Consider the following 108159-nt stretch of genomic DNA (forward strand, 5'->3'; position numbering starts at 1 on the left):
TTCTACCTCCGAGCTACACCCCCAGCCCTATTTTTTAATTAATTAATTAATTATTTTGTGGGTCTGGCAATGGAAACAGTTTCTTTTTTTCTTTTTTTTTCTTTTTGGTGGTACTGGGGGTGGCATACAGAGGCTTTCTACCTCCGGGCTATACTCCCAGACCCATTTTATATTTTATTTGGAAACAGGGTCTCACTTAAGTTGCTGAGAGCCTCACTACGTAGCTGAGGCTGGCTTAGAACCTGCGTGATCCTCCTGTCTCTGCCTCCCGAGCGCGGGGATTACAAGTGTGTGGCACCATGCTCAGCTCCGGCTTATTTTTTTCTTTGGAAACAGAGTCTTGCTAATTTGCTGAGGCTAGCTGAACCTCTGATCCTGCGGTCTCAGCCTTCCAAGTCCTGGGAGTTTACAGGTAAATGCCACTATGCCCAGCCTTTTATTTATTTATTTATTTATTTTGGTGGAAGCCAGGGGCTTTCTACCTCCAGGCTATACTCCCAGACCTATTTTATATATTTTTATTTGGAAACAGGGTCTCACTAAGTTGCTGAGAGCCTCACTACGTAGCTGAGGCTGGCTTTGAACCTGTGTGATCCTCCTGTCTCAGCCTCCCAAGCGCGGGGATTACAAGCATGCGCCACCATGCCCTGCATACCCAGCCATTTTTTATTTGAAAATACTGCCTTGCTAAGTTGCCAAGAGCTTTGTGAAGTTGCCAAGGCTGGCCTCAAACCTTTGATTCTCCTGCCTCAGCCTCCGCAGTACTGTGTGATATGTACCACCAAGCCCATCTTGGTACTGGGTATTTTTTAAATTAATTAATTAATTTATTTATTTTTGCGGTTGGGGATTGAACCTAGGGGCATTCTACCTCTGAACTGTACCCTCAGTCCTATTTTTTATTCTTTTTTTTGAAACATAAGTAGCTCAGTCTGTCTGAGAACTGAGATCCTCCTGTCTCAGCCTCCTGAATGCTGGGATTACAAGTGTGCGCCACCAGGCCTACCTCCTAATTTTCTTATTTGAAAACAGGGTCTTGATAGGTTGATGAGAGTCTATTTCCTGAGGCTGTCCTTGAACTTTATGATCTTCCTGTCTCAATTTCCCACGTACTAGGATTAGAATCATGTGCCATTAAGCCTGGTAACTATTTATTATTTAGTATTATTCTTTTTTTTTTTTTTGCAGGTCTGGGGATGGAATCCAGGGGCATTCAACCTTCGAGCTATAGCCGCTGTCCTACCTATTTTTTTATTCTTTATTTTTTTTTATTTTTATTTTTTATTTTTGGTGGTACTGGGGGTGGAACCCAGGGGCTTTCTACCCCGGGGCTACATTCCCAGACCTATTTTATACTTTATCTGGAAACAGGGTCTCACTAAGTTGCCGAGAGCCTAAGTAGCTGAGGCTGGCTTCGAACCTGTCGATCCTCCTGTCTCAGTCTTCCAAATGCGGCGATTACAAGCGTAGGTCATCATGCCCAGCTTTTTAATTCTTTATTTTGAAACAGGGTCTCAGTGAGAGGCAAAGGGCCTCACTTAGTAGCTGAGGCTGTCTATGAACTGGGATCCTCTTGTCTCAGCCTCCTGAATGCTGGGATTACAAGTGTGTGCCACCAGGCCTGGCTCTATTTATTTATTTTGAAACAGGTTCTTGCAAGTTGCTGAGGGTTTTTGCTAAATTCCTGAGGATGGCCTGGAACCTGTGATCTTTTTGTCTTAGCCTTCCAAGTGCCAGAAGTACAGGCATGTGCGATCACACTGGGGTCTTTATTTCTCTTTAGTGCTGGGGGCTGAACTCAGGGCCTCATGTAAGCTTGACACTCTGCTAACATCAACCCTACATTTCAGCCCTAATCTCTCGTTTTCTCTCTCACTTCCCTCCAACCTGCCTGTCTTCTTGGAATTTATCAACTGTGCCAGCATACTCAATTTCCTTAGGACTTTTGCACTTGCTGTTCTCCCTGATGCAATTGGCCTGTGTGCAGAATCGCTCCATCCCTGTTATTCTTGCGGCTCATTCTCTTAGGGCCTGAGGTCTGTTCAATGGCACCTTTTTTTGGAAGGGGCCATTTGACCTCCAAGCTACATCCCCTGCCTATTTTTTTTTTTTTTTTTTATTCTTTATATTGAAGCAGGGTCTCACTAAGATGTGGAGGGCCTCACTAAGTAGCTGAGGCTGTCCGTGAACCGCCATTCTCTGGTCTCAGACTCCTGAATGCTAGGATTACAAGCGTGGGCCAACACCCCGGCTTAATGACACCTTTTCTGATAAGTCTTTTTTTTTGAGGTACTGGGGATGGAACTCAGAAGCATTCGACATCCCTACCTCCGGGCTACGCTCCCAGACCTATTTTATACTTTTTTTTATTTGGAAACAGACTCTCTTAAACCAGCGTGTCTGGCTTCGAACCTGCGCGATCCTCCTGTCTCTGCCTCCCAAGCGAGGGGATTACAAGCCTGTGCCACCACGCCCGTCTATTCTTTATCTTGAAACAGGGTCTCACTGCTTTGCAAAGGGCCTTATTAAGTAGTAGCTGAGGTTGCCCTCGAATTGAGATCCTCCTGTCTCAGCCTCCCAAATGCTGGGATTACAAGTGTGTGCCACCATGCCCGGCTGAGAAGTCTTTTCTGACTACCCTATCCCCTATATCTTCCTTTTTTCTTTTCAAAGGTGGTAATGGGGATTGAATCCAGAGGCATTTTATCTACAAACTATATTTATTTATTTGGATTATTTATTTACTTACTTTTGCTGTACTGTGAATGGAACCCAGGGACATTCTATCTCAGAGCTACACACCCAGCCGTATTTTTTATTCTTTACTTTGAAACAGGGTCTCACTGAGTTGCAAAGGGCCTCACTAAGTACCTGAGGCTGTCCGCGAATCGCGATCCTCCAGGTCTCAGCCTCCTAAATGCTGGGATTATAAGCATGCGCCACCACGCCTGGATCTTTCTTTCTTTCTTTCTTTCTTTCTTTCTTTCTTTCTTTCTTTCTTTCTTTCTTTCTTTCTTTCTTTCCTGTGCTGGGGATGGAACTCAGAGGCATTCTACCTCTGAGATACACTCTCTACCTATTTTAACATTTTATTTGGAAACAGGTTCTCTTAAGCCAGCAGAGGCTGGTTTCGAAACAGCGAGATCCTCCTGTCCCAGCCTCTCAAGAATGGGGACTACAAGGGTGCATCACCACGACCACCTTTTTTTTTTTTTTTTTTTTTTTTTTGAGTGTGTGGTCCTAAGGATGGAACCTAGGGGTATACTACCTCCGAGTTACACCCTTGGTCCTATTTTTTCGTCTTCATATTGTTTGAAACAGGTTCTCACTGAGTTGCCAGGGGCCTAGCTAAGTAGCTAAGGCTGTCAGCGAACCAATATCCTCCTGTCTCAGCCTCTCAAATGCTGGGATTACAAGCACTGGCCATCACGCCCGGCTCTTTTTTTTTTTTTTTTCCGGTTCTGGGTATGGAATTTAGGATTGTAACTCTGAGCTACACCCCCATCCCATTGTTTTTAGTATTTTTATATTTGAAACAGGGCCTCACTAAGTAGCTGAGGTTGTCGCAAACTGCGACCCTCCTGTCTCAGCTTCCAGAATGCTGGGATTACAAGTATGCGCCGCCACGGCTGGCTCCCTACTTTTTATTGTGAAAGAAGGTCTAGCTAGGCTGATGAGAGTCTTACCAGCGCAGAGCCTATCCTCGAATCTATGATCCTCTTTTCTCAGCCTCCTAAATACTGGGGATACAGGCGTGTGTGCCACTACGCTCGGCTTTTGATTTAATTTTTAAACAAGGTATAAACTGCTTAGGGCCTCGCTAAATTTCTAAGGTTGGCCTCGAACCTGTGATTTTCCTCACTCAGCCTCCCAAATACTGGGATTACAGCCTTGAGCCACCAGGCCCAGCAGTTTGAGTCCTTGAAGGTCCAGCCACCCACGTGGCCCCTGGCGGCGCAGAGAAGTATTGCGCACGCGCGGCCCCGGCGCAGGCGCACTGACAGCCCAGGCACCCCCCACCCCACCCCCGGCGCAGGCGCACTGGCAGCCGGGGCGCGCGGCTCTCGGCGCAGGCGCACTCGCAGCCCGGGCGCGCGGGCTGGCGGCCGGTGGGCGCGAGCGGGATTCGAGCGGCAGCAGTCGGAGCCGGCGCCATGGTGGAGAAGGAGGAGGCAGGCGGCGGCATCAGCGAGGAGGAGGCGGCGCAGTATGACCGGCAGATCCGCCTGTGGGGCCTGGAGGCTCAGAAACGGTGAGGGCCGGTCGCGTTCGAGGCGCCGGGGTCTGAAGGGGGCGTCTGGGCCGCGGCGCAGCGCGGTGGTCTGGTGTGAGGAGGGAGCGGGACTCAGGTGCCTGCGGCGCCGGGCGGCGTGAGCCTGGAAGGCACGGCGGGCAGGGCCGGCCCGCCGAGCCCGAGGCCTTTGGAAGGGGGCGTGGGGGTCCTCGAGCTGCAGGGTTCAAACCCCGGGGGTCGCGCGCCGGGAAATGGCGATGTGGGCGTGAGGGTCCGCGGGCCGGGAGGCGTGGGGAGGGGGACGGGGCGTGGCTCATTCGTGCCCAGGTAGGGCGGGCCTCTGGGTGCCAGACCCGCGGGGGCCTTGGCCGCCCGAGCCCTGGGAGCTTAGGTTCGGCTCCAGAGCGGCCGGAGGTGCCAGCAGAGGTGACTGGTGTGTGGGCGAACGATGTGCCCAGAGCGAGACTGGAGAGGTCGGCGCGGTCGGTATGGGGGAGGGATTTCTTGCCAGAGGGGAATGAGGCCTCTGGGAAAGGTGATGGATTCAATCAAACATTTATTGAGCGCTTGATACGGGTCCTGAGCCCCTACCAGTGAATTAAGCGGGTTCATGGAACTTTCATTGTTTTCAATTTTTTTATTTTTTATTTTTTTGGTACTGGGTATTGAACCCAGGGGCATTTTACCTCAGAGCTACATCCCCAGCCCTATTTTATTTTTTGTTTTGAGACAGGGTCTCACTAAGTTACAGAGGGCCTGAAGGTGCCAATGCTGGCCGGGAACCTGTGAATCTCCTATCTCAGCCTCCCAAGTACTGGGATTACAAGTGTGCCCCACCACGCCTGGCTCTTTTTTATTTTTTTTTCCTTTTATTTTATTTTTTTCTCTGTTGATACTGAGAATTGAACCCAGAAGCGTTGTGCCACAGAGCTATGCCCCAGCTCTATTTTACCTATTATTTCTGTGATATTGGGAACTGAACCCAGAGATGTGATGAATCCTTTGAGCTACAACCCCAGCCCTATTTTATTTATTTATTTAATTTATTTGGTGGTACTGGGGTTTCTGGAAGCCCTTCTACCTCCAGGCTACACTCCCAGACTTATTTTATACTCTTTTTATTTGGAAACAGGGTCTCTTAAACCAGCGCGGCTGGCTTTGGCTTCGAACCTGCCCGATCCTCCTGTCTCCGCCTCCCAAGCATGGGGATTACAAGCATGTGCCACCATGCCCAGCTTTTATTCTTTATTTTGAATAGGGTCTCACTAAGTTGCGGCAGGCCTCACTAGTAGCTGAGGCTGTCCGTGAACTCCGGTCCTCCTGTCTCAGCCTCCAGTCTCAGCTTCCCAAACGCTGCAATTACAAAAACTTGCCACCATGCCCACCTCTTTTTTTTTTTTCTTTTTCTTTTTTTTTCTTTCTTTATTTTCTTTGCAGGTCTGGGAATGGAACCCATGGACACTCAACCTCCAAGCTACATCTCCTGCCCTATTTTTTATTCTTTATTTTTGAAACAGGGTCTCACTGAGTTGCAAAGGGCCTCACTAAGTAGTAGCTGAGGCTGTCCTCCAACCCTGATCCTTCTGTCTCAGTTCTATGGAGAAAAACAAAACAAAAATATTGATCAATTAATAAAAGATGGTGAAAGCCAGGCATGGTAGCACACATTTTTAATCCCATTTGAATGTCTTCCTTTTTTTTTTTTTTTTTTTTTTTTTGGTGGTACTGGGGTTTCCTGGAAGCCCTTCTACCTCTGGGCTACACTCCCAGACCTATTTTATATTTTTATTTAGAAACAGGGTCTCCTAAGCCAGCACCTGGCTTTGAACCTGCTGTCTCCGCCTCCTAAGCGCAGGGATTACAAGCTTGTGCCACCACGCCCTGCTGAATGTCTTCCTTTTAAAAATGCAAATCAAATGCCTAGCATGGTGGCCCACCCTTGTAGTCCCCGTGCTTGGGAGGCTGAGACAGGAGGATTGCACAGGTTTGAAGCTAGCCTCAGCTGGCTTAAAACACCCTGTTTATAAATAAAATATAAAATAGGTCTGGGAGTGTAGCCTGGAGGTAGAAGGCCCCTGGGTTCCATCCCCAGTACCACCCAAAAAAAAAAAAAAAAAAGCAAATCGAAAGCTTGGTGTGGTGGTACAGGCTTGTAATCCCAGTATTCAGGAGGCAGAGACCACCTCAGCTACTTAAGGAGAGCCTTTGTAACCCAGTGAGATCCTGTTTCAAAAAAATAAAGGACACCAGGTGTGGTGGTTTATGCTTGGGAGGCTAAGACTGGAGGATCATACAGCCTCAGCTACTTAATGAGCTCTCAGCTACTTAGTGAGACCCTGTTTCCAAATAAAATATAAAATAGGTCTGGGAGTATAGCCCGGAGGTAGAAAGCCCCTGGGTTCCATCCCCCCAGTACCACCCCCCCAAAAAAAATGCATATCAAAAGTGTAAAGAGCCAGGCATGGTGGCAGGGCTGGGGGTGTAGCTCCCCGGGTTCCATCCCCAAACTCGCAAAAAAGAAAAAGTGTAAAGAGGGATTACATGGTGGCATATTCTTGTAATCCCAGCATTCAGGAGGGTTTAGACTGGGGGATTGCTGTTAGAGGATAGCCTCAGCTACTTAGTGAGGCCCTTTGCAACTCAGTGAGACTCTGTTTCAAAAAGAAGATTAAAAAACAGGGCTGAGGGTGTGGCTCAGAGGTAGAATGCCCCTGGGTTTCATCCTCAGAACTGAAAAAATAATAAAAAGGAAAAGGAAAATAAAATATGGCTGGGGTGAGCTTGGATTGTAACTCAGAGGTCGAATGCACCTGGGTTCCATTCTCAGTAGTACACACACAAGTGTAAAGTGTCATGATGTAGCTGTGTAGGCATAGGAACAAAGTAAATAGGATAGAATGTTAATTCTTGCAACTTTTCTGTATAATTGAAGTTTTTTTTTTTTTTTTTTTTTTTTTGCGGTAATGGGGATGGAACCCAGGGCCATTCTACTCTGAGCTACACCCTTAGCCCTCTTTTTTATTCTTTTTTGAACAGGGTCTCACTGAGTTGCAAAGGGCCTCACTAAGTAGTTGAAGCTGACTGTGAACCCCAGCCCTCCTGTCTCAGCCTCCTAAGTACTGAGATTATAAGCATGCACCACTATATCTGCCTTAAATTATTTATTTATTTATTTATTTATTTATTTTTGCAGTACTGGGGATGGAACCAAAGGGCATTACCCCCGAGCAACACTTCCAGCCCTATTTTTTAATTTTTACTTAGAAACAGGCTTTCACTGAGTTGCAGAAGGCCTCACTAAGTAGCTGAGGCTGGCTTTGAGCCTGTGTGTTCCTCCTGTCTCATCCTCCCAAGTGTTGGGATTATAAGCATGCGCCACCACGCCTGGCTAGTTGTTGTTGTTGTTGTTGTTGTTATTTTTGGCGGTCTGGGGATGGAACCCAGGGGCATTCGACCTCCGAGCTACACCCCCTGCCCTATTTTTTATTCTTTATTTTGAAACCGGGTCTCACTGAGTTGCGGAGGGCCTCACTAAGTAGCTGAGGCTGTCTGCGAACCGCCATCCTCTGGTCTCAGCCTCCTGAATGCTGGGATTACAAGCCTGCGCCACCACGCCCCGCTAAAATTTTTTAGTTTGTTTTTTGTTTTGTGGTACTGGGAGTGGAACCTAGAGGTTTTCTACCTCCGGGCTATACTTCCAGACCTATTTTTATACTTTATTTGGAAACAGGGTCTCACTAAGTTTCTGAGAACCTCACTCAGTAGCTGAGGCTGGCTTTGAACCTGGGTGATCCTCCTGTCTCAGCTTCCCAAACGCTGGGGTTACAAGCGTGCGCCACCATGTCCGGCTAAATTATTTATTTTGAAACAGGGTCTTGGTAAATTGTTGGGGCTGGGCACGAACTCAGATCCTCCTTTTTTTTTTTTTTTGCGGGTTTGGGGATGAAACCCAGGGGACTTCGACCTCCGAGCTACACCCCCAGCCCTATTTTTAATTATTTATTTTGAAACAGGGCCTCATTGAGTTGCAGAGGGCCTCACTAAGTAGCTGAGGCTGTCCGGGAACTGCGAGCTTCAGGTCTCAACCTCTCCAGAATTCTGGGATTACAAGCGTCACCCGGCTTCAGATCCTCTTGTCTCAGCTTCCCAAGTACTAGATTTCAGGTGTGTGCCACTATACCAGCTTAGACTTTAATTTTGTTATCATGCTATCTAAAATAGCGTCTTCTAGCCTGGCATGGTGGCACACATTTGTAATTCGAGCACTTAGGCTGAGACAAGGATCTGGGTTCGTGGCCAGCCTCAGCTTTTTAGTGAGGCACTCTGCAACTTAGTGAGACCCTGTTTCCAATTAAAGAATAAAAAATTGGGCTGGGGGTGTAGCTCATAGGTAGGATGCCCTTGGGTTCAATTCCCAGCACCACACACACACACACACACAAAAAAAGAGTAGCATCTTTTGTTGGGCTTGGGTACTCATGCTTGTAATCCCAGCATTTGGGAGGCTGAGACAGGAGGATCGTGGTTTGCAAACAGCCTTAGCTACTTAATGAGGCTCTTTGTAACCAAATAAGACCCTATTTTAAAATGAAGAATAAAAAACTAAGGCTGAGGATGTAGCTCGGAGGCAGAATGCTTCTGGGTTCCATTCCCAGTACCCCCCCCCCCCCCAATAGCATCTTCGGACAGGCATGGTGGTACATTCGTGTAATCCCACTATTTAGGAGATTGAAATAACATTGCAGGTTCGAGGTCAGCCTCAGCAACTTAGCAAGACCCTGTTTCAAAATAAGAATTAGGGCTAGGGATGTGGTTTGGAGGGCCAATGGGTTCAACTTCCAGTTCCACCAAGAAAAAAATCTTCCATCTTTGTTTCTTAGTATGCTTGGGCTTTATCATTTTTTGGCATAAATTTATCTGTCTGCTCCTCTAGGAGGGCCAGGACTGTCTTATTCACTGAAGTATTTCCAGACCCTAGGGGGTACCTGACATAGTAGGTGCTTAATAAGTATTTATTGAATGAACTTTTCTGTTCAGAATGGATTGGAGCCTGTTTTCTAAATTTGAAATTGTGATGCTTTAGTGCATTTAGTGAAAAATGATTTCCCTATTGTTTTGTTCTGTGATTCAGGCAGTATCATCACATTAACAATGTCTGCTTTACAGGCTGCGGGCCTCCCGGGTGCTTCTTGTTGGCATGAAAGGACTTGGGGCTGAAATTGCCAAGAATCTCATCTTGGCAGGAGTAAAAGGACTGACCATGCTGGATCATGAACAGGTATGTTGTCGTCAGCTCATCACTGCCCTCCCCTTGCTCTCTTCACCCTGCAGGTTTTGTGATGCTGTCAAAGGAAGACTAGTGTTAGTGGAATTGTAGCTTTTGGAGATTGAAGGTTAGTTAGTGCTGAGTTTGAATCCCAGCTCTACTACACCTTAGCTGGAAGACAAGTGGAAACCCCTGTCACCTCACTGAGCTTGCCAGTATGTAAAGTGGAGTTATTAACATCTGCCTTGGAGGGAGCTCTAAAGGAATAGAGAAGTAGTAAGTCTGTGCCTAAAAGTCATCTGAATAACTAATTGAAAATGTAGAATTGCTGAAACTTTGCTGATGTATAGCCCTTATCCCCAGTGATTCTGATTTAGAAGGTCTTGGGTAAGGCATAGAAATATGTACATTTAAGGCTGGGCTTGGTGGCACGTGCCAACCTTGGCAATTTAGCAAGGCTCTCAGTAACCTAGTGAGATCTTGTTTCCAAATAAATAAAAATCAGGCTGGGAGTGGGCCTCTGGGTTCAATCCCCAGTACCAGAAAAAAAAAAAAAAAGTACCAGAAAGAAAAAAAGTACGCTTATTTGTTTATTTTTTTGTGGTGCTGGGGATTGAACTCAGTGGCATTCTACCTCCAAGCTATCTCCCAGTCCTATTTTATTTATTTATTTATTTATTTATTTATTTATTTATTTAGTTTTGTGGTATTGGGAGTGGAACCCAGGGACTTTTCTACCTCTGGGCAATACTCCCAGACTTTTTTTTTTTTTCCCGGTGGTACTGGGGATGGAACCCTTCTACCTCCGGGCTACACTCTCCCAGACCTATTTTATATTTTATTTGGAAACAGGGTCTCTTAAGCCAGCGCAGCTGCCTTCGAGCCTGCGTGATCCTCCTGTCTCTGCCTCCCAAGTGCAGGGATTATAAGCGTGCGCCACCATGCCCGGCAACCAGACCTATTTTATACTTTATTTGGAAACAGGGTCTCATTAAGTTACTGAGAGCCTCACTAAGTAAGTAGCTGAGGCTGGCTTTGAACCTGTTCTATCCTCCTGTCTCAGCCTTCCAAGCTATGGGATTGCAAGTGTATTCCACTACGCCCAGCTTGCTTTTATTTATTTGTTTGTTTGTTTGTTTGTTTATTTATTTTCCAGGTTTGAGGATGGAACCCAGAGGCATTTGACCTCTGAGCTACACCCCCTGCCCTATTTTTTATTCCTTTTTTTTTTTCCCCTTTGGTGGTTCTTGGGGGTTCCTGGAAAGCCTTCTACCTCAGGGCTATACTCCCAGACCTATTTTATATTTTTATTTGGAAACAGGGTCTCTTAAGCCAGCAAGGCTGACTTCGAACCTGCAAGATCCTCCTGTTTTCACCTCCCAAGCACGGGGATTACAGCGTGCACCACTATGCCCTGCTTAGTCTTTATTTTGAAATAGGTTTTTACTGAGTTGCAAAGGGCCTCACCAAGTAGGTGAGGCTGTCTGGGAACCCGTGATCCTCAGGTCTCAGCCTCCAGAATGCTGGGATTACAAGCCTGCTCAACCACGCCCAGCTCTGCTTTATTTTTATTTTGAAACAGTTTTGCTAGTTTGAGGAAAATCATATTACTTGATGAGGTTGTCCTTGAGCCTGTGATCTTCCTCTTTCAGCCTTTTAACTACTGGTATTACAGGCATGAGGCACCCTATCTGGCTAATATGCACACTTAAAAGATAGATGTTGAGCCGGGAGTGGGTGGGGGGACAGGAGGATTGCACAGGTTCAAAGTCAGCCTTAGCTACTTAGGCTTTCAGTAATTTAGTGACACCCTGTTTCAAATAAAGTATAAAATAGTTCTTAGAGTATAGCCTAGTGGTAGAAAAGCTCCTGGGTTCCACCCCCAGTACCACACATACACACACACAAGAAATAGACATCTCAGCCGGGCGTGGGGGGGGCGCATGCATGTAATCCCCGCTCTTGGGAGGCTGAGACAGGAGATCGCACAGGTTCGAAGTCAGCCTCAGCTACTTAGTGAGGCTTTCAGCAACTTAGTGAGACCCTGTTTCCAAATAAAATATAAAAACAAAGTCTGGGAGTATAGCCCGGAGGAGAAAGCCTCTGGGTTCCACCCCCAGTACCACCACCAAAAAAAGAAAAAAGAAATAGACATCTCAGAAACATGGTTTTAGTGGGACATGCCTGTAATCCCAGTACTTGGGAGACCTAGATAGGATTGCTGGTTCAAGGCTAGCTTCAGCAACTTAGAGAAGACTCTTAGCAACCTATAGAGACTATTTCAAAACAAAAACTGCCCAGGTGTGATGGTACTTATAATCTGAGTACTTGGAAGGCTGAGACAGGAAGAAAAAAGAAAAGAAAGAAAAAAATAGGGCTTTAGCCAGGCGTGGTGGCCCACGCTTGTAATCCCCGCGCGTGGGAGGCAGAGACAGGAGGATCGCGCAGGTTAGAAGCCAGCCGTGTGCTGGTTTAGGAGACCCTGTTTCCAAATAAAAATGTAAAAATAGGTCTGGGAGTGTAGCCCGGAGGTAGAAGGGCTTCCAGGAACCCCAGTACCACCAAAAAAAAAAAAAAAAAAAAAAATAGGGCTTTTGGTGTAGCTCAGCGGTAGAATGCTTCCGTGTTCCATCCCCAATACCACACACACACACACACACACACAAAAAAAAAAAAAAAAGCCGGGCGTGGCCCACACCTGTAATTCCAGCTTTTGGGAGGCTGAGACAGGAGGATTACGGTTCAAGGGCAGCCTCAGCTACTTAGTGAGGCCCTCTGCAACTCAGTGAGACTCTGTTTCAAAGTAAAGAAAAAATAGAGCTGGGGGCGTAGCTCAGAGGTAGAATGCCCCTGGGTTCCATCCCCAGACCCCCACACACACACAAAAAAATAGAATAAAAAGTAAAGCTGGGGGTGTAGCCCCGGTACCGGCCAAAAAAAAAAAGTAAAAATTAAAAAAAAAAAAAAAAAGCCAGGCATGGTGGTGCACACTTGTAATCCCAGCATTTGAAGGCTGAGACAGGAGGATCGTGGTTAGCGGACAGCCTAAGGTAGGTAGTGAGGCCCTTTGCAACTCAGACCATGTTTCAAAAATAAAGAATAAAAAAGCCAGGCGTGGTGGCACACGCTTGTAATCCCAGCATTTTGGGAGGCTGAGACCAGAGGATCGGGGTTCACGGACAGACTCAGCTACTTAGTGAGGCCCTCTGCAACCCAGTGAGACCCTGTTTCAAAATAAAGAAAAAAAAAAAAGAAATTGGGCAGGGGGTGTAGCTCAGAGGTCAAATGCCCCTGGGTTCCATTCCCAGACCCGCAAAAAAAAATAAATAAATAAATAAAAAGTAAAGCTGGGGGTGTAGCTTGGAGGATAGAATGCCACTGGCTTTCCTCCCTGGTATAACAATGAATAGAACTGGAGGCATACCTCAGAGATAGACCATTCCTGGTTGTAATCCTCAGTACAAAAAAAATGGGGAAGGAATGACTTATACTGCAATATGATGAAAAATATGGGTTAGCTCATTGAAATTTTTTATTTTTATATTTTCGGTACTGGGGGGTGAACCCAGGCCATTCTACCTCCAAGCTATACCTCCATTTCTTTTTTTATTTTATTTTATTTTGAAATAGGGTCTCACTAAGTTACAGAGGGCCTCACAAAGTAGCTGAGGCATACTATGAACCTGGGATCCTACTATCTCAGCCTCCTAAATACTAGGATTACAAGTATGCACCACCATACCTGCCTTATTTTTAAATTAAATTATACATTTATTTATTTTGTAGTACAGGAATTGAGATTGGCGCCAGGGGCATTTTACCTCCCACCCCATCCCTATTTTTATTCTTTATTTTGAAACAGAGTCTCACCAAGTTCCCAAGGGTCTTATTAGTAGTTTAGGGTGTTGAGGAACCTGTGATCCTCCCAGGTTTTGGGATTACAGGTGTACTGCACCACACCTGTTTAGAGTTTTTTTTTTGTTTGTTTTTTGTTTTTTAATTCATTTAAAAAACTAGAGCCAAGCAGGGAGTGGTGGTGGTGCACAGTTGTAATCCCAGCATTTGGGAGGCTGAGACAAGGATCATGGTTCTTGGCCAGCCTCAGCTGCTTAGTGAGGCTCTTTGCTACTCAGTGAGACAGTGTTTCAAAATAAAGAATAAAATATAGGGCCGGGGTGTAGTTTGGATGTAAAATGTCCCTGGGTTCCATTCCTATTACTGAAAAAAAAAAAAGCTAGAGCCGGATGTGTTGTTGCATATCTGTAATACCAGTGCTTGGGAGACTGAAAGAGGAGGTTCACAGATTTGAGACCAGCCTTGGCATCTTAGTGAGACTCTGTTTCAAAAAAATAGGGCTGGGAGCTGGGTATGGTGGGGCACGCTTGAAATGCAGCATTCTGGAGGCTGAAACAGGAGGATTGCAGCCTCAGCTAATTAGTGAGGGCCTTGCAACTCAGTGAGACCCCCTCCCTTTTTTTCATTACTGGGGATGAAACCCAGGGGGCATTCTACCTCCAGGCTACACCCCAGCCCTATTTTTTTCTTTTTCTTTTTCTTTTTTTGGTGGTATTGGGGATGGATCCCAGGGGATTTCTACCTCCAGGCTATACCCCCAGCCCTATTTTTTTTTTTTTTTTTTTTTTTTTATGTGTGTGTCAGGTACTGGGGATGGAACCCAGGGGCTTTTTGCATCCGGGCTACACTCCCAGACCTATTTTATATTTTATTTGGAAACTCACTTAAGTTGCTGAGAGCCTCACTAAGTAGCTTAGGCTGGCTTTAACCTGTGTGATCCTCCTATCTCAGACTCCTATCAAATACTGGGATTACAAGGGTGTGCAACCACACCTGCCTTCACCCTGAGTCCTATTTCTTATTCTTTATTTTTAATTAATTAATTAATTAATTAATTTTGTGGGTCTGGGGGTGGAACCCAGGAGCATTTGGCCTCCAAACTACACTCCCTGTCCTATTTTTTATTCTTTATTTTGAAACCATGCCTCACTAAGTAGCTGAGGCTGTCCGCGAACCGCCATCTTCCCACCATCCTCTGGTCTCAGTCTCCCTAATGCTGGGATTACAAGCATGTGCCACCACACCTGGCTGTCTTATTTATTTTATTTTATTTTTTTGGTGGTACTGGGGTTCCTGGAAGCCCTTCTACCTACAGGCTACACTCCCAGACCTATTTTTACATTTTTTTTATTTTGGAAACAGGGTCTCCTAAGCCAGCGGTGTGGCTGGCTTCGAACTTGCGCAATCCTCCTGTCTCTGCCTCCCAAGTGCAGGGATTACAAGCATGTGCCACCACGCCCGGTCTTATTCTTTATTTTAAAACAGGGTCTCACTTGAGTTGCAAAGAGCCTCACTAAGTAGTTGAGGCTGTCTGCAAACCACAATCCTCTTGTTTCAGCCTCCCAAATGCTGGGATTAAGTGAGACACTTTTTCAATAATAAAGAATAAAAAATAGGGCTGGGGGTTTAGCTTGGATGTAGAATGTCCCTGGATTGATTGATTGATTATTATTTTTTTGGGGGGGTTGGTATTGGGGATGGAACCCTTCTACCTCTGGACTTCACTCCCAGACCTATTTTATATTTTTATTTGGAAACAGGGTCTTGAACCTGTGGGATCCTCCTGTCTCTGCCTCCCAAGCACGGGGATTACAAGCGTACGCCAGGTGAATGTCCCTGGATTTAATCCCCAGTACCACAAAGAAAAGGAAGGAAGGAAGGAAGGAAGGAGAGAGAAAAGAAAAGAAAACCCTAAGAAAACATTAATTCCTGCAAGGAAACTGACTGGGGTAGATCTCCGCTACTATACTGCCCTCTACAGGCAGAAGCACCTCATCAGGAGGGAGACTGGTTTTAGAGAGGGCAAGAACAGAGACCTAATGAAGGAGACTGCATAACTATAGCAGCATTTGGCATAGACAAACCAAGCCACACGGGGATGGTGAAACCCTCATCTGATTTTATGACTCTGAGAATAAGGAATAATCCTGTACCAAGAGGTGTAAGATGTGGTTCTGATAACATCTGGACTATAATGAGTGCTGCTGGATGTTGAAGTAAACAGGCTTATTGTTATCCCTTACTCTTTCTTGGAAGGCTATGGTGCCTTCTCCCCTCCTAGTACAGTGACCCTCAACCACATGTACTTATTTATTGTGGTACTGGGGAATCGAACCCATGGGCATTCTACCTCTGAGCTACACTCCCAGCCCTATATTATTTTTATTTTGAAACAGGGTCTCCTGCTAGGTTGATGAGAGAGTCTCATTACTTGCTTGAGGCTATCTTTGAACCTGCAATCCTATTGCAACCTCCCAAGTACTGGGGTTACAGGCAGGTATCACCAGGTCCAGCGGAACTTTTTTTTTTTTTTTTTTTGTGGGCCTGAGGATGGAATCCAGGGGTATTTGACCTTAGAGTTACACCCCTGCCCTGTTTTTTATTCTTTTATTTTGAAACAGTGTCTAAGTTGCGGAGGGCCTCACTAAGTAACTGAGGCTGTTCGCAAACTGCGATCCTCTGGTCTCAGCCTCCCAAATGCTGAGATTACGAGTGTGCACCACCACACCTGGCTCAGAATATTTTTTTTATTAACGTCCTCATTTTATATGTGATTCCTACATACTTATTCAAAGTTACAAGTTGTTGAACCAGGATTTGAATCAAAGATTTTCTTTGTGTGTGGTACTAGGGATGGAACCCAGGGGCATTCTATCTCTGGGCTATATGCCTCCAGCCCTATTATTCTATTATTATTATTATTATTATTATTATTATTATTATTATTATTTGCGGGTCTGGGGATGGAATCCAGGGGCATTCAACTCTGAGCTACACCCCCTGCCCTATTTTTTATTCTTTATTTTGAAACAGGGTCTTACTCAGTTGTGGAGGGCTTCAGTAAGTTGCTGAGGCTGTCTGCAAGCCGCTATCCTCCAGTCTCCACCTCCCGAATGCTGGGATTACAAGCATGCGCCACCGTGCCTGACATTTATTCTTTATTTTTGAAATTAGATCTAGTTAAACTAATTAGTTAAAACTTGCTGAGGGAGGCTGTAAACCTGTGATTCTCCTGTTAGCCTCCCAAGTACTGGCATTACAAGTATTACAAGCATGTGCAATCCCACCTGTTCCTTTCTGAGTTTTGAGTTTAAAGTTCATTTCAAGCATTTTCTTCTTCTTTTTTTTCTTTTGCGGTACGGGGGATGGAAGCCAGGGGCATTCTACCTCCAAGCTGTGAGCTACATCCTCAGGCCTATTGTTTATGCTTTATTCTTTAAGTTGCAAAGGGTCTCACTAAGAAGCGAGGTTGTCCATGAACCTGGATCCTCCTTTCTCAGCCTCCCAAATGCTGGAATTACAAGTGTGCACTATTATGCCCGGCTCTCATTTCAAGCATTCTAGTTTTTTTTTTGGTTGTTATTGTTGTTTTTGGTTTTTTGTTTTTTTGGTGGACTGGGGAAGGATCCCAGGGATATTCTACCTCCTAGCAATACTCCCAGCCCTTTTTTGAACTTAGGGGGATTCTACCTCCGAGTGACACCCCCAGCCCTATTTCTTCTTTTTTTTTTTTGAAGATTTAAAGAAGTTTATTAGAAAGATAGAAATACAGAAAATAGAAATACAGCCCCATGCCAGAGTGGCATGGAGGGGTGAGTCGAATGAATACACCCCCTATTTCTTATTTTTTATTTTGAAACAGGGTCTTACTAAGTTGCAGAAGGCCTCACTAAGTAGCCAAGGCTGTCTGAGAACCTGGATCCTCCTGTCTTAGCCTCCTGAATGCTGGGGTTACAAGCATGCACCACCATGCCCGGCTTTTATTTTTTATTTTGAAACGGGGTCTCACTGAATTGGAGGGGGCCTCACTAAGTGGCTGAGGCTGTCCACGAACCGCAGTCCTTCTGTCTTGGGCTCCCCACTGCTGGGATTACAAGTGTGAGCCACCAAGTCTGGCTATTTCAAGCATTTTTAATTGTGTCTGATTTTCGTATGATCTGCTTTTTAAATTACTTGGATACAGAGTAGGCATCCTTAAACTACTTTTGTATTTTCATGAGTACTTAGAGTTAAGCAAATGGTAGGATTTTAGTCAATTCTTAACACTGGTAATGTTATTGAGCTGTTTAAATGGAAGAAAAAGAATGGACTTTTCTGTTTAGGGTTAATTTCCCTTGTAAACACAAGAGGGTGCTATTTAACCACCAATGACTAGTTAAAAATACCCTGTTTTAAAGCCTTAGTAGAACCTAAAATTAGGGAGTTTGTATTAGGCAAATTGCCATAGAAAAATAATATAATTCGATGGTAGATATTTTGACTATCCATTAAAATAGAAAGGTTAAGCCAGGCTTGGTGGCGCACACTTGTAATCCCAGCATTTGGGAGGCTGAGACAGGAGGTGAACAGCCTTAGTTCTTAGTGAGGCCCTTTGCAACTCAATGAGATCCTGTTTTAAAATAAAGAATAAAAAACAGCTGGACTTGGAGGCCCATGTCTGAAATCTTAATACTTGGGAGGCTGAGACCAGAAAATCGCAGGTTTGAGGACAACCTCAACTACTTAGGCTCTCATCAACTTAGGAAGATTCTGTTTCCAAATACAAAGGTTCATTGTCTTTGAGATTGTTTTCCAGAAAAATTTAAGAACTAAGAAAAAACAATACTTCTAGGTGTCTCCAGAAGATCCCAGAGCTCAGTTCCTGATTCGTACTGGGTCTGTTGGCCGAAATAGGGCTGAAGCATCTTTGGAGCGAGCCCAGAACCTCAACCCCATGGTGGACGTGAAAGTGGACACCGAGGACATAGAGAAGAAACCTGAGTCATTTTTCACTCAGTTTGATGCTGTAAGTGTTTTAGAGTGTAAAGCCTTGTGGGTGAGGTAAGCAGCAAAGATAAGCACTCGTCATAGGTGTTCTAGAGCATTTGAATCTCACATTTTGAGCCTTTTCCCATGTAAGTATGTAACCCCTACTTACTTGTTTCTGTATATTTTGAACAAAGGTCTTGCTGTGTTCCCCAGGCTGATCTTGACCTTGTGATCCTCCTGTCTCAGCCACCCAAGTACTAGGATACAGGCATGTGCCACTGCATCTGGCATTACAGCTGTGATTTGTCTTAAAGAGCACTCTGGATCTTTCTTTGTGTCTGTCTCTTTTTTTGCACCGTCAGTTTGGCCATGTATTACTAGGCAAAGTCACTACAGTCATAAGCCAAATGATGCAGATCCAGCCTCACTTGCTTTCCCTGCCAAATCTGTGCAGAAATGAAAGGATAAGTTAAATTCTGTATCAGTGTCTGTGACCTTGCAGACATAGTTGCCTTTATCCTGAGAAGGCTTTACAGATTCTGGATACCTACCTGTGAAATAGTCTTGGGGGAACTACTTGCTCTTTGTGTGTGTGTGTGTGTGTGTGTGTGTGTGTGTGTGTGTGTGTGTGTGTGATAATAGGGGTGGGACCCAGGGGCTTTCTACCTCCGGTCTATACTCCCAGATATTTTTATTTTTATACTTTATTTGGAAAGAGGGTCTCACTAAGTTGCTGAGAGCCTCACTCAGTAGCTGAGGCTGGCTTCAAACTTGTGTGATCCTCCTCTCTCAGCCTCTCAAGCACTGGGATTATAAGCGTGCGCCACCACACCTGGTTGAACTACTTGATTTTTAAATGAAAGGCCCATTACATGAGGGCTTGGAATCTGGGTCGGGTGGCTTTTTTCCCCCAGTCAGTATGTTTGCGTTTGTCCAGACATGGGATCAGAATGATGGGTGATGATATGTGTATATGTCCTGTGTTCTCTTTTTTCTCTATTTCTTTGCCTTTTTTTTTCTTTCTTGCGGCACTGGGTGTGGAACCCAGGTGCATTTTATCTTTGAGCTATTTCCCTAGCCACTTTTTTTTTGCGGGTCTAGGGATGGAACCCAGGGGCATTCGACCTCCGAGCTACACCCCCTGACCTATTTTTCATTCTTTATTTTGAAACAGGGTCTCACTGAGTTGCAGAGGGCCTCACTAAGTAGTAGCTGAGGCTGTCCGCGAACCGCGATCCTCCGGTCTCAGACTCCCAAATGTGGGATTACAAGCATGCGCCACCATGCCCAGTTCCTATTTTTTAATTCTTTATTTTGAAACAGGGTCTCACTGAGTTGCAGAGGGCCTCACTAAGTAGCCGAGGCTGTCTGCAAACCAGTGTGCACCATCACGCCCAGCTCCCCAGCCCTTTTTTAGTCTTTTTTTTTTTTTTGGTGGTACTGGGGTTCCTGGAAACCCTTCTACCTCTGGGCTACACTCCCAGACCTATTTTATGTTTTTATTTGGAAACAGGGTCTCTTAAGCCAGTGTGGCTGGCTTCGAACCTGCGCGATCCTCCTGTCTTTACCTCCCAAGCTCGGGGATTACAAGCATGTGCCACCACGCCCAGCTTTTTATCTTTTTTTTTGAAACAGGGTCTCACTGAGTTGCAAAGGGCCTAAGTAGCTGAGGCTGCTCTCAAACCGTGATCCTCCAGTCTCAGCCTCTTGAATGCTGGGATTTTAAGTGTTTACCACCAAGCCCGGCCTCTTTGCAGTTTTATTTTCATTTATATTATTTATTTATTTATTTATTTATTTTTTTTTGTGGTATTGGGGATGGGACCCAGGGGCATTCTACCTCCGAGCTACACCCCCCAGCCCTAATTTTTTAATTCTTTATTTTGAAACAGAGTCACTGAGTTGCAAAGGAAAGGGCCTTACTAAGTAGCTGAGGCTGTCCTTGAACCTCTATCCTCCAGTCTCAGCCTCTTGAATGCTGGGATTACAAACATGCGTCACCACGCCCTAATTCCAAGTATTAGAACACCTTCTATTTGGACATAAGTCTTAATTTCCTTGTCTGTAATAACCACATTTGGTTTATTCTAGGTGTCGCTTGAATTTACAGATATAGAGAGAGCAAGTTTGATAGAACAGATGTGTGGGGTCAGATGGTTACCTAACACACAGCACGGGGCAGGGGTGACCATTTCCTGGGCCGCGTTGGGCTTGTTTCTCCCAGGTGTTCCAGTCATTCTACAGGGTTTTGTTTGATCAATTTGTTGTGTGTTTCTCTGTGGTTTTCTTACCTTTCTGATGTGATTTTCTCCCTTTTGGGGAGCTGCATACTTTGAACCTCCAAAAGAGCATATTTCTGAGTGTTATTTCAGTATCTGGGCTGCTGGACAACAGCAAAAAGGATGTATCAACTGCAAATGGCCTTGTGTTCTGGAGAAAGTATGTGCAGTTTGGAAGTATTTTTTTGACAGTGATCACAGAGGTCTGGAAAAGATGGTGTTTTGTACAGAACTTGGCCATTTTCAATACTTCAGTTTATTAGAACATAATATAGAGGCTGCAAAGTGACTTTTTTTTTTCAGTACTGGGGGTGGAACCCAGGGGCATTCTACCTCTGACCTACACCCCAGCCCGATTTCTTTTTTTTTTTTTTTTTTGGTGGTACTGGGGATGAAACCCAGGGGCCCTCTACCTCTGGGCTATACTCCCAGGCCTATTTTATATTTTATTTGGCGACAGGGTCTCTTAAGCCAGCTGAGGCTGACTTTGAACCTGCACGATCCTCCTGTCTCAGCCTCCCAAGCGCAGGGATTACAAGCTTGCGCCACCACGCCTGGCCCAGCCCGATTTCTTATTCTTTTATTTGAAGCAGGGTCTAACTGAGTTGCAGAGAGCGTTACTAAGTAGTATGCTGAGGCTATAGTAGTATGCTGAGGCTATCCATGAACCGCAATCCTCCTGTCTCAGCCTTCCAAATGCTGAGATTATAAGTGTGAGCCACCATGCCCAGCTCCAAAGTGACATTTTTAACTCACTGTGTGAATTGGCAGCTTATTGTGTAAGACAGAATGGAAGGTTATTTAGTCCTTAACCTTCATTTTTGTTCTTTTATTTATTTATTTATTTATTTATTTATTTATTTATTTATTTTTGTGGTACTGGGGGTGAAACCCAGAGGCTTTCTACCTCCGGGCCATACTCCCAGACCTTTTTTTTATATTTTATTTGGAAACAGGGTCTCACCAAGTTGCTGAGAGCCTCACTAAGTAGATGAGGCTGGCTTCGAACCCATGCGATCCTCCTGTCTCAGCTTCCCAAGCGCAGGGATTACAAGCGTGCGCCACCATGCCCGGCTTGATCTTAAATTTAGATGAAGTTCAAAATCGTAAATTGGGAAAATAATTTCGTTAGATGTCTCTGTCTCTTTTTTCTTGAGGTACTGAGGATTGAATCCAGGGCATTCTACCTCCAAACTATACCCCAGCCCTATTTTTTTTATTCTTTTTATTTAATTAATTTATTTTTTTGGTGGTACTGGGGTTCCTGGAAGCTTTTCTACCTCCGGGATACACTCCCAGACCTATTTTTACTTTTTTTTTTTTTTTTTTTTGGGTGGTACTGGGGTTCCTGGAAGCCCTTCTACCTCTGGGCTACACTCCCAGACCTATTTTTACATTTTTATTTGGAAACAGGGTCTCCTAAACCAGCGCGCGTGGCTGGCTTCGAACCTGCGCGATCCTCCTGTCTCTGCCTCCCAAGCGCGGGGATTACAAGCGTGCGCCACCACGCCCGGCCTATTTTTACATTTTTTACTTGGAAACGGGGTCTCCTAAGCCAACGCGTGCGGCTGGCTTTGCACCTGCACAATCCTCCTGTCTGCCTCCCAAGCGTGGGGTTTATAAGCCTGCGCCATCATGCCTGGCTTATTCTTTTTATTTATATATTTATTTTGCTGTAGTGGGGATGTAACCCAGGGCATTCTACCACTGAGCTACATTTCCAGCCCTAATTTTTATTTGTTATTTTGAAACAGGGTCTTACTGAGTTGCAGAGGGCCTCACTAAGTAGCTGAGGCTGTCTGCCAACCGTGATACTCCTGTCTGCTGGACAGCCTCTGGATGCTGGGATTACAAGCATGCGCCACCCAGCCCAACTTTTTTTCCCCCTCTGTACTGGAGGGGGGGGGCATTATACCTCTGAGCTACATCCCCAGCCCTATTTTTAGTCTTTTGAAACAGGGTCTCACTGTTTAGTAGTAGCTGAGGCTGTCTTAAGAAACTCCATCCTCCTGTCTGAATCTCCCAAATGCTGGGATTACAAGCATGTGTCACCATGCCAGGCTTTCATCCTATTTTTTTTATCATTTATTTTGAGACAAGGTCTCATTGAGTTGCAAAGGGCCTCACTAAGTAACTGAGGCTGTCCTGTTCCCAGATCCTCTAGTCTCTGCCTTCCAAATGCTGGGATTACAAACTTGTGCAATCTGAGTTGGACTAAATCTTTATTTTAACATATCAATCAAAAAAACAGTGGGGGAGCCAGGTGTGGTGGCACATGCTCATAATCTCAGCATTTGAAAGGCCAGCCTCCAGTTACTTAGGCCCTTTGCAACTCAGTGAGACCCTGTTTCAAAAAATAAAGAATAAGCTGGGCATGGTGGCGCACGCTTGTAATCCCCACACTTGGGAGGCTGAGACAAGAGGATGGCACGGGTTCTAAGCCAGCCTCAGCTACTTAGTGAGGTTTTCAGCAACTTAATGAGACCCTGTTTCCAAATAAAATATATTTAAAAAAAGGTCTGGGAGTATAACCCAGAGGTAGAAAGCCTCTGGGTTTCACCCCCAGTACCATTAAAAAAAAATAATAATAATAATAATAAAGAATAAAAAGTTGGGCTGGGGGTGTAGCCAGAGGCAGAATGCTCCTGGCTACACCCTCAGTACCACAAAAAAAATAAATAAATAATAAGGCTAGGGGACATAGCTCAGTGATAGAGAACTAAAAATTAGGGGAGCCAGGTGTGATGACACACTCTTGTAATTCCAGTGCTTGGGAGGCTGAGAAAGGGTCATAGGTTGGAGACTATTTCAAAATAAAAAGGCCTGGTGTTGTAGTTCAGAGGTAGAATGCTCCTGGCTTCAACCCATGGTACTACACTACAAAGGTGAGGGATGGGGCTTATATTTAAATATGACTTATGCGTCAATTGGTTTTACTTCATTACTGCATATTTATATATATTTTTTTTTGGGTGGGGTTTCTGGACGCCCTTCTACCTCCGGGCTATACTCCCAGACCTATTTTGTACTTTTTTATTTTTGGAAACAGGGTCTCTTAAGCCAGCAGCGCTGGGTTCGAACCTGTGAGATCCTCTTGTCTCCGCCTCCCAAGCTTGGGGATTACGAACCACGCCCAACTCATTTAGATTTAAAAGATTTAATTAATGATTTAGAGATAGCTTGCTAAGTTACTTTCATCTCTTTATGACAACTTATATGTGTTTGTGCATTAGGGGATTGGCTAATTCCCCTAACTCAATGACTTTTCCTTTCCATCTAAACAAACTTCAATGTGTTACAGAAAAGTGACTGTCACATAATTAACATTTTCTTCACACTGAAACTTGCAACTTCTTTTTTGTCTTCTAACCATAGCACCCCAAGAACCTGTTGTACCAGTTTCAAACTGGCTTTACACATACCCAGAGAGACTGTTCATTAAAATTTATTTAGACAATAGGAATGATTCACAGTTTGTGAAACTCACATGCAGCCAATCTTTCTTTTTGCAGGTGTGCCTGACTTGCTGTTCCAGGGATATCATAGTTAAAGTTGACCAAATCTGTTACAAAAACAGCATCAAGTTCTTTACAGGAGATGTTTTTGGCTACCATGGATACACATTTGCTAATCTTGGAGAGCATGAGTTTGTAGAGTAAGTTTTGGAAGAGGATGGGAGAATAAGTCACTTCCAAAATTTAGTATTATTTACTGTTGGAAATGAATAATCTGAGAAAAATATTTTACTATAATACTTAGAACATTGTGTAAACAACTCATTAACAACTTAATTGAATGCAATAGGTTGTACATTCAGAATTTTAGGAGATAATGGCCCTTGCCCTCTAAAATTTTTTTTTTTTCCTTTGCGGTACTGGGGATGGAACCCAGGGGCATTCTGTTTTTGAGCTACATCTCCAGCCCTATTTTCTATTCTTTATTTCGAAACAAGGTATTACTGACTTGCAGAGGGGCTCACTAACTAGCTGAGGCTGCCTGCAAACTGTGATCCTCCTGTTTCAGCCTCCCAAATGCTGGGATTACAAGCGTGCGCCACCATGCCCAGCCCAAAATGATACTCCAAAGCCTAAAGGAAGCAGATTTCTATAGCAGTTAAATACACCACATGGTGGTTTTGTTTTTGTTTTTCTTTATTTTTTTTCTTTTTGGTGTTACTGGTAATGGAACCCTTGTACCTCTGGGCTACACTCCCAGACCTATTTTATATTGTTTTATATTTGGAAACATTTTCTCTTAAGCCAGCAAGACTGGCTTCGAACCTTCGATCGTCTCCCCCCCCCCCCCAAGCGCAGGGATTACAAGCGTGCACCACCATGCTTCCATGCTTGGCACATGGGTATTTTTTTTAGTCTGGACTTCAGTTGTTGAACCCACATTTTCTGCATAAGGACGGCTTGCTTGGATTGTAAATATTTGCTTGCTTCTTTTTAGGGTGACAGACAGCAGAGTGGGTACAGGGTAGTGAGATGGATATCCTGGCAGCATATTTTGCCAAATTCTACCTTGGAAAAGCTCCAGGGTTCAGAGACGACTCTGGTAGAACAAACAGACTTTGTCCCTTGTTTTGAGCATTAAGGCTGTAGATGTTGGTAATTATCACATGATGAGACCTACATAATTTTGAATGTTTAGCTTCTGGATGAAAGATGGCAGATTATACAGTATTAGAAAACTGAGTTTGGTCTTAATTTTTTTTTTTTTTTAGTATAATTTCTGGTACTCCTACCCGCCCCCCTCACTTGCTAACGAGAAAGGTTAATAGAGGCCCAGTGTGGTGGGGAGCTTCTTACCAAGAGCCTGAACTTTGTCTCTAGCCTCTCAGGCAAGTCTCTGAAACTTCTCTGGTATGCAGGTTTGTTACCCTCACAATTGAGGGTAGGGGAAAGGTACTCAGGGGTTGCTGTCCTAGAGGGAGTAACTGCTTTATCAGGTAATCAGTGACAGCTGGGATTTGAACTCAAGTTTGTCTAACTCTTACTCTCACACACCATTCTACTCTGTGAACTAGGAATAGTTTTTCTTTTTTTTTATTGTAATAGTTTGACTCAGTATAAAAGCTTGATTCCTTCCCCTGTTACCCTCTAGGGAGAAAACCAAAGTTGCCAAAGTTAACCAAGGAGTAGAGGATGGACCTGACACCAAGAGAGCAAAAATTGATTCATCTGAGACAACTATGGTCAAAAAGGTACTTGGAATGGTGGGGAGCAGAGGTCAAAGACCAAAGGGCCTTGGTTGAGATTAGCCTTTATCGCAGTAGCAGTAGCGAGTGAGAGAAGCAACACTGTAGAGCCATGGGGGCGGCAGCTGCCCTGTCTAATGGGGTCATAGCTGCTCCTTAGTGCCAAGTACACATCGCCATTGGGGGAATATGGGGCCACATTTCAGAAGTGAGTTTCTGTTTCAGTACTAGGGATTGAACACAGGAGCCTTCTGCCATTGAGCTCCATCCTAACCCTTTTAAACTTTTTTTTTTTTTTTTTTTTTAATTTTGAGACAATGTCTGGCTAAGTTGCTGAGGTTCCTTGCAATTGCTATTATTCCTGACTCAGCCTGCAGAGTAGCTGGGATTACAGGCATGCACAACCATGCCTGGTGCCTTCCCCCCGCCCTTCTGTTAAATGACCTTGAAACCCTGAAAAGCTTTTATTGTTGACATATGCTATCAGTCATGTAAATATATCAACCAATTCTTCATATATATACGGGGGAGGGAAATCCTGGAGATATGACCCACAGCCCTATGCGTGCCAGGCAAGTAAGTGCTCTCATCACTGAGCTCTATCTCCAGCCCAGGTGGGTACTTTTTAGTGTGGTTTATGTTACATGCTTTGGATCTGTTACAATCAGTAAATTCATTTTATAGAAAGAAGTGGGGAAGGAGCTGGGTATGGTGGCACATGCTCTTAATTCCAGTATTTGGGAGGCTGAGACAGGAGGATCCGGGTTCTTGGACAGCTAATTTTCAGCTACTTAGTGGGGCTCTCTGCAACTTAGTGAGACCTTGTTTCAAAATAAAGAATAGCTATGTGTGGTGGCCAACGCTTGAAATCCCCGTGCTTGGGAGGGGGAGACAGGAAGATCACGTGGGCATGAAGCCAGCCTCTCTGGCTTAAGAGACCCTGTTTCCAAATAAAATATATATTAAAAATTAGGTCTTGGAGTGTAGCCCAGAGGTAGAAGGCCCTGGGTTCCATCCCCAGTACCTAAATAAATAAATACATAAATAGGGCCGAGAGTATAGCTTGGAGGTAGAATGACTGTGTGGGTTCCATCCCTAGTACCACAAAAAAAAGGGGGGGGGAAAGAATAAAAAATAGGGACTGGGTGTTGTTGCGGTGAAATGTATTTGGTGTGTGAGGGGAGAAGTAATTCCCCCACCACAACCACACAAACAGAAAAACTGTGGATTCTTGTCCTAAGCTAAGAATAAATATGCATAGCTTGGACTGTTGCTGAAGATTTAAAGAAGTTTATAAAAAGATAGAAATACAGGAGATTGTTAGAGCCCTGTGCCTGAGAGAGGGGCACAAGGGGGCAATTCAAATGAAAATACGAAGAACTCCAGTATTCTGAGTGTTTTTATCTAGACCAGTTCTGAGGCAGGTCCTTTGATCTGTAGATATGCTGCCCTATCTCTAGCCCAGTCTTTCTGCTGTCTCCAGCCTGATTTGGGTCAGGAGGGGGAGCAGTCCTGTTGTTCCCCTCCCCAGATGTGTTAAATTGTTTCTCTGGGATCTGGGATTTTCTCCCATCCCTCAGGCCATTTGTTTTTCCTTAGAAATGTAAAGAAACCTCTGCCCTGGCTCTTTCTTCCTTCTCTTTAGAAAAAGAGATTACAAGTCCCTCCATCCTACCAGACCTGGTTTTTCTAGTACAAACGATATATTTTTTAAAATTGGAAATCTTTTCCACTACTGGCACATTAATACATTTTAAAACCTCTTCCCAATACTAGTACAGGTGTGGTGGTGCACGCTTGTAATCCCAGCATTTGGGAGGCTGAGACAGGAGGATCATGCTTCATGGACAGCCTCAGCTATTAATGAGGACTTTTGCAACTCAGTGAGAGACCCTGTTTCAGAATAAAGAATGGGATGATCTGGCTGTGACATCTGTCACCCCATTGATCGCCAGGGCTGATTTGGCTGATCTGGCCGGCTAAGTGGGTGTCCCCTTCCTCCCTCTCTGCCGCTCCATGTGTGTCCCTCCTGAAGCTGCATGCTTGTTTGGACAAAAGAATACGGCCTTCCCAGAATAGAGGAGGAACAGTCTTTGGTCAAGGGTATAAGAGAAGCTGCTCTCCCCTGCGAGAACCTCCAAACAAGCCCTCCAGGTCCATTTGTAGGAGAACGTAGGTTAGTCAATCTTCCAAGACTCCAGACACATCCAAATGAGGCAATGCACATGGCAGTCTGTCTTTCTTTAAAGAAGAAAATAAAAAGAATAAATAATAGGGCATGGTGGTAGAACGCCCCTAGGTCCCATCCCCAGTACCAAAAAGAAAAAAAAAAATGGGAAAGGGATCAGAAGCTGACAGTGTTTGTAGCTAGTGTTGGAATTTGAGAAGAGAATCGCGCGACGAGGAAAACAATTTGAAGTGGCCAGAATTGGTTTTGTTGAACGGAGAGGAAAGACATGACCAAGCCCATATTTACTCTTGCTTTGTAGATTTAAATGTTGAGAAAGAAAAACAGCTGGTCAGAATGTCAAGTTAAAATTGCTCTAAAGGAGGGATTCTAAAGAGTACAGAAACCACAAAAGAGACTGCAGAAAACCACAAAAGTGGAACTCTTAGAGATTCCAGCAAGGCAGCACTGGAGATTTTCCTTCTCTTGCTTTTTGTGTTTGTATTGGAATTGCTTGGTGCTGTAGAGTGTGATACAGAGGAATTATTAAGCCCTAATTTTAGTGTCTATTCACAGGACCATAATTATCCAGAGTGAACATTGGTGTTTTGGCCAAAGCTTGGGTCCTTTTCTTTCTTCCTTCCTTTCTTTCTTTTTGAGGCCCAGTCAAGCTTTATCTGAATAGCTAGGGGAGTTTGGTGGGGGGAGATAAATTGTTAACAAACGGGAGGAGTACAAAAGCAGCTTTGTGGGTTCTGTCAGTTTATAAATCACACCCTCTTACAAGGGTGACACTTGGCCTTGGTGTGAAAGGTTTTATGGCTTAAGGGCCTTCTCTGATTGAGGCTCCTCTTTTACATTCAAATTGAGAGAGCCCCAGCTTTGTTAGCCCTTCACAGCTGGAAGTTCCCCTGGAGTCAGTTTGGATGGTGCCCACTGGGGTGGATCTGGGGACCCCTTTTGGGAGCCACTTTATATCACTATGAGGAGAATGTGGGCAGCTCAGGCAGGCACTCAGCGGCCTTGGCGTACCATTCCTTAGGGCTGTACACTCAGCTTTTTGTGCAACCTCTTCCTACATGGGCTGAATTTGAAGGTATCAAAATATTCCCCAGCTGACATTGTTAGTCAGCTGTTATGCTTGGACAATTCAGTCTTGGATTCCAACCGGATCCCCTTAAGGTTGCAAGGCATTCAGTGCATTCCTGATGACAATCCCTGGGATTCCAAACCTTGTCTTTGTGTGGCCTCAACCAAGAGCCTGGGGCTAAGGGCTGTGGCGAACTGGGTTTTGGCCATGGTTTTCCACCTTAAAAATAACATGCCTCCTCCATTTTGGCAGAGATAGCCCTGTGATTTTGTAGTTCTCTTGGAACTAAAAATTCCTTGATTCAGATTCTATCCTTTTGCCTAAATTGTATGGAATAACTAGTTGGGTTAGAATGCAGGATGGGGGTGGGGAGGTAGCCACTTCCTGTTTCCTGTGAAAGATTTCTGGTTAGAGTTTCCTTCCCCTCCCCCTTTTCCTAGGTTCTACCAAATGCTGTAAAAGCCACTTTTGTATCAAGGTACACATTATGCTCCTAAATTAGAAACATTAAAAAACAAAGAGGAAAAACAGAGCTTCTGGTTTTCACACCATCTGGGAAGATACTGGGCCTTTTTAGCTCATATACCATCAAGATAAATAACCTAATAGAAAAATGTCTAGCTGGTGGAGAGATGCTCAGTGGTTTTGTTTGCTTTCCTTAATGCCCAGGAGAAGTCGTAAGATTTCATCAGAATCGGGTTCTTGTCACTGGCCTCATAAATTGATGTGGGACAGATAGAGGAAGTGTTGCTTGATTTGTCGTGTAGAGTACAGGTTTGTCAAACACCAAAACCCAAACTAGTACTTAGTCGGAGGATATGGGATAAACAAAATGACAGATGTAGGGGCAGAAGCACACTGCCTTTCCTGAGTCCAAAACACTTACTTACTTTCTTTCTTACTTACTTACTTTCTCTCTCTCTCTCTCTCTCTCTCTCTCTCTCTCTCTCCCTCCCTCCCTCCCTCCCTCCCTCCCTCCAAACTACACCCCCAGCTCTATTTTTTATTCATTATTTTGAAACAAGGTCTCACTAAGTAGTTGAGGAAGCCCTTCTACCTCCGGGCTACACTCCCAGACCGTTTTTTAAATTATTATTTATTTGGAGACAGGGTCTCTTAAGCCAGCGAGGCTGACTATGAACCTGCGCGATCCTCCTGTCTCCCAAGCGTGGGGATTACAAGTGTGCGCCACCACGCCCAGCCTGACAAAACATTTTTGATCCTCATTGGCACAAGAATTTCTATAGTATGAATAACCAGAGTTCAAGAGCCAGACTGGAACCAGGTCTTGGTGAACTTGGCTTTGTTTTTTCTCAGTGTAGGGAGTACATGTTCATAGTGTGTCTCACTAATGCTCAGAAGTACTCAGAGGAATGCACAGTAAGTGTACAACAAACATTTTATTTTTATCGTTTATTTATTTTTAGTACTGAGGATTGAACCAGGGGTATTCTACCTCTGAGCTATATCTCTGAGGCCTACTTTATTTTTTATTTTGAAACAGGGTCTCACTAAATTGTGGGGGACTTCTAAGTTGCTGAAGCTGGTTTCAAACCTGCATTCCTCCTGTCTCAACCTCCCAAGTATTAGGGTTACAGGTGTGTATCACTGTGTCCATTACAACAATCATTTCTTAGATTTGAACAAACCTTGGCTCCTCCCCTTCTCTTTCTCTCTCTCTCTCTCTCTCTCTCTCTCTCTCTCTCTCTCTCTCTCTCTTGTGGTACTGGGGTTCCTGGAAACCCTTCTACCTTCGGGCTATACTCCCAGCCCTATTTTTTTAATACATATTTTTATTTGGAAACGGTCTCTTAAGCCAGTGAGGCTGTCCTCGAACCTGCGCGATCCTCCTGTCTCAGCCTCCCAAGCACAGGGATTATAAGCGTGTGCCACCAAGCCCAGCGTGGACCTTGGCTTCTCTTAACGATCAATAAATTTTTTTTATGAATTGAACCCAGTAGCATTCTCTGAACTACACCTCCAGCCCATTTTCTATTTTGAAACAGGTAGTCACTAAATTGTGGGGGGCCTCACTTGAGTTGCTGGTCACAGGAGCTACCTGCAGTCCTCCTGTGCCAGCTCCCAAGTACTGGGATTACAGGCTTGTGCCACTGCACCTGGCTGTCATAATTTTTGTATGTGTGTGTGTGGTACTAGGGTTCCTGGAAGCCCTTCTACCTCCGGGCTACACTCCCAGATCTATTTTGTACTTTGTATTTGGAGACAGGGTCTCGTAAGCCAGCGAGGCTGTCTTCGAACCTGTGTGATTCTCCTGTCTCCACCTCCCAAGCGTGGGGATTACAAGTGTGCACCACCATGCCCAGCTGGCTGTCATAATTTTTAGAGTGAAATTTTCAGTGAGATGGAAACCAGCTAGTACCTTGCAGTTTAAGGGCAACATATGCTGGGTGTGGTGTTGCACGATTGTAATCCCAGTATTTGGGAGGCTGAGATAGGAGGATTGCACAGGTTCAAAGCCACCCTCAGCTCCTTAGTTGAGCTTCTCAGCAACTTAGTGAGACCCTGTTTCGAAATAAAATATAAAATAGGTCGGGGGTGTAGCCCAGAGGTAGAGGCCCCTGGGTCCCATCCCCAGGACCACACAAAACAACAACAACAACAACAACAACAACAACAACAACAATAATAATAATAAGTTATTATTGTTGTTGTTGTTGTTATTATTATTATTATTATTATTAATGGCAACGTATTTTATCCCTAAGCATTTGTGCCTTTTTCTTCCAACAGAAGGTGGTCTTCTGCCCTGTGAAAGAGGCACTGGAGGTGGACTGGAGCAGTGAGAAGGCAAAGACCGCCCTGAAGCGCACAGCCCCAGACTACTTCCTCCTGCAAGGTAAGGCCTGGAAGCAGATTCCCCAGGGCAGGCTTGGGCTTTAATCTCTGCAGGTGCTGCTGTAGATTTCAAATGTTGTGATGTTCACTGAGTCAAATTTCTCATTAGCTAATTCTTTGAGGCCTCTCAAGAAAGGCAGAGTAAAGCCGGGCGTGGTGGTACACGCTTGTAATCCCAGCATTTGGGAAGTTGAGACCAGAGGATCGCGGTTCCTGGACAGCCTCAGCTACTTAGTGAGGCCTTCTGCAACTCAGTGAGACCCTTTTTCAAAATAAAGAATAAAAAATAGGACAGGGGGTGTAGCTTGGAATTTGAATGCCTCTGGGTTCCATCCCCAGACCCACCAAAAAAAAAAAAAGTCAGAGTAAATGGGATGTGGCCTATCATTGAGCTGTGGCTTCTGACGACTTTTGCTTTGTCTACATATTTTTTTTTGTGTTACTGGGGTTGGACCCAGGGTCATGCTACCTCTAAATTATACCCCACCCCTACTTCTTAATTTATTTTGAAACAGAGTCCCACTAAGCTGTGAGGAGGGGCTTGCTAAATAGCTGAGGCTGGCTGTGAACCTACAGTCCTTTTGTCTCAGCCTCATAAGTACTGGGAGGCATGCACTGCCATACCTGGGTTGTGTTTATTTATTGAAATGACCTGCCTTCTAAAGTTCAGCCTGAGATAATATTGTCACAAATGGAACAACTTTTTATCTCTTCTTTTCCCACTCCAGAACTTTTTCTTGCCTCCAAAACCATTTTTACTTTCTCTCCAAGCAAAAAACCAAAGGTGTTTGGCTTTTTGATTCCCCCTAAACACTCACCCACTGATCACTTTTTAAATTTTTTTTCAGTACTGGGGGTAGAACCCAGGGGCATTCTACCTCTAAGCTACACCCCACCTCTTTTTTTTATTCTTTATTTTGAAATAGGGTCTCATTGAGTTGCAAAGGGCATCACTAAGTAGCTGAGGTAGCGACCATGATCCTCCTGTCTTAGCCTTCTGAATGCTGGGATTACAAACATGCGCCACCACAATACTGGGGATGGAACCCAAGGGATATTGTACCTCCAAGCTACACCCCCAGATCCCCCCCCCCCCTTTTTTTTTTACTGGGGATGAAACCCAGGGGCATTCGACCTCTGAGCTACACCCTCAGCCCTATTTTTTATTGTTTATTTTGAAACAGGGGCTCACTCAGTTGCATGGGCCTCATTAAGTAGCTGAGGCTGTCCGTGAATCATGATCCTCCTCTCAGCCTCCCGAATGCTGGGATTACAAGTGTGTGCCACCAGGCCTGGCTTCCCACTGATCACTATTAATGAGCTAGTCTACTCTGCTGTCAGCACACTATTGGTTGGTTTCATAATGTGCTTTCTATACCATGCACTTCTCATTTTTTATGAAGTATTTTACTTATTTTTATGATACCGGGGAATGAACCCAGGGGCATTCCACCTCCTACTACATCTCCAGCCTCCCCCTCCTATTTTTTCTCCTTTAAAACAGGGTCTCACTAGAGTGCTGAGAGTCTTGTGTTGCTGAGGCTGCCCTCGAGCCTGTGATCCTCCTGTCTCAGCATTCTATGCACTAGGATTACAGGCATGTGCCATCATGCCTGGTTTAAAGTATTCTAAATAATAATTGTAAATATTGGGTGCTTATAATAGGTCATTGTGAATAGATTTTTTTTCCCTGTACTCGGGATTGAATCTAGGGGCATGCTACACCTGTATCTATTTTTATTATTCTTCATTTATTTATTTATTTATTTATTTATTTATTTATTTATTTTCAAGGTCTAGGGATGGAACCCAAGGGCATTTGACCTCCAAGCTACACCCCCTTCCCTACTTTTTATTCTTTATTTTGAAATAGGGTCTCACAGAGTTGCAATGAGCCTCACTAAGTAGCTGAGGCTGTCCATGAACCGCCATCCTCTGGTCTCAGCCTCCCAAATTCTGGGATTACAAGCGTGCGCCACCACGCCCAGTTTTATTCTTCATTTTGAAACAGGGTCTCACTAAGTTGCAGAGGGCCTCACTAAGTAACTGAGGCTGGCCACAAACCTGTAATCTCCCAATATTGGGATTACAAGTGTGTGCCACCACTCAACCTGACTGGGAATAGATAATATTACTCTCTCTACTTTTTTGGAGGGGTGGGTATTGGGCATTGAACCCAGGTGCATTTTACCCCTGAGCTATACCCTCAGCCCTAATTAATCAATTAATTTATTTATTTGGTGGTACTGGGTATGGAACTCTTCTACCTCTGTGCTACACTCCCAGACCTATTTTATATTTTTTATTTGGAAACAGGGTCTCTTAAGCCAGCAAGGCTGGCTTCGAACCTGCATGATCCTCCTGTCTCTGTCTCCCAACTGCGGGGATTACAAGTGTGTGCCACCACACCCGGCTCCTATTTTATTTTTATTTGGAAACAAGATCTCCTTGGTTGATGAGACTTTTCACTACTTGTTGAGGCTGTCTGAACCTGTGATCTTCCTGACTCAGACTCTCAAGTATGAGATTACAAGGGTATGCCATCATGCCCACCTTACACCCCCCCCCCTTTTTTTTTGCAGTACTGGGGATGGAACCCAAGGGCATTCTATCTCTAAGCTACACCCCCCAGCCCTATTTTTTTAGTCTTTTTATTTTATTTATTTATTTATATTATTATTTTTTTTTTGTGGGTCTGAGGATGAAACCCAGGGGCATTCGACTGTCAAGCTACACCTCCTGCTCTATTTTTTATTCTTTATTTTGAAACAGGATCTCACTGAGTTGCAAAGGGCCTCACTAAGTAGCTGAGGCTGTCCGCGAACCACAGTTCTCCAGTTTCAGACTCCCAAATGCTGGGATCACAAGCTTTCCCCACAATCCCGGCTTAGGCTTTTTATTTTTGAAACAGGATCTTACTGAGTTGTGATGGGCCTCACTAAGTAGCTGAGGCTGCCTACAAATTGCGATCCTTTGGTCTCCACCTCCCAAATGCTGGGATTTACAAGCATATGCCGCATACTCTCCTTTTTCTTTTCTTTTTTTTTGGTGGTGGTACTGGGGGTGGAATCCAGGGGCTTTTCTACCTCTGGGCTATACTCCCAGCCTATTTTGTACTTTATTTGGAGACAGGGTCTCACTGAGTTGCTGAGAACCTCACTAAGTAGTCGAAGCTGGCCTCAAACCTGTGAGATCCTCCTGTCTCGGTCTCCCAAGCACTGGGATTACAAGTGTGCACCACCATGCCCGGCTCTACTCTCCCTATTTTTTCTTTTTTTTTTTTTTTGTGATACTGGGGTTCCTGGAAGCCCTTCTACTCTGGGCTACACTCCCAGACTTATTTTTTATACTTTTTATTTAGGAAACAGGGTCTCTTAAACCAGCGCAGCTGGCTTCGAACCTGTGCGATCCTCCTGTTTCCACCTCCCAAGTGAGGGAAATACGAGTGTGTGCCACTACGCTAGGCTTGCTCCCTATTTTTAAATAAGATACCAAGGCACAAAAAAATTTAGGTTGTTCATGTTCTTAATGTTACACAGCAAGTAAGATTAAAAATGAATTTTTTTAGTAAATATAAAAATAACCTGTATTGTATAAAATACCAGAAAAGCACAAAGAAAGAAAAATAATGCCTTGACATTTTTGTGCTTTTGAGGGATATGTTCCTCAGTGTTTTTTCCTTGTCACACTACATGTAGCACAAAGTTTACAAGGATTACTGAAGTTTTTGGTTACCTTTTAGAGAATTTATCTATTCCTTCTGGGGGAAAGGTAGAGAGGTACTGCTGTGTATGTGCGCGCGCGCGCATGCCTATGTACGCAGATTGAACCCAAGGGAACTCCACTTTTGATCTACACCCTCAGCCATGTTTTTTATTTAATTTGAAACAGGGTCTCACTAAGTAGTAATGAGCCTCACTGCGAGCTGAGGCTGTCCGTCTCCAGTGTCAGTCTCCCAAATGTTGGGATTACAAGATTGCGCCACCTTGCCCAGCTCTTTATTTTATTTTGTTTTATTTTATTTTGTTTTCTGTGTATGTGTGGTACTGGGGTTCCTGGGAGCCCTTCTACCTCCGGGCTACACTCCCAGACCTATTTTTTATATTTTATTTGGAAACAGGGTCTCTTAAGCCAGCGCGGCTGGCTTCGAACCTGCGCGATCCTCCTGTCTCCGCCTCCCAAGCGCGGGGATTACAATGAATGAGGGTCTTGCTGAGTTGCAAAGGACCTCACTTAAGTAGCTGAGGCTGTTCGCAAACCACAATCCTCCTGTCTCAGCTTCCCAAATGCTGGGATTACAAACCTGTGCCTCCACGCCTGGCTCATTTTTATATTTTTGATCCTTGTGCCATAGCCACCTCTTTATAGCTGTGATTTCAGGCATGTGACAAGAAATAGGTTTTTTTTGTTTGTTTGTTTTTTTTTTTAGAAAACCTGCAAAGTGTTTGTTTGCAGCCCTCTTTTCCCTCGGGGTGAATTGAAGTCTTTGCCTGTTTCTGTCCTTTCTTCCCGTTCAGATATCAGAATTGTCCATGATGTCAGGTTAGACACTGTTGATAACTAAAGAAAATCAGCCTGGAGTTGTGGCACAAGCCTGTAATGCCAGTTATTCCAGAGAATTGAAAGTTCAAAGCCACCCTGGGGAATTTAACTAAACCCTGTTTGGAAAAAAAAAAAAATTAAAAAGCCTGGTATGTAGCTCAGTGCTGGAATATCACTTGGTTCAATCCCTAGTACTGAGGGAATTTTTTTTTTTTCTGGTGGGGGGTGGTACTGGTGATTGAACCCAGGGGCATTCTACCCCCAAGATATACCCCCAGTCCTATTTTTTTTTTATTATTATTGTTATTATTTTATATTTAGGTACTGGGGATTTAACTCAGAAACATTCTACCTCCAAGCTACATCCTCAGCCCTGTTATTTATTTATTTATTTATTTATTTATTTATTTATTTATTTGGCACTGGAATAGAACCCAGGGGCATTCTACCTCCAGACTATACCCACTGTCTTTTTTTTTTTTAACAGTGCTGGGGATGGAACCCAGGAGCATTCTACCTCCAAGGGACACCTCCAGCCCTACTGTTTTGCTCTTTTTAATTTCAGAACAGTCTCATTCAGTTGCCAAGGGCCTCACTTAGTAGCTGAGGCTTTCCTCTGCAAACTGTGATCCTCTGGTCTCAGCTTCCTGACTGCTGGGATTACAAGTGTGCGCCACCACACCCAGCTCCCACTGCCCTATTTTTTATTCTTTATTTTGAAACAGGGTTTCACTAAGTTGTGGGGGGCCTCACTAAGTAGCTGAGACGGCCAAGAACCAGGTTCCTACTGTCTCAGCTTCCCAGGAACTGGGATTACAAACTTGCACCACCAAGCCAGTCTTGTTCTTTATTTTGAAACAGTATCTCACTAAATGGGGAAGGCCTCATTAAGTAGCTGAGGCTGGCTACAAATCTGCAATCCTCCTGTGTCAGCTTCCCAAGTCTGGCATATCAGTCTTTTAAGATAATTCTGTGTACTCTTCTTTGGAACTCAATAAACTGGCAAGTGATAGTTTCTTTTCTCTTTTTGGGCTAGTGGTGGTTCTGGGGAATTGAACCCAGGTACATTCTACTGCTGAGCTCTACCTATAGCCAAAGGATCTGACTGTTACTCGGTGCTGACATACCAGTTTCTCAGGAGATTTGGAAGTTTAAGGCCACCTTTGGCAATTAAAACAGGAACCTGTCTGAAAAAATAAAAAAGGCTGGGATGTTTGCTAGAACATTCCTTTGTTCAATCCCCAGTATCAAGGAGAAAATTTTTTTTGTAGTACTGCGAATTGAATCCAGGGTCATTCCACCTCAAAGCCCTATTTTTATTCTTTTTTTTGAAACAGGGTCTCACTGAGTCGCAAACATCCTAAGTAGTGGAGGCTGTCCGTGAACCACAATCCTCTGGTTTCAGCCTCCCAAATGCTTCCCTACCCTATTTTTTTTATTTTTATTTATTTATTTATTTATTTTGAAACAGGGTCTCTAACGCCAGCGCGGCTGGCTTCGAACCTGTGCGATTCTCATGTCTCCGCCTCCCAAGCGCAGGGATTACAAGCATGCTCCACCACACCCAGCTACCCTATTTTTTAATTCCTTATTTTGAAACAGGATGTCACTAAGTTGCAGAGGGTCTCACTAGCTGAGGCTGTTCGCGAACTGCGATCCTCCAATCTCAGCCTCCCGAATGCTGGGATTTACAGGTGTGCGTCACCACGCCCGGCTCATATTCTAATTCTTGCAGGCTGTGGTTCATTTACACCATACACAGTGTCCTTTCTCATTTTTTAGATATCCAATATAACCCTTCCTGGGCTCCTCTGTTTTCAGCAGATGGCAGATCCTGGTCTTTATCGTATGTAGTATGCACATTCCTGATGATTGTTTTTCCCGCTCCTGGTCGGAGTTGATTAGTCTTTCCATAGATGCTGCAACATGAACTACAGGGACTGTTCAGATACAGGGAGCACTAGGGCTTGCTGTGCCTTCCATAGATGTGTACTTGGTTAACTCCTTCGCTACCTGTTGGACTATAGGTTATAGAAGCAGAGGGAAGTGATTCTTATGATCTTTTTCCTCGGGTACAGCTAGCAACTTAGAACCCTCAACTTTAAGATGTTAGGCTGACTCTGGGTGAAATCACTTTCTTATATTCAGAGAAATATTTCAATTCTCTATTTGGCTGTTTATGTAACTGAGATTCTGGTTCATTATGGTCTCAGTAGATTTATCCATGAAAATGTAGCAACTTCCACATGTGAAATTACTTTTTCTTTTCTGTTCTTTCTCTCTCTCTTTTTTCTTTTTGTGGTACTGGGGATGAAACCCAGTGACATTTACCTTTGAGGTATACCTCCAGCTCTATTTTATTTTTTATTTTGAAACAGGGACTTACTAAGTTGCTGAGGCTGGATGCAAACCTGTAATCCCCCTGTCACAGCCTCCTGAATACTGGGATTATAAGCATGTGCCATCATGCTTGGTGTGAAGTTATCTTTTGCCAAGTATACTTGCTATTAACTGTTTTTGTGACATTGGGCAAATAAATCAACTTAACTTCTTTGGGATTTTAAACTCTAAAATGATGGGATTAAGTCAGGTGCTATGTATGTACCTATAATCCCAGAACTTGGTTAGCTGAGACAGGATTGCAGGTTCAAGGCCAGCTTCAGCAATTTAGCAAGACCCTGATTCAAAATAAAAAGGAGAAATGAGAATTTATCTTGAAGGTAGAATTCCCTTGGGTTCAATCCCCATTTCCATAAAGAAAATCATAATTAACTAGCCGGGTGTGGTGGCACATGCTTGTAATCCCAGCATTTGGGAGGCTGAGACAGGAGGGTTGGGGTTCACAGACAGCCTCAGCTACTTAGTGAGGCCTTTTGCAACTCAGTGAGACCCTGTCTCAAAATAAAGAATAAAAAATAGGGCTGGGGTGTAGCTCGGAGGTAGAATACCCTGGGTTCCATCCCCAGACCCACTCAAAAAAACAAACAAAAAAATTAACTGATCCATTGTCTAAAAAGTTGTGCATCATAAGTAATCAGTAAATGTAATGAAATACAGATTTTTTTATATGCCTTTTTTTTGCACTTTTCACTTTTGTACTTTAGATAGCTTTGTAGACGTATGATGTATATCAGAAGACTTATCCATTTCACTGTATTCTTTTTCTTTTTCTTTTTTCTTCCCAGTACTGGGGATGGAACCAAGGGGCATTCTACGTCCGAGCTATACCCCCAGCCCTATTTTTTAATCTTTATTTTGAAACAGGGTCTCACTGAGTTGCAAAGGGCATCACTAAGTAATTGAGGCTGTCTGCAAACCATGATTCCCCTGGGAGGCTGGGACAGAGGATTGCAGATTCAAGGACAGCCTCAGGAACTGCAAAACAGTTAAACCAAGTGGTGACTCAAACCTGTAATCCCAATACTTGAGAAGTTAGACAAGAGACTCTCTGATTCAAAGACAGTGTCAGCAATTAGTGAGACTCTCATCAACCTAGAGACCCTGTTTCCAAATAAAAATAAAATAGGGCTGAGGGTATAGCTTGAAGATAGTATGCTCTTGGATTCAATCTCTTATATCTCTCTCACGAACATACTCACGCACTCAAAGATTAATTAAAATTGTGTGTGGATATGATTGTGTATGTGTTAAGTGCTCATTTGCAATTTGTTTATTTTGGTTCTAACTTAATGGTAAATAATAATGAAAGATCTCAAAACATATATGAGTGACCCTGTTTATCTTGTTGGCTGTATAATACAGTAATCAATCCATGAGTAGTCTCATCTTGAAAGTCATGTAAGTTGTTTTCTGTTCTCCTAGTCCTTGGAACTTTTCCTAAGATCCTTTCTGGCAACGTGATAACTGTGATTTGACGATGCTTTAGTGATGACCTAATATAACCTAGTGATTCCTAGGGAGGACAGGATGTGTGGCTGTGATACACATCCCAAAATAAAGGCCATAACTATTTGACCATTTCCTAGGGGGGCATGCAGTACGTACTCAGTAAGTGGAATATTTCTGTTATATGAGTGACTGGTTATTGCTCGTCTGGTAATTTGCTTCACCCTAGAGGGAAAGCAGCCTGCCTACTGACGTACCAAGAGGGTCATCTTGCTGGTTACTCCTTGGTTAGCCACCTGGCTTTGATCCTAGAGTCTCTCTTGGCTAGCCTACTGCTCACACGTCAACATTTCTTGCTGCCTCATTCACAAGTCAGCCTCTGTAAAAGCAGCTGGTCTGCCCCATCTGCCTGTGCACACTTGACATATTTGAGTTCTGAGTGTTTTTCCAGTTTACTTAATAAGATAGTGGCCAGACTGAATGCTTCCTGCTGCATTTTTCCAGTATCTTGAGCCTCACCATTTGTGAGCAAAAAGGTCTCATCTTTTTATTATGCTTCCATGGCATGTTGCAAAACATTAAGGGTGAGCTGGTTTCCTGTAGCAAAAAGTTGACTTTGATTTGTTCTTTTTGAGGTTACTTTGAGTTTATCATAACAGGGCTACTAAAAATATCTGGTCTAGTATGGAAACAGCATTCACTTACCAGCATGAACAATAACATGCAGGTATAGCCCAGAGCAGGAAGAAATGGACTTCATCTCAAGATGTGAATAACTTACCAGAGACACCCTGGCCATCTTACCGTGCACAATCTCTGCTCTAATGAGTTATGGAAAAGTACTCATGTCTTTTTTTTTTTTTTTTTTTTTTGTAGTACTGGTAATTGAACCAGGGCTATTCTATCTCCCAAGCTAAGCTGCACCTCCAGCCCTATGTTGTTATTATTTTGAAACAGGGTTTCACTAAGTTGTAGAGGGCCTCACAAGTTGCTCAGTCTGTCCCTGAACCTTGGATCCTCCTGTCTCAGCCTCCCAAAGTACTAGTATTACAAACATGTGCCTCCATGCCCAGCTTAAGCCGTTTTTGAGCCACAGAACTGAAGCAGAAAATAATTTTAGACCAAATGTTTTCGGAATAGTTCCTATTCGCCAAATTTCATAGCTGGAAATTGTCGGAGAAGAAAGAGGTCTTCTTGCCAGTTGAAAAGACAAACACAAATGATTCTAAACCTTATGAGGAAAACGATAACAGAGAACTGTAGAAAAAGCTATTATGGTGTGTGGTTCTGTTTCTCAGTATATCTGAATTACTCCATAATAATTGAAAGCAAACTGTTACGGGAGCACAGGGCACTGAGTCTGGCCATGTCTGGGGAGTGGTAAAGTCATGAGCAGGTATAGGCTAGGCAGTACACTTGAGAATATTGCAGGCAAAGGAGCTGCAGAACAGAGGTCATGTCAAGGAGGGGCTGGAGCCGGTGGGAAGGGGCCAGTGGCTTCCCATCTGATAGGGTAGCAGAATCACTCAGGGAACGTTTGGAAAAGCTGTGCATGGTAGTGCACACATGTAATCCCAATACTTGGGTGGCTTAGCCAGGAGGATCACAGCGTCAAGGCCAGACTCTGTAACTTAGTGAGACCATGTTTCAAAAAAAAAAAAAGAACCGGGCGTGGTGGCGCATGCTTGTAATCCCTGCACTTGGAAGTGGAGACAGGAGGACTGCGCAAGTTCGTAGCCAGCCTTGCTGGCTTAGGAGACCCTGTTTCCAAATAAAAAATAGGTCTTGGAGTGTAGCCCGGAGGTAGAAGTGTTTCCAGGACCACCAAAAAAGAAAAAGAAAAATGAAATTGGGTTGGGGTATACTTCAGAAGTACTGGATTCAATCCTTAGTATCACCAGAAGTAGAAAAGGCTGATTGTATATACCCACTTTTACATAGAGCATAGAGGCAAGGGTTTATGCTAGACTTCCTCCTTTATATGCAGATGATACTCCAAAGGGCTATTTTTTATTTTGAAACAGGGTCTCACTGAGTTGCAAAGGGCCCCACTAAGTAGTAGCTGAGGCTATCCTCGAGCCACGGAACTACGATCCTCCAAATGCTGGGATTATAAGCTTGGCCCAGCATGCCTGGTCAGAAGCATTCTACTTCTGAGCTACATCCACCATTTCTGTTTTATTTTTTGTTTGGAAATAGGGTCTCACAAAGTTTATGTGAGCCTCACTGAGTTGCTGGCACTGGCTTCAAACCTATGATCCTCCTTTCTGAGCCTTCCAAGTTCTGGGTTTACAAGCACCACCACGCCTGGCTAAAAGAAAACTTTACAAAACTTAGTTCTTTTTATTTCTCATCTCTCAATTCCCTTTTACTGTTAGCCCTACTCACCTTGCTTTATGTATTATTATTTTTTTATTTTTATTTTTTTTATTTTTATTTTTATTTTTTGGTGGTACTGGAGGTGGAACCCAGAGGCTTTCTACCTCCAGGCTATACTCCCAGACCCATTTTATATTTTATTTGGAAACAGGGTCTCACTAAATTGCTGAGAGCCTCACTAAGTAGCTGAGGCTGGCTTCGAACCTGCGTGATCCTCCTGTCTCAGCCTCCCAAGTGCGGGGATTACAAGCGTGCGCCAGCATGTCCGGCTAATTTTTTTTTTTTTTCCAGTACTGGGGATGGAAGCCAGGGGAACTGTGATCCTCCTGTCTCAGTCTCCCAAATGCTCTGCTAACAGCCGTCCGCCACCATGCCCAGCTCTTGTTTTTGTTTTTTGCAGTACTGAGAACTAAACCTAGGATCACTAGACTCTGAGCTCTATATCCCTAGTCCTTTTTCTTTTGAGACAAGGTTTTCTTAAGTTGCTGAGACTATCCTTAAACTTGTGGTCCTCTTGCTTTAGCCTCCCAGATAGGATTATAGGTATGTGCCACCATGCCTGGATATTTCATGGTTTTAAGATGACTTTGTAGCTGGGTGTGGTGGCGCACGCTTGTAATCCCTGTACTTGGGAGGCTGACACAAGAGGATCGCAGTTGTGAGGATCTACAGGCTGGGGGGTGTAGCTCGGAGGTCAAATGCCCCGGGGTTCCACCCCCAGACCCAGAAGAAAAAAAGATGACTTTGCCTCTAGATCCCAGCTTGAGGATTAGTCTCCTTCAGAAGAAAAACCTGTTTTTGTGATGCTGGGAATTGAACTCAGGGGTATTCTTTCTTAGAGCCACACACACACCCCAGCCCTACTTTTTATTCTTTATTTTTGAAACAAGGTCTTACAAAGTTGCAGGGGGCCTCACTAAGTAGCTAAGGCTGGCTGGCTTTGAACCTGCGATTTTATCATCTCAACATTCCAAGTACTGGAATTATAAGCTTGCACCACCATACCCAGCAGAAGAAATTTCTCATTTTAGATTTGTAACCTTTGCCAACCAGGCCATTGACAGGTATCACTAGTTGGGCATGATGTTCCCCAGTGGATTTTTGGTCCAACAATGACAAGTACTGCCGAGGAGGAGATAGCATCTGGGAAATGGTTTCCAATAATCATGCCGCAGCTGCCTGCTTGTTGATTTGCTGCAGTCATGACCACAAATGTTTAAAAATAATTTGTAGGGAGAGAGAAAAAAGCAGCGGTTTGTGTTTGCATTTGCACCACCACTTTATCAGTGGTAGACAACACAGAGACCACAGTCATTCAGGAAGGAAGAAGGTACTACTGTGCAGAGAGGAAAGGTGAGGGGAAGGGCAGAGGTGACCCTTGAGCACGCTGCAGTGCTTCCCATTTGTCAGCAGCTACAGCCTGGGGAGGGGAGACTGGATAGCCCTTCTTAATCTGAAGACCACAGCCTGAACACTGAGTCTTCCTTACAGGGTCATGAGGATTAAACAGAAGCCAAGCACAATTGCTACATATTAATAATTACACACATCATTATCTCATTATATCTTTTTCTTTTTTCTTTTGGTAAAAAGATCAGATCTTTTCTCATTTTCACACAAATTAAGTCTTAGCTGGGCGTGGGGCGCACACCTGTAATCCCTGTGCTTGGGGAGGCTGTCAATTTATTTTTGTGTGGTACAGGGGATGGAAATCAGGGGCATTCTACCTCTGAGCTTCACCACCAGTTCAATTTTTTATTTTGAAACAGTAAGTGGCAGAGGGCTCACTAAGTAGCTGAGGCTAGTCTCGAACCTACGATCCTCTTGTCTCAGCCTCCCAACTACTGCGATTGCAAGTTGCGCCACCACACCCAGCTCTTCAGTCATTTTTCTAGGGTCAGCAAACTTAGGAAGTATTAAAATTAAGACTTAAGCTAAAGTGGTCATTCCCAGAGCCTATTTTTTGTTTGTTTGTTTCTTTCTTTGTTTGTTTTTGTTTTTTACTTAATTTATTTTTATTTTTTTGATACTGGGGATTGAACTCAGGGCATTCTACCCTTGAACTACACCCCCAGTCCATTTTATTATTTTTATTTTATTTTAGTATTATTATTTTTGTAATCATATATCACTTAAGAATACAAGACTTGAGAGAGTATTACAAGCACATATCATCCCAATAAGCCCTCATCCAATCCCCATCCCATTCCCTCCCCCTCCCTCGATCCCATGCTTAATTGGTGATTATCTTTGATATAATTGCTTACTCACTTCATGAGTTTTAAAGAGATTCCATCCTCCCCCATCCCCTCCCCTCTGATTGGTCACCTTAATTGCTTCTCAATAGGGCCCTTTCTACTATTCGACCTCTTCCTGTTACCCCTTTCCTCCTAGTTCTTGCTAATTAGGGGAAGCATCTGGATTTTATTTTCTGTGCTATTTCTCTGTGCATGCCACATTGCAAGTTTCGATCCCACTCTTGACGGCCCCAGTAGTGGCCTGGCCACCCGGAGGACTCTGATCCTGACCTCGCCGGCTCCAGCATAGGCCTTGCCCCATGGGAGGCCCCGATCCTGGCCTCGCTGGCCCCTGCACCAAACTAACCCTTCAGCTGGCTCCTCTCCCAGCCTCAGAGACCCCAGCACCGGCCTAGCCTCACAACAGGCTCCGACCCTGGCCTCCCTGACCCTGGCACTGGCCTAACCCCTTAATAGGCTCCTATCCTGGTCTCACAAGTCCCAGCTCCGTCCTTGCCTCACAGCAGTTTCCGATCCCAGCCTTGCTGGCCCCGACACCGGCCTTACCCCTTGGCAGAGTCCAATCCCTGCCTCGTAGGCCTCATTAGCGGCCTTGCCTCACAGCAGGCTCTGATCCCAGCCTCGCTGGTCCCGGCACCGGCCTAACCCTTCGGCAGGCTCTTATCCAGGTCTCTGAGGCCCCAGCACCAGCCTTGCCTCACAGCAGGCTCCAATCCCGGCCTAGGAGGCCTCAGTACCGGCCCTACCTCGCGGTAGGATCTGATCCCGGCCTCACTGGCCCAGAGCCTGTGTTTAAGCATCAACTGATAAACTGCTCACTCTCATGTTAATTATTAGTAAGTACTAATACTATCATCATGACTACTATTTCATCTGTACTTGATAGGAACCCCTGGACATTTCTTATCCTACTTTTGCAAGTGGAAAACAGACCAATCAAGATCAGATTCAAATAATTAGCTGATTGTTAGCAACCTGCCTTGTTGCTGCTGTTCTTGTTGTTTCTTTGCGGGCTCACATTCCCCCACTCCCCAGCATCTGCTTGTGTCTGAGATGCTCACAGGCCCCATGGCCCAGCTGCAATTCTTGTTGAAAGCCTTACATCTTTTCTCTGTCAGACAACAGTCACGGGAATGTCCTGTGCCATCTTCCCTCGGCAGAACGGTTGGCAGAAAGCAGCAGATGCCCAGAGTCCAGGTCATGTGCCGCTCAAGTGCTGTGTGGGAGAAAAGACCCTCTTTCCCTGCTGCTTGTGTGACCAGGCAGGGTGCGTCTGAATGTAGAGGGCTCTGTCAGAGTCGCTTTGTGACTAGTGGGTGAGGGCGCAAAGCTGATAGATGAAAGGCTGTGCAAGGGGGAGGTCCTTCGTGTATTATACACTTGTCTTCTATGTAATTGTCTCTGCGTTGGAGATTGTTGGTTTTGAGGGGGGGTTGTTTGTTTTTGCGGTAGTGGGGATGTAACCCAGGCCAGGGGCATTCTTCCTCCAAGCTACACCCCCAGCCCTACTTTTTATTCTTTATTTTGAAACAGGGTCTCACTGAGTTGCAAAGGGACTCACTAAGTAGCTGAGGCTGGCTGCAAACTCAGATCCTCCTGTCTCAGCCTTCCAAATGCTGGGATTACAAGCTTGCGCCACACCTCACTGGTGTGTGTGTGTGTGTGTGTGTGTGTGTGTGTGTGTGTGTGTGTGTGTGTGTGTTACTGGGGGGTGAAACCCAGAGGCTTTCTACCTCTGGGCTATCCTCCCAGACCTATTTTTTTTTTTTATAATATTTTATTTGGAAACAGGGTTTCACTAAGTTCCTGAGAGCCTCAGAGCCTCACTAAGTAACTGAGGCTGCTGGCTTGGAACCTGCGCCATCCTCCTGTCAGCCTCCCAAGCGTGGGGATTACAAGTGTGTGCAACCACGCCCGGCCTCTTTTTTTTTTATGGTGCCCAAGATTCAACCCAGGGGCATTCTGTCTCTGAGCTATACCCCCAATATTCCCAACCCTTTTTGTTTTGACCCTGTCTCAAATTTGCTTAGGCTGCAGTCCTCCTGTTTTAGCCTCCCAGGTGCTAGGATTACAGGAATGCACCATCACTCCCTCATTTTACATATTTTAGAGAAGTAGAGCATTTGTCTTGGGACTGTGGTGTAAACAGGAGGTTTGCATTATTCTAAATCAATGAGCTTTGAGGTGGGGGAGCTTAATCATTTGAACTGATTTTTTTTTTAAATTAGCATGTTTTCTGTCTTGTCTTTAAAGTGGCTCTAGTCCCAAAGTATAGCATGGTGATTAAGAAGTGTAGTGGAAGCAGCGTGTGGTGGCGCATGCTTATAATCCCAGCAATTAGAAGGCTGTGATAGGAGGATCGCGTTTGCAGGCAGCCTCAGCTACTTAGTGAGGCCCCTTGCAATTCAGTGAGACCCTGTTTTAAAATTAAGAATAAAAATATATATATAAGGCTGGGGTGTAATCAAAGGTAGAATGCCCTTGGATTCTATCCCTGCTACCGCAAAAAGAAAAAAAAAAAGTGTAATGAAGCTGAGTATGTGGTGGTGCACACTTGTAATCCCAGTACTTGGGAGGCTGAGACAGGAGGATTGCAGGTTCCCAGGCAGCCTCAGCAACTTGTGAGGCCTTCAGCAACTTAGTGAGACCCTGTTTCAAAATAAAGAATAAAAAGTCGGGCTGGGAGTATAGCTTGGAGGTGGAATGCTCATATGTTTAATCCTCAGTACCACCAAAAAAAAAAGTAGTGAAAGCCGTGCATAGTGGTGCATGCTTATAACCCAGTTCTTGGGAGGCTGAGGCAGGAGGGTTGCAAGTTTGCTCTCAGCCTCAGCTGCTTAGTGAGCCTCCCACAACTTAGTGAGACCTTTATTCAAAATAAAGAATAAAAAATGCATTTGAGAAGCTGGGTGTGGTGGCGCAGGGTTCTAATCCCAGCATTCGGGAGGCTGAGAGACAGGAGGATCGCTATTTGCAGACAGCCCCAGCTACTTAGTGAGGTATTCTGCAACTCAGTGAGACCGTGTTTCAAAATAAAGAATAAAAACAATAGGGCTGAGGGTGTAACTGGGAGTTAGAATGCCCCTGCCTTCCATCCCCAGTACCACACACACACACACACACACACACACACACACACACACACACACACACAAACACAACCTCAGAAGATGGGTGTGGTAGTGCACACTAGTAATCCCAGTTTTGGGGAGGCTGAGACAAGAGGACCCCAGGTTGGAAGCCAGTCCCAGCAACTTAGGCTCTCAGCAAGTTAGTGAGACCCTGTTTCAAAATTAAAATAGGACTGAGGGTATAGTCTGGCAGTAGAAGGCTCCTATGTTCCACTCCCCGTACAAAAAAAAATTAAAAAGAATCTTCAAGCTGGGCGTGGTGGCACATGCTTGTAATCCCAGCATTTGGGAGGCTGAGACCAGAGGATCGTGATTTGCCAACAGCCTCGGCTACTTAGTGAGGCCCTCTTCAACTTAGTGAGACCCTGTTTCAAAATAAAGAATAAAAAATAGGGCAGGGGGTGTGGCTTGGAGGTCAAATGCCTCTGGGTTCCATCCCCAGACCCACAAAAAAAAAAGAAAAAGAAAAACATCTTCAGCCATTTAGCAAGAGTGTAGGGAAACTTAAAAATACAAATAAAATAGGGCTGGGGATCAGGAGTATCAAAATTTGGAGGCCATTTGGGCAACTTATCTAGTCTCCCTAATCAATTCAGTGAAGCCCTCTACTACATAGTGAGATCTTGTTTCCAAATAAGAGGTAAAAGAGAACTGGGAGTATATCCTAGAGGTAGAAAGCCCCTGAGTTCCCTCACCAGTACCACAAAAAAGTAAATTAAAAAAGACTAGGCTGTAGCTCAGAGGTAGTGTCTCTGGGTTCAACCTGTAGTACCAGAGGAAGAAAAAATAAAAGTAAAAGGAATGTATACAGGGCAGGCATTGTGGCATATGCCTGTAACCCTAGCTATTCAGGAGGCTGGGACAGCAGGATTGCAGATTCCAGACCAATCTCAACAACTTAGGGAAACTCTGGAAATAAAATAATAAAAGTAGAGCTAGGGTTATAGCTCAGAAGTAAAATGCCCCTGGGTTCAACCTGATACAAGGCCCTCCCCTTCCCACAAAAGCACCCCGTAATTCTTAAATATGAGGTTATTTCCACATTTTCTATGGCATTGGACATTTTTAGTTCAGTGTGTGTGTGTGTGTGTGTGTGTGTGTGTGTGTGTGTGTGAGAGAGAGAGAGAGAGAGAGAGATAGATAGATAGATAGATAGATAGATAGATAGATAGATAGATACTGGGGATTGAACCCAAGGGCATTCTGTCTCCAAGCTATACCTCAACCTCCACCTGACCTTTTTTTTTTTTTTTTTTTGCAACCTTCGAGCTACAGCCCCTGCCCTGTTTTTTATTCTTTATTTTGAAACAGGGTCTCACTGAGCTGCGGAGGGCCTCACTAAGTAGCTGAGGCTGTCCGCGAACCGTGATCCTCTGGTCTCAGCCTCCTGAATGCTGGAATTACAAGTGTGTGCCACTATACCTGGCTTCTTTTTTTTGTTTTAAACAGGTTAATGAGAGTCTCACTACTTTCTGAAGCAGTCCTCAAAAATGTGATCCTCCTGTCTCAGCCTCCCATGTACTGGGATTATAGGTATGTGCCAACAGGCTTAGTTCAGCAGTTAACATCTATTTATAATTTAATCATTGGTCAAGCGGTCAAGGGACATAACTTTTGGTGTGGAGTCTTAGTGCCGCTTTGTTGGGTGTGTGTGTGTGTGTGTGTGTGTGTGTGTGTGTGTGTGCGTGCGCGCGCGCGTGTGCGTAGATTCTAGATGTGCATCCCCATACCCAGCTATACGTTTTCACGTGGTTCACTAAGCATCATCATGCACCCCTCAGCTCTGGATGAAGGTTTCTTCCTTCTTGCTTGAGTAATGTCTAATTTGATAGAAAATGGGATCTTATTTCAAGGTCATTTCTGAGAATTAGTACTCTGCTTTCTTTCATCAACTTTCATCTTCTAACTGCCTCAGTTTTTATTTTCTGGTGTTGGGGATTGAATCCAGGGCTATTTTACCTCCATGCTATGAGTCACGCCCTAGCCCTATTATTTTTTATTTGGAACAGGATCTTACTAAGTTGCTGATAGCTGGCCTCAAACCAATGATCCTACTGTCTCACTTTCCCACATATTGGGGATTACAGACTTGTGCCACCATGCCCAGTTCAAATTTTTTTTTTTTAGGAGAGAATGAAATACAAATAATAAAAGTCAATGATTTTCCCTGTTGCGAGCTGATGCTTGATGAAGCCATGGAGTAAGTTTTATTGGAGAAACAAAAGGGTGATGTGATAGCTTTGTGTCACCAAAACAAAACCTAAAACAAATCAGCTTATAAAGAGAAAAGGACTGCGCAGAGTGGCTCAAGCCAATCTCAGTACTTGAGAGGCTGAGACAGAATCACAGGTTCGAGACCAGCTTAATCAATTTAGGGAGGCCTTGTTCCAAAACAATAAAATAGGGCTTTAGATAGAGCTCGGAGGTAGAAATGCTCCTGCATTCAATCTCTAGTACCTCAAAAATGTGGGGAGGTTTCATTTTGGATGTTTTAGTCTATAAGTTGGCCTTCTTGTTTCTGGGCCTGTCCTGAGTCAGCAGGTCATAGGTAGGAATGCATGGCGGGGCAGAACCACTTACCTCATGACCAGAAAGCAAAAGGAAAGGACTATAATTCCACAGTCCCCAGTGACTAAATATCTGCAAGTAGCACTTACCTAAACCAATAGCAGGTGGGTAGGACTCAAAACTTAAAAGGGGGCATTTCACGTTAAAACTAAAGGGGTGAGCTGGGCGTGGTGGTGCACACTTGTAATCCCGGCGCTTGGGAGGCTGAGACAGGAGGATCGCACAGGTTCGAAGCCAGCCTCAGCTACTTAGTGAGGCTCTCAGCAACTTAGTGAGACCCTGTTTCCAAATAAAATATATACTAAAAAAAAAAGGTCTGGGAGTATAGCCCGGAGGTAGAAAGCCTCTGGGTTCCACCCCCAGTACCGCCAAAAAAAAAAAAAAAAACAACTAAAGGAGTGGCCAATCTGGAGGTGCATTTCTTTGGAGAATGTAATTCGAGCATTTATCTCAGCCTCCCAAATGCTGGGATTACAATTGTGTGTTTATTTCTGGGCATAGTGGTGCACGCTTGTAATCCCAGCATTTGGGAGTCTGAGATAGGAGGATTGTGGGTCAAGGATAGCCTCAGCTACTTAGTGAGGCCCTTTGCAACTAAGAGACCCCCCCTTTTTTTTTTTTGAAGATTTAAAAAAGTTTATTAAAATATAGAAATACAGAGGATAGATACAGCTCCATACCAGACTGGCATGGAGGGGTGACTCGAATGAATACACCCGAGACCCTATTTTAAGATAAAGAATAAAAAATAGGACTGGGAGTGTAGCTTGGAGGTAGAATGCCCCTGGGTTCCATCCATAGTTTGGGGTGGGGCTATTAGCTATAGAATAACTGTTTTGAAAGTATATGTAACTCTGGAATGGGGCAAATTACCAGGTTTTCCTCAGCTAATGAGTCCTCACTAGGTGAACCAGCAAGAGGAGAAGAGGTCTAAGGTTGGGTAGGTTCAGAAAAGCTTTAGAGCCAGGCGTGGTAGTGCATGCTTGTAATCCCAGCACTTGGGAGGCCTAGACAGGAGGATTGCGCAAGTTTTAAGCCAGCCTCGGCTACTTAGTGAGGCTCTCTGCAACTTTGTGAGACCCTGTTTCCAAATAAAATACAAAAAATAGGTCTGGGAGCTGGGCATGGTGGCGCACTCTTGTAATCCCAGCATTTGGGAGGCTGAGACAGGATTCTGTAGGTTTGAAGCCAGCCTCAGCTACTTAGTGAGGCCTTTGCAACTCAGTGAGACCCTGTTTCGAAAAAATAGGGCAGGGTGTGCACTCAGAGGTAGAATGCTCCTGGGTTCCAACCCCAGTACTGCAAAAAAGAAAAGAAAAGAAAATAGGTCTGGGAATGTAATCGGAGGTAGAAGGCCCCTAGTTTCCACTACCAGTACCACAAAAAAGAAAAGAAAAGCTTTAGGCAGCCGGGCATGGTGGCTCATGCTTGTAATCCCAGCATTCAGGAGGCTGAGACTGGAGGATTGTGGTTTGCGGACAGCCTCAGGTACTACTTAGTGAGGCCCTCTGCAACTTAGTGAGACCCTGTTTCAAAATAAAGAATAAAAAATAGGGCTGGATGCACTCAGAGGTAGAATGCTCCTGGGTTCCAACCCCAGTACCGTGCAAAAATAAATAAATAAATAAATAAATAAATAAATAAATAAATAAATAAATAGGTTTGAGAATGTAACCTGGAGGTAGAAGGCCCCTGGGTTCCACTACCAGTACCACAAAACAGAAAAAAAAATTTTTAGGCAGCCAGGCATGGTGGGGCACGCTTGTAATTCCCGCATTCAGGAGGCTGAGACTGGAGGATCATGGTTCATGGCCAGCCTCAGCTACTTAGGCCCTTGCAACTCAGTGAGACCCTTCCTTCAAAATAAAGGCAACCAGGCACAGTGGTGCATGCCTGTGCCCCCCAGTATTTGGGAGGCTTGACACAGGAGACTCACAGGCTTGTGGCTAGGTTCAGCAGCATTTCAAGGCACTCCTCAATTAAGTAAGACCTTGTTTCAATTAAAAAAAAAAAAAAAAAACAACAGGGATAGTAGTGAACACATGTAATTCAATACTCTGGAGGCTATGACAAGAGTATTGCACCTTTGAAGCCAGCATTAGCAACTTAGGGAGACTCTTTCCAAACAAAATAAAATAGGGCTCAGGGTATAGCTCGGTGAATGCCTGTGGGCTTAACCCCCAGCACCACAAAATAATTAAAGCTTGGTGTGGTGGCTCATGCCTGTAATCCCAGTATTTGGGAGGCTGAGACTTTAAGGATCACAGGTTCAAGGACAGTCCCAGCAATTTAGCAAGACCTTTAGCAACCTAGAAGACCCCATTTCAAAATGGAAAAGTTTGTGGGTATATCTTAGAGGTAGAATGTCCCTGGGTCAATCCTTAGTGTCACATAAAAATTAAAAAATAAATAAAATAGCTGGGCATGGAGGCACATGCTTGGATTCCCAGCATTTGGGAGGCTGAGACAGGAGGATCATGGTTCACAGCCAGCCTCAACTACTTAGTGAGACCCTTACTTCAAAATGAAGAATAAAAAATAGGGCTGGGAGTGTCACTCAGAGGTACAATGCCCCTGGGTTCCATCCTCAGTACCACAAAAAATAATAAGTAAATAAAATAAAATAGGGCTGGGGTATGGTGGAATGTTTAATGGGCTTAATCCCCAGTACCACCCCCCAAAAAAGTAATAAAATAGAGGTAGAGTATAGAACACCCCTGGGTTCAGTCTCCAGTACCAAAAAAAAAATTTTTTTTTTAACCATAATATTTAGAGCTAGGGGTAGCGGTGCACACTTGTAATCCCAGATCTTGGGAAGCTAAAACAGGAGGATCCTGCCTCAGCTACTTAGTGAGGCCCTCTGCAATTTAGTGAGATACTGTTTCAAAATAAAGAGTAAAAATTAGAGCTGGTGGTACATGCTTGTAATCCCAGCATTTGGGAGGCTAAGACAGGAGGATCACGGTTCATCGCCAGCCTCAGTGAGACCCTGTTTCAAAATAAAATAATAAAAAAATAGGGGTGGGAAGCTGGGCGTGGTGGCACACACTTGTAATCCCCACGCTTGGGAGGCTGAGACAGGATCATGGCATAGCTTCAAAGCCAGCCTCAGCTATGTACTGAGGCTCTCAGCAACTTGGTGAGGCCCTATTTCTAATAAAATATAAAAATCGGTCCGGAAGTGTAGCCCAGAGGTAGAAAGCCTCAGAGTTCCATTCCTAGTACCACCAAAAAAAAAAAGTCCTGGATCAGCCAGGCAAGGTGGCACACGTTTGTAATCCCAGCATTTAGGAGGTTGAGACTGTAGTAGGATCACGATGCACAGGCAGCCTCAGCTACTTAATGAGGCCCTTTGCAGTGAGACCCAGTGCCAAAATGAATAAAAAACAGGGCTGGGGGTGCAGCTCTGACGTAGAGAGCCTCTGAGTTCCCTCCCCAGTACCACACACACACACACAAAAAAAGCCTGGGGGTATAGGTCAAAGGTGGGTTAAATCCACACAGTAGAAAGAAGCAATGACTACTAATATTGCTGTCCACAGTATGTTTTATACACTTGGGTTTTTTTTAATACATGAAAAGGTACTTGTTTTATTATTTTCAAAGTTTGGCTTTTTCATTATAAGGGCAAGTGCTGCTCTTGGAGAGACAGCCCATCATCTCTAACGATGGACGTCATCCCCCCGGACTTCAGCTGCCTGAGTTAATTAAAAGGTTCAGATGAAGTTAATCAAGTTTGGAACTCTAATTTTGTTCTGTGTTTTGATATGATTCAATGAGTCATCTTTTGGCAAAGCAGCTCTCAATGTCTGACAGTATTTGATCTTAATGGAATAGGTTTATAATCTGTCAACTGTGCGGAGGTGCTCTTCAGAAATGCAGAGTCAACAGCAGAGAGAGAGAGAGACAGTGTGTGTGTGTGTGTGTGTGTGCGTGCGTGCTGTGGAAAACAGAACAAAGACGAGAATTTAATAAGCAGAACTTGTCAGGGGCCAGGGTCAGTTCTGAGACTGCTCCCCCTCTAGAGTATGGGTTTCTTTCTGCCCCCTCTATTGCTGCTAACTGGCCTGCTAATATTAGAAAAGGAGTGAAAAAGACAGCTTCTGTTTGCTTTACTGCAAGTAAGTGGTCCAGCTGACTGGGCCCCTTCCCAGCAGCCCTGAGAGCACTTCAGATGTGGTCAGCATGGTATGCGATGGGTGCCAGCCTGCCGGCCCTCATCCAGACAGACTGCATTGTGAACTGGCCGTGGGGCCCAGAGAAACAGTGGGGGCCAGTTGCTGGCTGCTCTTCCTCCTAGTGCTGTGTGTGTGTTTGTGTGTGTGTGTGTCTGTGTGTGTGTTGCTAGGGATTGAACCCAGAGGCATTCTGCCTCTGAGCTACACTCCCAGCCCTACTTTATTTTTTGTTCTCAAATAAGGTCTCACTAAGTTGCTGAAGCTCAAACCCACAATCCTCCTTTCTTGGCCTCCTAAGTACTAGAATTTTTTTTTGGTGGTAATGGGGTAGAATCCAGAGGCTTTCTACCTCCGGGCTACACTCCCAGACCTTTATTTTTTTTAATATTCTATTTGGAAACAGGGTCTCACTAAGTTGCTGAAAACCTCACTAAGTAGCTGAGGCTGGTTTCAAACCCATGTGATCCTCCTGTCTCAGCCTCCCAAGCGAGGGGATTACAACGTGCACCACCACACCCGGCTTAAGTACTAGAATTTACATATGTGTTCCACCATGCCCAGAAATGTCATCTTCCTTCCTTCCTTCCTTCCTTCCTTCTTTTCTTTCTTTCTTTCTTTTTTTTTTTTTTTTTTTTTTTTTAGTAGTACTGGGGTTCCTGGAAGCCCTTCTACCTCTGGGCTACACTCCCAGACCTATTTTTATACTTTTTAATCTTTGGAAACAGGGTCTCTTAAGCCAGCAAGGCTGGCTTTGAACCTGCAAGATCATCCTGTCTCCACCTCCCAAGCATGGGGATTACAAGCATGAGCCACCACTCCCGGGTTGCCATCTTATTTCAGAGATGAAGCTGTTCTTATTTGCTGAATACTGATGGGCCAGGTTTTATGTGACCTTTGCCTCTATGGCACACCCACTGAACTAGTAGCTTTCTTTTGTGTGTATGTGAGGGGTTACTAGAGGTGAGCCCAGTAGCCTTCTACCTCTAAGCCTAGCTGATCCAGTAGTTTTCAATGAATGCACCCATTGTGAGAATTCAAGGCCCATTTGCAAAATAACATTTCAAAAATAGGGTCAGAGCCTGGTGTGGTGGCAAATACCTTTAATCCCAGTACTTGTGAGGCTTGAGACAAGAGGATTGCAGGTTTGAGGACAGCCTTAGCAAATGAGTATCACTCTGTTTCAAATTTTAACTGTGTGCGTGTGTGTCTATGTGTGCACACGTGCACGCTGAGGCTGGGGACATAGCTCTACCTCCGGGCTACACTCCCAGACCTATTTTATATTTTATTTGGAAACAGGGTCTCTTAAGCCAGCCTCAGCTGGCTTCGAACCTGCGCGATCCTCCTGTTTTAGCCTCCCAAGCTCGGGGATTACAAGCTTACGGCACCATGCCCTGCCTAGGAAGACTGATTTTTATTTATTTATTTTTGTAGTACTAGAGATGGAACCCAGGGCATTGTACCTCTGAACTATACCTCAGCCCTATTTTGTAGTCTTTTTAAAAATATTTTTATTTATTTTATTTTATTTTGGTGGTACTGGGGGTGGAACCCAGAGGCTTTCTACCTCCGGGCTATACTCCCAGACCCATTTTATATTTTATTTGGAAACAGGGTCTCACTAAGTTGCTGAGAGCCTCACTAAGTAGCTGAGGCTGGCTTTGAACCTGTGCGATCCTCCTGTCTCAGCCTCCCAACCGCGGGGATTACAAGCGTTCGCCACCACACCCGGCTCTAAAATATTTTTAAACAGGGTCTCACTGAGTTGCGAAGGTCCTCACTTAGTAGCTGAGACTGTCTGCAAACCGCAACCCTCCGGTCTCCACCTTCTAACCTTGTTGGGGTCTTCTCACATAGTTCTAATTTAAATCCACCCTTGGAAACTTTTTTTCCTCTGGTTTACAGACAAAATTAAACATCATTTCTGGAAATTGACCACTTTTATATTAAAGGAGGATTTGTTTGTATTGACCTCCCTGTCTGATGAATATTTGGTCAGCCTCTGCCTGAGGCAGCCCTTTGAACTGATGCCTGGAATGCATGCCCCCGCCCTGCCCTTGCTTCTGTCTCCTGCCAGGGCCTCTGTGCTCCCCTGGGAGCTTCTGCATGCATGCACACACCCAAACTCATGCAAGCTTCACTCACTTGTTGCATTCTCCACACTAATTGTGTGAGACCCCCCTGTTACGTCATCATAGCGCCCATCACAGTAAGTTTATCTGCTTTTGCAATTATTTGGATGCCTCCCTAATTGTATTTGTCAGACAAATGAAAAGCGTATTGCCAGGGACAGTGGCACACACCTGTGATCGCAGTACTTGGGAGGTTGAGACAGGAGAATCGCAGGTTTAAGACCAGCCTCAGCAACATAGTAAGACTCTCAGTAACCTAGAGAGACCTTGTTTCAAAACAAAAAATAAGCCGGGCCTGTGGCGCATGCTTGTAATCCCAGTACTTGGGAGGCTAAGACAGGAGGACTGTACAAGTTCGAAGGCAGCCTTGGCTACTTAGTGAGGCTCTTAACAATTTAGTGAGATCCTGTTTCCAAATAAGTCTGGAGTATAGCACCTGGGTTCCACCCTCAGTACCACCAAAAAAAAAAAAAAAAGAATAAATAGCCTGGCATGGCACATGATCCCAGCATTCGGGAGGCTGAGACCTGAGGTTTGCGGACAGCCTCAGCTGCTTAGTGGGGCCCTCCGCAACTCAGTGCGACCCTGTTTCAAAATAAAGAATTAAAAAAAAATTGGCAGGAGGTATAGCTCGGAGGTCAAATGACCCGGGTTCCATCCCCAGACCTACAAAAAAAAAAAAAAAAAAAAAAAAAGAATGAATAAAATAGGGCTGGGGGTGTAGCTCAGAGGTAAAATGCCTCTGGGTTCAACCCCCAATATCACACTTATAACCACATAAACACAAGTATATTTCCTATCAGGACAACATACCCTATAATCCCAGTACTTGGGAGACTACCAGACAGGAGGATCCCAAGTTTGAGGCCAGCTTCAGCAACATAGCAAGACCCTGCCAAAATAAAAAATAAAATAGGGCTGGGAGTGTAGCTCAGAGTGTAGAATGCTCCTGGGTTCAATCCTAGTACAAAAAAAATTGTGTGTGTGTGTGTGTGTGTCTGTGTGTTGTATGTTAGTTACCAGGGATTAAACTCAGAGGCATTCTACCTCAGAACCACACCCTCAGCCCTGTTTTATTTTTAATTTTTAGGATTTTGTTTTTGTTTTTGGCAGTACTGGGGATTGAACCAAGGGGCATTCTACCTCAGCTGTACCCCCAGCTTGATTTTTTAATTTATTTTTGAAACAGGGTTTCACTGAATCGCAAAGGGCCTCACTAAGTAGCTGAGGCTGTCTGAATTGCAGTCCTCTTGTCTCGGCCTTTTAAATACTGGGATTACAAGCATGTGTCACTATGCCCAGCTATTTTTTAGTTTTAAAACAGGGTCTTAAGGCCAGGCGTGGTGGGGCACACTTGTAATCCCCTCGTTTGGGAGGCTGGGAGGCTGAGATGAGAGGATCACACAGGTTCAAAGCCAGCCTCAGCTACTTAGTGAGGCTCTCAGCAACTTAGTGAGACCCTGTTTCCAAATAAAATATAAAATGGGTCTGGGAGTATAGCCCGGAGGTAGAAAGCCTCTGGGTTCCACCCCCAGTACTACCAAAAACAAAAAACAAAAAAACAGGATCTTAGCCAGTTATGGTGGTACATGTTTGTAAATCCTAGTAGTTGGAAGGCTGAAACAGGAGGATCTGGGTTCACAGACAACCTCAACTACTTAGTGAAGCCCTCTGCAATTTATTAAGACCCTGTTTTTTCTTTCTTTCTTCCTTCCTTTCTTCCTTTTTTTTTTTTTTTTTTTTTTGTGATACTGGAGTTCCTGGAAGCCCTTCAACCTCTGGGCTACACTCCCAGACCTATTTTATATTTTTATTTGGAAACAGGGTCTCCTAAGCCTGCGTGCGGCTGGCTTTGAACCTGCGTGATCCTCCTGTCTGCCTCCCAAGCGAGGGGATTACAAGCGTGGGCCACCACGCCCGGCAGACCCTTTTTCAAAAAATAAAAAGAAACCGGGCGTGGTGGCGCATGCTTGTAATCCTTGTGCTTGGGAGGCAGAGACAGGAGGATCCTGCAGGTTCGAAACCAGCCGCGCTGGCTTATAAGAGACCCTGTTTCCAAATTTTAAAAAGTATTAAAAAAAAAAAAGGTCTGGGATTGTAGCCTGTAGGTAGAAGGGTTTCCAAGAACCCCAGTACCACAAATAAATAAATAAGTAAATAAATAAACAAATAAATAGTGCGGCCTTTTGCAACTCAGTGAGGCCCTGTTTCAGAATAAAGAATAAAAATATACAGCTGGGGGTATAGCTTAGAGGTAGAATGCCCCTGGGTTCCATCCCCAGTACTGCAAAAAAATAAAAATATAAAAAGAGCCAGGCGTGGTGGCGCATGCTTGTAATCCCCGCGTTTGGGAGTCTGAGACAGGACAGTCACCAATTTAGTGAGACCCTGTTTTCAAATAAAATATAAAAGAGGTCTGGGAGTATATAGCCCGGCAGTAGAAAGCCCCTGACTTCCACCCCCATTACCACCAAAAAATAAATAAATTTGGGCTAAGGGTGTAGGTTGGAGGGAGAATGGAGAATCCTCAGTTGGGCGTGGTGGTGCATGCGCTTGTAATCCCAACATTTGGGAGGCTGAGACTGGAGGATCGCAGTTCGCAGACAGCCTTAGCTACTTAGTGAGGCCCTCTGCAACTTAGTGAAGCCCTGTTTCACAATAAAGAATAAAGAAAAAAAAAGGAATGGCAGGAGGTGTAGCTTGGAGGTCGAATGGCCCTGGGTTACATCCCCAGACCCGCAAAAAAAAAAAAGAAGGAGGCAGTACCACAAAAAAATCCAGGGTCTCACTGAGTTGTAGAGAGCCTCCCAAGTTTGCTGAGGTCTGCCATGAACCTGCGATCTTCCAGTCTCGACCTCCCAGATACTGGGATAACAGGTGTGCAGCTTAGCACTTGGCCTGTATTACCTTTTACTTGTTTTGTTGTTGTTGTTACTCTGTGTGTGTGTGTGAGACACACACACACACACACACTCTGCGGGTGGAACCCAGAGTCATTCTACCTTCAAACTAGACCCCCAGCTCTGTACTTTTATTTTGAAACAATTTGCTAATTTGCTAACACTGGCTGCAAAACTTTGATCCTCCTGTCTCAGCCTCCCAAGTACTGGGATTACAATTGTGTGCCACCATGCCTGGCTTACCTGGTTCACATTTTAATGTACTACTCCCTATAGAAGAAAAAAATTTTTAATAGCGTTCTAAAGGCGGGCGCGGTGGCGCGCACACTTGTAATCCCAGCATTCAGGAGGCTGAGATTGGAGAATCACGGTTCGTGGAATGCCTCAGCTACTTAGTGAGGCCCTCTGCAACTTAGTTAGACCCTGTTTCAAATTAAAGAATAAAAAATAGTGCAGGGGGTGTAGCTCGGACGTTGAATACCCCTGGGTTCCATCTCCAGACCCGGCCCCCCAAAAAAAAATCTAAAAAAAAAAGTCAGCATTCTGTAAGAATTCATTATAAAAAAGACTGCTTTTATAACCTCTCTTCTTCGCCCCTTTGCCAGTGCTTCTGAAATTTCGTACAGATAAAGGAAGAGATCCCAGTTCTGATACCTATGGTGAAGATTCGGAGTTATTGCTCCAGATACGCAATGATGTCCTTGACTCACTGGGCGTTAGTCCTGACCTGCTTCCCGACGACTTTGTCAGGTTGGTTTCAGTACTTACCACAGTTTTGCCAAGACACATAGACATCTGTTTTCAGGTTTTAATTTGGGGAGATCCTGTATAGAGACCCAAAAGACCTAAGGAAAGTTCCCTAGGCTACATTTTGCCAGCTCCCTCTCCAATGCCAGAAAGGGTATATGAAGAACAAAAGTGGTGCAGTTCTGGTTTTGATAATATATTAGGAACACTTGTATTTACATGGTTCAGAATTCAAAGCAAAGTAAGATCTATTAGCAATATTTTGTACCTTGATTTCTTTTGTGGTACTGGGGATGGAACCCAGGGACGTTCACCTCTGGCCTACACCCCCAGCCCTAATTTTTATTCTTTATTTTGAAACAGGGTCTCACTGAGTTGCAAAGAGCCTCACTAGGTGTGGCCGTCTTCGAACCACGATTATGAGTGTGCCCCACCATGCCCAGCTGTACCTTGATTTTTTTTTGTTGTGTATTATTTTTTGTGGGACATTTCCAGGAGTGGATAAGTTCCTCCTTTCCATAGCACTGGAACAGCCCAGCATGTAGTGCAGTAGTTTACTGAATTGTTGCTGCTCACTGGGCTGTGTTTAGGCTTTTGTGGTCACATTATGCTACAGTGTCACCTTGCTTACTGCACTGCGGGCTGCTGTGTGTGCATGTACAGCCACAGGATCAACCAGGAAAAAGGGACTTGCTGGGCCTGAAGGAGCGATTTACTGTTTAGTCACCGTTGCCACTTTGGCCTCCATTGCCAGCTGTCAGCTTATACAGCCACCAGCAAAGACAGCCAATTCCTCAGCACCTCCTCCTGGGCACTGGGGCACTTTTCACCCCAGCTGCCAGTCTTTGCTCTCATACAGTCAGCCTAGATTTGACTAGAGAACACCAAACGGTTTCCAGTCAGGAGCTCCTGTCAGTTCTGGGATCATCCACTCTAGGCTCCTTTGTGCGTCTTTGGGTACTTCCTAAACAGCTGTGCTATGCCTGCATGTTGGAACACTAATAATGGTAGCTCCAGTTCACCATTTCTGGTTTTAATTTTGGTTTTGGTACTGGGAGTTGAACCTAGGGACATTCTACCTTGAGCTACTCCCCAAGCCATTTAATTTTTATTTCAAAACCAAGTCTCCTAGAGCCAGGCATGGTGGGAGGCTGAGACAGGAGGATTGCAGGCTCGCAGCCAGCCTCAACTACTTAGTGGGCCTTCCACAACTTAAGCCCTACTTCTTTTTCTTTTTTTTTTTTTTCCCAGTACTGTGAATGGAACCCAGGGGCATTCTACCTCTGAGCAATACCCCCCCCTTTTTTGGGAGCAATAACCTATATTTTTATTCTTTATTTTGAACAGGGTCTCACTAAATAGCTGAGGCTGTCCGTGAACCGCGATCCTCCTGTCTGTCTCAAGCCTCCCAATGCTGGGATTATAAGCGTGTGCCACCACGCCCAGCGTGTGTGTGTGTGTGTGTGTGTGTGTGTGTGTGTGTGTGTTACTGCAAATGGAACCCAGGGGCTTTTACCTCTGGTCTACACTCCCAGACCTATTTTTTACTTTATTTGGAAACAGGGTCTCACTAAGTTGCTGAGAGCCTCACTAAGTAGCTGAGTCTGGCTTCGAACCTGTGTGATCCTCCTGTCTCAGCCTCCGAAGTACTGGGAGTACAAGCGTGCGCCACCACGCCCAGTTTATTTTTTTATTTTTAAAACAGGGTCTCACTGAGTTGCAAGGGGCCTCATTAAGTATCTGAGGCTGTCTGCGAACCACAATCCTCCAGTCTCCATCTCCCAAATGCTGGGAATTCAAACGTGCACCACCACGCCTGATGGCCCTATTTCAAAATAAAGAATAAAATAGGTCTGGAGGTATAGCTCGGAGGTAGAATGCCCCTGGGTTCAATCTCCAGTACTGCAAAAAAAAAAAAAATAGATAAAACTAGACAGCAGTCTATTAAGGTACTTTTGCAACATGGGCACCAGGACATTGGCATTGATGACCTCGCAGGCTTGATGAGGTCCCTACCTTGCACTAACCCAGCCAGGCACTCATCTCTTGGTGCGGTAGCAAGCGTTACCTGCTCTGTGCTTCACAGAAGAGAGACTGAGTCACACAGCACTTTAGTTTGAACAAATGCATTCAGATAGTCAAGTGCAGGCTATGAGCAGCCGGCTTAACCTGGTGCGCTGTGAGAGTGCAGCCGAGTAACTAATTTGAGCATTTAGAGTGATGAGCCATCCGGCTCTGCATCACCAGCCGGCAGAGTTGAAGCTCTCCTTCCCACAAGGGGTGAGCCACAGCCAAAGAGCTTTGTCTTCCCAGCACTCTCCTTTCCCGCATATCCTTTGTGGATGGAGACCGCTTTCGTGTCTGGGTCTCATGTGCTCAGATGCTCCCACTCTATTGCCTTTTAAGTAAGAGTTGTTGGTGGCCTCTTGAAGCCTGTCTATGGACAGGCGGTGAAAGGGCCTGAGATAGGACAGAGGTAGGTTGAAATGAGGTGGGACTGTGGGCAAGGAAATGAGCTGCCGTCTTGCAGCTGAGCTACCGTCACAAATTGCTTGGTGCTGCCCACGAACAGGGAAGGCTGTGCACAAGTTGCTGCTTCCTTCATCTGACCCACCTGCCTGCGCGCATGATTTATTGCCTTTCTCATGATGAAAGTAACAGGCAGATTCCTATTTTCAGAAACTGTAAAAAGAGAGAAAAGTATCTATTATAATTCTAGGCACTGCTAACATTATAGGGTTTAGGCCCACAGATTTTATTTTTTTGGGGGGTGTGCTAGGGATGGAATCCTGGGGTATCCTACCTCTGAGCTACACTGGAGCCCTATTTTTTATTCTTTATTTTGAAACAGGGTTTCATTGAGTTGCAAAGGGCCTCACTAAGTAGCTGAGATTGTCTGCAAACTGCAATCATGTCTCAGCCTCCCAAATGCTGGGATTTACAAGCGTGTGCCACCACACCCAGCTTCACAGATTTTCTTTGAATATTTACTCATTTTTTTCCTCTCTTTAAATATCAAAGTGAGCTGGGTGTGATGGTACATACCCATAATCCCTGTGCTTGGAGGCTGACACAGGAGAAGCACAGGTTTGAGGCTAGCACACAGTAACTGAGCAAGACCATAGAAGCTGGACATGGTAGCTCACAATTGTAATCCTAGTACTTGGGAGAAAGATCACAGGTTCAAGGGTAGCCCCAGCAACTTAGCAAGGCCTTCCACAACTTAGTAAGACCCTGGTTTAAAATAAAAAATAAAACCAGGCCAGGCGTGGTGGTACATGCTTGTAATCCCAGCATTTGGGAGGCTGAGACTGGAGGATCGCAGTTTTTGGACAGCCAGCTATTTAGTGAGGCCCTCTGCAACTCAGTGAGACCCTGTTTCAAAATAAAGAATAAAAAATAGGGCAGGGGGTGTAGCTCGGAGGTCAAATGCCTCTGGGTTCCATCCCCAGACCCACAAAAAAAATAAAAATAAAAAATAAGAGCTGGGTATGACTGTACACCTGTAATCCCAGTACTTGGGGAGATTGATATGGAAAGATCATGGGTTCAAGGATATTATCAGCAAGTAGCCAGACTCTCATCAACCTGTTGAGCTCCTGTTTCAAAGTAAAAATAAAATTGGGCTAAGATTGTAGCTCGGGGGTAGAAAAGGTTCAACCTCCAGTACTAGGAATATAAAATAAAAGTGGACATGGTAGTACATGCTTGTTATCCCAGTATTTGGGAGTCTGAGACAGGAAGATTGCAGGTTTGAGGATAGCCTCAGCAAGAAGTGAGATGCTCATCAACCTAATAAGTTTCAAAAAAAAAAAAAAAAACAACTAAGCTGGGCGTGGTGGCACACACTTGTAATTATAGCATTCCGGAGACTGAGACCGGAGGATCGTGGTCCACCGACATCCTCGGCTACTTGGTGAGGCCCTCCATAACTTAGTGAGACCCTATTTCCAAATAAAGGATAAAAAATAGGGCAGGGGGTATCCCCTGGGTTCCATCTCCAGACCCGAGGGGGAAAAAAATAGGGCTAAGAGTGTAGCTTGGAGGTAGAGTGCTCTTTGGCTCAATCCTCAGTACCACACAAAAATAATAACAAATTTAAAAAAATAGAGCTGGGGGTATAGCTTAGAGGCAGAAGGCCCCTGGGTTCAATCCCCAGTGCCACAAAATAAGTTAAATAAAAAAGGCTAGGAAGTGTAGCCCATTAGTAGAGCGCCCCTGGATTTGATCCCTAGTAACACGCACCAAAAAATGAAACATGTCCAGATATGTGCACTATTTTTTTCTTTTGGTACTAGGAATAGAACCCATAGGCATATCTGCTGAGATCCTCACTAAGTAGCTAAGGCTGGTTTCGAACCTGTGCGATCCTCCTGCCTCAGCCTCCCAAGTACAGGATTACAAGTGTGCGCCACCATACCCAGCTGTAGATATGTGTGCTTTTTCAATGTCAATATGCATCAAAGTGGAAAGGTTAGAGGTCGTCTCCTGGTGGCAGGATTTCATAGGGGAACTTTCCATTAACTTGTTTATGTCCCAGTCTTCTTAATTATCAAACCATTCTCTGGTCAGGGATGAGTTAGAAGGCAGAGTGTTTTAGTCTCCAGATGGATGATATGGAGAACCAGGTGCCAGTGTCAGCTCAGATCTGCCTGTGGTGCCCCAGCCTGTCCAGAGTGCTCCTTCCTGTGTGGGTCGAGAAGACTTTGTTTTGCCTAAATGCTTTTCACTCAGGCCCTAAATTTCCCATGCTCTTGCATGTTAACACAGGCCATTTGTCTGGGAATAGCATATAGAACCCACCACCCATTGTGGTAAGAGGAGAATTACGAGAATGTGACCGGGGCACTGAAACATCTGATATCTATAGGACCTTATTTTTAGGAAGCCCAGATATAGTCTTTCCTTCACTTCAAAAAAATAATGTGTGTGAAAGAATTCCTACTTGCCAAAGTTCAAAGGGCTTCCCTAACAACTTGCAAGCCCCCTGGGTCACATTGGATTTTCACACCTACATGCCAGCATTAGCATTGCTGTCCAAAGGGACTCCTGATAGAAGACATATGTGTTCAGGAGAGCCCACTCTAGAGCCTCCCAGATGTCACCCCAGCACTTTTGCTTCTCGCCGCTACATTTCACTTGTCCTCTCTTTTAGATACTGCTTCTGCGAGATGGCTCCAGTGTGTGCAGTGGTCGGAGGGATCCTGGCACAGGAAATTGTGAAGGTAAAAAGTCACTGTGGAGCCAAAGAGAGATCCCCTTTCCCCCCGCACCTTGACCTTGTATGTGTGACTAGAGACCCACAGGCCGCCTCACAGCAGCCTGCTCTCTTCCCTGCTCATCTGGGGTTCCTGCTGTGCCTCCTCCCCCCCAGCCAGCCCATCCGCAAGGCCAGTCAGCAGGTGGCCTTCGAATGTCTGTAAGGTGCTAGCTGTACCTGTCAGTTACCTACTGCTTGCTGCAGTTGCCTTACTCTGCTTCCCATCACCATAGGAGATGGGTACTGCCCTGGTCCTTGTTTCAGAGACAGACCCTAAGACCCAGAAGAGGGGCTTCCGAACCTGTGCTCTTCACCCCACTCATCGCCATGGCTTGGAGTCCCCTCTTAACCCACATGCCCTGGCATTTGTAGAGTAGGGACAAACTCAGAATCTGTGGAGCACATGCACTCTGCCAGGGCTCCCATGGCTCTTTACAAGTGACCCTCAAGGATGCTGGGTAGGTGCTGGTCTCAGAAGAGAAGCACCGCTGGGCGTGGTGGCACATGCTTGTAATCCCAGGATTCAGGAGGCTGAGACAGGAGGATCCGGGTTCATAGACAGCTACTTAGTGAGGCCCTTTGCGACTCAGTAAAACCCTGTTTCAAAATAAAGAGTAAAAAATAAGGCTGGGAGTGTAGCTCTGAGGTAGAATGCCCCTGGGTTCTATCCTCAGTACCGCAAAAAGAAAAAAAAAAAGAAGAGGAGCACCTCCAGAGAGGTCAGACAGCCAGTACCTAGTACAGATATTAGTGTCTCTTCTTGAGTACTTGGGTTGCTGAAACTATAACCTGCCTGGAAATACATTTCATTTCCCTCTAAGTCATAATAGTTTACAAATAGCATTTGGGATGCTGAGACGGGAGGATCATGTTTCACAGACCACCTACCTCAGCTACTACTTAGTGAGACCCTTTGCAACTCAGTGAGATCCTTGTTTCAAAATAAAAAATAGGGTTAGGAGTGTAGCTGGGAGGTAGAAAACCCCTGTATTCCATTCCCAGTAACGTGATAATAGTAATAATAATAACAACAACAATAATAATAATAATGTTTATAAATAATAATACTGCCCAGCTATATTAAATGTGCCCTTTGTGGGGCTGGGGATCTAGCTCACTGGTAAAGCAAATGCTTAGTGTACACAACTTCCTGGGTTCCATCCCTAGCACTAGATAAATCTTTTTCCCTTTTGCCTACTTTAGTAGATGAGCAATGATAATTTATCCTTTTCTTTCCCTTTCTCTTTCCTTTTCACTTTCTCTTCCCTTTCCTTCTTGTACTACAGGCGATTGAACACAGTCGCACACAGGTTAAGCAAGTGTTCTTATCTTTTTATCTTTTATTTCTTTTTTATTTGTGTGTGTATGTGAGAGAGAGAGACACTGGGGATTGAACCCAGCTGAGTACTACCTCTGAGCTATGTTTCCATCCTATTTTATTGTTTATTTTGAAACAAAGTCTCACTAAGTTGCTTGGGGCCTCTCTCAATTGCTCTGGCTGGCTTCCCACATAGTAGGATTGTGCCACTCACTTCCCTGACTTGTCTCTTATTTTAAGACAGGGTCTTGCTACGTTGCCCAGGCTGGCTTCAAACTTGCAGTCCTCCTGCCTCAGCCTCCCAAACAGCTCAGATTACATGAGTGCACGTCCCATGCCCATTTGATCTCACACTTATAAAGAAGGAACTGAGTTGCTTAGAGGTGACATTCTTGCCCAAGATAAGCGGTAGAGCCAGAAGTCAAGCCGAGCAGTCTGGTGTCAGCCTCATCACTTGGTGGCTATACCTCAGGTGCTGCCCTGAGCAGCGCCACACCCGGTGCAGGGCCCTAGGGCCGCTGACCTTGGACCTCAGCCAACTTCCATTGTCCCTGGGAAGCTGCTCTCTGAGTTTTTCATGTTTGGTGGAGATTGGGGGTTGGGGCAGGTGGCCTTGACCCCAGTGTTGGCAGTGGCTTCTCTGCATCCCAGTCCTCCACTGCCCCCTCCTTCCAGCCTACTGGGGACAGCTGTCGCCTAGCATCTTGTTTCTGTTTATCCCAGATAGCCAGAGTACTCTGCATTCTTGATTGCTGGGTGTGTTTGGAATCTCCTACCCTTCTCTCTGGGGACTCACTTTACCTTTTGTACCATGTTCACCCCAGTCCCTGTTGCTCTCTCATCCCCACACACTGCTTCCCTATACTGATCTTTCAAGCCGGCTGGAGGGCCCTGCAGTAGAGCGCCCGTCCAGTCACCTAAAAAGCTGCACATCAGAAGTTGGAGGGCAGACGTAGTCCATTCCCTGCCATCCATCTTTTGTCGCTGTGTCTCTTGCAGACACCACTGCTGGCCTGCCTCCTTGGGCTTTAGTCGTTCTTCCTTTCCTGTCCTTCTGGTCCACAGCAGCTCTCACTACCCACCATGGTAGAGGTGAGGGTAAAGGCAGGCCCCAGGTTAAAGTATGAAAAGCATGAATTGGGCTTATGGAAGCAGTATCACATACCTGTAATCCCAGCTACTTGGGAGGCCACAGAGGCCAGCCTGGGCTTCTTTTCCCCTTCTTGGGTGTGGGGATGGAACCCAGGGGCATTCTCCCTTAGCAAGGAGTAGTAAGATCGACTGAATACCTCTGAGCTTTACCCCCAGCCCAATTATTTATTCTTTTTTTTTTTTTTTTTTTTTTTTTTTTTGCAGGTCTGAGGATGGACCCAGAGCTACACCCCCTGCCCTGTTTTTTATTCTTTATTTTGAAACAGGGTCTTGCTAAGTTGCAGAGGGCCTCATTAAGTAACTGAGGCTGACTGCAAACCCAATCCTTCAGTCTCAGCCTCCCGAATGCTGGGATTACAAGCGTGCGCAACCACACCCGGCTTAGTCTTTATTTTTGAAACAGGTCTCACTGAGTAGCAAAGGGCTTTGCAAAGTAGCCAAGGCTGTCATGAACCACAGTCCTCCAGTCTCAGCCTCCCAAATGCTGGGATTACAAGCATGCGCCACCACACCCAGCTTGCCTGGGCAAATTTAGTAAGACCTGTCTCAAAAGATTTAAGGTGATATTATACTACACCTCTGTAATCCCAGTACTTAGGAGGTAGAGATAGGAGGATCACTGCTTCAGCCTCAGCAATTGAGCCAGGACCCTATTTCAAACCAAACATGGTGGTGCAAGCTGGTGTTTCCAGTACTGGGGAGGCTAAGAAAGGAAGATCACAGGTTCACAGCCAGCCTCAGCACCTTAGTAAGACCTTGTTTCAAAAAAATAAAAATGCAAGCCGGGTGTGGTGATGCACATTTGTAATCCCCGCGCTTGAGAGGCAGAGACAGGAGGATCGTGCAGGTTCGAAGCCAGCCGCGCTGGCTTAAGAGACCCTTTTCCCAAATTAAAAAAAAAAATGGTCCGGGAGTGTAGTCCGAAGGTAGAAAGGCTTCCAGGAACACCAGTACCACCAAAAAAATAAATAAATAAATAAAAATGTGCTCTGGGAGTATAGTTAAGAGGTACAGTGCTCCTGAGTTCAATCTCCAATACCAAAAAAAAAAAGAAAGATCCTTATAAATAAGAAAGGGGAGCCGGGAGTAGTGGCAGAGACCAGAGGGTTGCGAAGACTTGAGGATCGAGGTTCGCCGACAGCCTCGGCTACTTAATGAAGCCCTTCACAACTCAGTGAGATTCTGTTTCAAAAGTAAAAAGACTAAAAAATAAGGCTGGGGGTATAGCTCAGAGGTAGAATACCCCTAGGTTCCATCCTCGTACTGTGAAAAAGAGAGGGGGGCGGGGGGAGAGAGAGAGAGAGAGAGCCAGACATAGTGGCACACACTTGTAATACCAGAACTTGGGAGGCCAAGACAAAGAGGATGAAAGGTCTGAGGCCAGTCTCAGCAACATATTGAGACCCTGTTTCAAAGTAAAACATAAGGCAGGGCCTGGTGTCACAGGCTTGTGATCCCAGTACTTGGGAAGCTGAGACAGGAGAATCAGGGTTCGGAGCCAACCTCAGCAGCTTAGTGAGGCTCTCAGCAACTTAGTGTGAGACCCTTTATAAAAATATAAAGTAGGTCTGAGGGTGAGGGTGTAGCCTGGAGGTAGAAGATCACAGGGTTCCATCCTCAGTACCATCCGAGCATTTGGGAAGCTGAGACTGGAGGGTCTCAGTTCGTTGACAGCCTCAGCTACTTAGTGAGGCCCTTTGCAACTCAGTGAGACCCTGTCTCAAAATAAAGAATAAAAAATAGGGCTGGGGGTGTAGCTTAGAGGTAGAATGCCCCTGGGTTCCATTCCCAGTACTGCAAAAGATAAAAAGGGCTGAGGATATAGTCTAGAGGCAAAATGCCCATGGGTTTGATCCCAAAAGCAAACCAAAAAAAAAAAATTTTTTTTTTTGGCTCTTAACCTCTTGGAGCAAAGTTAGTCTCATTTGAAAACTACTGCCCCAGATTTATTTTGCTTCTTCCTGGACTTCTTGTAGAGAATAAGCATTATTTCTTTGTTGTTTTCCATTCATCACTTTAAAGTTCTTGAGCTAAACCCTTTGCTTTTCTCCCTAGGCCCTGTCTCAGCGGGATCCTCCTCACAACAACTTCTTCTTTTTCGATGGCATGAAGGGGACTGGGATTGTGGAATGCCTGGGCCCCAAGTGAGCTCAAGGCCCTGCAGCCTGGAGGTGTGAGCGGAGCGTCCCCACCCAGGGCCAGTGGGACTGGTGCCCTATTGCGCTCCTGTCCAGGACCCTCCGACCTGCTGGTGCTCACTGCATCATTGACCTCTGCGGATTATGGAGGTGCCTGCTAGGAGCTGGCATGCCCTTTTGTTCAGAAGCCTCTTGACCCTTCTTAGACTTCTCCCCTGATGTCATGCAAAGAGGAGCAGGACTGCAGGTGGTGAACTATACCCGGCCAGCACAAGTCCAGGTAGGCCCATTCCACAGTCAGCAGTGGCCTCAGGAACACCGCCATGAGTGACTGCACTCCTGCAGGTGGAGGGCGCTGGACAGTCCCTAAGGCTTAGTGTAGGCTTAGTCAAGTTCCAGTGGATTGGGGAAAGAAGAAGATGTTACCAAGTTCTCTTGTAAGTTGAATATTAATAGAAGAGCTTGTTTTTTGAAGGCAGGTTGCTGAGAAAAGAGGATTGCAAGTTTAAGGCAAGCCTGGGCAATCTAGCACGACCCTGTATAAAATTTAAAAGGGCCAGGAGTGTAGTTCAGTGGTAGAGTGTCCCAAGGGTTCAGACCCAGGTACCACAAACAAAAACAGACTCCTATGCCACACCATAGGCTCCTGGGCTGGGAGGGATCCTGTCCATCACAGGCTCCCCATCACTCCCACACACAGACCCTTCTGGAGGCCTTGTCTCTGTGGGCTGTGTCAGGATTTCTCTTGTTCCCTGAATTGTACTTGTTGGAATTTTCTGGTGACATATTTTCTATATTTTCCTTAGTTCTTTAATAAGGAATGATAATAAAGTTACTTGCTTTAGGACGTGTGTTTCTTTCACTTTAGAAACTTCAGACTGATTCTGCCAGTCTTCTTAGCATGAAATACCACTGTATTTGCTTGGCAGGACTCAGTCCTCTCTGTGAGCCTTTCTTCCTGCCACCCTTTTTCTGGTTAATGCAGCAAGATTTGGATTTCTCAAATTCTAGAATATGTAGATACTTCTGGTTCCATTTATGTGTTGAATAATTCAGCTACATAATACCTGCTTTCTTTTGGGGGGGGGGTACTGGGGTTTCTGGAAACCTTTTTACCTCCGGGCTACACTCCCAGACCTATTTTGTATTTTTATTTGGAAACAGGGTCTCTTAAGCCAGCACAGCTGGCTTCGAACCTGCACGATCCTCCCGTCTCCACCTCCCAAGTGTGGGGGATTACAAGCATGCGCCACCACGCCCGGCCATAGTAGCTGCTTTTAATGGCAAGGATTTATAATAATAAGCCTGGAGTGGTGGTCCACATTCGTAATCCCAGTACTGGGGAAGATGAGACAGGAGGATTGCAGATTTGCATCCAGCCTCTGCAACTTAGAACCTATTTCAAAATAAAAGAGTAAGATAGGGTTGGGGGTGTAGCTCAGAGGTAGCATGTCCCTGTGTTCCATCCCCAGTACCACGTAATACAAAAGTTACAGTAATAAAGAGAATTAAAATGATACTGATGTTGAGCCGGGCATGGTGGCGCACGCTTGTAATCCCAGCATTTGGGAGGCTGAGACAGGAGGATCGCACAGGTTCGAAGCCAGCCTCGGCTACTTAGGCCCTGTTTCAATATAAAATAGGTCTGGGAGAATAGCCTGGAGGTAGAAGGCCTTTGGGTTCCACCCCCAGTACCAAAAAAATGATACTGATGTCACTGTGCTCTCTCTGCCTACTTTTCCTAGTGGCTGCATAAAGACCCCTCTCCTAAGTGACAGCCAGGTGAGGGTGCATACCTGTGATTCCCTATTTCAAAATGAAAGTTGGCCAGGCCTGGTGACACGTGCCTGTCTAGTCCTTGGGAGGCAGAGAAAAAAAGGAGTGTAGTTTAAGGCCCAGCTTCAGCAGCTTAGTAAGATCCTGTTTCAAAAGAAAACATTCAAACAGGCTGGAGGTGTAGCTCAAAGGTAGAATACCCCTGGCTTCAACTGCCAGTACCAAAAACATTAATTCAAGAGCTGTGGGGAGGGGCCTGCTTAGGTGCAGAACACCACCATACGCAAAGCCCCAGGTGGTCCTCAGTACCAAGTGCACAGCTGGAGGACAGGGTAGGACTTCTGGGAACACTACAGCTTGTCTTGATTGTCGGCAGATCACATCTGCTCTTGTCTCCTTGAGGTAAGACAGGTTTTAATGCATCAGTGTCTGCAGTCCTGAAGTGCCCTCTCGGCTGGGAGGAGCCGGGTCCTGCCGCCTGTCCCCTGCTCCGGCACCGGCTGAGGCTGGCGCACACTTTCTGGAGCACGCCCCTTCTGGGCACTTTAGTGCAGTTCTCGGCACTGTCCTGCTCTACAGCTGCATGAATCTGGTGATTTGGGGGTTTGAGCTAATTACACCCTTGACTTTGCAATGTGCGGCCTTGGTCACAAGAGGGAGCAGGTGGGCTTGAACAAATTAAAAACAAAGTTGGAGATTCTTCAAAGCTTCTGATCACCCAGAGCGGAGATGCAGTGCTTCAGGTTGCCAGCTCTGGGCAAGAAATATCCTAGTTTTTTCAAAGTTTCACGTGCACCCTTTTCACAAGCTGCAAGAATGGATCTCTGCCTTTCTGGGAAGGTATGAGTTGGACATCTGGTTTCTTTTTTCTTTCTTTTTTATTTCGAAACGGTCTCACTGAGTTGCAGAGCCTCACTAAGTAGCTGAGGCTGTCCGCAAACTGTGATCCTCCAGTCTCAGCCTCCCGAATGCTGGGATTACAAGCGTGCATCACCATGCCCGCTGACTCTGAGTTCTAGTACCTCCAGGAGGTAGCACCTGACTTAGGAAGGAGGATCTGATCTGCAAAGGTGCTGGAGTCACCCTGTCAAAGGAAAACTGCTGTCTGTGGTGGCCAGGTTTCTCCACCACATTCCACACTGTCATCTCTGGTGCGTGTAGAAGCCAGGTTCTGCTTGGTGCTTTAAGTGTGCTGAAGCCTTTGCTACCCAGGACCACAGGCACAGGTGCGGCGCTCCAGCACCCTAAGGTGCTGGCCCTTCCCAACACAACATTCCATACTTGCCCTTTGCCAGATGGACCCTTTCCCATTTTTGCTTCTTTGTCTGTGTGTGTGTGTGTGTGTGTGTGTTTGTGTGTGTGTGTGTGTGTGTGTGTGTGTGTGTGTGTGTGTGTGTGTGTGTGTTGTACTGGGGATGAAACTCAGGGGCATTCTACCTCCAAGCTATACCCCCCAGTCCTATTTTTTTAGTCCTTTTTATGTTTGAAACAGGGTCTCACTGAGTTGCAAGGGCCTCACTAAGTAGTAGCTGAGGCTTTCCACTAACCATGATCCTCCGGTCTCTGCCTCCTGAATTCTGGGATTACAAGCCTTGTACCACCATGCCCGGCTGTTTTTTTTTGTTTTTTTTTTTTTTTTTTTTGTTTTGTTTTGTTTTGTTTTTAGTGGTACTAGAGGTGGAACCCGGGGGCTTTTTTTATTTTATTTTTTTATTTTTATTGGTGCATTGTAATCATACATCACATTGGAATACAAGACTTGAGAGGATATACAAGCACACATCATCCAATTAGCCCTCATACAGTCCCCATCCCATTCCCTCCCCCTTCCTGGATCCCATGCTTGTTTGCTGATTAACTTTGATACATATGTTTATGTACCTCCTGCTTTTTATTTTTTATTTATTTATTTTTATTTTTTATTTTTTTGCAGGGCTGGGGGTGGAACCCAAGGGGATTCGACCTCCAAGCTACACCTCCTGCCCTATTTTTTATTCTTTATTTTGAAATCGGGTCTCACTGAGTTGCAGAGGGCCTCACTAAGTAGCTGAGGCTGTCCCTGTCCACGAACCGCGATCCTCCAGGTCTCAGCCTCCCAAATGCTGGAATTACAAGCGTGCGCCACCACGCCCGGCTTACCTCCTGCTTTTTAAAGAGGCTCCATCCTCCCCTATTCCATACCCTCTGATTGGTCACCTTAATTGCTTCACTATAGGGCCCTTTCTATAGCTCGACCACTTCCTGTTGTCCCTTTCCTCCTAGTTATTGCTGATTAGGGGAAGCATCTGGTTTTAATTTTCTGCGATATTTTTCTGTGCATGCCGCGTTGCAAATACCGATCCCACTCTTGATGGCCCCAGTTGTGGCCTGGCTACCTGGTGGACTGATCCAGACCTCGCTGGCTCAAGCAGCAGCCTTGCCTCATGGGAGGCCCCGGTTCTGGTCTTGCTGGCCCCGACACCGGCCTAACCCCTCAGCTGGCTCTGATCCCGGCCTCTTAGGCCCCAGCACCAGCCTTCCTCACGGCAGGCTCCGATGCTAGCCGATGGCCCCGGCACTGGGCTAACCCCTCAGCAGGCTCCGATCCCGGCCTCCAAGACCCCGGCACCGGCCTTGCCTCGCGGCAGGCTCTGATCCCAGCCTCGCTGGCCCCAGCACCGGCCTAACAAACCCGATGGCTTTCTACCTCCAGGCTATACTTAATTTGGAAATAGGGTCTCACCAAGTTGCTGAAAGCCTCACTCAGTAACTGAGACTGGCTTCGAACCTGTGCAATTCTCCTGTCTCAGCCTCCCAAACAAGGGGATTACAAGCATGAACCACCACGCCCAGCTTATTCTTTATTTTGAAATGGTCTCACTGAGTTGCAGAGGGCCTCACTAAGTAGCTGAGGCTGTCTGCGAACCGCGATCCTCCTGTCTCAGCCTCCCGAATGCTGGGATTACAAGCATGCGCCACCACACCTGGCTTCCCAGTACTTTTTTTTTTTTTTTTTTTTTTTTTGGTGGGTCTGGGGATGGAACCCAGGGGCATTCTACCTCCGAGCTACACCCTCTGCCCTATTTTATTCTTTATTTTGAGACAGGGTCTCACTAAATTGTGGAGGGCCTCACTAAATAGCTAAGACTGTCCGCGAACCACTATCCTCCAGTCTCAGCCTCCCGAATGCTGGGATTACAAGTGTGCGCCACCACGCCCAGCTTCCCTATCTTTAAAAAAAGAAAAAAGCCAGGCTGAGACAAGGATTGAGGTTCGCAGACAGCCTTAGCTACTTAGTGAGGCCTCTGCAACGTAATGAGACCCTGTTTCAAAATAAAGAATAAAAAATTGGGCAGGGGGTATAGCTCGGAGGTCAAATGCCCCTGGGTTTCAACCAAACCCGCAAAAATAAATAAATAAATAAATAAAAGCCTGGTTCGGAGCCAGCCTTGCTGGCTTAAGAGACCCTGTTTCCAAATAAAAAACATAAAAAATAGGTGTCTGGGAGTGTAGCCCAGAGGTAGAAGGGTTTCTAGGAACCCCATTGCCACTGGGAGGGGAAAAAAAGAAAAAAATGAGGGTGTAGCACAGAGGTAAAATATGCCTGGGTTCAATTCCTAGTCTTAAAAAGTAATAGTACTACCAAAAAAAAAAAAAAAAACCTTTGTTTGTTTAAACCCCTACACAATCTTATAGGGGTGTATATAATTGTCAAGCCCACATTAGAGAAAAGGAAACAGCCTACCCCACAAATGAGGTATGGAATGAGGGCCAACTGGAAAGACCTCTGTGCAGTATACTTAGTAGGTGCTCATTTAAGCATCTGCCTCTTTGTTCATTTTTTAGCTCAGGAAGACCTAGTCATTACTACAAAACCAACTGAGGGAGGGCCTGCAGCTGGGTCCAGATGGGCAGGTGGGCTTTGTTTTTAAGCTGTAAAGCATGTAAGCAACATACAAACATGAGAAGAAGATTCCTCTCCTACATTGTGCAGCCTGGCAGCTCAATGCTGGCCACACAATAGGAGCAGCTGACCTCGGAGCTAAACTAAGTTGGAGAGAAACATGAGATGCTTTTGAATATGTTAACTGTATCTACTTCATATCCCCTCTTCAGAGGTCAATCTGGTAACTGTAGGGAGTTGAGTCCTTCCAGATTGCCAGGTTTACTGGGCGTGGTGCCACACACATAATCCCTGCATTTGGGAGGTTGAGACAGGAGGTTTGCAGTTCCCGGGCTGCCTCAGATACCTAGTGAGGCCCTTTGCTACTCAGTGAGACCTTGTATCAAAATAAAGAATAATAAATAAACCAGGCGTGTGGCACATGCTTGTATTCCCTGCCCTTGGGAGGCTGAGACGGGATGATTGCTCAGGCTCAAAGCCAGCCTCAGCTACTTAGGCTCTCAGCAACTTAGTGAGACCCTGTTTCCAAATAAAATATAAAAAGAGGTCTGGGAGTATAGCCCGAAGGTAGAACGCCTCTGGATTCCACTCCCAGTACCACACAATAAATAAATAAATAAATAAATAAATATATAAATATATAAATAAATAAGAAAATAAATAAATAAGGAAGAAAATAAATAAGAAAATAAAGAATAAAAGCCTGTCGTGGTGGCGCACGCTTGTAATCCCCGGGCTTGGGAGGTGGAGACAGGAGGATCACACAGGTTCGAAGTCGGCCTCGCTGGCTTAAAGAGACCCTGTTTCCAAATAAAAATATAAAAATTAGGTGTCTGGAAGTGTAGCCCAGAGATAGAAGGGTTTACAGGAACCCCAGTACCATCAAAAAAAAAAAATTAAAAATAAATAAAGAATATAGCCGGGCATGGTGGCGCATGCTTGTAATCCCCGCGCTTGGGAGGCAGAGACAGGATGATTGCGCAGGTTCGAAGCCAGCCACGCGCGCTGGCTTAGGAGACCCTGTTTCCAAATATAAAATGTAAAAATAGGTCTGGGAGTGTAGCCTGGAGGTAGAAGGGTTTCCAGGAACCCCAGTACCACACACACACACACACACACACACACACACACACACACACACAAAGAATATAAAACAGGGCTGGGGTGTAGCTCAGAGGGCAAATGTCCCTGGGTTTCATCTCTAGTACCGCAAATAATAATAATGATTGGGTTGGGAGACAGGAGAATCGTGGTTCGTGTACAGCCTCAGCTAATACTTAGTGAGGCCCTTTGCAACTCAGTGAGACCCTGTTCAAAATAAAGAATGAAAAATAGGGCTGGAGGTGTAGTTCAGAGGTAGAATGCCCCAGTACCGCAAAAATAATAAATAAATATATAAATAAATAAATAAATAAATATACAAATAAATAAAAGAGGATGTAGGCCAGGTGTGGTGGTGCACGCTTCTAATCCCCACGTTTAGGAGGCGGAGACAGGAGGATCACGCAGGTTGGAAGCCAGCCTCGCTGGCTTAAGAGACACTGTTTCCAAATAAAAATATAAGCCGGGCGTTGTGGCACACGCTTATAATCCCCGCTCTTGGGAGGCTGAAACAGGAGGATCACACGGGTTCGAAGCTAGCCTCAGCTACTTAGTGAGGCTCTCAGCAACTTAGTGAGACCCTGTTTCCAAATAAAATATATATATTTTTTAAAAAAGGTCTGGGAGTATAGCCCGGAGGTAGAAAAGCCCCTGAGTTCCACCCCCAGTACCACAAAAATAAATAAATAAATAAATAAAAATATAAAATATAATTTTTATAATAAAATATAAAATAGATCTGGGAGTATAGCTCGGGGTTAGAAGGGTTTCCAGGAATCCCCGTACCACCAAAAAAAATATGTGTAGCTCAGAGGTAAAATTCCCCTTGGGTTCCAGCCCCAGTACTGCAAAAAAAAAAAAAAAAAAAAAAAAAATAGGGCTGGGGTTATTAGTTGGAGATAGGATGCTTCTGAGGTCCATCCCCAGTACCACACAAACACACACACACACACACACACACACACATACCCCAGGCACAGTGGCACACCATGCCTCTACTCCTAGTACCCAGGAGGCTGATAGAGGAGGATCATAGGTTCTCAGCCAACCTCAGCTACTTACTGAGGCCCTCTGCTACTTAATTTCATAATAAAGAATAAAAATTAGAGCTTGGGAGTTTGACGCAGAGGTAGAATTCCTCTGGGTTTAATCTCCAGTACAAATAAAATGAATAAATAAATAAATAAAGCATTTGGGGGTGTATCTCAGAAGTAGAAAGTCATCAGGGTTCAACCCCCAGAACTCCTCCCCCCACACACACAAGATGCCCGAAACCATAGATAGTACCCTTAGTATCCTTTACATACTGTGGGTTTTCCTATTTACACCTGCTGGTGATAGAGTATAATTTAGACACAGTAAGAGGCTAGCAAAATAATATAAAGAACAATTGTAACAATAAACTCTAATAAGTTTGCCAGCACCAATACTCTTGGGTTTCTGACTGGGGCTAAATTAAGTCAAGGTTCCTTGAACACAAGCCCTGAGATACTAAGTCAGCTGATGGAATGAATAACTGATAGTACAGGATGAGCTGGCCACAGTGTAGACAGTTTGAGTACACCTGACAAAGCAATGACTCCTGAGCCCATGGTGGGATGTCCCAGAGAGCCCATCCTGCCACTTGGGCGCAGTAGCGCACACCTGAAATCCACACATGTAATCCCAGTATTGGGGAGGCTGAGACAGGAGGATTGCAGGTTCAAGGCCTACTTCAGAAACCTAAGAGCTTCACTGGGTTCAATCCCCAGGGCCACACACAAGATCTTGGCAATTTGGCAAGGCCCTCTGCAACTTAGTGAGACCCTGTATCAAAATAAAAGAAAGGCGGGCGTGGTGGCGCATGCTTGTAATCCCGCTTGGGAGGCTGAGACAGGAGGATCGCACCGGTTAAAACCAGCCTCAGCTACTTTGTGAGGCTCTCAGCAATTTAGGGAGACCCTGTTTCCAAATAAAATAGAAAATAGGTCTGGGAGTATAGCCTGGAGGTAGAAAGCCTCTGAGTTCCACCCCCAGTAGCACCAAAAATAAATAAATAAATTAATTAATTAATTAAAAGAAGACGGGGTGTAGCTCAGAATTTGCCTTCAAATTCAATCTCTAGTACTACACACACCTACACACACACACACACACACACACACACACTAACACACCACAAGCCAGGATCACAGGTTTGAAACAAGGAAGCAAGACTCAGCAACTTAGTGAGGTTCCCTGAAACCTAGTGAGACCCTGTTTCCAAATAAAAAACTAAAAGTAGAGCTGGGAGCCGGGTGTAGCAGCCTACGCTTGTAATCCCAGTACTTGGGAGACTGAGACAGGAGGATCCCAGGTTCATGAGGACTCTCGGCTACTTAGGCCCTTTGCAACTAAGACCCTGTTTCAAAATAAAGAATAAATCCAGCCGGGTGTGGTGGCGCACGCTTGTAATCCCCGCGCTTGGGAGGCGGAGACAGGAGGATGGTTTAGGAGACCCTGTTTCCAAATAAAAATGTAAAAATAGGTCTGGGAGTGTAGCCCGGAGGTAGAAGGGCTTCCAGGAACCTCAGTACCACAAAAAAAAAAAAAAAAAAGAATAAATCCAGAAGCTGGGCGTGGTAGTGCATCCTTGTAATCCCAGTATTCGGGAAGCTGAGACCGGAGGGTCATGGTTTCCACAGCCTCAGCTACTTAGACCCTCCACAACTTAGTGAGACCTGTTTCAAAAATAAAGAATAAGCCAGGCGTGGTGGCGCACCCTTGCAATCCCAGCATTCGGGAGGCTGATATGGGAGGATCACGATTCGCAGACAGCCTCAGCTACTTAGTGAGGCCCTCTGCAACTGAGTGACCCTATTTCAAAGTAGAGAATAAAAAACAGGGCAGGAGGTGTAGCTTGGAGGTAGAATGCCCCTGGGTTCCATCCTCAAAGAAAAGAGAGAAAGAAAGGAAAGAAGGAAGGAAGGAAGGACGGAAGGAAGGAAGGAAGGAAGGAAGGAAGGAAGGAAAAAAAAAATACGGCTGGGGGTGTAGCTTGGAGGTAGAATGCCCCTGAGTTCTATTCCCATTATGAAGAAAAAAAAAGAAAGAAAGAATAAGGCTGGGCGTGGTGGCGTACCCCTGTAACCCCAGCATTTGAGAGGCTAAGACAGGAGGATGGCAGGTTCTCAGCCAGCATCAGCTACTTAATGAGGACCTCTGTAACTTAGTAAAACCCTGCTTCAAAATAAAGAATAAAGGCCGGCCGTGGTGGCACACGCTTATAATCCCTGCGCTTGGGAGGCAGAGACAGGAGGATCGCGCAGAATAAAAAAATAGGACTGGAGGTGTAGCTTGGAGGTAGAATTCCCCTGGGTTCCATCCCTAGTACCGCAAAAAAAATAAATAAATAAAAAATAATAAAAAAAATAGGATTGGAGGTGTAGCTTGGAGGTAGAATTCCCCTAGGTTCAATCCCCATTACCGCAATAAGTAAATAAATAAATAAATAAATAAATAAATAAATAAATAAAATAAAGTAGGACTCGGGGTGTAGCTCAGAGATACAGTGTCCCGGGTTCAGTCCCCAGTACAAAAAAGAAACAAAACAAAACAAAAAGATAGAAGCTGGGCATGGTGACGCGTGCTTATAATCCTAGTACTTGGAAGGCTGAGATAGGAGGATTGCAGGTTCAAGACCAGCCTAGGAACTTACTGAGACCCCGTTTCTAAATAAATTATGTAATAGAGCTGGGGGGTATATCTCAGCGGTAGAATGTTCCTGGGTTCCATCCCTAGAGAATAAAAGGATAGAGCTAGAGTGAGTGTGTGCGTGTGCATGTGTGTCTGTACATGTGTGTGTGTGTGTGTGTGTGTGGCACTGAGACTCCAGGTGTGTGCCACCACGCCCTACTTTTATTTTTATTTTGAAACAGGATCTCGCTAGGTTAATGAGAGTCTCACTACTTGCTGAGGCTGCCCTCGAACCCGCGATCCTATCTCAGTCTCCCAAGTACTGAGATTAAAGGCGTGCGCCGCCACGCCCAGCAGAGCTGGAGTCTGACCCTGTGTCCATTCGCATGACAGTCCCTGCTTGTCCCCCAGTCTGTGTCAGTCTGGCACGGGCGAGGGCTTAAGGCCAGCATTCTGCCACTTCTCAGGAAGAGCTGAAGAGCTCTCCTTTCTAATATGAATTCAGCGTGGGCTTCGTGCACTGACAGTGTGCGAGGCCTCAGGGCAGCAGTGTAGAAGAAGCCTCGCTCTGATCTCAGCTCGAGGTGCACCTGCAGTCACAGAGGCAGCCTAAGGCTGATCACGGTGCCCGCAGGATGTCACCTTCCACCTCAGAGGGAGTGGGACAGGTCTCTGAACGGATCAGTGTATCCCAGTCCTTGGGAAGGCGGTGCTTCTGGACAGTTTCAGTCATTCATTAATTAAATGCATGTCAAGCTTTTCTTTTTTTTGAGAGGGGTCCTCAGGATCGAACTTAGGGGTGTTCTACTTCTGAGCTATACCCCAGCCTTTTATTTAATTAATTAATTAATTAATTAATTTATTTATTTATTTATTTATTTAGCTGTACTGGGGATTGAACCCAGGGACATTCTACTTCTGAGTTACACTCCCAGCCCTACTTTTTATTTATTTTGAAATGGAGTCTTAAGTTGCAGAGGGCCTAAGTAGCTGAGGCTGGCCATGAACCACAATCCTCCTGTCTCAGCTTCCCAAGTACTGGAATTACAAGTGTGTACCACCACGCTTAGCCCCCCCCCCCCAGCTCTATTTTATTCTGAAATCAGGTCTAAGGTGTAGAGGGCCTCACAAGGTTGCTGAGACTGTGAACCTGTCTCAGCCTCCCAAGTACTGGGATTAGTGTTACCACGCTTGCCTTTTTTTTAAAAACAGGGTCTTGCTAAATTGTGGGGGGGCCTTCCTACATTACTGAGGCTGTCTCAGCCTCCCAAGTACTGGGAATGCAGGTATGAGCCATCACACACTGCCTTATTTTGAAGCAGGGTGTTGCTAAATTGCTGTGGCTGGCATTGAAACTGTGGTCCTGTTCTCGGCCTCCCGAGTGCTGGGATTAACAGGACATGCAGTTTTCTTTTTTCTTGGTATTGGGGGTTGCACCCAGTGCCGCTCTACCTCCAAATTACAGCCCTAGTCCTTTTTTTGGGGTGTGTGTGTGTGTGTGTGTGTGTGTGTGTGTGTGTGTGTGTCACTGGGGAGCAAGCCCAGGGGCATTCTTCCTCTGAGCTATACCCCCAGCTCTATTTTATTTTTTATTTGGAAACATGGTGTCACTAAGTTGCTGAGGCTGGCTTCCAAGCTGAGGGATCCCTCTTCTGGACCTTCCTGTGGATAGAGCTGCAGCTGCCCTGCCCTGGGCCAGGCCCCAGTGCTGCTGGCTCTCTCCCACCCTCACAGGGGGTTGCAGAACCTCTGCAAAAGCCCAGGCTGTGGGGAAGGCGAGCAGAAAGAGTATCCACTGTTCCAATCTGATTTTATTGAAAAGGAAACATACAAAAATCATGTACAAAAAAAATTAACCAAACATGTACAGAAAATTCATTCCGTTATCTACAGCAGCGCATGTACAGTATTTTACAGGCTGGGCCGTCCCTCCCCGCTCCCAGACTCCTCCCTTTTCTGAGATCCCCCCTCCCTGACTCCCCATCTTCCCCCCAGCGCTTTGCCCTGGGGACTAAGGCTGGGGTGGCTTCCGCCAAAATCTCCCACCCCCCAAATGAATGCCAGTGGTCACACGTGCTCTCTCTAAACCTATGCAATGGGATTGATGGGGTCGGGGGTGGTCACGGGCAGAGCACAGGATTCACAGTCTGGGCCCCTCCTGGCCACCCCGAGATGAAGGTGAGGCAGGCATGCCCCCCGCCCGCCGGCCGGCTCAGGGAAGATGGCTGGGCGCTGGGCTGGGGAGGCCGTCGGACGCACCCCATCCTCTGGCTCCAGGAGGCTAGTGGTCACGTTTGGCTCATTCGCTCTTCACGGGCCCCCTCCTCAGGAGGAGGGGGGGAAGCACCAGGGGCCTGAGGCCAGACCCAAAGTGAAGGAGCACCGGGGAGACCCCAGTGTCCCCCCTGCAGCTGGAACGGGCAGCCAGCACCAGCAGCCTTTCCTGAGATGGCGGTGGGCGGCAGAGGCCACCCGGGTAGCTCAGTCCCACCCCCTCGGTCGCTGCCGCCGTCAGAGGCTGAGTCCGTCAGCCCTCCTTCCCCTGGCTCCTCGGCCAGGGCCCGGAGTCCACACCTCCATCAGTGCCCCAGGCTGGGCCGGGCTGGAGTGGCTGCCCCATCCTGCCCCTGGGACAGGCAGGGCTGGTAGTCCAGTATGCTACATGGTGCAGAAAAAGTCCCCCGCTCTGGCCAGGGCGTCAGGAGGTGGGGGGGTCCTGCCCCCCGAGTCCCCGACGTCCACCGGGCGGGTGCAGGCACCTAATTGGGCTCCATCTCGGGGGCCCCATGGCCCCTGGGCAAGGGCAGGAGTCCCATGATGAGGTTGCACAGGGCCCTCCAGGGCGAGGGGCGGCGCCGGTGCTGCTCCTCTTGTCTCTAGAGAAAAGAAAGGGAAAGTTATCATGAGCCTGCTCAGGGGCCCGGATGGCGCAGGGTGAGGGGCAGCAGGACTCGGGCTCAGGCACAGGAGTGAGAGCTTCATCCTCAGTAACCTGGTCTAGCTCCGCCACCCCACGGCCAGCTTTCCTCTCTGGGTCAGGACGTGACGCCCAGAGAAAGAGGGGGACAGGACGCTGCAGCTCAGACTCGGCACTGAGCAAGCTGGTGAGCTGGGACCTTCCCCTCCCTGTCTCGCAGCTGGGGAAGACACCCAAATCACTGGGGGCTGACGGAGAGACTGAATCCATCGTGCCCTTCCCTGAAAGGCTGGCAGGATGAAGCCGAGTGCAGTGCGGAAGGCCTGTAATGCCAGCAGCTTGGGAGGCTGAGCCAGGGGTCGCAGGCTCAAGGTTGGCCTGGGCAACCAAGTGAGACTCTGTCTCAAAATTTTAAAAAAAGGAAGCCAGGCGTGGTGGCGCACACTTGTAATCCCAGCATTTGGGAGGCTGAGACCGGAGGATCGCGGTTTGCGGACAGCCTCGGCTACTTAGTGAGGCTCTTTGCAACTCAGTGAGACCTGGTTTCAAAATACAGAATAAAAAATAGGGCAGGGGGTGTAGCTTGGAGGTCGAATGCCCCTGGGTTCCATCCCCAGACCCACACACACACAAAAAAAATTGGGTTGAGGGTGTAGCTCAGAGGTAGAATGCCCTTGGGTTTCATCCCCAGTACCAAAATAAATAAATAAATAAGCTGGGCGAGATGGTACATGGTTATAATTCTAGGAGGATCCCAGGTCCAAGACCTTATTTATTCCTTTTCCTTCCTTCCTTTTTTCCTTCCTTCCTTTTTTTTTCTTTTTTCTTTTTTTTTTCTTTCAGTACAAGGGATTGAACCCAGGAACATTCTGCCTCCAAGCTATACACTTCCAGCCCTATTTTACTTATTTTGAAACAGGGTCTCACTACGTTGCAGAGGGCCTCACATAAGTAGTTGAGGCTGGCTGTGAACTTGCGATCCGGCTCTCAGCCTCCCCAGTACTGGGATTAGAAGCGTGCGCCACCATGGCCGGCTTCTACCATACTTGGCCTATTTTTTTTTTTTTTTTTTTAATTTAGAAACAGGGTTCTAGCTGAGCATGGTGGTGCATTTTGTATTCCCAGTACTTGGTAGAGTGAGACAGGAGGACGACAGTTTTGTGGTTTTGTGGCCAGCCTCAGCAACATAGTGAGGCCCTGTTTCCAAATAATAAATAAAATAGAGCAGGAGGTATAGCTAAGAGATAGAATCCTGGGTTCAATCTCCATTCTCACAAAAATAGATTAAATAAAAAATGAAAAAGATTGGGGTGGTCTATGGAAGATTGGAGGTAGAATTCCTCTGGATTCAATTCCTAGTAAAAATTTTTTTTTTTTTTTTTTTGGTACTAGAGATGGGGCCCAGAGGCATTCTTCCTCCAAGCTACACCCTCAGCCCTATTTTTTTTCTTTATTTTGAAGCAAGGTCTTACTAAGTTTCAGAAGGCCTCACTAAGTAGCCGAGGCTGTCCGCGAACCTCGATACTCTTGTCTCAGCTTCCCAAATGCTGGGATTACAAGCATGCGCCACCATGCCCAGCTAAAAATAATACTAATTAAAAATAAAAAGAGAGCCACGTGTAGTGACATACCTGTAATCCCAGTACTTGGGAGGCTGAGACAAGAGAAGTGAGCTACTTACTGAGGCTCTCTGCAACTTAGTGAGACTCTGTTTTAAAATAAAGAATTAAAAAAAAAAAAAAAATAGGGCTGGTAGTATGTAGCTTGGAGGTAGAATGCCCCTGGGTTCAATCCCCAGTACTGCAAAAAAAAAAAAAAAAAGTGACACTCTCATCAACCTAGTGAGATCCTGTTTCAAAATAAAAATAAAAAATAAAATAGGGCTAGGGGTATATTTGGAGGTAGAATGCCCCCCTGGGGGCCGGGAGGCTGAGACAGGAGGATCACGCAAGTTCTAACTGCTTAAAAGACTCTCTTTCCAAATAAAATCTATTAAATAGGTCTGGGAGTGTAGCCTGAAGGTAGAAGGCCCCTGGGTTCCACCCCCAGTGCCCCCCCAAAAAAAAGAATGCCCCCCCTGGGTTTAATCCCCATACTGAGACCTTGTTTCAAAATAAAGAATAAAAATAGGGCAGGGGGTGTAGCTTGGAGATAGTATGCCCCTGGGTTCCATCCAAAGGGGGAGAAGAAGCTCAGCGGTACAGTGCACCTGAGTTCACTCCTCAGTACCAAAAAATAAAAGTACAGAAAGGTGGGGAGACTGCTAACAGTTTGCTTTTGCACTGGGCTGCTGGAAATACTTTTAGGCAAAGTTGGGTTCAGTGCGTCCTCTCCCTGGTGGCAGAGGGAAGGTGGGGGATGGCCTCTAGGACCCTCCACCCATTCTCAGTAAAAATTAAGGGCAACACTGAGAGCTGGGTGTGGTGGTATATTCTCTGTCCGTGGGAGGATGAGACAGGAGGATCGCAGGTTCAAATGCAGTCTCAGCAACTGAGACACTATTTCCAAATAAAATGTAAAAACCCCAGGGGCGGGGGGGGGGGTTAGCTAAGAGGTAGAATGCCGCTGGGTTCAAACCCCAGTGCTAAATATGCAAAAAAAAAAAAAAAAAAGCCACAGGTTCGAAGCCAGCCTCAGCTACTTAGTGAGGCTCTCAGCAACTTAGTGAGACCCTGTTTCCAAACAAAATATAAAATAGGCTTGGGAGTATAGCCTGGAATCTGTAGAAAGCCTCTGGATTCGACCCCCAGTACTACAAAAAATAAAAAATTTAAAAAAAGAAAGAAAGAAAAGAAAAAGGCAATATTGAAGTTTTATGAATAGCTTTAGTGTTCTCCAGCCAGCCCTCCGTGCACAGCGAGGTAGGCGCACCTGCCCTCATTCCTCAGCGGTAGAGGGAAGGATGAGCTGGTTTTACAACCTGTCACTCAGCCATGCTAATGATCCCCATTGGCTCCTGGCAGTGGAGGGCTGGAAGGGACCTGCCTAAAACACTACTTCCAACCCCTGAGGCCAGGAGCCTGGGTCACATTGCTGCAGGGTGCCCCTACTGAGAGCACGCCAAGCCATCACCTGGGAAGGCTGCATCAGGAGGGCACAGCGCAGCCAGGTACTTACTGGGGCGACATCGTCAGTGTCTGAACCCATAGAGGGGAAAAAAAGGCCAGCAAATAAATTCTGAAACATATTTTAAAGCCTAGCCTAAATAACCATCAATGAAGAAATAAGGATAATGTGCTGCTTGTATAGGATACTATGTATAGGATACTATGTATAGGAAACTAGGCAATTGAAATGAGTGAAGCAAAGTGCTTTTGCCCACTTGGACTCAAGAATAACTGGGGGAAATGGGCTTGGTGGCCCACAACTATAACCCCAGCACTTGGGAAGGTGAGACCGGAAGATCACTGGTTCGAGGTTGGCCTCGGCCATTTAGGAGGCCCTCAGCAACTTAGATTGTTTCCAAATAAAAAATAAGATACAGCTGCTGGGGGTGCAGCCCAGAGGTAGAATACCCCTGGGTTCAATCCCCAGTACTTTTTGTGGGTGTGTGTGTGGTACCTCCGAGCTACATCCCCAGCCCTACTTCTTAATTCTTCATTTTGAAACAGTCTAAGTTGAAGAGGGCCTCACTAAGTAGCTGAGGCCAGGTAAGAACCTTCAATCTTGTCTCAGCCTCCCAAGTCCTGGGATTACAAGCGTGCGCCACCACGCCTGGCTCCCGGTACTTTTTTAAGGTGAAAAAAAAAAAAGTATAACGGGGGTGGGGGTGGGGTGGCAGTTTGGAGAAAAATATACACTATTCTAGGTCTGTTAAGCTACAAACACCCCACAATCCTAAGCAATTGTTTCCAGCGTGCAGGAAAAGAATGAACACCTGCTGGGGAGGTGAGACACGCCAATGTGAGTCTGCATGGAACCCAGGGCCTCTGAGCTGCGGAGCCCGAGGTCTCCTTTGGAGGTGGGGCGGGGAAGGGCTGTCCAGGAGGGGCGCGCGGCCGGCGCTGGCCTGCTGCTGGCTTCCCGAGCCCGCGGGGTCCGGAGCCGCCGTGGCGGGCGGCGGCCGGCGGGGGGCGCTGCGGAGCGCCGAGCGCGCGGCGGGGCGGGGCGGGGCGGGGCGGGGCTCGGGGCGGGGGCCGCGGCGCCGCTGCTGACTCACCGGCTATAAATAGCCCGGGATATAGGAGCCGCCGCGCCGAGCGCCGCCCTCAGTCCCCGCGGCCGCGGGCCCGGGCGCGCAGGCTCCGGAGGCTGGGCCCTCCCGGCCGGCGGCTCCGCGGCCGCCCACCCCCCCGCCCGGCCCCGGCGCGACCCCCGCGGGGCGCAGCTGCCGCACATCTGGCGGGGCGTCCCACCTGCCGCCCCTCCCCACTCACCCGCCGCTCGTACTGCGCGTTGAGGTCGTCCGCCATCCGCCGCAGCTGGGCCCCGACCTCCCGGGCCCACTGCTCCTCCTCCCCCGGGACCCCGGGGGCCGCCTGGGTGGGGCCGCCCGCCAGGGCCTCCGGGGCGCTGGGCACGGGCGACTCTAGGTGCTGCTCGGCGGGGGACAGGGGTGGCTGAGCACCTGCGGGGGCAGAGGGGCGTGGTCAGCGCTGCGCCCGGGCCAGCCCGGCTTCTCCTCCGGCCACCCGGCTCGCCTCGCTCCCCGCCCGACTCCCAGGTGCCCCCCCCCGCTCCTTTAGCGGATTTATCGGCTGCTCCACCCCAGGTACTGGGAAGCCCGAGCGGACCCGAGAGGGACGCCTCTGGGGTCACCTGTCCGGCCAGCCACCTCCCCGACCCCATGCCTACTTAGGAGTGCCGCCTCTTATCTCAACTAAGTGCCCCTATTCCTAATCAGGGCTAAATCTTGCCTGCTGTATTGGACAGATAGGGAAACTGAGGCCCGCCCTGAGAAGTGGCCCAAGGTCACACAGGGATACAGCGACTGACCCCACCCAGAGTCACAAGCCTCAGGTCTCCAGCACTCTGGTGTCCAACCACAGCGAGGCCACGCCCCCGGATGTGGCCGGGGCCTGGAGACCAGCAGGCCGGACGGGCGGCCGGAGGGCGGCGGGCCGGGCCGCGGGAGAGCCTTCCTGCCCCGCCCCCAGCCCCCCCTGCGGTGGCACCGCGCCGGGGCCTCAGGGCTCCCGCACAGCCACAGCGGGGCCTCAGCCTCACACCTGCGACTCTGGTCCTGAGCCCGGGGTCCCCGCACGGCTGCCAGGAACTAAGCTCGGGAAGTTTTCTTTCCCAACACCCCTGGGCTTCAGGGACCGGTGGGGGGCGGGAGGGGAAACCCGGACGAGCATTCCCCGCAGCTGGGCACCACAGGGTTAACAACCCGTCAGGCTGGGGACCTTTAACCCTTCCCTCCCCAAGACTCACCCCCTCCCCAAGGGGACTTTCCCAACACAATGGCCCCTCCCCCGCCCCTTCCTCCTCGGAGACTGCAGAGGGCCAGCTATGGCCAAAGAGATGCAAATAGAGGCACGCGGCCCGGGCTCCCTTCCCGGAGTCCCGAGGTGACAGTCCTCCCGCCGGCCCACTCCTCTCCGCACTGTGATCCTCCCGGGGGTCCCAGGGACCTGGGCTGGGGGAGGGGAGCTGGGAAACAGCTGCTGCCCGCGGCCCGGAAAAGGCCGAGGGCCGCAACTCGAGGACTGCAGTCAGATTCCAGGGGGGACTTCCCACCCGACCTCCCCCTGCATCCCGGCCGCCCACTCCGTCTTCCTGCTTCTTGTAACACAAAGACCACACTGGCCACACCCTCCCAGTGGCCCGGCTCCGCGCGCCTACCCCCTCGCTCCCACTCCAGTTCCTCGATCCTCTGCCGCCCGCTTCCCCCGGCTCCCAGCATCCCGGGTGTGGGTGGGCACTCACCGTCCGCGCGCGGGCCTCGGGGCCGGCTGCGGGCCCCCCCAGGCCAGCGGGGGGCCCCCAGGGCTGTGGTGACGGCGGGCGGGGCGGTGGGGGCGCAGAGGTAGGCAGCGGGCAGCAGGGCGGGGGCGGCGGGGGCGGCGGGCAGGCCGGGCTCGCAGAGGCCGCAGGACACGGCCGAGGGCACGAGGCGGCCTAGCGGGAAGGGGCGCGGGCCGTCGCGGGCCAGGCCCTCTACGGGCTCCGGAGAGCTGCCCTCCTGGCGTGCGCGGGCCATGGCGCTCCCTGGGGCCTGCGGAACACAGGGGAGGTCAGCTGGGAGTTCAGGGACCCGAGAGGAACCCCCCCTCCCCAGGGATCTGCTCAGACCCGGGAGGTAAAGTAGGTGTAGTGTGAGGTCAAGAGGGGTGTCCCCCCCAAGGCACACCCAGCCAGGGGGTGACCCGGAGCAGGCTGGCCACGTGGTGATGGGCACGCTGCGGGACAGGTGTGTGGCTCTGTGTGTGAACCTGGGGGTTGCCCCAGCCCACACAAGCCCACCCTGCCTGGAGGGTCGCACCGCTGTGGGCTGGTGGGAGAACTTTCCCAACTCTGACTGGCAGACAGCGGGGCCCCAGGACACACGGGCTCACACAGGAGGGGACTGGTACACCACACAGACACAGGGAACTGACCGACCGGACTTCCCGCCCTGTCTGTCACACATCCAGACATCTGCGCTCAGGAACACACTTCTCAGCACCCAGGGAACACACACACTGACCCAAACAGCTCCTCGCAAGTGCCGGAGCACACAGCACACACACTGGCATGGCACCTTAGCTACACTCCAAAGACACACAGACACACTGACCCACTGTTGATATTCCTGGACACATACACACACGATGCAACACGGGGCAGGCGCTGCTGGGAGTCCCACCAGGGCACACGGCCACGCTCACAGGCACACGCCCTAGACCTTCACCTCAGGACTCACCTCCACACAGGACGGAACACACACAAGCCACCCACTCTCAGCCCCAGACACACAGACCACCGGCGGAGGGGAGGACAGCCACACACCCCCATTCCTTAACACCAAAACACCAGCATCAACTGTCAGCCAGCAACGGGCACGCACACACCGCGGCTAACTAATCCCACACAGCCCCAGTAGCACACACACACCTAAAGCACAGACAGAAAACACTGGCCTCACGTGACTGACATAAACACTACACACACAGCCACATGACACACATGAGCCAGCCGATCACAGTGACAAGCCCCTCAGAACCCATGCGCGAGCTCGCGGGGGCGCGCGCGCGCGCGCACACACACACAGGCTCAGACAGGCTGCCAGCAACACCCACCAACTGCACTGCATAGACCCCACAGAGCCTCGGTCTCCAGTTCCCAGACACTGCTGCCAGACGCACAGCCCAGCCCGGAGCCAGACACCCCCGCGCGGAACTCAGACACCTGGACAGCCCAGGGACAGCGGCACTGGGCGGCCACAGCACCGCAGACACAGACGCTGGGCAGAGACACATGCCCAGGAGATACAGAGACCAGACACGACACCCGGGCGAGACACACAGACACACATCCAGGCGAGGCATCCAGGCACACGCGCCAGCAAGACACGCATCCAAACACAAACAGCTCCTCCAAGCCACACGCGAACACACTGCAAGTACACACCACGGCACACGCAGGCAACGGAGCCGCAGACCACCCCCGAACAGCACACGCAGGCAACTCGCAGGGAACGCACACAGAGGTGCACCCCAGCCCGCACACCCCGGCCCACGCGCGCGGGGGACTCACGCCGACACCCCGACGGGTCACAAACGCCAGCATTCCTCCGGATCGACACCGCCACTCCCTGAGCCCCAGCACAAACTCGGAGCCAGACGCACGCACACACCCAGGCGACACACCTGCAGGTCCACAGCCCCGCACACGCGCGCTCCCACGGCAGTCCCAGACGCCCCCTCCGCTGTCACCGCCCCCCGCCGCCGCCACGTGCGCCCGCCCCGCCCGCCGAGCCAGCGCGGGGCCAATAACCGGCTGTTGCTGGGGCGCAGCCCCCGCCCGCAGGAGCCGCAGCCTCGGCGGCCCGCGAGCCGCCCCCTGTCGCCGCCCCCGGCGGGCGCGCGCCCTGGGTGTGGCCGGCCCTCGGTGCCGCCCCCCGCCCCCCGGACTTGGCGGGCTGGGGCGACCCGGGGCACTCCCCGGCCCCGGGCTGCACTGGCCGCCAGGGGGCGCTGCCGCACCCGCACCCCATTGTTTGTAAACAAACCCGCCAGGCCGCCGAGGCACCTGTGCGCCCGGACCCCGAGCCCGCCCGCCCGCCCGCGACCCCCGCCCAGGACCGCGCCAGGGTGGCGGCCCGCACAGCCGGGGATGCGGGGCGCCCGCACGGTTCCGGGGCCGCACGGCCGCCGCCTCCTCCAGGGAGCCCCCCCAGCCTGGCCCCGGCCCCGCGGAGGGGGGGGCGCACACTCACCCCGGGGGCATGAACGCGCCGGAGGGGGCGCCGGGCCGGGCGGGCGGCTTCCTCCTGGAGGGCGCGCCCGCCGAGTGCCGCCGGGGCTCCTGCTGCAGTGGCGGCCGCTGTGGCTGCCGCTCCGGGGCCGCAGGCGCGTCCGCGTCCGGGCCGCCGCCGTCCGTGCCGCCGCCGGGCACCCGCTCGCATGTGGCTCGCGCCGCGTCTCGGCCGCCGGCGGCTCCGGGCCCCCGCCCCGCCCCGGGCCCCGCCCCGCCCCGAGCCCCGCCCCGCCCCGCCCCCGCGTGACGACACCGCCCGCCGCGGACAAGTCGGGACTTGCAGCGCGCCGCGCCCCCACCCCGAGCGGGCTTCCCCTGCGCCGCGGGGCCGCCCGGACCCCGACGCCGGCCCGGCCCGTCCGACACACGGACACGCTGACTGGGCCGCGGACCCCGGGCGGGCGCGCACGCCGGGCACACGAGGCACGTGCGGACGGCGCCGGGCCCCCACGATGCGCACACCCCCAGCACACGCGCGGCACTCCAGGGACGGGGACACGCACAGTGCAACTTCCCGACAGCCGCACACCCCACGCGCGCACACACACACACACCTGCTCCGGGCACACCTGGACCCCGAGCACGCGCCCACAGGACACGCGGGACGCCGCGCGGACCCCCAAGTATCCCAACCCGACCTCAGAGCCCCGCAGCCCCCCAGCCGCGGAAGGCACCGGCCCACGCGGCGCGGAGTCACGCCCGGGGGGTTCCCACGGGGCGCGCGCCGGCCAGCGCCCCACGAGCATGGCGCAGGTCCGCGGGGAGGAGGCCGCCCGGGCCCCTGGCACGGACATGCCCGGGCAGACCCCGCACCCAATTTCAGCCCGTCTCTTGTGGCTTTCTTTCTGTTCCCTTTTGCTTTTCAGACTTGCTGACCTTCCTTCCCTCCCTCTGAGTCGTGGACTCCTGTCTGGCCTGCACTTTCCACTCCCCATGGTCACACCAAGCCCAGTCTCCGGCAGGTGTGGCTCACCTCTGCGTGCCCAGCCATTTTATTTATTTATTTACTTATTTACTTATTTATTTTCAGTACTGGGAATGGAACCCAGGGGTATTCTACCTCTGAGCTACACCCCTAGTCCTATTTTGTTGTTGTTGTTGTTGTTGTTGTTGTTGTTGTTGTTGTTGTTGTTGTTGTTGTTACTGGGAATGGAACAACCCAGGGACACTCTACTTACAAGCTACATCACAACCCAATTTTTTATTCTTTATTTTGAAACAGGGTCTTACTGAGTTGCAAAGGTCCTCACTAAGTAGCTGAGGCTGTCGGTGAACTGTGATCCTCCTGCCTCAGCCTCCCCAGTGTTGGGATCACAAGTGTGCATCACCATGCCCAGCTAAAACCGCCTATTTTAAATGTCAGGGAGTAGAGCCCAGCATCATGGCCCACCAAGTTAGTAAATCCAGTTCTTGGGAAGCTGAAACAGAGGACCTCAGCAATGTAGTGAGGCCCTCTGTAAATTTAATGAGACCCTGCTTCAAAAATAAAAATAAGAGCCGGGCGTGGTGGCGCATGCTTGTAATTAAGCATTTGGGAGGCTGAGACCGGAGGATCGCGGTTCGCGGACAGCCTCAGCTACTTAGTGAGGCCCTCTGCAACTCAGTGAGACCCTGTTTCAAAATAAAGAATTAAAAATAGGGAAGGGGATGTAGCTTGGAGGGCAAATGGTCCTGGGTTCCATCCCCAGACCCTCAAAAAATAAAATAAAATTAAGGCCGGGTGTGGTGCAAGCCTGTAATCCCAGCATTCAGGAACCTGAGACAAGAGGATCTCGGTTCTCCGACAGCCTCAACTACCTAGGCCCTCTGCAACTCAGTAAGACCAGGTTTCAAAATAAAGAATAAAAAAATAGGGCAGGGGAGCGGGCATAGTGGAGCACGCTTGTAATCCCCGCGCTTGGGATGCGGAGACAGGAGGATCGCGTTGGTTCAAAGCCAGCCTCGCTGGTTTAAGAGACCCTGTTTCCAAATAAAAGTATAAAAAGTAGGTCTGGACCCGGCGTGGTGGCGCACGCTTGTAATCCCAGCGTTTGGGAGACGGAGACAGGAGGATTGCGCAGGTTCGAAGCTAGCAGTGCTGGCTTAAGAGACTCTGTTTCCAAATTTAAAAAGTATAAAAAGTAGGTCTGGGAGTGAAGCCCAGAGGTAGAAGGGTTTCCAGGAACCCCGGTACCACCAAAAAAAAAAAAAAAAAAGTAAAAAGAAAAAAAAGAAAAAAAGAAAGAAAGAAATAGGCCTAGGAGTGTAGCCTAGAGGTAGAAGGGTTTCCAGGAACTGGAGTACCACCAAAAAAAAAAAAAAAGGGGGGGGGCAGGGGCTGTAGCTCAGAGGTGAATGCCCCTGGGTTCCATCTCCAGACCCGGCAAATAAATAAATAAATAAATAATACCAGGTGTAGTGGTGTACACTTGTAATTCCAGCGCATGGGAGGCTGAGACAGGAGGATCGCACAGGTTCAAAGCCAGCCTCAACTACTTAGTGAGGCTCTCAGCAACTTACACCCTGTTTCCAAATAAAATAGAAAATAGGTCTGGGAGTATAGCCCAGAGGTAGAAAAAGCCCCTGGGTTCCACTCCCAGTACCACACACACAAAATAATAATAATAATAAATAATAATAATAATAATAATAATAATAATAATAATAATAATAATAATAGAGGGTTTAGGATGTAGTTTGGAGGTAGAATGCCCCTTGATTCAAACCCCATTTAACACACACACACACACACACACACACACACACACACACTTAAATAAGTTTGTCAGGGTGGCACATGCCTGTAATACCAATATATGAGAGGCTGAGAAAGGAAGACGTCAGTTTCCAACACAGCCTCAGCAATTTACTGAGGCCCTCAGCAGCATAGTGAGACTTTTTTTTCCTTTTTTTGGCAGTACTGGAGATTGAACCCAGGGGCATTCTATGTCTGAGCTACAGCACTAGCTCTGATTTTTCTTGTTTATTTTGAAACATGGTCTCACTAAGTTGCAGAGGTCTCACTTAGTAGCTGAGGCTGGCCCAGTACCTATGATTCTTCTCTCTCAGCCTCCCAAGTACTGGGATTACGATCATGCACCATCGTGTCCCCAAACCTTTTTTTTTTTTTTCTTCAGTATTTGGGATGGAAATCAAGAGCATTCTACCTCAGAGCTACACCCCCAGCCCTATTTTTTATTCTTTATTCTGCAATAGGGACTCACTGAGTTACAAAGGCCCTCACTAAGTAGACGAGGCTGTCCTCAAACCTATGATCCTCCTGTTTTAGCCGTTCAACTTTCAAATGCTGGGATTACAAACCTACGCCACCACACCTGACTGCCAAGGCTGTTTTTTTGTTTGTTTGTTTTTTTGTTTGTTTTGCAGTACTGGGGATGGAACATATATTCTTTATTTTGAAACAGGTTCTCACTGAGTTGCAAAGGGCCTCACTAAGTAGCTGAGGCTGCCTGGGAACCTTGATCCTTCGGTCTCAGCTTCCCAAATATTGGGATTACAAGCATGAGCCACCACACCTGGCTTGTTGAGGCTGTTCTTGAACCTGCAATCCTCCTGTCTCAGCCTCCCAAGTACTGGGATTATAGTTCTGTCCCACCACGCTGGGCTTATTTAATTTTATAAAAATATATCCTAAGCCGTGCGTGGTGGCGCACGCTTGTAATCCCTGCACTTGGGAGGCTGAGACAGGAGGATCACATGGGTTTGAAGCCAGCCTCAGCTACTTAGTGAGGCTCTCAGCAACTTAGTGAGACCCTGTTTCCAAATAAAATACAAAATAGGTCTGGGAGTATAGCCCAGAGGTAAAAAGCCTCTGGGTTCCACCCCCAGTACCACAAAAAAGAAAGAAAGAAAGAATAAAAAATAGGGCTGGGAGTGTAGCTCGGAGGTAGAATGCCCCTGGGTTTCATCCCCAGTACTGCAAAAAAAAAAAAAAAAAAAAAAAAAAATCCTAGCCAGGCATGGTGGCACACACTTGTAATCCCAGCTAAAAATAGGAGGAGCACGGTTTGCAGACAGCCTCAGCTATTTAGTGAGGCCCTTTGTAACTCAGTGAGACCTGTTTCAAAATAACTAATAAAAATAGGGCTGGGGGTGTTGCTTAGAGGTAGAATGCACCTGGATTCCATCCCCAGTACCACAAGAGAAAACAGAAAAGATATATCCTGAGCCAGGTATGGTGGTACACACTTGTAATCCCAGTATTTGGGAGGCTAAGACAAGAGGATCACAGTTTCAAGGACAGCTTTAGTTTATTAGAGAGGCCCTCTGCAATTTAGTGAGTGAAACCTTGTTTCAAAACTAAGAATAAAGCGGGGCATGGTGGCACACGCTTGTAATCCCATGCTTGGCAGGCTGAGACAGGAGGATCGCACAGGTTCAAAGCTAGCCTCAGCTACTTAATGAGGCTCTCAGCAACTTAGTGAGACCCTGTTTCCAAATAAAATATAAAATGGGTCTGTGAGTATAGCCCGGAGGTAGAAAAGCCCCTGGGTTCCACCCCCAGTACCACAAAAAAAAAAAAAAAATTAAGAATAAAAAATAGAAGCCAGGTGTGGTGGCACATATTTGTAATCCCAGCATTTGGGAGGCTGAGACAGGAAGATCTTGGTTCACAGACAACCTCAGCTACTTAGTGAAATCCTTTGCAACTCAGTGTGACCCTGCTTCAAAATAAAAAATAAGAAAATTAGGGCCGGAGTGTAGCTCGAAGGTAGAACACCCCTGAGTTCCAACCCCAGTACCACCAAAAAAAAAAAAAAAATTAGGGTTGGAGGTGTAGCTTGGAAGTAGAATGGCCCTGGGTTCAACCCTTAGTACCTAAAACAAACAACAACAACAACAAAAAGTATACATCCTGCTGAACACCCATAATCAGTACTTGGGAGACTGAGACAGGTGGATAGCAGGTTCGAGGCCAGCCTCAGCAATTTAGCAAGACCCTCAGCAAATTATATTTTAAATATGTATGTATGTATGTATGTACAATGTATTTATTTATTTATTTTGTAGTACTGGGGATGGAACCCAGGGGAATTCTACCTCTGATATACACCCCTATTCTATTTTTTAATCTTTTTTATTTTACTTATTTATTTAATTTGCAGGTCTGGGGATGGAACCCAGGGCATTTCATCTTCAAGCTACACCCTCTGCCCTATTTTTTATTCTTTATTTTGAAACAGGGCCTCACTAAGTTACAGAGGACCTCACTAAGTAGCTGAAGTTGTCTGCAAACCATGATTCTCCAGTGTCAGCCTCTGGAATAGCTGGGATTCCAAGCATGCACCCCAACACCCGGCTGTCTGTCTGTCTGTCTGTCTCTGTCTCTGTCTCTGTCTCTGTCTCTGTCTCTCTCTCTCTCTCTCTCTCTCTCTCTCTCTATATATATATATATATATATATATATATATATATATGATTTTTTTTTTTTTTTGGTGGTACTGGGGATGGAACCCTTCCACCTCAGGGCTATACTCCCAGACCTATTTTAATTAATTAATTTATTTATTTTTTGTGAGTCTGGAGATGGAACCCAGGGGCATTCTACCTCCAAGCTGTACCCCCTGCCTTTTTTTTTTTTTTTTTTTTTCGGGTCTGGGGATGGAACCCAGGGGCATTCGACCTCCAGGCTACACCCCCTGCCCTATATTTTATTCTTTATTTTGAAACCAGGTCTCACTGAGTTGCAGAGGGCCTCACTAAGTAGCTGAGGCTGTCGGTGAATCGCGATCCTCTGGTCTCAGCCTTCCGAATGCTGGGATTACAAGCGTGCGCCACCAGTTCTGGCTCCTATTTTATATTTTTATTTGGAAAGAAGGTCTTTTAAACCAGCGCAGCTGGCTTTGAACCTGCGCGATCCTCCTGTCTCCGCCTCCCAAGCGTGGGGATTACAAGTGTGCGCCACCACGCCCGGCTATCTTTTTATCCTTCCTCCCTCCCTCCCTCCCTCCCTCCCTCCCTCCCTCCCTCCCTCCCTCCCTCCTTTCTTTCTTTCTTTCTTTCTTTCTTTCTTTCTTTCTTTCTTTCTTTCTTTCTTTTTCTTTCTTTCTTTCTTCGAACTTCGATCCTCCTGCCTCAGCCTCCTGAAAGCTGGGATTACAAGCATTCGCCACCATGCCGGGCTCCCAGACCTATTTTTTATTCTATTTTTGAACAGCGTCTCACTGAGTTGCAAAGACCCTCATTAAGTAGCTGAGATTGCCCAGGAACTGTGATCCTTGATTCTTATCCTCTTGAATGTTGGGAACCGGGATCCTCTGGTCTCGGTCTCCCAAACCCCAGCTCTATTTATTTTACTGTGTATTTGAAACAGGGTCTCACTGAGTTGTAAAGGGCCTCACTAAATAGCTAAGGCTGTCTGCAAACCGCGATCCTCCTGTCTCAGCCTCCCAAATGTTGGGATTACAGCGTGTACCACCATGCCCAACGTTCTATTTTTAAATTTTGAAACAAGGTCTTGCAAAATTGTTGAGGCTGGTCTTGAATTTAAGATCCTCCTGTCTTCTAAGCTAGCAACCCCAATATTTAGGAGGCTAAGGCAGGAGGATCAAAGGTTGGAGGCCATTGGGCAACTTAGTGATTTTCTGTCTCAAAATTAGAAATAAAATAAAAACGGGTGGGTTGATGTTGTTGAGAGGTAGATCAGTCCTAGGTTCAATCCCCAGTACCACACACAAAGTGTTATTTCATGGAGATTTTATTAGTATATCATGAGTATATATTAGGTTGCTAAGAATTCAAAGGCTTTTGAAAATACTTGAGATTTAATAAATGTGTGCTCTTATTATTAGAAAACTACTTACTCCCAGCCAGCCGGGTGTGGTGGCACACGCTTGTAATCTTAGTAGTTGGAAGGCTGAGACAGGAGAATCGCGGGTTTGAGGATAGACTAAGCAACTCAGTGAGACTTGTATTAATTTAGCAAGACCCTCTCTCCAAATTAAATAACTAAATAAAATAAAATAGCATGAGCCGGGTGTGGTGACTGGCGCACACTTGTAATCCCCGCGCTTGGGAGGCTGAGACAGGAGGTCGCACAGGGTCGAAGCCAGCCTCAGCTACTTAGTGAGGCTCTCAGCAACTTAGTGAGACCCTGTTTCCAAATAAAGTATAAAATAGGTCTGGGAGTGTAGCCTGGAGGTAGAAAAGCCCCTGGGTTCCACCCCTAGTACCCCCCCACACACACACACACAATAGCACGAAGGTAGAATGCCATTGGGTTCAATTCCCAGCACCACAATAAACAAATAAATGAATAGAGTCTGGTATCCCAACTTCCCAGACTGCATCTCAAAGACCAGAGCCATCATTAAATGTGTGGGAGAAAGCCCAACATGGCCAAGCTGCACCCAGCCCTATTTTTCTTTTCTTTTTTCTTCTGTGGTACTGGGGATGGAACCCAGGGGTATTGTACCTCCAGGCTACACCCCCAGCCCTATTTTTTATTTTGAAACAGGGTCTCACTGAGTTACAAAGGGCCTCACTAAGTAGCTGAGGCTGCCCATGAACCATGATCCTCCTGTCTCAGCCTCCCAAATGCCCCGCTCTAAGGCCTTTTTAAAAAATTTTATTTATATTTTTTTGTGGTGCTGGGGATTGACCCCAGGGGCATTTTACCTCCAAGCTACACCCCCAGTCCTGTTTTTTTTTTTTTTTTTTGGTGGTACTGGGGGTGGAACCCAGAGGCTTTCTACCTCCGGGCTATACTCCCAGACCTTTTTTTTATTTTATTTGGAAACAGGGTCTCACTAGTTGCTGAGAGCCTCACTAAGTAGCTGAGGCTGGCTTCGAACCCGTGCGATCCTCCCGTCTCAGCCTCCCAAGCATGGGGATTACAAGCGTGCGCCACCACGCCCGGCCCCAGTCCTGTTTTTTATTCTTTACTTGGAAACAAAGTCTTACATGTGCAGGGCCTCAGGAAGTAGGTGAAGATATTCACAAATGCCATCCTCCTGTCTCAGCCTCCCAAGTACTGGGATTTCAGCTGTGCCTTACTGGCCCAGCCTCTTCTTTTCCTTCCTTTTTTTTCTCTCTTTCTTATTTATTTATTTTATTTATTTATTTATTTATTTTGTGGGTCTGGGGATGGAACCCAGGGGCATTCTACATCCTCTGCCCAAATTTATTTATTTATTTGTTTATTTATTTATTTTGGTGGTACTGGGGTTCCTGGAAGCCCTTCTACCTCTGGGCTACACTCCCAGGCCTATTTTATATTTTTATTTGGAAACAGGGTCTCTTAAGCCAGCGAGGCTGGCTTCGAACCAGCGTGATCCTCCTGTCTCCGCCTCCCTAATGCTGGGATTACAAGCGTGCGCCACCACGCCTGGCTCTCTTTTTTATGTTTTGTTTATTTTTTCAGTATTGAGGATTGAATCAAGGGGCATTCTATCTCTGAGCTACACCCCCAGCCCTTACTAGTATTATTGATATTTCTGCTTATTATTATTATTATTATTATTATTATTGTTATTATTATTATTATATCTCTTTATAATACTGAGAATGGAACCCAGTGGCATTCGACTATACTACCAGCTATATATATATATATATATATATATATATTTTTTTTTTTTTTTTTTTTTTTTTGTGGTACTGGGGTTCCTAGAAGCCCTTCTACCTCTGGGCTATACTCCCACACTTATTTTATTATTTTTTTAAATTTGGAAACAGGTTCTCTTAAGCCAGCGCAGCTGGCTTCGAACCAGCGCGATCCTCCTGTCTCCGCTTCCCAAGCACTGGGATTACAAGCGTGCCCCACCACCCTGGCTCCCAACCCTATTTTATATTTTTTATTCTGAAAGAGTCTCACTGAGTTGCAAAGGGCCTCACTAAGTAGCTGAGGCTGCCCAGAAACCACGATCCTCCTGTCTCAGCCTACCAAATGCTGGGATTGCAAGTAGCACAATCACACTCAGCTTTTTATTCTTTTTTGTTGTTGTTGTTTGTTTTGGTGGTACTGAGGATGGATTCCAGGGGCCTTCCACTTTCAGGCTACACTCCCAGACCTATTTTATATTTTATTTGAAAACATGGTCTCTTAAACCAGCAGAGGCTGGCTTCGAACCTGTGCGATCCTCCTGTCTCAGCCTCCCAAGCGCAGGGATTACAAGCGTGCGCCACCACACCCGGCTTTTTATTCTTTATTTGGAAACTTTTCACTAAGGTTAAGAGGGCCTCACTAAGTAGCTGAGGCTGGCTACAAACCTGGATCCTCCTGTCTCAGCCTCCCAAGTACTGGGATTACAAGCTTGCACCACCATGCCCAGTTGCTTATTATTATTATTATACTTTTTTTTTGCAGGACTGGGGATGGAACCCAGGGGTATTGTACCCCCACTGCACCCCCAAGCCTTATTTATTTATTTATTTATTTATTTATTGTGGTACTGGGGTTCCTGGAAGCCCTTCTACCTCTGGGCTACACTCCCAGACCTATTCTTACATTTTTTATCCTTTTATTTTTATTTTTTTGTGGTACTGGGGATGGAACCCAGGGGCATTCTACCTCCAAGCTACACCCCCAGCCCTATTTTTTACTCTTATTTTATTTATTTATTTATTTATTTATTTATTTATTTATTTATTTTTGTGGTACTTGGAGTGGAGTGGAACCCAGGGGCTTTTCTACTTTTGGGCTACACTCCCAGACCTACTTTATACTTTATTTGGAAACAGGGTCTCACTAAGTTGCTGAAAGCCTCACTCAATAGCTGAGGCTGGCTTTGAACTTGTGTGATCCTCCTGTCTCAGCCTCCTAAGCGCTGGGATTATAAGTATGTGCCATCACGCCCAGCCTCCTTCTTTATTTTATTTTATTATTTATTTATTTATTTATTTATTTATTGCATGTGTGGTACTGGAGATGGAACCCAAGGGCTTTCTACCCCTGGTCTACACTTGCAGCCCTATTTTTAAATTTAGTTAATTAATTAATTAATTAATTTATTTATTTGCAGGTCTGGGGATGGAACCCAAGGCATTCTACCTCCGAGGTACACCCCCTGCCCTATTTTTTATTCTTTATTTTGAAACAAGATCTCACTAAGTTGCGGAGGGCCTCACTAAATAGCTGAGGCTGCCCACAAACCCAGATCCTTCAGTCTCAGCCTCCCAAATGCTGGGATTTTTTTTTTTTGGGGGGGGGCGGGTCTGGGGATGGAACCCAGCAGCATTTGACCTCCGAGCTACACCCCCTGTCCTATTTTTTTTTATTCTTTATTTTGAAACTGGGTCTCACTGAGTTGCAGAGGGCTTCACTAAGTAGCTGAGGCTGTCCGTGAACCGTGATCCTCTGGTCTCAGCCTCCCAAATGCTGGGATTACAAGCGTGCACCACTATGCCAGATTTAAAAAAAAATTTTTAATTTATTATTATTATTATTGTGTGTGTGTGTGTGTGTGTGTGTGTGTGTGTGTGTGTCTGGAGATGGAACCCAGGGTATTCTACCTCCAAGCAACACCCCCTGCCCTATTTTTTATTCTTTATTTTGAAACAGGGTCTCATTAAGTTGCAGAGGGCCTCTCTAAGTAGCTGAGGCTGTCACAAACATGATCCTTAGTCTCAGCCTCCTGAATGCTGGGATTACAAGCTTGTGACACCATGCCTGGCCGCAGCCCTTTTTTTAAAAAAAATTTAATATTATTATTATTGTGTGTGTGTGTGTGTGTGTGTGTGTGGTGGTACTGGGGTTCCTGGAAGCCCTTCTACCTCCAGGCTACACTCCCAGACCTATTTTTACATTTTTATTTGGAAACAGGGTCTCCTAAGCCAGCGCACGCGGCTGGCTTCGAACCTGCATGATCCTCCTGTCTCTGCCTCCCAAGCGCAGGGATTACAAGCGTGTGCCACCACGCATGGAGCCCTATTTTTTTTTTTAATATTTCATTTGGAAACAGGGTCTCACTAAGTTGCTGAGAGCCTCACTAAGTAGCTGAGGCTGGCTTCAAACCTGCACAATTCTCCTGTCTCAGCCTCCCAAGTGCTAGGATTACAAGCGTGCGCCACCACGCCTGGCTCTTTTATTCTTTTTTTTTTTTTTTTTTTTTTTTTGGTGGTACTGGGGTTCCTGGAAGCCCTTCTACCTCCGGGCTATGCACCCAGACCTATTTTATACTTTTTTAAAATTTGAAAACAGGGTCTCTTAGGCTGGCTTCGAACCTGCGTGATCCTCCTGTCTCCGCCTCCCAAACCCGGGGATTACAAGTGTGGGCCACCACACCAGGCTCCAGCTTTTTTTTTTTTTTTTTTTTTTTGGTGGTACTGGGGTTCCTGGAAGCCCTTCTACTTCTGGGCTACACTCCCAGACCTATTTTTACATTTGTATTTGGAAACAGGGTCTCCTAAGCCAGCGCCCGCGGCTGGCTTCAAACCTGCGCGATCCTCCTGTCTCAGCCTCCCAAGCGTGGGGATTACAAGCGTGCGCCACCACGCCCGGCCAGGCTCCAGCTCTTTTATTCTTTATTTTGAAAAAGGGTCTCACTGACTTGCAAAGGGCCTCACTAAGTAGTAGCTGAGGCTGGCCGTGTACTGCAATTCTCCTTTCTCAGCCTCTCAAATGCTGGGATTACAAATGTGCACCACCAGGCCTGGGTCCATCCCAATACCACAAAATAAAATAAAATAAAATAAGTTAATGTACAGCTCAGAGCGATGTTCCATGCTTGTAATCCTAGTCCTTGGGAGGCTGAGACAGGAAGATTGCAGGTTCAAAGCCACTACTCAGCAACGTAGCGAGGCTCTCAGAAACCTAGTGAGACTGTTTCCAAATAAAGAAATAAAGCCAGGCGTGGTGGCGCACACTTGTAATCCCAACACTTGGGAGGCTGAGACAGGAGGATCGCACAGGTTCGAAGCCAGCCTCAGCTACTGAGTGAGGCTCTCAGCAACTTAGTGAGACCCTGTTTCCAAATAAAATATAAAATAGGTCTGGGAAAGCCTCAGGGTTCCATCCCCAGTACCAAAAATAAATAAATAAATAAATAAAATCGGGCTGGTAAGTAGCTTGCAGGTAGAATGCCTCTAGGTTCAATCCCCAGTACCGGAAAAAGAAAAAAAAAAAAAAAAGTTCATGTACCTCCCAGGAACTTTCCCACACCAGTGCTAACTCATGCACCCTCGAGACATCTCCCTTGGGTGCCAAATGATGACCTTGAGCAAGTCATCTCTCTGTGCCTCAGTCTCCTCATCTGTACCAAAAGGATCCCGTAGGACCAGACGTCTTGTGACGATGAACTGGGATGGCTTTTGAACATTCTTGGACAGTGGCAGGCCCCAGGTGCCGTGCTGCTCGAGGAGACTGAAGTCCCAGCTGCAGAGTCACAGCTTCCCGGGGTCTTGAGTGCCTTGGGGAAAGTAGATTTCGTAGCATGGAGAGGTGGAGTTGGGGACGACTTTTAACTTTCCACTGCGGGACCTGGGTCCTGGCTGCCGCGGTGGGGAGGGGGCGTCTGGGGCTCCTCCGCGCGCCCGCAGGCCCGGAGGCCGCTTCGAGCCGCGTGGGGGCTGGGCGGGGGCGCGGGCGTCCGCAGGGTCCGAGCGGCCGGCGCGTGTGAAGGTTACCGCTTCCCGGCGGGGCGGGGGCCGCGCGCTGTTGCTGGGGTCTGCGGGGCCTGCCTGCGCCCGCGCCCCCCCTCCTTCCCGGCCAGCCAGTGAACGGTACCCGCGCCGTTGCCAGGGGAAACTCGCCGCCCCGTTACCCAGCAACAAGCCTGGCCCAACCAGGCGCGAGGACCCCCAGGCCCCGCCCGCCGCTGCCCACCGCGTGCCCAATGCCAGGCGGGCAGAGCCGGTCCGGCTCCCGGAGACGGCGAGCGCGCTCATTGGCCGCCGCCGCGCCCGCCCGAATCTGGGGGAGCCCTCGGCGCTGGGGGCGGGGAGCCGGCCCCGGGGAGCTGCCGGGGCGCGCGGCCTGCAAGCCTGCGGCCGGCTGGGGTGAGACCCCGGCTGGGCCCTGGTCCCGCGCCTGCAGGCGAGGATGAGCACCTGGAATGGGCTGGAAACAGGGGCTGCGCATCCTGTCTCCCCGCCCCGCCCCATAAGGGGATCATGAGTTGGTCTTGTAAAAATAGCCACCAAGTGTCCCCGTCCCAGAAGGAGACCTGTTCATCTAAGCCATGAACACAAGGACCGGCTGCGTTCCCCACCCCCCAACAGGATTCAGGCACAGAGGCTCAGAGAATCCTTCTCAGAAGAAAATGCAGGTGTCCCGGACGCATCAAAATAGGGATGCCACTGCCCCCAAAACAAGGGACTCGGCTGTCTGGACTTACGAAAACAAGAATATGAGTCCTTTTCTCTAAAGGCTGCTGAAGTCCCGATCCCTGGGGGGAAAAAAGGGGGGCACCTCCCAAAAGGAATTCATGCGTGTTTGATCCTATAAAAATGAGGACTGAGCACCCCATCCCAACAAAAAAAAAAGGAACCCAAGCCTTTGGGTTTCAGGCCCTAAGATACCAAAGAGCTCCGAACAGCCTGACCATATTGATTCTGGGAGACAGGTTCCCCCAAAGTCAGGAGATCCGCAGGTGCCCAATTCACCCATATAAACCCTTCCACGGTGCGGACCTGCCCTTCCTCCGCTCTGAGCCCCCTTCCCCAGGGTCCAGCTTGTTGCTCCCCAGGACCAGGACATCTGACCCATGGCCACTCTCCTCACTCCTTAGCAACAGACCTCCAACTTACTTATGATAGGGTCCCAGGACTCAGTGCCAAGGACCCTGGAATATGAACTGTACATCTCTCAGCCCCTCCCCCTTCCCGGACACCTGGCAGAGAGACCCACTCCCTTGCAGTGGCGGTGCGGGGAGGGGGGGGGTCCTCATGGCCAGACCTAGGCTCAGAAGATCCAGCCTTTCAGCGCATGGATCCGGAGCTGAGATGCCCGGGCCTCGGGGGACCCTGTTGTGCATCCCTAGGCCGCTTTAGAGAGGCCCACATGTCTCAGTCCCCACCCCAGGGAGGCTCGAGGCAGTGGAGCCTGCAGTTCCAGACCCCAGCTTCAGACCGCGGTGAGCCCAGGTGCGGCCCGCCCCTACCCTGGTACCTGGGGGGGCGGAGCCGAGGATTACTCAGCCTCCAGAATGAGGCGATGACATCATCCTGGGGGGGTGACTAATGGCCGCGCTGGGGGGGCGGGGAAGTTTACCCGGTAACAGCGGCTGCCGCTTGGCCCCGCCCCCAGGAAGGACTAGAAGGGGGAGGCATTGCACACACATACATATACAATAAACACACGCGCAAACCCTCCCCACACCGTACCCAGCTTCCCGGGGCAAGGGCAGGCGTGGGGGAGGAGTGTTGTGGGACTGTGTGTATACTGGAGAGTTTCCCTTAAGTCTGTGCTCAGAGCACTGTGTGTATAAGGACACAGGTTTATCAGGGTGGTGTTTGTGTCCATTTGCTATCATTGTGTGATGTCCAAGTATGCCGTGTGCATCCGATGGTGTAACTGTGTGCTGTTGTGTGTCCACGGGATGATGTTTGGGTGACACGGGGATAGTACATGTACCACGGCAATGTTGTATGTCAGTTGGGAAGGTGTGTGAATGTGTTGTGTCACTGCACTGTTGTGTTGGTGCGGTTGTATGTGTCTGCTTAATAGTGCGGGCCAATGTGGTTGTGTTTGTGCCGCTCTGGTTGTATCTGTGCAGTGCTGTGTGCCAGTGGGATTGTGTGTACCTGTCATCGTAATGACAGGTGTGCCTACAGGGCTGTGTATACAGGGGATTGTGTGCACGCTGTGTTGTGGGAGGTGGGACTGTGTGTCACTTGAGTATGTGTGTATGTGTGTACGCCAGGCAATGGCACGGTCACCGTGGTGTGTCTGTCAGGACGGTGGTGTGTGTCCATGGGGCTGTGTGCACGTTACTGATATCGTGTCTCAGTGTAATTGTGTCCTTGAGGGTCACTATGATAGTGTGCACATCAGGACCAATTTGGTGTGGGATTACAGGGTGTCGCTGTGATTGTGTGTCAGTGATCCTGTGTGTTTCGGAGTGACAGGTGGATAGGAGGACTGTGCGGCGTGTCGTGGGGCTCGTGCCTGGGCTGGGCGGCGGCGTGCGCTCCGGGGCCGCGCCTGTGCCCGTGCGATGCCGTGTGCTCCCTGCCTGGGCGCCGGGGGCAGGCCGCGTGTGTGTGCGCGGACGGCGCTGCTGCGTGTGCCTGGCCGGCGGGGTGTGCGTGCGCGCCGCGGTGGCTGCGCGGCGTGCTCGCGGGGTGTCGGGGGAAGGTGCGCGAGTCTCCAGGCCTCCAGCCCGAGAACAGCGGCGCCGCGCTCTGATTGGCTGCGGCCGCGCCAGTGAGAAGCTCCCGAATCCTGCGGTAACTTGGTAACTTGGTAACTGGCCCGCCGCGCCGCCGCGCGATGGGGCTGGCGATGGGGGCTGGGCGGGGCGCCCCGCCCCGGCTCCGGCGCGTCCCCGCCCGCGACCCGCACCTCGCCGGCCAGGGGTCGCGCCCCCGCCCCGCCCCGCCGCCGCTCGCCTGGTCGCCGGTCTCCCGCCCCCCGCCCCCCGTCTCTCTCCCGATCTCTGTCTCCCGGTCGTCTATCTTTGTCTCTGATTCCCACGTTCTTAGGTGTTTCTCCTATCCCGTCTCCCTTGGCCGGGCCGTCTGTGTCTCCGTCTCCCCTCTGCGTCTCCCCGCCCCTGCCTCCCGTATCTCCGCTCCCCATCTGACTTTCTTGGGCTGTCTCTCTGCCTCGTGTCTCCCGGTCCCAGTCTCCCCTCCCGGCCGTCTCCCCCACCCCTGTCTGTCTCTCCCTTCCTCCCTCCTCTTTCTCTTTTATCCATTTCATAGCCATGCTCGGAATTCACTTTTCGTTCTGCTGAGACAACCAGGGGAACGTTTCGCTGCCCTGTCCCTCCCAACCAGCTCCGGCTGCAGGAGGCAGGCCCCACGCGGGGCAGACTTCAGGAGGGACTTCCCGCCTTGGTGTAGCAGGGAGCTTTATCGCTCT

The 108159-nt window shown here is 47.3% G+C and overlaps 2 protein-coding genes across 3 annotated transcripts; one reads left to right on the forward strand and one right to left on the reverse strand.

The window, feature by feature from the left end:
- Window positions 1-4154: 4154 nt before the first annotated feature.
- SAE1 (SUMO1 activating enzyme subunit 1) lies at window positions 4155-70474 on the forward strand (the record flags this gene model as incomplete). Of its 2 annotated transcripts, XM_080704421.1 has the most annotated exons (9): window positions 4155-4252; window positions 9401-9512; window positions 18187-18360; window positions 24115-24257; window positions 25709-25808; window positions 31811-31916; window positions 60455-60599; window positions 65752-65821; window positions 70382-70474. In XM_080704421.1, the coding sequence occupies 9 exons, from the start codon at window positions 4155-4157 to the stop codon at window positions 70472-70474; spliced, it is 1041 nt and encodes a 346-aa protein (XP_080560547.1). The 2 variants fall into 2 exon arrangements, with proteins under 2 accessions (XP_080560547.1, XP_080560548.1); XM_080704422.1 differs by lacking the exons at window positions 60455-60599; window positions 70382-70474 and having other exon boundaries at window positions 65752-65819.
- Window positions 70475-83637: 13163 nt separating this feature from the next.
- BBC3 (BCL2 binding component 3) lies at window positions 83638-91505 on the reverse strand (the record flags this gene model as incomplete). The annotated part of the gene is made up of 4 exons (XM_080703329.1): window positions 83638-83754; window positions 88172-88362; window positions 89664-89952; window positions 91473-91505. The coding sequence occupies 4 exons, from the start codon at window positions 91503-91505 to the stop codon at window positions 83638-83640; spliced, it is 630 nt and encodes a 209-aa protein (XP_080559455.1).
- Window positions 91506-108159: the final 16654 nt, after the last annotated feature.

The sequence above is a fragment of the Muscardinus avellanarius genome (genome assembly GCF_963383645.1).
Source record: "Muscardinus avellanarius genome assembly, chromosome: 10".
Classification (NCBI taxonomy): Eukaryota; Metazoa; Chordata; class Mammalia; order Rodentia; family Gliridae; genus Muscardinus; species Muscardinus avellanarius.